Below are 144,179 nucleotides of genomic sequence, written 5' to 3'. Positions count from 1 at the left end.
GGGGACTTCCCTGGTGGTCCAATGGTTGAGAATCTGTCTTCCAATGCAGGGGACTCAAGTTCGATCCCCGGTCAGGGAACTAAGATCCCACGTGCCGCGGTGCAACTAAGCCCACACGCTGCAACAATTGAGCCCACGTGCCACTAACCCCGGAGCCCACGCACTCTGGAAACCATGCTCCACAACTAGAGAGAAGCCCACGTGCCACAGCGGAAGATCCCATGTGCTGCAACTAAGACCCGACGTAGCCTTAAATAAATAAATAAATATATATATTTTTTTAAAAAGATGTGCTATATATATACAATGGAATACTACTCAGCCATTAAAAAAGAACAAAATAATGCCATTGCAGCAACATGGATGCAACTAGAGATTATCATACTGAGGGAAGTAAGTCAGAAAGAGAATAACAGACACTACATGATATCACTTATATGTCGAATCTAAAATATGACACAAATGAACCTATCTATGAAACAGAAACAGACTCACGGACATAGAGAACAGACTTGTGGTTGCCAAGGGGGAGGCGGTTGGAGGAGGGTGGAGTGGGAGGTTACGGTGAGCAGATGTAAGCTTTTATATACAGGATGGATAAACAACAAGGTCCTAACGTATAGCACAGGGAACTATACTCAATATCCTATGATAAACCATAATGGAAAAGAATGTAAAGAAAAAAGAATGTATATATATGTATAGCTGAATCACTTTGCTGTATAGCAGTAATTAACACAACATTGTAAATCAACTGTACTTCAATTAAAAAAAAAGAAGACGAATGAGTCTAGAGGGACAGACAGAGATGCCCAGCATGACAGCTGAGTCTCAAAGCCCAGCTTAATTCATTTTATCCAAGTCAGCCTCTCTGGGCCTCTATTTCCTCATTGACACAGCACCCATCTCACAGGAGATCCTCGAACGACCTGCATCGGCTGGATGAATGAATAAAAGGATGAATGGGGCAGTTGGGCAGCCCCTGCGACCCTGGAGGGAGCGCTGGCCCGGGCTCCATCCTCCGACATCGCTCTCTCTTCTTTTTTTTTTTTTTTTTTTCCCGTTGCGGAGCACAGGCTCCGGACGCGCAGGCTCAGCGGCCATGGCTCACGGGCCCAGCCGCTCCGCGGCATGTGGGATCTTCCCGGACCGGGGCACGAACCCGTGTTCCCTGTATCGGCAGGCGGACTCTCAACCACTGTGCCACCAGGGAAGCCCGCTAATAGGCTTTTTATTTAATCAACTTAAAGGCAACACCTCAGTCTCACTAACAGGCCCATTGTACCTGTGAGCAATAGGCAAAGGCTTTTTAAACCCACCATTCACAGTGGGAGGATGTTGAGCCATAGTTTCTAAGGTAACACTCATCACCCACAATTTAGATTCAATCAGTAATCCATTGAGTGCACACATGTGCAGAGGGGTACATATTTTGAGAACAAATTCAAGTCTCCTAATTTCAACCTCAATATCAATTAAAAAAAAACAATCAAGGAAAGCACGATCACTGTTTGCACACGGACTTCTGCCCTGTTTCATTTCTGCATTAGACTTAGGGAGGTCATGCCCAGGGCCAGATGCTGGGTTCCTGCCACTCAGCCAGTTAAGGGTCTTTCCTGAGAATTCACGGACGACTCTAACACAGCATCTAACACAGCTGTGTCCCGCACCCGCTCCACGCCCGCAGCCTCAGCCTCGGCACTACATCAGAATTCAGCCCAACCTCATTGCCGAGAAATTCAAAACCTTCCAGGTTTCAATTCCTCCCACTTTATCCCAAAAGATAACATCGCCCTTCTGAGCTTTGTGGGATGGGCTAGTTGACTGATTGGTGATTGGCTGGGTTAGAATCAAAGACCCGATGGGGAAAGCAACAATCCCCAAAACACTCAAAGTCACTGTTTAAAGAGCAACAGAAAAATTGACCCAAAAGTAATTTCCAAGAGCTTTCACATTCGACAGCAAATAGCTCATAAAAGCAGGTTTATTTTGCCAATGACAGTAACAGATACTGTGCATCGGCAGTTCATTGGAGGGGGGCGGGGGAGATACTATTTCCTTTGACCTTGTTCAGGACCCTGTGGAACTGGTGACAAGTCCACAAATATTAACGCATAGGGCGTCACAGCAGCCCTGACTGCTCCCACCAGGATGACATTGCTTCCTTCAAGTTGTCACCTCCTCAGTGACTGTGACGGGGGAATATTCCAGATCCAGAAGCCAAGTCCTGGAGAAGGGAGCCCTCAGAGGCTTACAGCGGTGCATCTTCCCGTGACCTTTCCAATCACATGGGTTCCTTCTGCGGGGTCTCCACGGGACCCAGTGGGTGGCATTCAACAGCCCCCATAACCGGATCACCCTCTGAAGTTCAGCCCCCTCCCCTGAGACAGGCACCCTCAGCTTCCATCAGATTAGCATGGTGCCTGACGCACCTTGCTTTCCCGTGCTCCTGACTCTACCTGCCCAGATCCTGCCCACACTTCCCCTCACTGACTGAAACCACGGGTAAATGAGTAGGTGTGCTGGCCATTGTGTATGAATCCACAGCACCCCCTCCCCTTCTAAGCCACCCCCTACACTGGAGACTACTTTCCCAGACGCCCTTTCCAGGTGGATTCCAGTTTGATTCCTCCAAGGAGGTGCCCTCATGCAGAATTCGCTGGCAGAATAAGCAAAGAAAGCCATTATTCTCGGCGGCTTGTACTTTGTCAGATTAACAGTAGTGGGGCCTTGAGGTCACCTTTCTTTGGTGCTATACTGAGGTCACAAGCAGCAGCTCTGGGCATCCTCCCAGGAGCTTCCACTTTTGTGTTTTTACAGTGATGCTAGGTCTTTTATTTTTTTATCTTTTAGTAATTTTTATTGGAGTATAGTTGCTTTACAATGTTGTGTTAGTTTCTGCTGTACAGCAAAGTGAATCAGCTATGCGTATACATATATCCCCTCTTTTTTGGATTTCCTTCCCATCTAGGTCACCGAAGAGCACCGAGTAGAGTTCCCTATGCTGTACCGTAGGTTCTCCTTAGTTATCTATGTTACATATAGCAGTGTGTATATATGTCAATCCCAGTCTCCCAGTTCATCCCACCCCCCTCCTACCCCCCAGGACCCCTACGTCTGTGTCTGTGTTTCCCAGCAATCTCCACGTTAATGCTATTGGAGGTAAGAATTCCGGCAATCTCTGCACTTGGAGATTTCCTGAAAATAACCTCTCCAATCTTCACCTCCTCAGCTTTCTAATGGAAGTTTACTCCTATAACTCTCTCTACACGAAGACTCTTCCCACTTTAAATATCTAAAATGCTTCCGTCCTCTGGCTGATCCTAACTGCTACAGTGGAGGAAATATTCACATTTTTAATAGCTGGCTCTGGAAACGCTTGTAGGAAAGGAACAATATTTGCTTGGAGGGAAAAAAAATTCTTGACAAGTACTTAGAGGAGTAGATGAGATGGCCAAGGCCAGGCGTGTGGGCTGAGTCACTTTTTTTTTTTTTTGCGGTACGCGGGCCTCTCACTGCTGTGGCCTCTCCCATTGCGGAGCACAGGCTCCGGACGCGCAGGCTCAGCGGCCATGGCTCACGGGCCCAGCCGCTCCGCGTCATGTGGGATCTTCCCGGACTGGGGCAGGAACCCGCGTCTCCTGCATCGGCAGGCGGACTCTCAACCACTGCGCCACCAGGGAAGCCCCTGAGTCACTTCTTTAGAGAGGCAGGTGCTGGCGGAAGAAGGGTGCAGAGGAGCAGGAAGTTGGCATCTCTTCTTCAACCCATGGGTCTTCCGTGACCCAAAGCTTAAGCATGACAAGCCAAGAATAGATTTCTTGTAGGATGTGGATAAAGGGCGACCTGCACATGGGATGACGTACCGGAAGCATGGAGCTGGGGGAGCCTGAGCCTGGTGATAAGCAAGCTGGTGGAGGTGGATGATGACGTGCCCGACCCCTCCCTCAAGGACCAGGAGCCATGCTGCCATCCCAGGCTTGGGGGGGGGGGGGGGAGGCGTGGTCCACCTGCCCAATATCCCTTTCTGCTCCATGGAGGAGTCTCGCGTGACCGGAGCCCCTGCCTGCTGCCTGGCCCAACCTGGTCAATCATTCGTATTAAATGGTGCCCAAAAGGGTGCCTCCTCCCACACGCCTTCTAGAAATGATAACCCAAGAAGAGCTTGACGGAAGACGTTGTAGCGAGAGAGAGATTTGGTGGCAGGAAACTTTTTAGTATCCATTAAAGTCAAGGTGTACAGACGACTCCCAAATATGGAGGAATTATTACACAACGTCAAAAGAGGCTGTGTCGACAATGAAAGTACTGATGAAAACAACAGAGCACTCCAACAAACCACACATGCTCACTGAAATGTCACCCACCCTTGCACACCCATAGATACACTGGCCCAGGTCCAGAGGTGCCGTTTGGTGATTTTGTAAATGGGTGAAAATTCCTTTTACCAAAACAGGACGCTTCTTGCAGTTATGTGCCGTGTGGATTCTTCTCTTTAGGGAAGTCTATTCTCTCTGAACTTTGTGGTAAATTGTTCCATCTTGATGGAACCAGGGCATTGCTGATGTCCCAGGATCCCTGCTGACACTACAAAATGCAGATAGTAGGTGTAGGTAATCTACACTTCTCCAGAGCACCGTTTTCTCCCAGACTGTGTTCTGTGGGTGATTTTCTATTGAAGAAGAGACTGCAAACTCAAATAAGTTTGGAAAGTGCCGCTTATCTCATCCTCCTTTTGCAGATTTACAATGTACATCAGCAAAATAAGGACTGTAGAATCCAGCAATAAAGAAACCCTTTTAAATTCCATTTAATCTAATGATCTCCAACTTTTTCTGGGCAACAAACCCTTTCTCAAAAGGTTCTATGAAACAGTGATTCAAAGCATGCCTCTTGGGAAACTCCACTCTAGAGCAAGTATGGCCAAGGTTTTATAAACCCCAGCATCACTGGTTATCTCCCTCCCTAAACTCTGGTAACTATTTCTCTAGAAGAAGAGAGACTAGCCTGCACATTACAAAATCTGTCTCTTGCCACAGATTACAGGCAGCTTCTCCCATCTCTCTAGACCAACAACCTGCTTTCAGACAGAACATTTTTAAGGAGGACACCCATTCAACTCTGTCTCCTCCCAGCTCCCACAGAGGCTCACCTCCACCTCCAGACTGTCAGGAAACTGGCCACAGGATGCAATGACAGAGATAATACCTTATTCAGCAGAGAGGGGCCAAGCAGGACACTACACGGTTTTCCCCCCCCATTCTGCGTTGTCTCTGGACTCCTGCGATTTAAAGTGTTGCCCATAGACCAGCATCATCACCACCACCTGGGAGCTTATCAGAAACACAGATATTCAGGCTAAACAGTCAAAGAAAAATTGCACTGGACAGAGCTAAAGGAGCAAAGAAGAGTTTATTCAAGACTATTGCAGTAGGGGAGAGAGATTTAACCAACTTAGCTGAAACATGGCAGGAGAGTTTTTAAGCCCTGGGATGAACTAATGGAAAAGTACTGGAGGAAGGTAGGAGGAGGGTGGTCAACGTGATGAGGCCTCTGTGTTTGCTAAGTTGCACTTGCTGTGCTTAGGCTCCTGCCCTCCCAGGGAGACTGAGAAATAGGGAAATATCTTTCTAGATGATGCCATTTCAAAGGGATGGCTCCCCCCTCCTCAAGAAGGACAGTCTTGGATTGTGAAACTCGCAAGGGGCTGGAAGAAGATTTCCATCTCAAGGGGAAAAGAAATAATTTATGATTATAAGTTTTCTAAAGTAAATGCTGTAAGGAAAGGGCAGTCAGGGGCCAAGAGTCAGGAAGAGATCTGTCTAAAGTTTAGTCAAGCCGAAGGGAACATGAAGGCCATCTCGGGTCACACCCCAGACCTCTCGAACCAGATCTGTGTGGACTGGGCCCAGGAATCTCTTTTTAACAAGCTATCCAATGTTTCCAAAAGGTGCCAAACTTCCAAGTCTTAGATCTAGTACTCCAATGAACTAGAAACCTTGTGTATAAATTTGCTGAGCTTAACAAACGTCATTTTGATGAACAAGCTCCCCTATGAAATAAAGCAGGCCAGGCTTTATTTTATTTAATTTATTTAATTTAATTTAATTTATTTAATTTATTTAATCTCAGTAGTGATGTCTCCGTGTTAGCCTTAAGGAGATAATATCCAGCCTGGAATTTAGAGGACCCCTGGTTTTTTGCTTGTTTTGTTTTGTTTCAGTGAGAACCCACCCAAGAAAATTTACTATCATTCAAACAGGAGTTTTCCTTGGGACCTTGGATGCCCGTACTTTGGTAAAAAGGCAATTCTGTTTCTTTAATGTTCTGTATTGTTTTCAGTACATTAAGAGTATTACTGTCCCAGTGCTACGGGGAGATCTTCCTTATAGGCCCAGTAAATCAAGGATAAGAACTAATTGAAACTTGCTTGCTATATACCTTTGTGGGCTGAGTCTTGCAACAGGAAAGCAATCAGCCAGCAATTAAAATGCTAATGCAGGGCTCGCCCCAGTTGGGTGCTCCTGACAAAATGCAGTGGGCAGCTCCAGGAGAATTCGTAACAGCCAGGCGGCACTGGACTTAATTTAGAAGCCATCGATTTATCAGAGCTGCAAATAACACTGTAAGAGATGCTTTGCCAGTGGAAAATAACAATAATAATAATAAAAGAACTGATTGTTATGAGTTGTTATTCTCAATGAGCTGAGTGTAGTCAGCTCAGTTGTTTAGAATTTGGTGCAGGTAGAACCAGCATTTGGGTTTGAGCCCCCTCAGGCTTGCTTTTCTGGGGCCCTGGCCTATGGGAAAAGCTGCAGGTACTATATACAAAGACTCGGGACATCAGAAATGTGACTGAGGCATGTGAAAGTGGGTTGACCTTATGCACTCGGAGTTGAACTGACCTCAGTTTAAATCATCCCACTTGCTAGCTCTTGATCTTTGGCATTATTTTATTTTTATCTGCCTCAGTTTCCTCATCTGTCTAATGAGGATATTAACATACCTACCCCATAAAGTTACTGTGAGAATTCAATATCATAATTTATAGTAGTTAACATAGTACTGCATGGAATGATTGTTTAAATAATACATTATTATTACTAACATTATTATTAACCTCTCCAGACTCTGCCCTTCTCTGGACTCCCGCCCTCACTTGTTCTGTATTTGCTGCCTTAGCTGCTGTCCCTCCGCTTTGTACCTATTCTTGGGTTTTCTCCCCAAAGCCCTCCATCATTGTTCCATTAGGAATCTCAGCTCCCACCTCACAGCCCATGGGCCACACCCACATGGCCTCACACTCAGCCGTTTCCCAGGAGTAAGGTCAACCAACTGTTCCTCCTACTGATGGGAAATTGAGAGCAACAGATCTGTATAAATTCCAGTTCAATTCAAAAACATACATCCAGTGTCCGCTATGGGTAAGGCACCATGATGGCCACCATGTTGCTGCCCTTCCGTATTTCTCCACTTCGTTATTAGATGGTGCAGTAAGCAAAACGATGTCCCCACACACAAAGATATGCCCATCCTGATCCCCAGAACCTGTGAACATGTTACCTTGCACAGCTAAGGGGCTTTGCAGATGTAACCAAGTTAAGACGGGGTCATACTGGATTAGGGTGGGCCCTAAATCCAATGACTGGTGACCTCATACGGAAAGGGAGATTTGGAGACAGAGACACACACACACAGGGGAAGGGCCATGTGACAATGGAGGCTGAGATTGGAGTGATGCAGCTGTGAGCCAAAGAACACCAAGGATGAATGGCCACCCCCAGAAGCTACAAGTGACCAGAAAGGATCCTCCCCTAGAGCCTTCAGAGAGAGCATGGCCCAGCCAACACCTTGAACTCAGACTTCTGGCCTCAAGAACTGGGAGAGAATAAATGTCTGTTGTGTCAAGCCGCCCACTTTGTGGTGCTTTGCCTTGGCTGCCCTAGGAAACTAATATACTCAGCAACTCAAATCTTTAGAGAATGCAAGTCCTCTTAATAAGCTGCAGCTAATTCAGGATGAAGCCTCCAAAGTCAACTTCTCCATGAGCTGGAAGAGCAGCGGTAGTATCCTGTGACACCATCTCTTCTGAACTTCATGTATTTCAGTGCTTACCAATAATTTATGTGCCTTCTATAGGCGTCAAGCAAATTAAGTAGTTAAATAAGGATGGAAAAGCAGGGTAGACATCACTGGGAGACCTTAACCGTTCACCGGAGCTGAGCTAATAAACTCTCCTTCTACCAAAATTTCCACTTCTCCACTTCCAGAAGAGAACACAGAGATGTTAGTAATCCAGCAAATGACCTCAGGCTAATTCAATCAATAGTACTTGCAAATGAAGGGTTTTTTGGTTTGGTTTTTTTTTTTAAACCACTTTAATGACATAAAATTTTAAATAAAATCCAATCTTTTTCGAGTGCATGATTCAATAACTTTTAGTAAATATGTAGTTTTGTGTAAACCACACAAAAATACAATTTTAGAACATTTCTGTGACCTCAAAAAAGAATATTTGGGTTTACATTTGCAGTCATTCCAGCAAATGAGATTTTTAAATGAAAGTGTTTTAAAGGCCTTTAAAAAAAAAACTGGGATCCATTCCTACTGGGGATTACATTTGAGGATAAAGTAACAAGTAGGAGAGAGTAAAGGAAGGAAACAGCATTGTCTTTAGCTGCCTAAAAAGTCAATTACCGTTTGAAAATGCTAAACTGAACGCATAAAGACCCTCTTCTGTTCCACCGAACTTCTACATCTGTAAATGCTTCCTAGGCAGTTATCATCAACCATGCAGAGCCAACATGAAGAGTCTTCCTGTGTGAAATGTGTCCTCACAGACTTCTGTGTCTCAAAAACCATTACAAGGGGCATGCTGCAAGGCATCCTATCTCCACAATAAGAAAGAAAACAAAGTAAGAATGATTGCCCTACTGACTCTGGGCCAAGGGTCAATGCTTTCTAGGCTGTCATTTATTCATAATATGGTAAGTAATAATGTCTGCAGTCAGCAGCTCACAAAGATGCTACACTCGGATTTTAAACTGTACCATCTTAAGCAAAGGCAGTAAATCCTAGTGATACCAACAAGCATGCTTTTTTCAACATCTCAACCTCTCTGAAATCGAGAGGGCTTACAGTCCTACAACGTCACTGCCCTACAGTCTCCTACTATACTGCGTAGGGCCCTACGATCACCATCTGCCAAGTGACGGTCCCAGCACAGCTGCCATCACCTGTGAGTTTGCAGAGCCCCTCCTGACTGCTCACCTACCCTCACCTCCACTGAGCAGCATGCATCATCCACCCTACATGTGTTGAGTTTAATTGCTAGTTACAATGTCTTCGAAAAGATGAGATGCAGGGGGAGGGGAAGTTCACAGGACCTTGCTGGCCTTCCTGCCCAATCTTTCTGTAAACCTAAAGCTGATCTAAAAGAAAATTCTAGGGGCAGGGGAAATGGGAATGGAGAGTTATTGTGTAATGGATACAGAGTTTCAGTTTTGCAAGATAAGAAGAGTTATGGAGATGGATGGTGGTGATGCCTGTACAGCAATATTAATGGACTAGGAACTCCTAGGGGGAAAGCATTTTAGACTCTATTTTCAGGACCCTGGTACAGTGCCTCATAACATAAATAGTGCTCGACAAAGTTTGTTAAATGAATGCATTAACTGACACGCCTATACTTCTACAATCATGACCATTACTCTTGAGTTCCCATGGCTAGTGCTTGGTCACGTTTTTATACAAATTTGTCACTTGCTTCATACCATGTGTTGCATAATCACTTAGAAAGATGTTGGTGAGGCAATCGTCTTTATCTCAGAGTTTCCTTCAAACTGTCTGGCTTTCTGTGGTTTCAGAACAGGGACTTATTTTTTCCATTTCCATCCATCTTCTTTGTTTTTCCATTCATCCTATAAATTTTCTCAAAACACCTGGCCCAGGGTCACCAGATGCTGGTAGAGAATATCTGTCCCAGTCATGTGGCTTCTCCCAATCAAGATTACCCTGTATCATATTTCAATTGCTGTCCAGTTTAATCATCCCTACTGTTGGGAAAGTTTGGCTTGTGTATAAATCAAAGCAGCTTTGCAACAAAAGTCAGGGACAGACTAACTTCCTGGGAAGACCTTCCCTTTGCATATATATTGCTTTCTCAGTCATAAACAAGGTCATCAACAGTGCCTTTCACCTTGATGAGAAATTTTAAATTTCAAAAGGAAAAATTGCCCTGCAGGCAAAGGAATCTTAGCTCATTTCACAGAGTGTTTTTTTAAAAAGCATAATTCTCCATCATAAATTTGTCCTGGCTAACCCAAGAAGACCTGCGGCTTTTGATTTGTGTGACCAAACATCTTAAATCTCACTGCTAACTACAAGTCCCTAAATCTAACTGTTTTTGCTGACAAGAGAAGAAAATCTGGAAGCCCCAGACTTTGCAGACATTTTTCTTGGCTTTGGCATTCCCCTCCAGTGGCTGTCAAGTTGATGTTGTCACTTTGATCACTTTGTTTGGACATGAGAATGTAAAAAAGGACAACGTATGCCCCATCCTTCCTGTGAGTCTGAGCCACAGTCAGCAGTGTACGAAGGAGCAGGGCAGCAGGTGCCAGGAGAGGTGAGATGAAGGATGGAGAGCAGGTTCAGGGAGTGACGGGAACCACAAATACACGTGTGGCAGAATGCATCCTCCAAAACCCCGACAGCAATACTTCCAGTCCCACCTGCTCCTCCACAACCTTGCCACGCCCCATCAAGTGGGGAAGTCTATGTATCTTGAACCTGGGAGGGACCTTGTGACTCTCAATGAATAGAAGCCAGGGAAAGTGATGCTATATGCCTGCCAAGCTATTGTAAAGGATGATATCGTAAAATTCTCTCTCTCTCTCTCTCTCTCTCTCTCTCTCTCTCTCCCCCCCCACCCTCCACATGGAGAGGCCACATGGAGGGTGTTCCAGCCAAGAATCCAACTCAGGATTTGAGCCAAAATCCAGCATCAACTACCAGATACTGAGTGAGTGAGTGAGTAAACCTTCAGAAGATTCTAGCCCTTAGACTTCAAGCCACACCAGCTGATGCTGTGTGGGGTCAACATCAGCTATCCCCACAGAGTCCTGCACAAACTGAAGATTCATTAGCAAAATATATGTTCATTTTTGAAACCACTAAGTTCTGGGGTAGTTTCCAAGCCCAGAGTAAATGGAACAAGACGGAAGCCAGAGACTGAGATGCGTCAAACTGACACAAATTGGCCGGACCAAGGGACCACACAGAACACGCTGGCAGGCAAAGCCAGTTACGAAGCAGAGTGCTAAGGCCAACACGGATTCTGAAAATTCATGAGGTGAAGAAGTCTCTTCTATTTCTGCAGCTATAGGAAAAATCACTCTCATGATGGAAGTCCATTTTCATAATCAATGACTGCTTCTACTCTGGTCAAGAATATTGTAAGTCTCCAGTGTTAAGCTCTTATTTTAAGGATTAAATATTCAGGTTATCCTGAATGTCAAGATTACAATATTAGGCCATCATTGTACCACAGTTCTCTCTCCTAAGTTCCCAATGACATCTCCATCTACTTATCCACAGGTACCTCAAATTCAACATGTAAGAACAAATTCATCTTCTTACCTCTGCAACTGTTATAAATACTTCTGTAAGCCTCATGCTGATCACAAAACTAGCAGACCCAAAAGAGAAAGGAATCACAGCATACCACTACAAAAAAATCATCATCAAATCACAAACGTAGATATCAAGAATGAAAGGATGAAATTTAATACTACAAAATAATCAGAAAACAACAATGGCAATAGTAAGGCCTTATCTATAAATAATTACTTTAAACATAAATGGATTAATTCTTAATCAAAAGACACAGAGTGGCTGAATGGATTCAGAAAAACAAGATGCAGCTATATGCTGCCCATAAGAGACTCACTTTAATTCTAAGGACACACATGAAAGTAAAGGGATGGAAAAAGATATTCCAGGCAAACGGTAATCACAAGAGAGTAGGGGTGGCTATACCTATATCAGACAAAATAGTCAAAAACTGTCACAAGAATCAAGATGGTCATTATTTAATGACAAAGGGGTCAATTTGTCAAAAGGATATAAAATGGTAAATATGTAAGCACCCAGCATTGGCACATATTTCTACCAAAAGATACATCCAAAAATGTATCACAGGGCTTCCCGGTGGCACAGTGATTAAGAATCTGCCTGCCAATGCAGGGGACACGGGTTCAAGCCCTGGTCCGGGAAGATCCCACATGCCGCGGAGCAACTAAGCCCGTGTGCTACACCTGAGCCTGCGCTCGAAAGCCTATGAGCCACAACTACTGAGCCCATGTGCCACAACTACTGAGCCCATGTGCCACAACTACTGAAGCCCGCATGCCTAGAGCCCGAGCTCCGCAACAAGAGAAGCCACCGCAATGAGAAGCCCGCACGCTGCAACGAAGAGCAGCCCCCGCTCACCGCAACTAAAGAAAGCCCACACACAGCCACAAAGACCCAACATAGTCAAAAATAAAAATAAATAAATAAATTTTTAAAAAATGTATCACAGCCTTATTATTAAAATCCAAAACCTGGAAACAATCCAGCTGCCCATTAACAGTAGAGTGGATTTAAAGTACTCTGGTGTAATTATTCACTGGGACAGCACACAGCATTGAAAAAAAATGAACAACTCCTCCAAGCACAACATGGACGAATCTCACAGACATGATGATGAGCAAAAGACGGCAATGCACAAAAGTTGCACACATCGTGACACAACTTATAGGAGCTTCAACACCAGGTAAAACTAATCAATGGCGGTGGAAGTCAGAAAGCTAGTTACCTCCGGTTGAGGGATGCGCAGGAAGGAACAGTATTGACTTAGGAAAGCAGCCCTAGAGAGCCTTCTGGAAGCATCCCCTATCTTGATCTTGTAAAACAATGTGAAAATTCGTCAACTTGTCCACTTAAGATTTGTGCCCTTTGCTATATGTATGTTATATCTCAATACAAATTTTTAAAACTTAAATCACTTGGGCTTAGTATTAACACATACTCAAATTTAGGCAAATCTAGGTCCCAAAATTGCACAACTGGATGCGATTATAAAGTGTAACCAAGATGATACAGAACATGCTCACATTTTTTAAGACTGCAATTGAAACCACACAAAAAAATGTTTTTTAATTATTTTCTAAAATCTAGGGACCCTTGAGAATACAACACACACTACCAGGATCTGTGTTCTCTGGTTTAGAAATATTTAAAAGATGGGCTAGAGTTCAAAAGCTACTGTGGTCAGCTGCTCTACACTAAATTAAACTGTTTAGTAAGGAGAGCATCTTAAAGAGAAAAAAACGGGAATTAGTAACTGTATCACCTGATTCCACAGAAAATGACCTCATTTCCGCATATCCTGGTGGCCACTATATTTTGCAAGAAGAGCAAAAAGATGCCAACTTCCCCCCGTGATGCGGGCATAGCAGCCAGTTTCACAGCAAAGCCTGCTTTGTGGCTGATGACTTGAACTATAATTGCAGTGGGAGCAGGAGGTGAACTAACTAAATGACTGCTCAGAAATCCTTCCCACCCAGGAGCCTCTTCCAGGCGACAAACCCCATCACCATCACCCCAGGTGTCTTCAGAGGCCAAGATTTCGCTTGTCTTCCATCTCTGCAAACGTTCCAAACACTGCCTAGGAGTTTGCCCCGCGTGGATGGATGCTCTGAGTCTGCACTGTCCAGAGCAGTTCTTCCGCCCAGCTAGGGGCAGCGTGTCAGGTTAATAAGCATCTGGGATAGGAGCAGAGAGGCAGGCAAGGGGCACAAGGAGCCTCTGTGCAGCAGACAGCTGCTGAGTTGCCAGCATCCACTGTCCCAGCTAAGCGTGCTGAATTGCTGAAGCCCTCCCTGCGCCACTTTTCTAGAGGTATCAGGAATAGATGTCCTGGCATTGCCTGCTCAACTCAATCTGCTAGGCTGGCTGCTCCAGACTCCAATGGAATCAAGAGTTCCCAGACCTTATCAACCTCGTGGGAAAACTCTCTCAGCTGGATGGAGAGGAAATTTGGATTCAATCCCAGTGTCTCCACTTGCCCGTCCTGGGCTTTTGTTTCTCAGCCTGGAAAAAAGGGATAACGGCCCTGATTCTTACCTACTCCGGCTCTAGGCACGGTCAACAGTAGAAAACTAAGCCAATGTCTTTTCAGAAGAAAGGTTACTCGGGATAATAATGTCATCAATTCGTCACCTCCACAAGGGCTGGAGTTGGTAAGATAGATACAACTCTAAGATAGATACTATCTAAGAAAGTAGTACCCGTCTGTCTTAGTCTACTAGGGCTGGAGTTGGTAAGATAGATACAACTCTAAGATAGATACTATCTAAGAAAGTAGTACCCGTCTGTCTTAGTCTACTAGGGCTGTTATGTAACGAAGTACCATGGGCTGGGTGGACAGAAATTCATGTCTCACAGATCTGGAAACTGAACGTCTGGGATCAAGGTGCCAGCTTGGTAGGATTCTGGAGAGAGTAGATGGCCACCTTCCCACTGTGTCCTCACATGGCAGAGAGCAGAGGAAGCAAGCTCTCTCCTGTCTCTTGTCACAAGGGCACCAATCCCATTCATGAAGTTTCCACCCTCATGACCTAAGCCCCTCCCAAAGGCCCCACCTCCTAACATCATCACACTGGTAGTTAGTGTTTCAACATATGAATTTTGGCAGGACACACTCAGTCCATAACGACCTCTTTAAGAAACCAGGTTTCAATGTTACAACTAGATAACTTGCCCCCCGAAAGAATGATTATTTTATCACAAGAATATATTTTACTTTTAAAAAGAACTGTTTTTAATAGTGATGCCTCCTCATGCATTTTAATTGATTCAATTTACAAAAACTGCACTTTCTCACACCTTATTGTCCAAATATCCCAGTTCAGTGGACACAGCAGGCACCCAATCAATAGCATTTAAACGAGATGATGCTAATGCCTAGATCAGAGTCACCGCCACTGCCTTATTCCCTTAAATCAAATTTGCTTCGTTTGCAGCAACATGGATGGACCTAGAGATTATCATACTGAGTGAAGTAAGTCAGACACAGAAAGACAAATACCATACAATATCACTAATATGTGGAATCTTAAAAAAGGCTACAAATGAATTTATCTACAAAACAGAAATAGAGTTACAGAGGTAGAAAGCAAACTTATAGTTACCAGGGATGGGGGGGGGGAGGATAAATTGGGAGATTGGGATTGATGTATACACAGTACTATATATAAAATAGATAACTAATAAAGACCTACCGTATAGCACAGGGAACTCTACTCAATACTCTGTAATGGCCTATATGGGAAGAGAATCTAAAAAAGAGTGGATATATGTATATGTAGAACAGATTCACTTTGCTGTACACCTGAAACTAACACAACATTGTAAATTGACTATACTCCAATAAAAATTTAAAAAATAAAAACATAAAGAAAACCCATTTTTCAAAAAAAAAATTCAAAATCAACTTGTCTCAAAACAAGTTTCTTAGAAACCTTAGTACTTCAAAGTGTTTCTTTAAAAAAAAATGAAAGACGATAGCAACACCATTTTAGGAACACCTTACATAGAAAGTCTCCAGTTAGGGGTTTAGCTGGGTTGGGGTTTTCTTGTTACTATGGTTACCCTCAGTGCGGAACAGGCTTCAAATTCCTCTAGCGCTACCTTGTGTTTGGGGTCAGGGCTGGGTTAGCCGAGGGGTTTTTTGATGTGTGTCCACTCCCATCTCTGGGTCTTCTTTTGCCACTGGCCTCCTCCACACTCTGTCCCCTCCCCCAGAACTGGATGGCTTTGCTTATTACTCAGTGGTTGCTTGGCTGGTGGGGGAGGGGAAGGCAGAGGGGCCCATCTCTGTTGCTCTGATTCAGCCTAAATCCTAGGTGAGCACCGTATCCTTAGGTCTGGGGGGTGGGTCTTCTCAGTGGCCCTGCTCCCAGAAGCAGGAGGTCTCCCATGGTCTCAGCCCACCATGTCTTCCTGCCGCTCCCTCGGGGGATGAGGGTTTCTTTCTATTCCCTTCCACCAGATGCGGGTCTTTGCCAGTGTTCCAGGGGTGACAGGGTTTCCCGCGTGTCCCTCAACAGCTGAAGGCTTCTGGTCCACAGGGGGACAGCAGAGGAGGGTCCAGGCAGGGCTCCACGCCTTTGTTGCATCTTCTCCTCTTCCTCCAGGTCGCACTGCGAGGGGGCTTTCTGGAGATTCTCTCTGTGTCTCCAGTCTGTCTTGGGAACAAGACGCTGGAGCCAAGTCCATGAGAAGGAGCAAGTCCCTGCAGCTCCCAGGGGGGTATATTCTCATGCTAGACCACGCTAGGCCTTAATGATTCATTAGAAATTTAAGTTAACTTCCTTTAACTGGCTTGTATGGTATTTGGTTGCGTCCGCCCAAGGTAAGCGAATGTTCATGTCCCACACTTCTTAAGACACTCAAGTATTTCCTCAGACTTCAGGTTAGTTGGTTGCCCTGTGATTTTAGCTCTCTAATGAATTCAACAAACATTGTGAGGGCTTCCCTGGTGGCACTGTGGTTAAGAGTCTGCCTGCCGATGCAGGGGACACGGGTTCGAGCCCTGGTCTGGGAAGATCCCACATGCTGCAGAGCGGCTAGGCCCGTGAGCCACAACTACGGATCCTGAGCTCTAGAGCCCGCGAGCCACAACTACTGAAGCCCACATTGCTAAAGCCCATGCTCCGCAACAAGAGAAGACACTGCAACGAGAAGCCCACGCACCGCAAGGAAGAGTAGGCCCCGCTCGCCGCAACCAGAAGAAGCCCATGCACAGCAACGAAGACCCAACACAGCCAAAAATAAATAAAATATATAAATAAAATTTTAAAAAAAAAAGAAACATTGTGAGTCTGGGAATTGTCCAGCAATTAACTTTTTTGTTGTAAAGGTGGGGGTAATGTTCTCTCCAACTTTCTACATCCGGAATGAAAGCTGGGAGTCTTCACTGAAGACAATACAGTGCTCATCACAACTTGCAATAGGAAAAGAAAGAAATGGAAAAACTGCAGTGACCATCAAAAGGGGAAAATTTTAATGAATTAGGTTATCTCCAGACACTGGAAAACTAAACCTCAGAAAACACTGAGACAGAGCTACACATACTGGCAGAGAAAGAAGAAACCATGCTACACAAGTAGACAAATAAAATAAAGTCACACAAGAAGTGTGGTATAATCCTATTTAAGGGAAAAAAAGAATGCTGTGTATGTGTGTGGGTGTCCATTTGTTACCTGCACAGAAAAACATGCATTAGAAAATACACTATTAACATTATAGTCAGTTCTGCTATGTAATGCTTGTTTTAAAAACACATATTTGTTCCAACCGTGTTTAATATATTGGGGAGAAATTTGAGCATAATGAGAATTTTGCATTTGTTTGTTCGCACTTTTGTCCACAAGAAACATGACGTGAATGCAGAGGTCTGTCCCCAACTTAGCCAAGCACGGTAGGAACACACACACGCACACACACCCCTCGAGACTACCAGATCCTACAGTCACCGCATGTGTGATAAGCTCCACTCACCCACATCTGGTGGACTTTCCTTCAACCTCAGATAACCCTCTTTTCACCGCTTCCCAATACAGAACCAGCGGCAATCTTTCTGACATTCATGTCCGCAAGGAAAATTCAGATCTTTGTCAAGGCAAAGTGCCACTTCTGTTGTTGTATTGATGTACTTTCTAACCATTTAACACGTGTACAACTGAGCGACTGCTTTTATTAGATACCAATATTTGTCTTAATAGGTTGTTGATGAAAGTTTTGAGTGTTTGTTCTCTAACCCATTTTTCACATAAGCCCTGTGGCTTTTAGTGCATAATTTAGCCTACCGTGGTAATTTTTAGGAACACGCCTGTCCCATTGGAGCAGAATTGACAGTATGGATGCTGGGAATGAATTGAAGGAGGGAGGTGAACAGATCTTTCACTTTTTATTATATACGTCCATGTTATACGGGTAGAATAAAAAACAAGTCAAAGGAAGCTGAGGGGCTTCCCTGGTGGCGCAGTGGTTGAGAGTCCGCCTGCCAATGCAGGGGACGCGGGTTCGTGCCCCGGTCCGGGAAGATCCCACATGCCGCGGAGCGGCTGGGCCCGTGAGCCATGGCCGCTGAGCCTGCGCGTCCGGAGCCTGTGCTCCGCAACGGGAGAGGCCACGGCAGTGAGAGGCCCGCGTACGGCAAAAAAAAAAAAGGAAGCTGAGAAATAAGGGACAAATGAGCAAAGCCCCCAGGAACACTGATCACAAGACTGCAATGTGCCCGGCACCCCTGAGGGGTATATACCATGGTGGGCCTGTGATTTGGGAAAACCCCCATGGGTTTGGAAAATGGTGTGTAAAATCCTCCTCTTAACCACCATATGATCCTGCAATCCCACTCCTGGGCATACACCTGGAGAAAACCATAATTCAAAGAGATACATGCACCCACAGCAGCACTGTTTACAAGAGCCAGGACACGCAAGCAACCTAAATAGCCACTGACAGAGGAGTGGATATATATGCAGCACATATATACAACGGAATATTACTCAGCCGTAAAAAGGAATGACATAATGTCATTTGCAGCAACACAGATGGACCTAGAGACTGTCGTACTGAGTGAAGTAAGTCAGACAGAGAAAAACAAATATCATATGATATCACTTATATGTGGAATCTTAAAAAATGTTACAAATGAACCTATTTACAAAACAGAAATAGGGTCACAGATGCAGAAAACAAACTTATGGTTTCCAGGGGGAAAGGGGTGGGGGAAGGGATAAATTGGGAGATTAGGATCGACGTATACACACAACTATATATAAAATAGATAACAAATAAGGACCTACTGTATAGCACAGGGAACTCTACTCAATACTCTATAATATAGACTACATGGGAAAAGAATTTTAAAAAGAGTGGATATATGTATATGTATAACTGATTCACTTTGCTGCACACCTGAAACTAATACAACATTGTAAATCAACTCTACTCCAATAAAAATTAATTTTAAAAAGATTCTCCTCTTAGAGACTAGCCATCAGCATATTAAAGGTTCCGAGAAGCCTCCAGCGAAAACTCATGTAACTGGAATTAACCTGGTGTTTCTAAAGTATATATGACCATGGGACACTTTTTTTGGTGTGGCATCCATTAATATCACCTGGGATGGAATACAGTGCTCAGGCCACATCAAGCAGAAAATAAATTCTGCCCTCTTGTTATCCAATGAATGAATGAAACACCGAGACTAAAATATAGGAAGAGTATGTTTGGGTGGAAATAGGAGGAAAGGAGGGAAGAGACAAAGGAAGTGAAATCTGACGGGGATGTTTTCAAACTGCAGGCTTGGAATCTTCGTTTGCTTACTTTCCAGAAGTTTCTCTCTGGCTCTGCTGGACCACAGAGTATCAGATAAAGGAAGTTTCCCCCGAATCTGACTCGAGCTTGTGCCCTCTTCACTGGGAGCACCTCTCAGCAAATTCATGACTTAGGACCGCCTTACACTCGCTGTCAGATCAAAACAGCTGAGAATTCTTCATCTCATCGTGTGTTCATTGAACTGACATGAATTTTTTTTTATTTATTTTTGCTGTGTTGCGTCTTTGTTTCTGTGCGAGGGCTTTCTCTAGTTGTGGCGAGCAGGGGCCACTCTTCATCGCGGTGCGCAGGCCTCTCACTATCGCAGCCTCTCTTGTTGCGGAGCACAGGCTCCAGACGCACAGGCTCAGTAGTTGTGGCTCACGGGCCCAGTTGCTCCGCGACATGTGAGATCTTCCCAGATCAGGGCTCGAACCCGTGTCCCCTGCATTGGCAGGCAGATTCTCAACCACTGCGCCACCAGGGAAGCCCGACATGAATTTTTGAAGACAAATTTCCTCTGGGACCTCAGTCTCAGACACTTCCACAAACTGATGGTCCACGGTTCTTCCCAACACTTTATGAAATGATCAGCCTTGATAAGAAAACTGCAAACGGAATATTTTTAAATACAGCCCGTAGACTGAGCGGCATTAGGCCTAGGATGGTGTGATATATCCCATTTTGAGGCCAGCCCTTACTGTAGACAGCACTTCTCAAGGTGGTCAGACCAGCCCATAATGCTGTCCACCTCTCCTGGGGGCATCCTTGTGCTGCCTGGACGGGTGAGCTAACCAGAAGCTCTAGCATTTCCAGAAGCTGGAGATCTGTTTTAAAACCCACAACTAAAGCATGAGGGAATCCTTCGCTATGCTCTGAGCTTAAGGACTTAGGGGTCTCAGTTAAACCTTCCCTCAGAGGGAAAAGGTGCTCCTGTGTGGACTATTTCAGCGTAAGTGCCTTCAGGCAGCCTTAAGCGGTTCTGCTTTAGGGAACACGCCCAACCATCAGGAAATGCTATTCAGTCCGAAACCTAAAAAATTGAAAGGAAAGGAAATTCTGTACTTAGAGGCCCAATGGGAAATCGGTTAGCTGGCTACGTTGAGAGCAATTCTGGGGGAACTTGGCTGAGGTTGTGGTACTTCAGAAAGATATGAGCAAAATCCTATCTCCCAAGTTCATTAGAATCCGGCCTCTACTGCAGGTATTTTTGACCATGTGGCAGGTCCCACAGGAGGGACAACGCTCATCCTTCTCTGCCTGCACCTGCAGACCTGAGGCCAGAGCTCACACTCAGCAGGTGTTGAGTCAATGTTTACTAAATGAATGAATAAATGGATGCTACATAAATAAGCCACCATTTTCTCACCGATTGTACCATTTATTATTCCAATGGAAAAAAATGGGATCCCTTTTTGTGGTTTCCTTAATTAAGCCTAACTAGACTGAGAACAGGGCATAACTTGGAGCCCAAGTCAGGTTGGGAATCGTTTTTCTTTTGATTTCTAAATTCAACAGTGATCATTTGTGGTTGACTACACAGAAGGGGCAGTAGGGATCGCTGCCATCAGCAACTGAGGTCATTCAAGTCTGGGTTTGATCCTGGCTCTGCCAGTTCCATGTTTGTCATCTTGGGAAATTCACTTACATCTGTTGCCTGGAAAAAAAATGCACAACCTAAAAGTTGAGAATCATGTTTTATTCAGGGGGCAAAACTGAGGACCTAAGCCTGGGACACAGCCCCTCTCAGATATCTCTGAGGAGCTGCTCTGAAGAGGTAAGGGGGGGAACCAGGATATAGAGGAGTTTTTGCCACAAAGACCAGGTAGTCGGAACTTCAGAAGATTACTGTTCATTGAAAAGAAACAGACATCTCGAGTTAAGGAATTTATGTATGAATGTATGGGAAGATGCAAGAGTCTGGGCTCATTGAAATCATTCCTTTGACATGCACCTCAGCTCTCTGGGGCCAGTATCCTGTGCTCTCTCATCCTGAATCTCCTCAGGGTGCACCATCGGGGTGGCTGCTAGATGGTGGGCATCCTGTTTCCATCCTGAGTTCCATCAGGGCTCACCATCTGGGTGGTTGTAATGTGATGGTTCGATGGCTGCGACATCCTTGCTTACTGATAAGGCAGCAACATTTTTTCATTGACACATCCTTTAAGCCTCAGTTTCCTCCTCTACAGAATGTGAATAATAAGAGTACCTTCCTCTCTGGGCTGGTGTAAGGATGAAATGGATCATACCTGTGAGTATCTGGGGAAGGGCCTGGCACACAGACAGTTCTCAGTGCACATCAGTTACCGTCAGTAAGGGTCGAATTTCTGAGTGAGTGACCTACTCTCCCACACGTCTTCAGTCATCAGGGATGTTCCAAACGGCAATTTGACTCTTACTCCAAGTTACTGTACTCTTTCCCAGAAAAGAGATAACATGCTCAAAACAAGAATTATTATTCTGTTTACAAAGTTCCAGCACATTGTTCTAAGTGAGTCATAAATATTATTTTTAATCTTCAAAACAAGCCTAGGAGGTAAGTCTCACTATTATCCTCATTTTACAGATGAGGGAGCCTGAGAACAGAGAAATTCAATAACCTGTCCAAGGTCACACAGCTAATAAGCAGCAAAGACTCAAACCCAGACAGTCTGGCCATGGAGTCTGCTCTTAACCACCATCTACTGCACCTCCTCTAAATAACTGCGACTTTGGTTATTTACTCAGATTGATCTGTTAAATTATCCCACTCGTAAAAGACATTTTGATTTTTTTTTATTACTCAGGAGAAGAAAAAAGCGTCATATTATTTTCAGGCATCAGCCAGACCATTAGAAAACACTCCATCTCTTTGTGCCTCAATCCAGTCAGGAAATAACAAAAAGAAATTCAAGAAAGTGGGGGGGAAACACAAAATGTTTGATTGTCGAGAATTCTACATGGCTTAAGAAAGCCTCCATCCAAAAATAATCTTTGGATCTAATCTTCAATTACAAAGGGATAAATTAATTCCCTCCAGACGGCAGCAAAACTTAAAAGCATCCCCACTTGTCCCATTAGTTTTCAACCTATTCAACTGAAAACAAACCAAAAACCTACAAGAAAATAATTCCAAATGTCGTACTGTTGTGAAATATAGCTGCATGATGAGAGCAATGTTTCTTCCACCAAAATATTTCAAAAAAGCATTCTCTTCCTCAGCCTTGCCACATCAGAACAGGGGAGGGGGCCACTTTGCTATGCAGGATAAATTAATACAACATTGTCAATCAACTATACTTCAATACAATTTTTTTTAATTTTTAAAAAGAACAGGGGAGAGGGTTTCCAGACTCCCGATGTCCAGCTCAGGCATCATGCAAACCTGGGCAGAATGAGGTTTTTGGAGCATGCATGCAAGGCCAGTCATTGGTCATTGTTGGGATTTGCATGTAGAAATTATAAAGATGGGTTCGTGCAGGGGGATAATGTGGGGAGCAAAGGGGCCAAGAATGTGGGGAACATACAGTGCAAAAACAGGCGGGGAAGAAGGGCAGAATGGAATCAAGGAATCCTAGCCCAAGCCACAAATGCAATGCCCAGCGTCCATAAAAACCAGGTGGGAGCATGCAGTCATTCACTGGAAATGACACTTGTTAATATATATTATGCTCCAGATGCAGAGCTAGGAGATGGTTCAATCATCAAGCCAATGGCAGTGACGAGGACAGAAAGTTGATAAGGATTCAGAAATCTTAAAAGTCACTGAAAGCTCAGTCACTGAGAGAAATCAGTTCCCCCAAAAGACGAGAGTACAGGCAAGGCACGCAGTGACTGGGGAGCCAGGTGGAGCCCCTCACGCCTGTTCTGTTGTTACTTGTTGGGGTCTGTGGTCATTGTCCTGCCAAGTCTTCCTCCCACTAGACTTTCCCTCCAGACAGAGGCTCGCGGAGCTCACACAGAGTCTGCACATTGCAGGCATGCTACCAGCCCTGCATGATGGATGGGGCAGTGGATGGATGGAGAAGTGAACCTGTAAACCGAGGAATGGAGGGAACCAGCCCAGGGAGTAAGATAGGAAGTCAGCTACCGGGGATCAGGGTCAGAGTGGAACCAGCAGGAAGGCTGCTGAGCCCACGAGCAGTTCTTGAGACCTTGGATTCCTCAACCTTAACCAGGAAAGTTAAGGTTTAAGTTAAGTAAACGAGGAAAGTTTACTACGGGGTTGCATGGAGGAGTAAACGTGATACTTAGATGTTTAGCAGAGTGTTTGACTCATAATAAAACTGGTGGTGGTTATGCGGGGACAAGGAGTAATGGTGGTGGGGGTGGTCATTGTGATAGTGATGGCAGTAGTAGTAGTGGTAACAGTGGTGATAACAGTAGAGGCAGTGGTGGTAGTAATAGTGATAGTGGGAGTAGTAACGGTAGAGTGGTGGTGGTAACGGTGGCAGTGGTGGTAGTAATATTGGTAGTAACAGTACTAGCAGCACTAGTGGTGGTGGCAGTAGTCCTAGGAGTTGTAGTGGTGATGGCAGTAGCAGTCGTAGCCTCCCAGTCTATCTGCATTTAGGTGTCATCGGGCACTCCCCTAGGCCAAGGTCTCCAGGGCAGGTCCAGCTCAGACCCGGCCTTCCTATTTTACCGTCAGACACCCGCACTTTGCTCCCTGCGGCAGGAATGGGGCTGGGTCCTCGGAGCACCACGACACCTGCCAAGGGCTCCCTGGGGGCAACTCAAGAGAGTCCTCGGACCAAGTCAGAAGCGGGAGATGCTCTGGAACAGTCTGAGCACAGCATGGCTAGGGAGGGGAGTGAGTCAGGAGCCAGCAGACCCGAGTTCGTGTGTGTGTGTGCGTGTGTGTGTGTGTGGTCACGGGCGTATGTGTGCACGTGTATGTGAACGGCCAGGAAGGAAGAAGAGGTAAACATTTGGCCAGAAAACAACTGTCTGAAAGCGATTTGTCAAGAGCAAATTGGTCAGCATGGTGCTGAACTTTCTCGTCCTGAGTCTTGCTAAGTGCACAATTCTGCCACCACCTCCCTTGGGAATGGTCTGGCACGTCTTCCCCATCCGGAGGAAGGGCCCCGATGGAGCGGGCTGGGAGGGCCTCACCTCCCCACCATCTGTGCAAATAGGAAGGCTGCAGGTTAAAGACACATTCAGAAGATAGAAATTAAAATTGCCTAGAGGATGGCATGGTGTGGGGAAGAAAGAGAACACACACACACACACACACACACACACACACACCATCAAGCAAGGTCTTTGCTCACCATCTAACACACACAGAGGAGTAATATTTTCCCTAAGAAACTGTATTAAATGTGAGAACATTCTTAACACCATCCACGTGAGGAGTCACGACGCTTTGCAAGTCAGATGAACAGTGGCCTCCCAGCGTGCCACTGGAGAAGAGGAAATTGCTATAACAAGCATTTTTTCTGTTAATTCTTCTACATGAAATAATTGGTAACACGTCAAGCTTTTCCTTTAAAGCATCCATCTCATGCATGGGCTTAATAGGAAGATATTCTCAGGCTGCTCAACGTCAGCCTGCAGCAAAGCAATTATTCATTTTAACATTTGCATTTAAACCAAATGGTATTAAAATTCATCAAGGCTCAGTCACCGATGTTACAAAATGGAGGGTGACACTCTCCCAGCCCAGCTCTTTGAAGCAATGTATCCTGCAAATAATGAGACAGCCTGTGGTCAACACAAATTTTACTGACTTTATCGCATTTGCCATTTAGATATGACTGCAACACCGTTAACAGAAAAAATATCCAGCGGCAGGGCTTTCTATCAGCAGTGAAGTCAACTTCAAGCAATAGTGGGCCAGGAAAATTCCCTTTGCTTTAAGGACGCTGTGTCCGTTTTGTTAGCTTACATGTTTTTTTGGAATTCTAAAGAAGGCAGCAACGTGCAATTTCTACAGCATCGCTTACAACAGCACACAAGTGCAAGCGTCTTGCAGCACCAGAGAGCTTCAGTTGCGAGAGGTCCTCACTCTCCTTCGGCAAAGAGACTGTTTCTGGCATCTGCCAGAGTCCGAGAGTTCTTTATAGTCAAAGGAACACAACCCGGGTGAACTTTAATTAGTGGTGAAATATAATCCCCAGAGAAGTCAAAGAGGATGACAATTTACTCTTCTAGGACTCGAATCAATACCCCAGGAGCACCCAAAGAGCCAGTCGTTTGTATTTCTTATTTAATTGCCTCTATCTCATTTCAACCACAGAAGAGCCTTTCGGAGGAGGGAAGGCACCCACAGCTCCTGCTGTTCAGGAGGCACTTTGGAAATAATCAAGTGGCCGGTGTGTCACTGTGTCAGATGAAGACCCTCCCCCCACTTCGTTGGGGGCGCTCAGGCCTTGTGCATGAAGGGCCAGCATTGGGTGCTCATCAATCCCTCACTAGCCTCAGCATCTTCTGTTTGTTCTCCAGCTGCAACAGACCAGGGAGCGCAAGATACAGCACTTCACTGAGACCGCCGGTGTTGTTTTCTGGGCCACAGTTAGGACACCCGAAATGAGGAGATCCACTTGGGCAGAAGGAGCCTTGAGATCGGCCTTAAACCAGGTTTATGCAATCCTGGGAGCGCCACGCGATTTGGGTTCCTGCTTCCTGGAAGGTCCCTTTGGACCCTTTCCCACTTACAGACCCAAAGGCAGCTCAGCTGTCATCAGACCTGCTCAGTGTAGAAATGAGAAATCTGCCAGAGCAGTGATGGCAGGACAGAATCAGAAGTCAAATGTCCCGGCTTCCCACCTGGAACTCCTTTTCCAGAGCCAGAGCTAGAAAAAGAAGCTCTCATTTCTCAGACCCGACTCATTTGGCATTTTGATCATTGCCCTTAACTGGGGCTGCTAAAATACTAACATTAATTTTAAAATTAAATACTAGGGCTTCCCTGGTGGCGCAGTGGTTGAGAGTCCGCCTGCCGATGCAGGGGACACGGGTTCATGCCCCGGTCCGGGAAGATCCCACGTGCCACGGAGCGGCTGGGCCCATGAGCCATGGCCGCTGAGCCTGCGCGTCCGGAGCCTGTACTCCGCAACGGGAGAGGCCACAACAGTGAGAGGCCCGCGTACCGCAAAAAAAAAAAAAAAAAAAAAATTAAATACTAAACTTAGCTTTGAGTTTTCTGACAGTTATAAGCATAGTATTTAAATAAAGAAAGAAATTTGCTAAGAGATAGTGTGAGCAAGATTGCAGGATGCATATTTAACTAATATTTTAGTTAGAATAATTAACTTTATTATATGTTATATATGACATATAATGAACATATAATGAACATATTTATCTAATTTAATGAACAGACTATTTTTGAATATTAGAAGGAGTAGTTAATGTACAATAAGCTAAAATCAAATACAAATTATGGTGGATGATCCATTAATTCATTAAAACAGAGCCTTGGAGTTTGCATGATGAATACATGACATTTTGCTAATCTCACTAGTGTTTTGGGCAAACCAAAGGTGATACCACGCTTTAAATGAAGGCCGTGATGGAATACTACTCAGCCACACAAAAAAAATGAAATTTTGTCATTTGCAAGAACATGGATGGACTTGGAAGGTATTATGCTAAGTGAGATAAGTCAGACAGAGAAAGACAAACACTGTTATCACTTATATGTGGAACCTAAAACATAATACAAACTAGTGAACATAAGAAAAAAGAAACAGAATCACAGATACAGAGGATAAACTAGTGGTTGCCAGTGTGGAGAGGGAAGGGGGCAGGGGCAGGATGGGGTACGGGATTAAGAGGTACAAAGCACTATGTATAAAATAAATAAGCTACAAGGATATATAGCCAATACTTTACAATAACCATAAATGGAGTATAATCTCTAAAAATTTTGAATCACCATGCTGTACACCTGAAACTAATATAATATTGTAAATCAACTATACTTCAATGAAAAAATGAATGCTATAACTCAGGCTGCACAGATTCCTCTGGCTGTACCCTCGTTGGTCTGAATCACGGGTCTCAACAATGTTCACATACAGGTCTTTCTAAGGTGATGCAGGAACTTAGCACCTAGCTCAGACACTTAGGAAAGGTGGCAACAGTGGCAGAGCTTCTCTCTAGTTCTCTGCAGGGTACTTGTGTCTGCGGATCAAAGGAGGAGGTCGAAGAGGGAGTGTTAGTTTCCAAAGGCCGGGCGGGTCACTGGGTCCACCATACGAGGAGAAACCCTGACACAGGATGGAGAATTTGAGGGAAACAGGGGGAACCCTGATATGGAGAAGGATGAGAAGGGCCCCTCAGACGGGGAGCAAGGGGAATCAGGCACTTTTGGGGCAACAATGAAGCAAACAGTGGGCTGGATCAGAGCATTCATGAGCCGTACCCACACCCAAAAGACGCTGGAGGTGCCTTTTAACAAAAGACATGAACACAATGAAAATCATTCAAATAAGGGGAAATGACAGAATCTACTCAATGAAGATGAAAGAATAAAATGATTTTACCAGAAAACTGAGGCCGAGGAAATCTATCAAAATTCAACACAAACCTTCGCTCTGAGTCCCCCGACACTCCACGGTCCATAAATACAAAGAAATCTGGATGGGAGGGTGTATGGAAACCACACTGGCACTGCCTCCGTGGCCCAGTGAATGTCGTTGCAGAGGACCAGCTGGCCCCCAGCATCCACGTCCCGTCCTTCCTTCCCCACGTCTGAGTCATCCCAGCCAGGGTCCTGGCTGTGACGTGGTCTCCGTGCCCTTGTCCAACCCCCAGCCCTTGGTTCTCACAGCCGGGCAGTTGGCTGGTCGCTCAGACCAGCGACTAGATGATGCTGGCCGGACACATGTGCTCAGAATCACGGCCCCAGGAGGAAGCAGGGAAGAGACAGACACCACTCCACTGGCCCTCAGTATTCTGGATTTATGATGATTGTGTGAAAACCACCAATTATAGGGGCTGCGGGGGAGAATGATATTGGGCAAGAGAAGATACAAGAAATGTTAAGAAGAGATGTGACCCAACCTTGAATTGCTGACAATCTGGGTGGGGATCTTAAGCCCACCCAGGCCCAATTTCTGATACTGAAGGTGTTGCTCTCCCACTCGAATCTCGAAGTTATAAACTGCTCCCTTGCAGGCTTCCTGCGGTGGTTTTCCCCCGCCTGTCTCTGAATCTTTGGCTCCACGCAGTAGCTCGTCATAAAGCTTCCTGTTCTGCATCCACTCCTGTATGTTATGTTTAGTCCTCATCCATCAGCACGCTCTCATCTGCTCCACCAGCACTCTGCATCCCCTAACAGCCGGCACTTTCCCAGTTCATCTCACCAGAGCTTCTACTATCAGAGGCTCCGACTTCTCCCCTCTTCACCTCGTTTTAACACTTCACAGGCTTTTCACTGGGGGGCTTGAAAGCAGTGAAATTATTCAGGCAAACGGGAAATATTTATGAGGCATCTGCTCTGTGTGTGCAAAGCTGCAAGGGTCCCGCCCAGATCCCAGGGCCACCTGCCTCCTGTGTCTACGACCCTTGGTTTTGGGGTCTCTCCCTCCACCGGGTCCTGCCCCTCCCCACACCCTGGCTCTTAGTCCTCTCAGGGCTGCGACAACAGAACTCCAGACTGGGTGGCTATAAACAAAGAAATGGACTTCTCAGTCTGGAAGCTGGAAGTCCAAAGTCAAGGTACCAGCAGACTTGGTGTCTGGTGAGAACCTGGTTCTTGGTTCATTGATGGACATCTTCTCGGCCACGTCCTCACAGGGTGGAAGGGAGCTCGGTGGGGTGTCTTTTATTAGGGCACGAATCCCTTTTGTGAGGGTTCCACCCTCATGACCTAATCACCTCCCAAAGGCCCCACCTCCTAACACCATCACTTTGGGTGTTAGGTCTGAACATATGAATTTGGGGGGAAACGAACGTTCAGTCCATGGCACCCACCCTGCTTCTCCGTGGGTGTTCAGTGCCTTTGTGGTCTCCCCCTGCCCACCTTCCTCCAGCAGAAACTGCTCTCAGGAAAACACTGGATTCCATCCTTTTCTCCTCTCCCTGGGGACACACGGTGGCTCCTCCCCTCTCACTGTGTGGAGGATCTGGGCGTCTAGACAGGGTGGGGGCAGCTGGCCCAGCCTCTCAGGTGGCCTCTCCCCATCCCCCGCTACCTCACACCCAGAAGAACCCTACAGAGCTGTGAGTGCACCTGGCACCTGGGTCCAGCATATTCGTGACACCTCCAGGCACATGTGCATTGAGGGGGAAATCACCCCACAACTTCAATGCCCCCCGATCCCACACAGCCCCTGCTGCCTCACAGCCCTATGGGCTGTGGGCAGGATGGCAGCTCTTCTGTTTCACCCGTGCTCTGAACTCCCATCGCAGAGTGAGAATTCCAGCCTCTTACTCTGAAAAACGTTCACCTAGAATTTAATCTTACCTTTAACCACCTGGGGAATTAAACTTTCATGTTTGATTGACCCTCACTTGTGGGCATACCTGTAATCTGAAAAGCTACATCAGCATCTGAGTTACCTACAGCGTGTGTGTGTGTGAGCCCCTACTCTGCCCTGGGGTCCACTTTCTTTGGGTTTTCCTTGAATTGGCAAGTCTGGTAATACCACGTGTGTCCAGGTGAGTACTAGCATCTCCCCAGGTTCTATTTCCCCTGCCCAGGGGTGCCTGCAGGTGAGAAGGTCCTGGATCTTTGCAATAGAAAGTCACGAGCAGAAGGTGGGACTCACGCACCCCAGGTTGGAAACCCCAGGTGCTGAGGTGTCCACAGGAAGCAGGGCTGCCTCTGAGGGACCAGCTGAAGACGCGTGCCCTGAGCCTGGGGTTGGGGGGGGGTGGTCACAGAATTACTACGGTGTTGATGCCACAAACAATAGCTATTTGTTACGGGGCATTGCTTGGGAAGTGCTGCAACACATATTTTACTGTTGGTGGCCTTCAAAAGCTCATATAGGTCATTTATCAGTCAGAATCATTTGCCCATGTGGACTGGTGTCACCTGTCACAGTGCAGAGAGCTTTCAAGTTTCTGAGATTTCTCCCACTTACACATTTACGATTCCGTAATTCTGGTCCTGGGTGTGGGTTTTTCCCCCTGGGTACCTCTGAATACACACACACACACACACACACACACACACACACACACGTTTAACCAAACACCGTGCAGCTCCTGGCAGTGCCAACACCTCCACACTTCATCCTGGCAAGCCATTCTGGTGACGGTTCGCTGTGACCCATCGCTGACTTGCATGGCTCCTGTGAGGAGCCCCCAGCCACTGATCAGACGGCCAGACAACAAAAGGACACAAGTCATCATCCCCAGAACGCCCACTCCTTGGAAGGTATGGAGATTCAAAACAGGCAGGGCACCCAGATGGTGACCATCAAGATCAAACACAGCACACAGGCACGGGAGGCCTGAGATAGCCTGTCTCTTCCTGCCAGTGACACCAGCAAAGCAGAAGAGCCAGGTGCTGAGTTTGTTTCCCGGGATGCTCTGCAGGACTCCAGTTGTCAACGTCTGTGAACGAGCATGGCCCTAGGGCAGTACCCACCCAGGTAATGTGACTGCAGAGGCCCCGGAAAGGACTCCATGCCAGCTCCCACGAAGCGTTGGGGTAAAAAGGACCCTCCAGCAAACCTTAAATGCCCTCTGTCTCAATCTGTGTCACAGTCTGCCCAGGTTCTCAGTCCACTGATTCAAATGCTAATCTCTTCCAGAAACACCCTCACAGACACACCCAGAAATAATGGTTTGCCAGCTCTATGGGAACCCCTTAGCTCACTCAAGTTGACACATAAAAATGACCACCACAGTGTGTTAACTCACCTTATTGTGAAAGTCACTTTGTAACATGTATGTGCACCAAATCAGCACCTTGTACACCCTAAACCTACACAATGTCATATGTCAATTATATTTCAATAAAGTTGGGGGGAAAATTAACCACAGCTAGTATGCCATTTCTACTCTTCTTGGAAATCAGAGGAACGTGATTCTGGCCCCAGTCGTGATGATACTTAACTGTGTGGCCTTGGGAAAGTCATTTCACCTCTCTGAAAAGTTCAAGGGTAGGGCTCAATCAGGAGTCACGAGCTGAATGTCCTCAAAGGCTGGAAAGGAACGACGCTCGTATAGTCAAGGTGTAAGACACAAGGGAACAGCAGGGCCTGGAGAGCCTGCATGGGCATCTAAAAATATTCCAAAAATTGTACATGCAATCCACAAGAAACACTCCTGCAGGCTACAAATCAGCAACCCTAGGCCCACGTGGTCTCTAAAGCCCACTTTACATAAAATTTCTCAATTCCTATCTATATGAGGTAGGGCAGATCATCCCCTAAAGAAATCTGTTTTACGTCCCATAAAAAATCTGTTTTATGTTTTAATCAAGATATATTTGGTTGTCAGGAACATAAATCCAAGACGGCTCACTCCAGAAAGGAAAATATATTGTAAGTTGTGGGTTTCAGGGATCCCAAGAAAAGCTGAAGAAATGGGGCCAGGACACCCCCAGGGACCTTAGGAGAAGGGTTCTGTAAGCCTTCAGCCCAGAGCCTCACTCTAGTGGGACAGGCTACACTGTGGGTGTTGCTTGATTCCAAGTGCCCACTTTCAGATTCCAAAGGGAGGACTCAGGCCCATCTTAGACCCAGTGACCATCCTTGACCAAGCAGCCATGACCCAGGAGGGCCAGGTCACATGGTCCAATCACAGCTGTGCAGGCACACCTCTTCATTAGGCGGTAGATGGGGATTTGCAACAGAACTTCCCAATTCAAAGTCGAAATGGAACCTACTCACGTTCCCAATTATGTTTTTCCTGGACATTTCAGATACCTCCTCTCCATTGGCACCATCAGACCATTTTCTGCTTTCTTCCTCCTGCTAGTTCATGGATAAAATCTATCCTTTTGCCCTATCTGCAGCTTTGTTTCCTCCTGCCCACTAAGGACCTGCCTGCCCTAGGTCTCCCTGGCAGCTGTCTGCTGGGTGGGGAGGGAGCCTTAGAAGGTGAGCCCATGGATTAGGTGTCCTCCTGGGACCAGGAGGGTGAAGAGACACAGAGAAGCTTTACCTCGTCATTCATTCTTGGCACATATGAGATGTCGTGGGACTTTATGAGTGCTAAATCAGTTGTATTGCCCGTACGATTTGATCGATCTTGTTAGACCTGACAAGAAATCAATTGGAAAAAAATATATGTACCTTCCCAGAATGGGTTCTCCATCTTAAGGTAAAAGAACAGTCTAACAACCGCAGAGGAAGATCCAAGAAACAGTCTTGGTAAAATATCACTGAGCCCATGGTCCTGGGAAGATGCTACTTTCTGACTTCCAAAAACCAGAAGTAAGTGAAGAGGGAGACGGACAAAAGGGACCCAGTAAATTCAGGGATGTCACCACCAGATGACCCTCTGAGCCTCAGAAAAGGCAAACTGTGTGCCCAGACATGCCCCAGGCTCTGACCACAAACACTCACAGACGATAGCAAAGCAGAGGAGCCATTCTGGAGACTCAGGAAGGTACCTGGCCATATCCATGTCCAAGGTCGCCTAGCATGATAAAAAGAGGAAGACTGACTTGGATCCGAAGTATCCTGACTCTGCCTTTCTCTAGCTGGGTGCCCTGCAGCCTGCAATGTTCCTTCCCTGACCCTCACCGTGCTGGTCTGTAAAACAGGAGTAAGAGGACCTACCGTACCAGACAGTGTGAAGAATGGCATGAGGCTGACATGAGATAATACACGCAAAGCACTTGCACAGCCCTGGGCACTTGTGGGCACCGTGCAGGCTCCTGACCTCCTTCCATCCCCAGTGAGAAGGGCAAACCCAGTGCTGGATCAGCACAAAGGCGGAATGACTCAGTGAAAGAACCCGGGCCACACACCAAGGTTCACCTATGGATTCTGACAACATAATTTTAGCTGTGATATCCTTGATTCTTTGCCTATAAATGACCCTGCACCAGAATCACTTGTGGTACTGTACCAGTCAGCTCTGGCTGCCATAAAAGAAAACCATAAACAAGGTGGCTTAAATACAGAACTGTATTTTCTCACAGCTCTGGACACTGGAATTGCAAGATCAAGGTGCTGGCCAATTTGGGTTCTGGTGAGGGCCCTCTTCCTGGCTTGCACATGGCAGCCTTCTCACTGTGTCCTCCCATGGTGGAGAGAGAACAAACCATCTCATGTCTTTTCTTATAAGGCTACTAATCCCATGTGATCAGGGCCCCACCCTTTTGACCTCATTTATCCTTAATTACTTCCTTGAGGGCCCTATCTCCAAAAACAGTGGGTGGCTAGGGCTCCAACATATGAATTTAGGGGAGACACAATTCAGTCCATAGCAAGTGCTTAATAAAAATACAGATTCCTGGGCCCCATCGAGGCCCATAGAATCAGAGCCCATGGGGGTGGGACCCAGTAAGCTGAATGTTCAACAAGCCTCTCTTCCCCCCTCCAGGTGACCACCCTGCACAGTTTGATTTTGAGAACTGCTGGGTATGTCACAGGCAGGCTGGGGCTGCCGTGTCACTTGCTCACAGAGCAATGGAGCCCTTTATAAGAGTGACTTAGTTACCAAAGTGTCCCTTGTCAGCCCAATTTAACAGCAGCCCATATTTGAGCGGCTATGGCTGTTCTGCCCCCACTTCCAACCACGGGCCTCTTTATGCTGCTGCTGAGGAGCCTCTGTGGGTTTGAGAATAAAAGTCAGAGGGAACTTTTAGAGACCCTGTTGTTTTAGAGGAGAAAGATGGGAAGAAGTTGAAAAGCAAGCGTGGTTCAGAGGCCAAGCACAGAACAGGCAAAGGCAATGCCAGCCTGCTCTGTGGCCAGCACCCATCACCCACCCCTACGACGGCCAAAACTCTGCCAGATCTATTCAATGTTTTCTCACCTTTAATCACTCTGGTCAATAAGACTTTAGATATTCATCCTTAAAGTTCAATAGGAACATTTTACACGGGAGGAAGCAGAGATACTAAGAGATCTAGGGATTCTGGCTTTAAATTAATTCGGGTCTTTAGCAGCAAAATCCACACTGAACAAATGAGACCAGTACTTTCAGAATGGGAGTATCTAGAGAATTCGGGGGTTATCAGTCCATTAACATTTCTGTGAATTGAGCAAACTGAGACCCTTCCTTTCTAACAGCCCCCAAAACAACTGCATGGATGGAAGGGGGTCTGGGTGGGGGAGCATCTCCCTAGAGCACAGGGCGCCTCTCATGACCACCAGCCTGAGTGGAGACTCTCCAGGGGTTGGCAGACCCTTACGGTGTCCCGAGGGTCCCGGGGCTGTGTGGGCTGGGAGGGAAATGGGCTGAGAGGTGAAATGAGGTGCAAGGAAAGAGGGGAACAGGTGAGAAGGAGAACCTCACCTAGATTTCTTTAAAACTGCCTTTGGCAACAATGAGCTGTCACGACACACAAGATGCTGGCGAGCACGGGGAGCAACAGGAACTCGCATCATTGCTGGTGGGAACGCAACACGGCGCAGCCAACTGGGAAGACCACACGGGGGTTTCTCACAAAACGAAGCCCTCTCACCCTGTGGTCCAGCACCAGCCCCGTCTCACGCGGAGGCCCCGCTGCTGCCTGCGCCCTGGGCGCTGTCGATTCTCTGTGGAGACGCAGCCCCTCCTGAGAGGGACCTAAGAGGCGGGAGGGCTGGGTTCTCCACAGACCGTCAGGCCCACGGCCGAGTCATGACCCTCTTTAGGGCAGCCCGTAAACGATGATGGGCCAGCGTCCTCTGCACCCCTGCCCCTCACTCCAGCCCCCAGCTCCGCGTCAGCGGCTACACTAACCCACAGCCTGAAGCAAACCTCACACACACATATCTTCACACACACACATACACACATCCCAATTGACACACCACCTACACACACATACCATCACGCACGCACACGTCCCTCTGGTGAAAGTGGGCCGCACGAGTGATCTGGGGGAAGGCAGACCTCTACAGAGCAGCCCTAAGGAAGCACACAGAAAGGGTTTCCCACACCTCTGCACACCCCACACACGATGGTGTTTGGAGATCAGAGAAAGGGGCTGACATAGCTGAACGTATACACAAAATACACAGTGAAGCTTGTCCCCCTTTGCAGCTAGCCTCCTGCCCCCAGGCCCTGCGGCCAGATGGGGAGCCAGCCCAAACCACAGGGAGGGAGGCCACCTCCTCTATGTCCCTGGACGAGAGCTGGTCCATCGCCGAGTGACTCACAGACCCCAGCTGCTTTCTCCTGCGGGCCCGGCCTCCCGCCAACAGCCGCCTGCTCAGGGTGGCCCTGACCGAGTGGATTTCATTCTCAGTCAATGAGCTCCATCACAGAGATATTCTTCACTAGGTGACAATACATTTCAGGCAAGGGGTGGTCACCCATTTAGTATACTAGCGCTTTGGGTCTAAATCAGTGGCCGTGGGCCCGGGCGAGGCAGTGCGGTGTCAGACCCGGTGTGTGTTCTCTCTGGTTCAGTGGGTGATGTATTGGAGTCAGGCTGATGAATCTGCTTTAGCAGATGATCTATTTCCATTTCAAGCCAGTAATTATGTTTTAATGTGTGATATATCCCTTTCTGGATGACATGCATTAAATCCCTAATAACTGTGTATTTATTTCACCGCGTTACGTATGCACACAGCCATTAATATACATTTCGACGTTTAGCGCATCCACTCTACCATGCCATGTATATCCCTGACTCTCTCTGAAGTTTAGAAATGAATGGCATCTCATAAAACACCACTTCATTAAGAATCAACAGGAATAAGCCAACCAGAAAAATTTTTTATTGATGAAGGTTGAACAGAGAAATATCAAGTTCACTTCTCACTTCTCACAGGAGAACGAGACAATGAAATCTTTCCTGGGAAATTCTGGACGTCAGGAATGCACTTCATCTTGTCAGCGGTAGCACAGCCAGGAAAATAGATAGCCCGCTGTGAATCACTGCCCAAGAAGCCCTCACATCTCAACAGCTGGCAGTGCCTCTGTGTCAAACTGCCTTGACATTTCCATTCCTGAGCAGCCTTTTTGTTGGTAAGTCCTGCATTCCAGTCCCTTCTGGAAGCCCTTGGGTGTTGAGTCTCCGGAATCCTCTCTTCCCCATCACAGCTGGCTTCCCCAGAGCCAAGGCTGTGATGGAGTCTGAGCAGGGGTACCTGGCAGGCGTGAATGCCTGTGGAGGGCACGATGCTGCAGAGTTGCCCCACGGGGCCCACTGGCCAGCTTCCACATCCCTGCCCCACATGGAGGTGGTACCCAGGATGGCAGCTGAGGCAGCTCTGTGGGCAAGATAGGTCCTGAAGGCCTCCCAGCATCTGGGGCTGCACGATTCCCCCCCACGAAGGGGGACCGGCTGGCCATCTCCACACCCCCCTACAAAATACACAAAATACACCCCAGCTCCACTCCCTCTAATGAGGCTCTCTCCAGGAATTTCTCCAGCAATTCCCTCCCCTGTTGACCTTATCATCTACAAAGAGAATGCTGCAGATGCTCTCCTAGTGGGTGGGATTTAGATCAAGGTCAAGCTACGCTTTCCTGACAAATGCCATATGATATCACTTATATGTCGAATCTAAAATATGACATATGGGACTTCCCTGGTGGCACAGTGGTTAAGAATCCTCCTGTCAATTCAGGGGACATGGGTTCGAGCCCTGGTCCAGGAAGATCCCACATGCCGCAGAGCAACTAAGTCCGTGCGCCACAACTACTGAAGCCCGTGTGCCTAGAGCCCGTGCTCCGCAACAAGAGAAGCCACCGCAATGAGAAGCCCGCGCACCGCAACCAAGAGTAGCCCCTGCTTGCCGCAACTAGAGAAAGCCTGCGCACAGCAACAAAGACCCAACGCAGCCAAAATTAATTAATTAATTTAAAATAATAAAATATGACATATAAGTCATATGTTAGACCTATCTATGAAACAGAAACAGACTCACAGACATAGACAACAGACTCGCGGTTGCCAAGGGGAAGAGGGGGTGGGGAAAGGATGGATTGGAATTTGGGGATGAGCTGATGCAAACTATTATATGTAGGCTGGATAAACAGCAAGGTCCTACTGTACAGCATGGGGAACTATGTTCAATATCCTGGGATAAACCATCATGGAAAAGAATATGGAAAAGAAGGCATGTATGTGTATAACCGAGTCACTTTGCTGCACAGCAGAGATTAACACAACATTGTAAATCAACGAGACTTCAATAAATTTTTTTTTAAATGAAGAGCTTTTCTGCTTGTTCCCCAGGAACGTGCCATTCCCAGGTACCCCCAGTCCTGCCTGTCACCGAAGAAAGATGTGATCGCTGGGAGGAATGAAGAAAGAGCTCCTGTGAAAGCAAGTGCAACCCTTTGCAGCAGAGGGAGGGTCCCTGGGGATGGGGAGCTGGCTGCACACGTGGGGGTCACCCGAGCCTTCACCTTCCCTTGGAGGTCTCGAACTGTGCCTTCCTGAGGTCGTGGGCTCCTGGGACAGAAACCCTTCCTCCTCTACCCTCAGGCCAGGCTCCACCCGTAGCACTGCTGGCACACAAGCCCAACAGCTCTTGGTTGCGGGCTTGCCTGTGCCTTGTAGGGTGTGGGCACATCCCCAGCCTCTACCCACCAAGATAACACCCCCCAACCAGTCATAACAGCCAAAAACATCTCCCAACGTGGCTAGATGTCCCCCGAGGCAAGACTGTCCCTGGTTGAGAACCACCGCTGTAGGCGTATTGTTATCAAATGGAACATAGCCAAAAGTGATTTTAAAAAAACATAATAATGATGGAAAATGTGAACAGCATGAAAATAACCAATCTGAAAGTCTAGATTTACACTCTAAGTACCTCATTCAAATCCTCCAAGAACTGCACGGCACCCGAACAGCCTTCTTCCGGGGCAGCTGCCACCAGCTCGGGCTGCACAGCCTGGCGGGGTCCCTCCTTCCAGCTCCATCTCCACCCACGGGATCAGCAGATTCCGCTCATCTTGCCGTTGCCATAAAGAAATGCCTACTTCCCAGTTCTTGCAAAAATAAAATAGGAGGAAGAGGCGAAGAAGGAGAAGAAGAAAGAGGAAACTATTAGAATCATTTCAAAGATTTTAAAGACATTTCAAAGACAGTTGTTTTTGTTTGTTTGTTTGTTTTTTGTGGTACACGGGCCTCTCACTGCTGTGGCCTCTCCCGTTGCGGAGCATAGGCTCCGGACGCGCAGGCTCAGCGGCCATGGCTCACGGGCCCAGCCACTCCGCGGCATTTGGGATCTTCCCGGACCGGGGCATGAACCCATGTCCCCTGCATCAGCAGGTGGAGTCTCAACCACTGCGCCACCAGGGAAGCCCAAAGACAGTTTTTTTTTTTTTTCATTTGAATGACTCATCATCCCCATCACCTTTAGACAAGTATTTTCACTTTTATACATTTCTATCCAGTGTGGGCCACGTGTATATTTTTCAATGACTATATATCAACTACATGCAATTTTGTAGCCTGATTGTTTTACTTAATCTTGTATTATAAGCCTTTTCCCAAGATGCAGTATAGTTTCAGAATTATAAGTAATCATGGTTGAGCAATATCTCAACAATGGCAAATCAGTTAGGAGAAGCTCGGTTTCGTTGTGATTAGAATCAATTCCAGACTATCCCAATGAGGTTTATCCTGTGCTCACTCCAAGTCCACTGAGGGTCTGGATAGCTCGCTCACTGTGACACAACCTGACTGTGATATCAGAGTCCCTGCATCAGGGGAAGAGCCCATGGAGAACCCCCAGCAGCTTTACCTGCTCCCCCCAGGTGACCCAGACCACGTCTGCTCCCAGCCCAGCGGCCGGGATTAGTTATTGCCATGGGGCTGGGAAACATTTCCTGTGTATCCAGGAAGAGAGGAAGTGCTGAAACTTCTGTGCACCCTGATGGTATGTAAGGTACCGTTAGTAAACCGTTCACTCCCATTGCTGAACTTTATTTCCAAAAGCCAACGTTTTATGACTCAAACTCCCTAGTCCTCGTAGGGGAACTCTCAGTTACTTAAATCCTTGATCACAAACGTCACTGATTGTCAGGGGTGAAACTCAGAAGGTGGTTCTGTTATAGCCAGGTTGGGGACCACGACATTCAAGTCACAAGTAGTTTTCAAGGCAAGGGTGATAGATGCCTCAATTTCCAATGATCTATGACAGGGGTTCCCAAGCTCAGAGCTCTGGATCCTTGCTGGGAGCCTGGGAAATCATTACAAGGGGCCTACAGATCTGTACTCAAACCAAGCATTGATTGAACACTGAATAAGTAGTAATGATTGTGCATACAATTTGGGGAATATATGTGACGCTATTGTGACTTACAAAATATAGATGCACTAAACACATTCCTACAATATTTCTGACTTTATGAGTTGGCTCAAGATAGACTATATCAGTCAATGTCCCAGAAGGAAATAAATGGACAACTCAAAGGGGGTGATTGAGGAGTTTACTGAGAGGACTATTAATCCAGGGAAATCACGAAAAGATGATGATGCTCCCCAGAGCTAGGAGGAGTGGAGAGCCTTCCACCTCTAGATGAGGGGGCAGCGGAGGGGCTGTAGCCAGTCGCAGCTCCACAGCTGAAGGGGTCAGAGAAATTAGCACCATGACCTCATCCTCCTCCGGGCTCTCCCCACCTAGGGCCCAGGACCTGGTGAGTCAATATAGGGCAACCTCTCAGGGCTCAGAACAGATGGAGAAGGCCAGATAGTGTGTCTGGAGAGGCAAAGAAGAACTTTGGCACTGATGTTAAACATTCATCTGTCATTATGTGAGCACCTACACACTTCTTTACATTAAAAAGTGTCCTCATACCCTGAAGAGCTGGGAAGCATTGAGCCACTTGCCAAGCCCAGGTTACCCCTGTAGCACTCATTCTGTGATGACTCGGACAACAGAGCCATGTCTCTCGAGGAAGGCAAGTTGTTCTGCAAAATTCCATTCATCGCAACTTCCTTTAATCCATCCCATTATCATAGCATGCTGTGTTAGCCAGGATTCCCTATAACACAGCCTGAGCAAAGATGATGTGCTCACGTTTGATTGCAGGTGCAACCTTAAGGAAGCAAGAGTGACAGGGAAAGGAGAACAAGGTAGGGAAGAGGGGAAAGAAGATAAAAGGTCATGCTTTTCAGAGCTGGCTACACTTTCACGAAAAACACACCTAGTTGCTTAGTCATAAGAGATGTTATGGGAATGTCTAGAACCTCTGCATCTCGGAACCATTCATCTGGGAAGGAAGTGGGAGGATGCTGGCTCCTTGCATGTACCTTCCCTCGTTGATCAAAGTCATCCCACGGGGCATTTTCTCCTCACGCATCAAGGCTGCGTCACCAGCACTTCTGGGCAGCCACGGGGGAAGACAGATCTCACGCCCACAGCCTGGCACCTCATCAGAGTTCTGAAGTGGGAAGGAACCAAATTCTCTATGGATCCATTGGTCAGCTCCAAGCCTTGGATGTTACCTGCCCCTGTGCCCACTATCACAGGACAGGAAGAGAGATACCTACAGCCCATTGATAGACGACCACGTGGCCACCATCACCAGGGAAACAAATCTCAGCCCTCTCATTCTTCCTCTGCTGCAGGACCAAGACAGAGCATCACCTGGACCATAGAGCTGATGCACCCAAGGCCAATTCTCTTGACACTCCCATTCCATTCTCAGCACCCAAAACACATTATTATCATGCACTACCCAAGCAAAGACTATAGACGTTCATCATTGCCTATAGAACTCCATTTTCACCCAAGATGTGTGTGGGGGTCTATGTGATATATCCGTGTCAGTGGGTCCCCAAGACTACTCTCGAACTTGATGATTCACTAAAAGGACCCACAGGACTCAGGAAAAGCTGGTATCCTCGTGGCTATGGTTTATGATAAAGAAAAGATACAGATTAAAACCAGCAATGAGAAAAGGTCGTGGTTGGAGGAACCAGCCCCAAGCTTGCAGGTGTCTCTCCCAGTGCAGTTACAGGGGAACACACAACTCCCAGCAAGTGTGTGACAACACAACGCATGCGAAGTGGTGCCAACCAGGGAAGCTCACCTGTGCCGTGGTGTCCAGGGTTTTATCGGGTCTGTCATGTAGTCCAGGCGGCACACCTACAAGGCAAAGAACAGCAAAGATTGCCAGCGAACTACCAGCAGCCAGGAGAGGGGCCTGGAACAGCTTCTCCCAACCAGCCTCAGAAAACAGCCCTGCCAACACCTCGAGCTCAGCCTCCAGACCTGTAAGACAAATCCTCTCGTGTAAGCCACCCTGTCCACCTAGCAAACCAACACAGCTAGGGTGTCTACTGCAGGGTCCCCGCCTTGCACAGATGCTTTTTCTCATATCAAGTTTTCTCCCTGTATGAGTTTCCTATGGCTGCTGTAACAAATTATCACAAACGGTGAATTAAAACAACACACATAGCTTCTTTTACAGTTCTGGAGTTTAGAAGTCGAAAACCAGGACTGGGTCAAATCACGGTGCTGCTAGAGCCACGCTGCACCCAGGGCTCTAGGGGAGAATCTTTCCCTTGCCTCCAGCTTCAAGGGCTCATTCCTTCTGGAATGAGCCACAGCAACTGCCTTCAGCGTCAAAGCAAGCAGCATAGCACCTGCTTCCACTGTCACGTTGCCTTCTCCTGCAACCTAACAGGCTCCCTCTGGCTCCTTCTTACAAGGACGTTTGGGATACATTTAGGGTCCACCTGGATTATCCACGGTAACTGCCCCATTTTAAGATCTTAACTTAATCGTATCTGTAATGTCCCTTTTGCCACATAAGGTTAACATCCACAGGTTCCAGGGATTAGGAGCTGGGCATCTTTGGCAGGCGTTATTCAGCCTTCCACACTTCTCCCCTGAGCTTGCAAGGAGATTTTATTATGGATTAAAGACCTAAATGTAAGACCTGAAACCATAAAACTTCTAGAATAGAACAGAGGCAGAACACTTTTGGCATAAATCATAGCAATTTTTTTTTTACCTGTCTCCTAAAGCAAAGGAAATAAAAGCAAAAATAGGGCTTCCCTGGTGGTGCAGTGGCTGAGAGTCCGCCTGCTGGTGCAGAGGACATGGGTTCGTGCCCCGGTCCGGGAAGATCCCACATGCCGCGGAGCGGCTGAGCCCGTGAGCCATGGCCGCTAAGCCTGCGCGTCCGGAGGCTGTGCTCCGCACCGGGAGAGACCACAGCAGTGAGAGGCCCGCGTACCGCAAAAAAAAAAGAAAAAGAAAAAAGAAACAAATGGGATTATGTTGATTTTTAAATGCCAATCTCACATTCCTGGGATAAATCCCTTTTGGCCATGATGTATTATATATTTATATATTTTTAGATTCAAACTGCTAAAGTTGTGTTAAGAACATCTGAGTTCATCATGTCTATTGGTCTGTGGTTTTATTTTCTTGTATTGTCTTTTTCTGGTTTGGGTAGCGATGTAATACTGGACTTTGAGAATGATTTGGAAAGTATTCTCTCCTCTTCAGTTTTCTGAAAGTTTGTTAAGAATTGGTATTACGTCTTCCTTAAATTTTGGTAGACTTCACCACTAAGGCTATAGTTTCCTTTATGTGAAGGTTTTTAACTACAAATTCAATTTTTTAATAAACGCAGGGTGATTCAGTATATCTACTCCTTCTTGGGTGAGTTTTGATAGTTTGTCTTTCAAGAAATTTACCCATTTTTATCTAAGTTGTGGAATTTGTGGATGTTTTTGGCATAAATTGTTCAAAACCTTCTCTTATCCTTATCATGTAGGATATTTCCCTTTTATCCCTGACACTGGTAATTTGGGCCTTATCTCTTTATTTCCCAATCAGTCTTGCTAGAGATTTATCAATTTGGTTGACCTTTTCCAAGAAGCAACTTCCAGTGTCACTGATTTTCTCTCTCGTTTATCTGCCGCCTAGGTCGCTGATTTCCGTTCTTATCTTTATTGTTCCCTTTTCGTCTGCTTAGCTGGAGCTTCCCGTGCTCTTCTTTTACTAGTTTGCACGCTAGGAAAAATCACGGATAAAAACGTGACTTCTGCACGATATGGAAAACACTCTTCTGTCGGCCGCTTGCACTTTGTTCATTCATTGTTACAGCCACATGCTTTGCAGCAGAACAAAAGATATTCCCTGCCAAGGCGGACAAAGTTTCCTTTAAGGTCAAATTGGACATGCTCTATGTCTGGTCATTATCAGCCTCCATCTTCAGAGAATTTGTCCTCATTACCTACCTATAACCTTAAACCTAGATTAACTCAAGATCCCCTTAAACGTTTGTTAGAAGAAATCTTAGAATATGCTTTTGCAGAAAATCATGCCTGTCCCCTTAGAGTTAGGAACAATGTTTGCATAGAAAATTGAATTCACTTACCAACTTGCTATAATTAACCCAGTAACTTTGACCTAACCGATCTCTTCCAAGTAACATTGCCTCTATGTAAACTGAATCCATTCTCTTGCTAGCTTACAAAATCTCTCATATTACAGGTCTAGATCTTTCTTCTTGCCAGCTATGCAAGTAAAGTTAAAATGGAAGCGTGAGCATTCATTTTGGAAAGCAGTGGGAAATATTCTTCACAGCTCACGCCTTGCCAACAGGCCCCTGGGAGAGGCATTCGGATCGGATGGTAAAGAGTCCTCCACTCGTTGGGCAGTTTTCATTTAAGCTTTGGAATCCTCTGAAGCCCGTGCACGTGGGCTGATCCGCGGGACGGCAGGGAGCTGCCCGGGCTGCAGTGCTTAGGGCGCGACAACACTCCTGGGTGTGCCCTCACCCCTGTGAGACCCCCTGCTCCTGTGGTCCCCGGCTCCCTGGGATTCCCGGTGCTGCACGGTGGGACTGGCTTCTCTCCTGTCCTGCTGCCTGCCTGAGAAAAAGTCAGGAGATCATCAGGAAGCTCTGGTTCCAGGAAATTACACAAGGTTTTCTCTTTGCTTTAAATTTGATGTTATAAAGAGATGTGAGCAAGGAGAAATCAATCGGGCAGCCTTTGCTGGGAGTCAGGGGGCCAGGGAGTCACGTGATGAGGAGACTGTGGCCTCATCTCTGCTCTGTGGGTGCGTCGGAGCTGCAAGGAGTCACAGCACCATCTCCTTCTGCAGCCCAGCTGTTTTTTTGAAGTACAGTTGATTTACAATGTTGTGTTAATTTCTGGTGTGTAGCAAACTGGTTCCGGTATATGTATACACACATTCTTTTTCAGATTCTTTTTTTTTTTTTTTTTTTTTTGCTGTACGCGGGCCTCTCACCATTGTGGCCTCTCCCGTTGCGGAGCACAGGCTCCGGACGCGCAGGCTCAGCGACCATGGCTCACGGGCGCAGCCGCTCCGCGGCATGTGGGATCTTCCCGGACCGGGGCACGAACCCGTGTCCCTGCATCGGCAGGCGGACTCTCAACCAACCACTGCGCCACCAGGGAAGCCCTTCAGATTCTTTATCGTTATGGTTTATCACAGGATATTGAATACAGTTCCCTGTGCTATACAGTAAGACCTTGTTGTTTATCCATTCTCTGTATAATAGTTTGCATCTGCTAATCCCAAACTCCCAATCCATCCCTCCCGCTCTCCCTTCCCCCTTGCCAACCACAAGTCTGTTCTCTGTGTTTATGAGTCTGTTTCTGTTTTATAAATATGTTCATTTCTGTCATATTTTAGATTCCACATATAAGTGGTATCATATGGTATTTGTCTTTTACTCTTTCTGACTTGCTTCACTTAGCATGATAATTTCTAGTTGCATCTATGTTGCTGCAAATGGCAATATTTCATTCTTTTTTATATTCCATTGTAGATATATACCACATCTCCTTTATCCATTCATCTGTCAATGGACATTTAGGTTGTTTCCATGTCCTGGCTATTGTGAACAGTGTTGCTATGAACACAGGGGTGCATGTGTCTTTCTGAATTATAGTTTTGTCTGGATATGTGCCCAGGAGTGGGATTGCTGGGTCACATGGTAGCTCTATTTTTAGTTATTTCAGGAGCCTCCATACTGTTCTCCATAGTGGCTGCACCAATTTACATTCCCACCAACAGTGCAACACCACTGTTTGATGATGTCATCGTGATGTGTCAGTGATGTCACAGTGGCCCTTCTCTCCTTCGATTCCCCCTTCCTTTCTCTGTGATGTTTTCCTTCATCCACCACCAGTCACCCCCCTGTCTTCCCCAGGGTCGTCTGTTTCTTTCCAGCAAGCCCTACAGACCTCTACAACCAAAGGAAGCCACACGCATATTTCTTTATCCCTTTCATTTTACAGGGAGCACCTCTGACTAAAAGTTATCGAGCTACAATGAGCCAGGAATGTGCACCTTTTGAATTCTCAGACAACCCTATGAAGCAGCAACGATTAGGACCTCCATCTGACAGGTGGGAAAGTGAGGCTCAGAGGAGGTGAAGTAACTCACCAAAGATCTCTTGACCAGAAAAGAAAAGGTTGGAATTTGATCCCAGCCCCACTCCAGAACCCCACCTCTTAGCGCCCACACTGTGCGTTATGCATTTTCATTGTCACTTAATGTATGCTATTGTTACAAATAATAGTGGGAAATGTTATATTGATTGTTAGTAGAAACATGCAGAGGGACACACCTAGGACCGCCTCACCTGCCATTACTTTTCATGGGAAAATCTGCTGCAATGTGTGGCTTTCCAGGAACATGCCTGTCTCGGAAAGCAAGGACCAGCTGTGTCTGCGTTTCAGCCCCACAGCCACCCTGCAGGTCAGGCCCAGCCAGGGCCCTGTTATGGAGACAGACCCGGCAACACTGGACTGTTGGAATAGCCAGGCGTTGGCTGACACGGCACACGACAATTGAAATACAGAGAAACCAAGCCAATTCGCAGTCGGGCTGACGTCCCAAGTCACCATCCTGATGCCATAACCCCAGATCAGAAGGTCAGTGTTGCCCTGAGTCTGTCAGACGGCTAACTACCCACCTCGCAACATCCTCGGGGGACAGGGGACAGGTGGGTTTGGAAGAAAAGGTGATGGAGAAGACCTGGAGGAGGTAAGCCAGCCGGGGCCTGGGGTGGGGAATGTCAGGGTCGCTCAGGGCATGGGGTCCATCGAGAGAAGCCACCACATTCCACGTCATTCATAACAGGCCACAAACTCACAATGGGGTATGACTGCTCCCCAAAAGTAAGGGAATCCATGGACTATATTTTTGGAATGGTGGTCCATGCCTGCTTTGAACGTGACCTCCTGGAATACGCGAGCACTTAAAAGCAGGCCCCATGCATGGGGGACACGCTGACACACCCACAGCCAGGAGCCCGGTGCCCGGCCACCCAGCGAGGGTCCAGGAGCTCCGGCTGGGCCAAAGCTGGAGAAAACCCTCCCTTTCTTCACCACATCACCACGAGCCCCTCAACTCCGTCCTCCCATCCCCTGCCCCGCAGCTGCCTGCAGATTCCCCAAGGCCCATCTCCCCACCCGGAGGGTGGCAGGGCTCGACCTCCCCTGGGCACCTGCCCTCCCCCGTTCCCTCCCCTACCAGCCCTGCCCCTCCTGCCTCCTGAGCAATCACTGGTTCCCAGGACACATCCCTCACCACCAGGTGTCCCGAGGCCTTCTCCATCTCACACCGCCACATTCAGATCGCCTCCTCCCCCTGCCGACCTCTGCTTCCCCCATCACACTGTCCCTCTCCCTCCCCAAAAGTAGAAGCAAATACAGTGATGGGGACTCAGGGAACCTGGTGGCCAGTTTTAGGGACATAAATAAAATAACGAATCACAAGAGGGGGCAGTGGGAAACATGCTCTTCGGTGGCCTTGTCGGGGGGCAGGGGGAGGGTCTCTGAAACCACCTTCTGAGTGACAACTGCCCAGTGACTGAGCGCTTTAACCAGGTGACTGCAGCCAGACACTTGATCGGCTCTAATTTTACTCCCGACATACTTCATGGGGAGAGAGAAAATAAACAGTCTGATGAGAATCTTTGCACCAAGAAGCTGTCTGTTCTCAGAATCTCTTCAGAGATTTCCAATAGAAAATGCTAGAAGGATGTAATTCTACAAGGAAGCTGCACGGTTGTCTTATCTGAGAGCTGGTCAAGTAGATGCACAGTCTGGTCAGAAACACAGGCTCTGTGAGCTTCTCTGATACTGCCAGTAGTCCCCAGGGTCCCAGGGCTGCGGGTGACGGATGGGGCGGGAGCTAGGCACACACGGCTGACTTCACTCCCGCGCCTGGCCTGCCCTCCCAGCTCGGCCTGGCTGCTTCTTACAGATCCAGTTCTGAGTAGATCATCCTGAAAAACAGCTTGAAACCAACACACCGTCTGCGGCTCTAAACTGGAAACTTTGGACAGAATTTAATTTTTTAAAACAGTTTAGGGGCTTCCCTGGTTGCGCAGTGTTTGAGAATCCGCCTGCCAATGCAGGGGACACGGGTTCGATCCCTGGTCCAGAAAGATCCCACAGGCAGCGGAGCAACTAAGCCCGTGCACCACAACTACTAAGCCTGCACTCTAGAGCCCGCGATCCACAACTACTGAGCCCACATGCCACAACTACTGAGCTCATGTGCCACAACTACTGAGCCCACATGCCATAACTACTGAGCCTGCGCTCTAGAGCCCACGAGCTGCAACTACTGAGCCGCGTGCCACAACTACTGAAGCCCACGTGCCTAGAGCCCGTGCTCCGCAACAAGAGAAGCCACAGCAATGAGAAGCCTGCACACCTAAATTAAGAGAAGCCCACGCACCGCAACGAAGAGCAGCCCCCACTCTCCACAACTAGAGAAAGCCCGCGCGCAGCGACGAAAACCCAACGCAGCCATAAATAAATAAATTTTTAAAAAGAAGAAAAGAAAACCATTTAAGTTACACTGGCAGACAGTTGCCAAATGTCTGCAAGAAAACCCACAACTTATCCCTAAAGCTCCACGCACCCCTCGCCTTCGGCAGCTGCCCCCCACTCCCTCCCCCTCCCGTGGGGGAGATCTGTGGGGAAGCCCGGTCCACGCTGGGTCCTCGCTGGGGAGCCGGGTGGCTCAGCCCCAAGCGGGCTCCCTGGAGAAGGCGGGGGAGGGGCTGCACGGCACAGAGCGCGCGTTAGAATCACAGATGTTAGACGTGGTTTACTTTTTTCCACCAGAAAAGATGTCATTGACTGCAGGCTTGACCAAGAAGTTTCTTTTAATTCTGGAAAGGACACAAAAGAGTGATCTGGGTCGTGCTTAAGAGCTTGGAGCAGAGGCGCTGAGCACGGGGCCTCCAGCTCCGGAGAGAAATTAAGGTCCAAGGGAGGGACATCCTTTATGAGGGAGACTCTGGCCGTGCATGTGCATCTGTGGGCAGAGGCCAGGCCGGCAGCCTGGCAGTGCTGGCCACCCAGACTCCGCTTCTCTCTTCCTGGGCTTATGGGTCACGATGCTGACCTGTTACAGGAATGAAATTCCACACGTCTCTTGCATGGTTTGGGGAAGCATGCATACGCTCTTGCAAATTATAGGGATTTAGGCACAGATATAAATATAGACCAAGACACCCTCAAACATGGGGCAAAGGGGAAAGAAGGACTTCACACCCCGCCAACTGTTGGAGATCAAACTGGGTCCTCCCTGAAACGCGTATTTCGGAGCCCTGACCCCAGTACCTCATGACGTGGTCTTATTTGGAAATAGGGTCTTTACAGAGCAAATCAAGTTAAAATGAGGTCAGTAGGGGAGCCCTCATCCAAGATGGCTGGTGTCCTTATCAAAGGCGGAAATCCGAACACAGAGTCAGACGTGCATACAAGACAGGCAGACATGCATTTATGTGGCGATCAAGACACGTGTCTACAAGCTGAGAAGAGAGAGGCCTCTGAAGGAACCAACCCAGCAGACACCTTGATCTGGGACTTCCCACCTCTAGAACCAGGAGACAAGAAATCTGAGTTGTTTAAACCACCCAGTCTGTGGTAGTTTTTTGTGGCAGGCCTAGAAGATGGATACACTGGCATATAATAGGCCCTCAATAAAATCTGAAGATGAAATAAATCATATAATGGTAACTACTTGGAAAACTCCCAAAAGGGACGGAACCCCCAACTACTACGTAATCCTTTTTCCTCCCTCCTGGAGCAAGTGACACCAACAGAGCTGATGGCAAGGTCCACCCAGGTGCCAGGCTTCTCCAGGAAGACAGGCCCTCATCCAATGGAAAATACGAACACATGTTTATCTCCTAATTACCGGCCCTGAGGAAGGGAACCCTGCTTGCATGCTCTTTCTGATATATACAGATTAGAGAGAAAAGAAAGCGGTAACTGGATTTCTCCAACATTGACAATCTCTCCCCTGAGAAGTCACAGATTAGGGAGAGATGCACCCTTTGTCCTCCGAATAAGGTAAAGAGGTTGTCCTTGGTTTTCACCTCAAGTCTCTAATGGCTAAAAACACGACAGAAATGGAGAGAACCCCTCTGTGGTGCTGCTGGTGAGGGGGCCAGGCTTCTGTCTGCCCGTCCTGTGAGAAAGCCCCTCTGCCGTTGCTCTGTGTGCCTCTGCGTGCACCCCCAGGGCAAAGCACTGCTCAGACAATTCTTTTTTAAAGATTTTTTTTTATGTGGACCATTTTGAAAGTCTTATTGAATTTGTTACAATACTGCTTCTGTTTTATGTTTTGGTTTTTTGGCCACGAGGCATGTGGGATTTTAGCTCCCCGAGCAGGGATCGAACCCGCACTGTCTGCATTGGAAGGTGAAGTCCTAACCACTGGACCGCCAGGGAAGTCCCTGCTCAGACAACTCTAAGTCACCCCCCCCCCACCAGAGGCAGGGCCGAGAAGCAGAACAAGCTGGAAACTCTCCGACCACTGCCCTTGGTAGAACATATAGGGCCTTCCAAACACATGAGCCAGTTTCTATATCTTGGTGTCTTAAAATTTCTCTCTGTGATTAAAAGAAGTCAAAGTGTGATCTGGTCCAGAGAACAGAGGCAGCCTCAAATATGGCGCACCCTAGAACAACTGGCATACCCTATGACCGAGGCATACCTTAGAACCACTGGCACAACCTATAGCCAGTGGCATATCCTATGACCCATGGCACACCCCATGACTGATGGACTTACAGGGGCTGTATAGGAATCCACAGGAGAACGTGTGGAGTTTTGTGATACACACCGGGGGTCTGGTAGCATTAAGGAAAGGAGACATCCATTCATAGGAGGTGGCATCCCAGTTGTATCTTAGAGGTCTGGAGGCATTTGAATCAGCAGAGAGGAGCGATCTGGACCTCCAGCTCTCGGTGGGAACCCTGCCTTCCCACCCCCAGTCGACGCTGTGCTACAATAATGGCCTTTCTTGCAGAGAAACATGCTCACGTTCCTCTGCTGCTTGCAGTCCTTCCATGGCCTCCACTGGCTCCAGGGTGAAGCCCCGAGCACGGCAGCCAAGGCTCCATGGGTCCTGCCTGGTCTCTCCACACCCGTGCCGGGCCATCCCAACCTCTGGCTGCAGTGCTCACCTCCCTCTGCACACCAGTCTCTGTGCCTTTGCCTCTTCATTCCAGGCCACCTGGGGAACTCCTACATCCTTGAAAATAATAAAGTCCCATTCAGATTGATGTGACCACCCCCCCCAAGAGGGGAAAATCCTCTCTCCCTATTCTCTGGCATGCACACCTCTGCACTAGCAGACCACACAGCCATCACGTGATCACAGGGCTGTCTCCTTTGTGAAACCATAAGCCACTTTGTCAGAATGGGTCCTGGGAGGCCAAGTCTGAGATAGAGATAGAGATAGAGATGGAGATGGGGATGGGGATGGGGGGGATGGGGGTGGGGATGCGGTGGGGATGGGGATGGGGATGCGGTGGGGATGGGGATGGGGATGGGGTGCGGGTGGGGATATGGTGGGGATGGGGAGGGGGATGGGAATGGGGTAGCGGTGGGTATGGGGTGGGGGTGGGGTGGGGATGGGGATTGGGGTGGGGGTGGGGATGGGGGTGGGGGGATCGGGGTGGGGATGGGGTGGGGGGATCAGGGTGGGGGTGGGGGTGGGGGTGGGGATGGGGATGGGGGTGGGGGTGGGGATGGGGGTGGGGGTGGAGTTGGGGGTGAGGGTGGGGGTGGGGATGGCGGTGGGGATGAGGGTGGGGGGGTGGGGATGGGGTGGGGGAATCGGGGTGGGGATGGGGTGGGGGGATCGGGGTGGGGATGGGGTGGGGGTGGGGGTGGGGGGGTGGGGGTTGGGGTGGAGTTGGGGGTCGGGGTGGAGTTGGGGGTGGGGTGGGGGTGGGGATGGGGGTGGGGTGGGGGTGGAGTTGGGGGTGGGGTGGGGGTGGGGATGGGGGTGGGGGTGGGGGTGGAGTTGGGGGTGAGGGTGGGGATGGGGGTGGGGACGGGGGGTGGGGGTGGGGATGCGGTGGGGATGGGGGTGGGGGTGGGAGTGGGGATGGGGGTGGGGATGGGATGGGGGTGGGGATGGGGACGGGGGTGGGGAGGAGGGCGGGGGTGGGGAGGGGGGCGGGGTGGGGGGTGGGGTCGGGGATTGGGGGTCGGGGTGGAGTTGGGGGTGGGGGTGGGGTGGGGGTAGGGGTGGGGGTGGGGATAGGGATGGGGTGGGGGTGGGGGTGGGGATGGGGATGGGGTGGAGTTGGGGGTGAGGGTGGGGATCGGGGTGGGGGTGGGGATGGGGTGGGGGATCGGAGTGGGGGTGGAGTTGGGGGTGGGGTGGAGTTGGGGGTCGGGGTGGAGTTGGGGATGGGGGTGGGGGTGGGGATGGGAGTGGGGATGGGGGTGGGGACGGGGGTGGGGGTGGGGATGGGGGTGGGGGTGGGGATGGCAGTGGGGACAGGGGTGGGGTGGGGGGATCGGGGTGGGGGTGGAGTTGGGGGTGGGGGTGGAGTTGGGGGTCGGGGTGGAGTTGGGAATGGGGGTGGGGGTGGGGATGGGGATGGGGATGGGGTGGGGACGGGGGTGGGGGTGGGGATGGGGATTGGGGATGGGGGTGGGGATGAGGGTTGGGGTGGGGGCAGGGTGGGGACGGAGATGTGGGGGTGGGGATGAGGGTGGGGATGCGGCGGGGATGGGGATGGGTTGGGGATGTGGTGGGGATGGGGATGGGGGTGGGGGTGGGGAGGGGGGCGGGGGTGGAGTTGGGGGCGGGGGTGGAGTTGGGGGCGGGAGTGGAGTTGGGGGTCGGGGTGGGGATGGGGTGGGGGTGGGGGTGGGGTGGGAGTGGGGGTGGGGGTGGGGGTGGGGTGGGGATGGGGATGGGGTGGGGGTGGGGATGAGGTGGGGATGGGGGTGGGGATGCGGTGGGGATCGGGATGGGGATGCGGTGGGGATGGGGATGGGGTGGGGTGGGGTGGGGGTGGGGATGTGGATGGGGATGGGGTGGGGATGGAGGTGGGGATGGGGTGGGGATGGGGGTGGGGATGGGGATGGGGTGGGGATGTGGATGGGGATGGGGGTGGGGATGTGGATGGGGATGGGGGTGGGGATGGGGGTGGCGGTGGGGCTGGGGGTGGGGATGGGGGTGGGGCTGGGGGTGGAGATGGGGTGGGGATGGAGGTGGGGGTGGGGTGGGGGTGGGGTGGGGTGGGGTGGGGTGGGGGGTGGGGGTGGGGTGGGGAATGGGGGTGGCGGTGGGGAATGGGGGTGGCGGTGGGGAATGGGGGTGGCGGTGGGGAATGGGGGTGGCGGTGGGGATGGGGATGGGGGTGGGGATGGGGATGGGGATGGGGGTGGGGGTGGGGAGGGAAAGGGAGAGAAAGGAAGGGAAGTGGAGGAAAGGGGAGGGGAGGGGAGCACTGTCAAGAGGGAGGGGTCAAGCCGGATGTAGTCTGAAGAAGACTTCAGCTGACCCTGCGTGGAGGCTGTGAGCCAGGGACCACCCTTCAGAGTTGATCCAAGTTGAAGCCAGAGGGCAGTGACTCTGTTACCTCCCTCCCCCCACTTCAGCGAGTCACTGGAGGGGGACTGGGTGGGAGAACAGGGGTCCATGAAACGGATGTGACCTTGGGGAGGCTGCAGCCCAGGCATCCCCATAGGGGCTGCCGGCTGAGAGGTGTCTGCTGGAGCTAAGACCTCCATCACTGGGGGCGGGGGGGAGGGGGATGTATGTGGTGCATCGCAGCATCCACCACACTCCCTGAGGGAACAGTCCAACTCTCACTGATTACTAGGCACGCTATCTCTAGAAAGGGCATCTAACAAGTTCTATTATTTTTAGGACAATAGAACTACTACTCCATCCCGCTGTCCAACGTGTCCCCTGTGGCCTCAAGGAGCTTTGCGACCTCTTATCTCCAGTGCTGACCACAGCCTGCTGGTGATGAAGAACCTTCCAATTTCTCCAGATCGCCAAGGACAAGACTGCACAACCCAAGGGCATAGATCAGGCAGTGCTGTATGTATTTCAAAAGCCATAGCTCTGTGCCTCAGATGTGTACACAGCATAAGGTCCACAGAATAGAGCCCACTAAATGTTCTGGTTTTCATACTTAAAACCTGGTATGGATTAGATGCTCTTCTGAAAGAACTTCAGTTAAATCTGCTGGTCAATCTTAGACTCCTATGAAGACAAGTGAAACAGCCAGGTGGGATCACAGTCCTATACCTTGGCGCACTGGTCTGTTCTCTGAGAAGTGGTGTTTGCGTTCTCAGCTCTCCTGTCAGATAAAAACTGCCTTATGTAAAAGAAGGTCATTTCTCTACATCATCCTGCTGGTGGGGTGCACTGCGGCTCACCCCCAATCTCTCCAACTGAGAATAATGCCAGCTCCAGCACCCCACCTGGGCTCCCCTCCAAAATATTTCACCTGACAGCGAAAGCCCAGCCAAATACCATCTTTTCACTCTCATTTCTCCTCTGAAATCCTGCAGCATTTGTAGATAGATCAGAGGCTTAACCTCGATCACATATTAACGTATATAGTTTTCCTAATAAGACTACAAAATCTCAAGAGTCGAGAAGGTGCTGAATATTTCCTTCTGGGCACCTGCGCATTCAAGGTGAGATGGTAAGGCAGCTCCAGCCCATCAGTGCGGCGGTGGGCACCTTGGGTGTAGCAAGTGAAGGATGGGGTTTCCATGATCCAGGCTCACACACCACAGTGCAAAGCGGATGTTAGAAACGGGATGGATGGAGAAGGGAGAGGAGGGGGAAGCAACTCGGGCGGATGGAGGGGAGGGACCCTCCTGCCGTCTCTCCATCCCCACGCACCCACCTGTGCCCACTCCCTGATAACACTCACTCCCAGAGGCACTGCGGAAACGTTTTCATCCTTACCATCCGTTAAAGCCGGCAAAGTACAGAGGACCTTTGTCTTTACGAATCAACACAGCAACTTCTCAGCTATGGTCCCTTATGTAAAATTTCTAGATGACTCAATTAGTTCCATTTATTCATTCACCAAAACCTTATTTTATCCATTTTAAGCTAAAAGCTTTCTTAAATGGATGACACACCTTCATGCCTTCTTAAGCAGTGAGTACTGATCCTCTACCCTCTTCCTTATTCAGAATCGCCATCGTGCATACGAACTCCTGTGCTGAGCTGACCTTTCTCACCATCGGGGTCAATCCTACAGTTGGGGTGCAGCCCCTTGCCCCCCTCTGAGTTGCGGCTTCTGGTGGGTGAGTCACAGGGGGGTGGGGGTGGTGAGAGAGATAGAAAGAGAGAAAAAAAATTGTAGCCCTGAGACAGGGAGGCTCCCGGACCCCCCAGCACGAGGATTTGGTGACAGTCACCTCAGCCCTCCTGGGTTCAGGCATCTGGGTCCACCTCCCGGGCGAATTCCGCACAGTGAGAAAGTTGGGTGTGCGGCCAGCAGGGAGGGGGGGGGCCCTTGGACCCAGGCTTGGCCCATGGCTCTGAGTTCTTGTTTCCAAAGAGCCAAGAGGGTTTCAGGGGCACACTGTCTCTGAAGGTAAAATCGTAAAATAGTTTGCTCTCTGTCACCCAAATCCCATTTGGTTCATTACCACTCCGTGCTGTGATAAGGTTTTTAAATAACCTGGAAGCGTTAATGCATGTAATCTGTCCTCCCTTCCCTCAGATTTCAGCTCGGAACTGCCCTCTGAGGATGGATCGTGAGCGCAGCACTTTGCAGCCACGCGGGCCCCGCACACTCGGCGCTCAGCCCGGAGCCAGAATCCGCGAGCCGCCCAGGACCAGAGCGGACGGCGGTGCTAGGACGCCCTCTGGTGTCCGCCTATGGGACACGCGGCCTGGAAACCTGCTTCCTAGGGTCAGACTGACCGCGGGCATCCGGAATCACACATCTTGACGGGTGACGCTCCCCCAACCCCCGGAAACCTAAGCAGTCGGAAAGCAAGGGCAGGGGAGAGAGCGAAGGACCAAGTACCCAGAGACGGCCCATCTCACACTCTCGCATCCCTATCAGCTTTCCCCCTCACGGCAAACTCGACAGCTCAATTGACATCCTCCGTTTGGGGACCAGGAAACTGAGGGTCAGAGGTTAAGAAATACACTGAGGGGCTTCCCTGGTGGCGCAGTGGTTGAGAGTCCGCCTGCCGATGCAGGGGACACGGGTTCGTGCCCCGGTCCGGGAAGATCCCACATGCCGCGGAGCGGCTGGGCCCGTGAGCCATGGCCACTGAGCCTGCGCGTCCGGAGCCTGTGCTCCGCAACGGGAGAGGCCACAACAGTGAGAGGCCCGCATACCGCAAAAAATAAATAAATACACTGAGGTTCACACAATAAGTGAGGACCCAGGATTGAAATCTTGGCCTGCAGATTTTCAGCTCAGGTCTTTTAAACACCGTTATGTACTAATTAACGGAAGGCATGAGTGGATTGCCCCAAAAGAAAGCTTCCTATGGTTTGGAGAAGCAGGATGTGGAGAACAGGCACTTGACCTCCTTGTGTGCTCACTGATAAAGGAAAAGAGACACGCCTCTCACAAGCACCGTCAAAGTGTCCAGCGATGTCGTGTACAGGACAGCATTCTGTACAGTGGGCTTACCATTCATATTCTTGTTTTCACTGAGAGATGATTTTGTTGTTAAATTATAAACCAAAGATTAACTTACCCAACCAAGCAGTCATTTATACACTTCCACCACAAACACACATACACACACACACCTTTCAACCAAGAAATTACTCAAAATCACTACTGAGGTCTACCAGGGCAAGGAAAGTTGCCAAATGTAACAAAGTCTAAGGTAAACAATGAATAACGTTTTAGTGTAAGTTTGTCCCATACAATGTTTGGAATGTGCTGCAAATATTGCATGGGACATAGTTATGCTAAAAAATTATTTGTTGCTTATCTGAAATTTCCATTTAACTGGGTGTCCTGTATTTTTTTCTGGTGACCCCATTTGAAAGCTGACTGGGGCAATCTTCAGGGTCACAAAAGCAGCTTTAGGAAGCCAGGTATGTGAGGAATAGCAATGGGGGGGTCTCAGAATGTGGAAGGTGTACAGAAAGAGAGGTAAGAGGGCACATCAACACAGACACTGCTGGGGGCCAGCCCAGTGCACTGTAAAACAGAGCTAGACAGAGAAATGAAGTTCTGCCCAGAAAATTAGGACTATGATGCCCCTTCAGAGCAAGTCTTTAACATTCGACCAGTGTATATTTAGCAAAGGTGGAAAGAAATGACTTTTCTATTAGTAAACATATTATATCTCTTTATGTTCCAAATAAGACATTCATTAAATGCCTTGAGCGTCATATAACATTTTACCCTATTTGGAGTGGACGGCAATGAATTTTTTTATGAGTCTATTATCACATGAATGGGGCTAATAATTTACATTTTGTTCATTATGTCAGGATACGGGGAAGCAGGTACTGTGTTTCTGAGTTACTTAAATATTGTCTAAATAGATATTCTAGATCAGCACCCCAGTCAGGTTCCTGGCAAACCCATCCCTTAATCCAAATGTGAACAGTATCTCATTACGTACAGCATAGCTTATGTTTTTGCTGGGGCAAGGTACTGAAGAATATGAATACGGCAGATGACTTGAGCTGGCTTTCCAAGTTCTTAATTGATTTGTCTCCACCCAGCTTCCTTTCTATCACCATCCCTAATTTTAAAATAAGTATTTACAACTTCTATGCATGGAAAAATGTGAGTATATATCCCCCTCGGCCCACAAAATCATCAAAATATCAATGAGATGCCAAACCTCCCACAAATTTTGGAGATGAGGGCCAGAATTCTTTTATCTGAATAGTGAAAACAAAAACCAAATACTAATCTTTAAGGCCTTTCAGGTGCAAAAAACTAAAATCAACGTTGTTTATTAAAGTATATGCTAGTCAGGAAGTGCCTCTTCATGCTTCTGTTTGGCCATGACAATAGCAATTCACAAGGTTTTGTCAGAATTAGAGGAATTGATCACAGAAAGCATTTAGAACCGTGGCTGGCAGAGTATAAGTGCTTAAACCAATCCATGTCATTATTATTATTATTATTGGTGTTGTGCTACGTGAAATAAGTCAGACAGAAAAAGACAAACACTGTATGACATCACTTATATGTGGACCCTAAAAAATACAACCAACCAGTGAATATAACGAAAAAGCAGCAGGACTCACAGATATGGAGAACAAACTAGTGGCTAAAGGTGGGGAGAGGGAAGGGGGGAGGGGCAATATAGGGATGGGGGAGTGGGACGTACAAACTACTGAGTGAAAGACAGGCTACGAGGATGTATTGTACAACACGGGGAATAGAGCCAATATTTTGTAATTACTGTAAATGGAGTGTACCCTTTAAAATTATATTAAAAAATAAAACCAAAAAAAATTTTTAATAAAAGGCATCAGATGACATCCAAGGGAAGATACTTGTTCTAGGCTTAAGCATAGTCCCAGTCTTCTCCCTCTTTTCCAAGCTAGTTGGGCAGATATTGAGAACCCTCCACCCCCAGGACCGCCGGTCAATTCAAGGAGAAAGTTCATGGAAGGTTCTACGAAGCAGCCCGGCATGTGACTCCACGGATCACAAGCTGCTGTGGTCAAAGTCAGCACACAGGCCGTTGGGGGTGGTTTGGAGGCACCAGCGTTTCTGAGCATCTGAACCGTGAATGCTGTATTCGTTTGCTAGGGCTCTCGTAACAAAGTACCTCAGACTGAGGGGATCGCACGACAGCAATGCGTGGTCTTCCCGTTCTGGAGGTCCCTGGGGACCGGCGGTCTGTGGTTCCGGGTCGAGGACCTGGTATATTTAAGTCCTCCTCTTCCCCCACTTGCTCCCTACTTGACGGGGTCCCACCTCCAGCCCCCCGTGAGAATAAGAACACTAGGCCCAGACAAAGAAAGATAAATATCATATGATATCGCTTAGATGTGGAATCTAAAAAAAAAAAAAAAAAGATACAAGTGAACTTATATACAAAACAGAAATAGACCCACACTTACGGTTCCCAAAGGGGAAAGGAATAAGTTAGGAGTTTGGGATTAACATATACACAGACTACTATATATAAAATAGATAAACAGCAAGGACTTACTGTATAGCACAGGGAACTATACTCAGTATTTTGTAATAACCTATAACGGAAAAGAACCTGAAAAAATTGATATGTGTATATATATGTATAACTGAATCACTCTGCTGTACACCTGAAACTAGCATAACACTGTAAACATTGTAAATCTTCAATTTTTAAAAAAACAACACACTAGGCCCTCGGTAGATCTGAGGATGATATAATCAAACTACGGTGAATGGCCTGGCTCAGTGTCCGGCACACAGCAAACATTCAATACATGCAGGGCCTGTCCTCACTTATAATAGGATTAAATGGATCCATGTCCGGACCTGGCACACTGTAAATGCTACCTATGGCCATCATTACTACTTATTATTGAATTTTACAAAGTAGAGTACGAGTGCAACCATCAAGGCATTTAACATACAGCTCGAGAGTTGAGCAGTAAACCCACAGGAAGGTGAATCAGGCAGAGATGGCCATGACGAGGGACCAGCATCAATGTCAGGGGTCCAGGAGCTGAAGCAGGATTTGTGCTGAAGGAAGAAGGGGTCTGAGGACATCAAAGGTAGAGGCCAAGGTCCTTTACCCGCGTTTAAACGGTGTGCTTGAACAACTTAAGATTAAGGGGAAGTGGGGAGGAGGTTGGGGGAAGGATGGAGTGTGAGGTTGGGATTAGCAGATGCAAACTATTGTAAGTAGTATGGATAAACGACAAGGTCCTACTGTAGAATGTTCAATATCCTGTGATAAACCATCATGGAAAAGAATATGAAAAAGAATATATATATATATATATATGTATAGTTGAGTCACTTTGCTGTACAGCAGAAATTAACACAACATTGTAAATCAACTATACTTCAATAAAAAATATTATTTAAAAATGAAAAAAAAATTACTAAGGAAAAGAAAGATTAAGGGGGAACTTTCATGAGTTTGTGCTTTAGATCCAAAACCCCACAGGAGCCAGCAGCCCACGGTCCGAATGGTCCTAGTTTGTGATGTGTGATGATCCGAGACCCACTGTTCACTTTCTCCAGTCCCAGGAGCTCCCCGTGTGTCCAGGCTCCCGAGTCCTTTGCTTCCTGGCCACGTTTGCAGCGGCCCCATCACATCTGCCAGCGGTCAGCAGCCACCATCCAGGAGGTCAGCATGTCCCAGGAGCATCAGATGGACACAGACCCAGCCCGTTACCACACGCCCCTAGATGCCCCATCAGAGCCGCCGGGCTGGGCCAGGTGAGGGCGCAGTGGGTGTGGGAATGCAGCTTCCTCACCCAGATTGGCCTTCTCTGCACGTTCCCTGAGATACTTCAAAGATGACAACTTGGGTTCAAAAGGCAAGCAAGCCAATTCCCCTAATGCCTGGAGACACATGTATCCAGGCCTTCAGAGCCACCACGAATTCCCTTATCTGCCTTTGGCAATGAGCTCTTCTTAGAAGGTCTTCACGAATTCCTAATGGTCGGAATTGATTTGCTACATTTTTCGTGTTAGAAAACACTTAAAAAATTAATCTCCAATCTTGGGCTGCTATTCATGTCAAAGCTCCTCCTCCTTTATTAAAGGCATCATTTGTTATTTCAGTCAGACCCCCCAACCTCCACAGCCTCCCACACGCCAGAGCACAACACGATCACTGCTTTCTACACCCTCCTCGGCCCGCTGTCCTTTCTGCTTAAAGACTTGACTCCCTCATCACCCAGTGACTGCCGTCACGAAATATCCAGTTGGCTCGAAGAGGTCATTTGACGATCACTAGCATTAAAAAGGGGGATGGGGTGGGCGCGTCCTCTGACGCTGTGAACCCAGGCTTCTCTGGCTTCAAGCTCACAGGTGCCTACGTGGTCCCCTCCCTCTGCCCATCATGCATCCCGCCTTGCCTCCCTCCCGTATCTGCGGTTTATCAAAGGTAGCAGGTGGTGGAGGTCATGGGAACTGGTGATGCCTCCCTGCCCTGGCCACTCCCTTGCCTCTGCCCCCAGGAGCTCCCAGCTCAGCCCAGATCTTTCCATGCTCTGTACCTTGTCCATCTCTTATCCCTTAATGTTAAACAGAGTACTGTGGCATCAGAAGCCCACAAACGTTAGCTGAAAACTTAATTAACTGGTGCTTAATACGAGAGCAATTACTGATTTATTAGTCAACATCCATGAAGAATGTCTCCTACAATTAGAAAAGCAAACAGGTTCCCTCTCTAGCATCCTCTGGGTGATTCTGAGGCCGGGTCCGGGCTCGGGAGGAAAGCATTGCCGGCAATTTCCCAGGATGCCCTGAGCCCGAGAGAGGGGGTTGGAGGTCAGGTGTGTCAGTCGGGGCTCCAATAGCAGGTCCAACAGGAGATGTGCATGGATGTGAGGGCGGGGGCCAGAGAGGGATTTATTTTAAGGAACTGGCTCACATGATTGGAGGGACTTCGCGCATCTGAAACTTAAGAGTGTTGGCTGACCATTTAGGAAGTCAGGAAAGAGTTGGTGTTACAGTCTTGAGTCTGAAATCTGCAGGGCAGCCAGGCTAGCTGGAAACTCAGGCAGGATGTCTATGTTAACAGGCTTGCGGCAGAATTCCTTCTTCCCCAGAAACCCTCAGTTTTTGCTCGTAAAGCCGTCAGTTGATGGGATGCAGCCCAACCACATCAGGGAGGGTGATCTCTTTAATGTCAGCTGATCGTAGATGTGAATCACATCTACAAAACACCTTCATGGTAACATCTAGACTAGTGTTCGGCCAAACAACTGGGCACCAGAGGCCAACCAAGTGGACACATAAAATAACCATCACAGGTACCATGACTCTTCCTTCCCTGTTTTAGAAAGGGCTGCTCATCTAATCTGCCAATGCCTTTGGGTACGCTTTGAACAAGGCTTACGCCATTAGGTTCTCAATGGGACCATTTCTTTTGGGTCTGACATCTTTGTTTATTTTTTTTATTGAAGTGTAGTTGATTTACAATGTTCTGCTAATTTCTGCTGCACAGCAAGGTGATTCAGTTAAACGTATATATACATTCTATTTTTATATTCTTTTCCATTATGGTTTATCACAGGATATTGAATGTAGTTCCCTGTGCTCTCCAGTAGGACCTTGTTGTTTATCCATTCTCTATATAATAGTTCGCAACTGCTAACGCCAAACTCCCACCCCATCCCTCCCCCAGCCCCTCTCCCACTTGGCAACCACAAGTCTGTTCTCTGTCTGTGAGTCTGATTCTGTTTCATAGATAAGTTCATCTGTGTCTTATTTTAGATTCCACACATAAGTGGCATTGTATGATATTTGTCTTTCTCTTTCTGACTTACTTCACTTAGTACGATCATCTCTAGGTCCATCCATGGAGCTGCAAATGGCATTATTTCATTCTTTTTTATGGCTGAGTAATATTCCTAAATGGGACCACTTCTTAACAGACTGTGGAATTAATAAAGTTGATGCTTGATTGTAGAATTTTAAAACCTTGAGGAATTTAATAACTCAATCGGAAAGCTCTGGGAGGGTCCAACATACGTCTAGTGAGCACCTGGTTCATTCCTCTACTTCCTGGAGGTCCCACATTCACCATTTTTAAAGTCACAAGAGACTCCTCCCTGATGCCTGAGAAAGGGGAAGTGGGAGAGGGATTTGACGGAAAAATGGAAGGTAATATCCAATACGCACTAAGAGCTTAATACACAGGAATAAATGGATGTTCCATTAAAAGCCAAAAGGCAACAAGTTAAATAGGCCTTCTCCTGCTTATGGCCTGTACACGTGGTGATGTATAGATGCAATAAGACTTAATTGGTTTTGTCGAGACGGCACAGAAGAAAAAACTACAGATCCCAATTGCTGCCCCTAATTAGAATTTCAGAGAAACGGATTACCCACTCCTCCATCGTGTTCTAATCTTCTCGATCAAATCTGTGCACCCAGCCTTCCTGGTGAGTCCTCTGATACCCCTCCCATTGGGTCTGAATGATTAGGTCACCCTTGCAGATCGCCACAGATGCTCAGCCCGGGCTGACTGAACGCCTGACCCCTAGCATCCTCCAGCACCTACACATGACCTTGTGTTATTTACGATGTCATGTGGATGTCTTGTCTCTGCATCAGAATTGCAAATGTTTAGAATAGTAGCCATACCTTACCACCCACTACTGTAGCCAACAAATGCTCCACGAATGATGCTCCTTTACACAGACGTCTGCAAAATTTTAGACACCATCATAACAACAGTGATTGTGCAGACGGCCAACAGAGCACTTCTACGTGTTCCCTTATTTGATTCTCCCCACATCCCCGTAACGTAAGTGACTTCATTTCTCATGTGGTCAACAGGAAACTGAATCTCTCATGTCTTCAGTTACAGATGGTGCTGGAAAACTGCACAGCTACATGTAAAAAAATGAAATTAGAACATTCTTTAACCCCATACACACAAGTAAACTCAAAATTGATTAAAGACCTAAATGTGAGACCAGACACTATAAAACTCTTGGAGGGAAACATAGGCAGAACACTCTCTGACATAAATCGCAGCAATACCTTTTTTGATCCACCTCCCAGAGCAATGGAAGTAAAAGCAAAAATAAATGAATGGGACCTAATGAAACTCAAAAGCTTTTGCACAGCAAAGGAAACCATAAACAAAAGGAAAAGACAACCCACAGATTGGGAGAAAATATTTTCAAATGATGTGACCGACAAGGGATTAGTCTCCAAAATTTACAAACAGCTCATGAGGCTTAATATCACCAAAACAAACAACCCAAGCAAAAAATGGGCAGAAGACCTAAACAGACGTTTCTCCAAAGAAGACATACAGAAGGCCAAGAGGCACATGAAAAGATGGTCAACATCGCTAATTATTAGAGACATGCAAATCAAAACTACAATGAGGTATCACCTCACACCGGTCAGAATGGCCATCATCAAAAAATCCACAAACAGTAAATGCTGGAGAGGGTGTGGAGAGAAGGGAACCCTCCTACACTGTTGGTGGGAATGTAAGTTGGTACAGCCACTGTGGATAACAGTATGGAGGTTCCTTAAAAAACTAAAAATAGAGTTACCATATGATCCTGCAGTCCTGTCCACTCCTGGACATATATCCAGAGAAAAACATGGTCTGAAAGGATACATGCACCCCAATGTTCATTGCAGCGCTGTTTACAATAACCAAGACATGGAAGCAACCTAAATGTCCATCGACAGAGGAATGGATAAAGAAGTTGTGGTATATATATACAATGGAATATTACTCAGCCATTAAAAAGAATGAAATAATGCCATTGGCAGCAACATGGATGGACCTAGAGATTGTCATACTGAGTGAAGTAAGTCAGACAGAGAAATAGACATATCATATGATATCACTTATATGCAAAATCTAAAAAAAATAATAATACAAATGAACTTATTTACAAAACAGAAACAGACTCGCAGACTCAGAGAACTTATGGTTACTGGGGGGAAGGGTCAGGGGGAGGGATAGAGAGTTTAGGATTGACCAAAAAAATTGTATATCCCTATATTGTACACCTGTAACTTATATAATATTGCAAGTCAACTATACATCAATAAAAAAGAAAGAAAGAAAAAAAGAAGGGGAGAAGAGGGAATTCCCTGGTGGTCCAGTGGTTAGGACTCAGTGCTTTCTTTGCCATGGCCCCGGGTTCAATCCCTGGTCGGGGAACTAAGATCTCACAAGCCGCACAGCTCAGCAAAAAAAAAGAAAAGGAGAAGAGATGCAGGAGAAAGCCATGTGAAGACAGACACCAGAGGGCAGGTGGCCATGGGGTGGCAGAGACAGAGGCTGGGGTGATGCAGCTGCGACCCAAGAAAGGCCAAGGACGATGGCCACCACCAGAAGCCAGAAGAGGGAGCCTGGCCCTGCCAACACCTTGATCTTGGACTTCCAGCCTCCAGAACTGGGAAAGAAGAGATGTCTGTTCTTTAATCAACCCAGTTTGTGATAGTTTGTGCCAGCAGCCCTGGGAGACTCACACAGGCGCTTTGTTTTAATTTGTTTTATTTGCTTTAAACAGTAGGCAGAGGGAAAGGGGAATAAGGAAGGAGACTGATAGTATAAGATAAAAATGAAGGATTCTTCTTGTTATTTCTATCACCTCATTCCTAGTCTCAACGGGCCGAATAAGACAGAATCGTCTGTGTTCATGGGGAATTAAAAGCCAGCAACGAGCATCTTCCGGGAAAGTGTCCTATTTCCTTAGGCTAAGATCAAAGAAAAGAGGCCTGAAAACCCCGTCGGTGCTCCTTGAAGCGACCAACCTGACTCTTGGGAAATGGAGATTGATGTCAGCACGTGTGGGATCTCGGGGCACGGGCAGCTCTGAAGCACTTAGGCCAGGAGAGGAGGCCCTACTGTCCGTGAAGCATCAGTCCACCCTTTTTAAAAAGAAATCTATAAAAACTGATCCTTCGGCTCAGCTGTGACAGAGACTGCTCATCAATGCCCAACATCCACTCTCCTATTTTTCAGTCATGGAACACTGATTTTTAGCTGAGCCCACTGTCCCCCAGCCACACGACTCCATTTACCACCGTCGCTGGCAGGTGGTTATTGCCACGCAATCAAGTTCAAGAAAGTGCTGGATGGTGCTTCCGTGAAATACCCTGAAGAGGGAGGAGTCACTCCCTTTCTAGCCACTTTCTTCTTCCTGCTGGCTGGAGAGCATGTGTGTCAGCTGGCGCTCCAGCCACTACTTTGGGCTATGAGGACCAGGGCCACCGTCTAGGGACTGTTGGTCAGAACGTTTGGAGGAGCATGTCCCCGAGGCCCTCAGGGAAATCGTGATGCCAGCCATGGAGGGCCTGCCTACAGGAGAAAATAAAACCTTATGTATTGAAACTACTAGTGATACTGGTTTTTTTCACAAGCAGTCAAAGTAAGTAGATCCTTTTATTTACAAATAAAAGCTCTCCTCTTACATTAGACCGATAAAGGTATGAAGGGGAAGAAAACAGGCTTCTACACTAAGTTAGGGGGGTTTTTTAAAGATTTTTTGATGTGGACCATTTTTAAAATCTTTATTGAATTTGTTACAGTATTGCTTCTGTTTTATGTTTTGGTGTTTTGGCCCCAAGGCATGTGGGATCTTAGCTCCCCGACCAGGGATCAAGCCCGCACCCCCTGCATTGGAAGGCGAAGTCTTAACCGCTGGACCGCCGTGGAAGTCCCTACGCTAAGTATTTTTAACTAACCTCCTCTACCCCTGAAATCTTGTTTGTAGATAATTAGATGCATGAAATGGGAATATTTTCTTACTTGCCTGACGGGAATCATTATTCACCCTGAAGAAGAAGTCATAGAGCTACTACAAGAGCAGTTTAAATTGTTTCTGATTCTTCCCTGCTCTTATCCTTAGTACATCTCATGTTCCAATCTAATAGTAAAATCGAGCCTCTGTCTTCAGCTGACCTGGGGAGCTTCTGCTCCCAGTTCTTCGTTACTGGATAACATTGTCATTTCTAAAGTGATTAAAAGAATTTGATCCTATTAAAAATACAACTTTACCAAATTTGAAACTAGCAAATCTATGTCCTTGCATCTTCTGACAAAGGGGACAGAGGGTCCAGCATGTCCTTCCCACACAATCGTTTCTCTTGTTCTTTCAGTTCTTTGGTCCCTGAGTTCAGCCTCTTCCACATATGTGCTGCTTCCAGAGAGGAACTCAATTTGCTTTCATTTTAACAGCTTCAGAGACAGAGTTCAGATGCAACGACGAAGGAAATAAATCACCATATTTAGGATCAGACTGGTAACACATGTATGGAGAAAAAGAGCTGGAGTCTGAGGAAACCTGAAGTGAACTGGGCATTGCAACTGCCTTCTCCCAGACACAGCAGCATGAGTCACCCACCCAGGACACATCCACCCAGGGGGACGTGTCCACCCAGGGGGACACATTCACCCCGGAGGACACATCCACCCAGGAGGACACATCCACCCAGGGGGACACGTCCACCCAGGAGGACATATCTACCCAGGGGGACATGTCCACCCAGGAGGATGCATCTACCCAGAGGGGTGTATACACCCCTGAGGACACATCCACCCAGGATGACACATTCACACAGGGGGACATGTCCACCCAGGGGAACACATCTACCCCAGAGAACACATCCACCCAGGGGGACACATCCACCTAGGAGGACACATTCACCCAGGGGGACACATCGACCCAGGGGGACGCATCCACCTAGGGGCATGCGTCTACCCCGGAGGAGACATCCACCCAGGAGGACACACCCACCCAGGAAGAAACATCCACCCTGGGGGACACGTCTACCCAGAAGGAGACATCCACCTAGGGGGACACGTCTACCCCAGATGACAGGTCTACCCCAGAGGGTGCGTCCACCCAGGCAGACACAGATGGCCTTTCCCAGATGGCCTTGCAGCTGGCGTTCCACATGTGACCAGGGTCTGCCCAGGCAGGAGGCAGCAATGGGAAGGAGTAGCCCCATCCTGAGAAGTCATCTTGGGCAGCACAGGGTTGCAGCCTTGTGTTTTTTTCAGGCTGTAGCAGCAAGGGCAGGAGCTACATGGTGGGCTGGGCCAGTGCTTCCGCATTTCTGGTTGGCTTCCAGGCATTTCTCCTGATGATTGTGTTCTGGCCCTCCTGGGTATTCTGAAGCCACCAGCACTCGTTCTTTTAAAATCTAACTTGGTACAGCCATTATTTTATAATTTTTTTTTTTTTTTTTTTTTTTTTTTTTTGGGGTACTTGGGCCTCTCACTGTTGTGGCCTCTCCCGTTGCGGAGCACAGGCTCCGGACGCGCAGGCTCAGCGGCCATGGTTCACAGGCCCAGCTGCTCTGCAGCATGTGGGATCTTCCCAGACCGGGGCATGAACCCGCGTCCCCTGCATCAGCAGGCGGACTCTCAACCACTGCGCCACCAGGGAAGCCCATATTTTATAATAATTTTAAGTGGAGTATACTCTATAAAAATATTGAATCACTGTGTTTTACACCTGAAACTAGTATTGTAAATCAACTGTACTTCAATTAAAAAATAATTAATATAAATAAATAATGAACTTGCATTCTGTGGTCTGTAACTAAAACCCTGATACATGGGAAAGTGGAACATTGGGATGCTGTATTTTGTATGCAAACCCCTGCTCATTCCCTCAGGAATTCTATACTAAACCTATGTATTATTCTTCAAGCTCTCTGCTGCTGAATATTATTTAAATTTGAAAGTATCAAGGGCAGAAGCAAGTTTTGATGCAGATATTTCTTAAAATCCTTTCTTAAAATCCCCTCCCAACCTAACTCTGTTGAAATAACTTATCTCGTTTTCAATGTATCCTATCTGTAGGTAAACTACACGCTTTGCAAATGGAAAACGAGAATAATCAGTTCTGAAGGACAACCTCAATTTGGCCAACCTCTAACATTTATTAATAGAATACACTTTGGGGGGAAAAAAAGACAAGCTTGAGAAAGTGAAAGATAGATGTTGTTTGAATTGATCAATAGTTTATAAAAACTCGAGCATGAAATCTGTGGACACGGTTGTTCTTACAATCCTGTGCTTGCTTCATTTCAAGGACAGACTCCCTTTGGAAGTGATACCCACAGTCTATGCCCACCGGGGGCCCTTCCAACTATGCTGAGCATATGATACTCATGACACCTTTCTGCAAATTTTTTAATTCTACACTTTCTTACTTGTCTGACACAAACAACAGGTTTAAGCTGGATAATCAGTTTGTGCTTGACCAGAAGGAGAAGGAGATTAGGTGGAGAAGCAAACTGGTCCGTCAACAGGAGCGTCCTTGTTCTGCCCCAGGGCTGAGCCACAAGCCACACGGCTGCCCACCACGCTCAAGCTTCCCCCTAAACCCTGAACCCGAGGATACCACAGCAACGCGCGGGCGGGAAAAGCCGAAGGCCTTCCAGGCAGCCCTGCGGCTGCTCTAACTTACTATTCAAGTATAAAAGTTTAATGGATGCCCTTAAGAAATCAAAATGTGTTTTCTGGCACATAACTGTTTCTTTTCTCCTCTGCTTTACAAGAAGACTCATGAATCAATAAATACCACGCCCGCCCCGTGGCAGGTCCATCCCTGAGCTGTCTCACCACCTGCTCCTCCGGGAGGGACACAGCCTTGTAGTAAGAGGCATCCTTAACGAAGGACCTGGAGGAAGTCGGGGTGTTAACAGCAGCGTCCTCTCCCTCCAGGAAGGGGTTCCCCCTCCAGCGGTGACCCCTGCGAGGTGGGCGGTCCTCACAACATCCAGCCGCCTCTCCCTCCTGCACGCCTCTGCTTCCCAGCATGTCAGTGGTCCTTTGAATGTCTCTTCCTGGGAAACTCTGGCGGCTTCGTGGACAAACAGCCACACAGTCCTGTGATCACACAGGACTCCTCACCCAGGCAGAAAGACCTACGCCTGCCGTCCTGAAATTCTGAATAATTTTCGCACAGGGGTCCTGCCCCCAGTCAGCGAGGGGCCTGGTGATGAGACGCGGAGTCCAGTGTGCAGAGAAGAGCCTCAGCGAGGCCCTGCCCTCAGGAACAGAGCCCCGGGCGTCGGGGAGCAGTAAGTCCTTGGGCCGAAGGAACACGGGAAGATTGCCAACTGCTTCGAGGAAAAGCGAGCCCTGAGCTGGGCCTTCCATGTCTGCAAAAGTCAGACTGGCTGAGAACGCAGGCTGAAGGAAGCAGGTTCTCCCCTGAACCTGGACACCCAATCCCTTAGTGAGAGACACGCTGTTCCCTTTCTCCTCATGCAGATCCCTGCATTCCTGCAGACCGAGGGGCTCCTGGTTACATTTCTTTTTTTTTTTTAAAAAACATTTATTTATTATTTATTTATTTATTTTTGGCTGCGTCGGGTCTTAGTCACGGCTTGCAGGATCTTCATTGAGGCGAACGGGGTCTTTCCTTGTGGTGCGCAGGCTTTTCTCTAGTTGTGGCGTGCGGGTTTTCTCTTCTCCGGTTGTGGCTCGCAGGCTCCAGGGCACTTTGGCTCTGTAGTTTGCAGCACGTGGGCTCTCTCACTGAGGCCCACGAGCTCAGTAGTTGTGGCGCGCGGCCTTAGTTGCCCCGCAGCATGTGGGGTCTTAGTTCCCTGACCAGGGATCGAATCCGCGTCCCATGCATTGTAAGGCAGATTCTTTACCATTGGACCACCAGGGAAGTCCCTGGTTACATTTCTAACAGCTATTCTGTTCCAGGAATTGTGCTGAGCCCTTTCCTTTCCATGTATTCCCTCTTTTAATCCTTCCAACCACACGAGGTATGCATCACGACCCTCCTCTTACAGGTGAGGAAACTGATTGGGTACCAAGCTCACAGCTGCCCACTGAGACCCCAGGAGCACTGTAGATACCTATCAGCTCCAAGGAACCCAAGGCCTGTGTGTTCACAGGGTCTCGTTATGCATTGAATGGCCTCCCCACAAACCTGTATGTCGTAGTCCTAACCCACAGTACCTCAGAACGTGACCTTATTTGGAAATAAGTAGCTTTGTGTTTTTCAGTTTTTTGGGCCACGCCATGCGGCATGTGGGATCTTAGTTCCCCAACTAGGGATCGAACCTGTGCCCCCTACAGTGGGAGCGTAGAGTCTTAACCACTGCATCACCAGGGAAGTCCCAGGGAATAAGTAGTTTTGAGGATGTAAGTAGTTGTGATGGTCACCCTGGAGCAGGGTGGGCCCCTCCTCTGAGATGACTGGTGTCCTTAAAAACAGGGAAAAGGTGGACCCAGACGCGCACAGAGGGAGCAGGCCATGGAGACCAGAGTTCTGCTGCCACAAGTACGGCCCTGCCAACACCCTGATCTCGGACTTCCGGCCTCCAGACCGTGAGACAGTGAATTTCTGTTGCTTTAAGCCCCCCTGTTTGTGGTACTTTGTTACTGCAGCTCTGGGAAACTGATACAGGTCTCCTCAACTGTTTCCAGGGCTTCACTGTATCATCACAACACCCCAGAGAGAGTCGTGGGACCTCATCATATCCACACCAAGGCCACTGGAGGCTCAGGGACTCACGGGGACCACACAGCACAGCAGGAACAGAGCAGGGACCAGAACACTGGCACAGCAACTACGTCTGAGGTTCTTTTCACCATCACTTGAAGTCTTCTAAGGAAAAATGTATTCGGTGGTAGAAATACTTCAAAGGTTTTATTGAAATAAAGTGACAGCAGCACAGCAGCATAGACTCAGGGTTGGGGCTTTTGTGCTTTGGGGAACGGAAAAATGTAGATGGGACTTCCCTGGAGGCCCAGTGGTTAAGACTCTGCGCTTCCAACGCAGGGGGCGTGGGTTCGATCCCTGGTCGGGGAACTAAGATCTCGCATGCTGCGCAGCACAGCCAAAAATTTAAATAAATAAAGCATATGTATTCTTTAAAAAAAAAAAGAAAAAACTTAAAAAGAAATCTAGTCTGGATCATTCACACATCACTCAAAATTTCATTTTTCCAGTTGAGAGACTAAATATGTGAACAGACACAGCCAGACCACATGTGACAACCTGCCTCGGACCCACAACCTGCAGCGTGTGAAATAAAATTCATGTTTTATGGCAAGACAAGAAAAATCTAAACATGAAAACTCTTCTCTGCCCTTTGGCCTCCTCTCTCCCCACACTGTGCACTGTGTACCTGCACCACGCATCGATCAAACCTCCCCCATCAGCAGAAATACCTGCTCAACCAAAAAGAGCCACGTTCTCCCAGCACCAAGACAACCCCTTAAAAGAGAACGTTCCTCCTTGAGCTCGTAAGGGTCACGTGACCCCCGCGAGGGCACTTAGATCTGGATTACGCAGGCTGTCGATAATACATCATTTAATGTACACTCTGCTCTGTCTCAAGAAAACGCTTCTATAACTATGCCGTGACTTGTAAAGGGCAGAACAGTTCTCAGAGCTTTCTGAGATGCTCTTCCTGGGTTAACATCCTCAAATTTGGCTCAGATAAAATTTTCCAATTCTTTCTTAGATCGACTGATTAATTTTTCATCGACAAGCATCATCAGCCCAGGAAGCCAAACCGCATGAGCAGCAACCAGCCCAAGACAGCCAGGACTCTATCGATAACGGACAGCTTCCCTGACTTCTGACCCCACTTCCAGCTCAGGACCAACTGGGGAAAACCCAACATGCTCCCCTAACCAATCACGTGGGGAAGCTGGCCGCCCTAGGTCCCCCGAGCCCATAGCCTCCACCAGGGCGCCCCGGAGCCCCCTTCCCCTGGATGGACCCCTGCGCTCCACCAGCGCTAAGTAAGCAACCTCTTACTTATGTGGTTCTTCATTTATTTCCATACAACAAAGTTTTATCTTCTTTACCACCAATTATTTTTCCCACAACTAAAAGGAAAGCCGTTTTCATCTTTAATGTTCCTCTACATTCTCCAGAAGAGGGGCTGCCATGAAAAACAGCCGGAGGGCAGGGCGGGGGACAATCACAGTCCCCCCTGGATAACGAACGGGCAGAGCCCACGCGATGGAAGGCTGACCACAGTCTCCAAAGTTCTGAACCAAAAACGTCTGAAAGTAAATGACCTTTAGAAACTCTTTGCCCTAACCACAAACAGGATGCCCACTAAAACTATTAAAATGAATAAAAATTATTTTCCTCTTTAAGAATGTCCACCCCCCCCCGAAAAAAAAAAGAATATTCCCCAAAGCACACAATTGTGACTGGAGATTAAAGAAAACTGGGGGTTCTCACTCAAGAACAAAGGATATCGGCATAACATATCGTTCTTATTTTTATCATACTCGTTAAAAGGAATCTGTTTTCCCTAAAAAATAAAAATTGTTGTCCCAGTGACCAGCACACTATCAATCCCCCACCCCCACCCCAGTTAGCACTGTAGGAACCCCTGGCATCTCTCAATCTTTTCCTGTCAGGGATTTTGTTCATATTTGAAATCAAACTCCAATGGATAGGAATTATGTCCTCGCAGAAAAACTGCATAAATGCAGCCTGCAGACTGTAACACACTGAACGCGTGCATCCTCTCAGATGATGAATGAGAGCATAAGAAATGAGAAATTACGGAAAGAAATGCCCAACAGCCCATTTTCTTAATTACAATCTTCCTGCAAAATATACCAAAATACTTGCTGTAACTTCAACTTTCCTTAATTTTTTTTTATCACCAATGACCATCAGAAGCACAATTATCATTTCTCTTCAGTTCACAGTAAAATAAAAGTAATTATTCCAAAGTAAAAACAAAAAAATCCTTTTTAGAAACCTCAATTTCCCTCAGTCTACCAAGAGCAAGATGAGAGAGGGCCCTCCTCCGACAACCCGATCCGAAGGCGGCTCTCCCTGGGGGATCCCAGTAGGACGGATCCCCCAAACTCTGTCCTCTGGACCACTGGTGCCGAGAGGTGTTCCTGTTTCGGGGGCCAGGGTGTAGACACGGAACGCAGTGCACTACATTGTGCTCAGAAGGACACGACGCATCCCAGCATATCAAAAGCTCTCGTCAACTGAGTAAAGAAAGATGCTTTCTAAAAAAAAGCAAAAAGAAATGTGCTTTCTTTAACACAAGGTTTCCTAAATATATCTGAGCTTGGAACTTGTTTCTCATCTCTCTGCTATAACAAGCACATCGGAAGCAGTTGCTTGGTATTAAGCCACAGTTCACTTGTGAGCAGGCCTGAGTAATTTTTGTTCGTCTCCATGGGGTCTCTGGTTCAAGTCCTGTGTCCAGCAAGCCCGACTCTGTGTGGTGGACACAGACCGGAATTCTGCTCATCATCAGTCACTTCTCATCCCACGTGGTCAAGAGGACCTGGTCGTGGGGAGGCCGGGGAGAGGCAAACTGCTTGGTCTAAAGGTCTGTAACTCTCATCCCCACAAACCCATCTCTGATGTTGGGGAAAGAACACCAAGTCCCTTTCCCATTCTATTCACACCGGCAACAAGCATCCCCCTTGGGTAAGGAACTGAAGAAGCAGATGTCCAGTATTTACAGCCCCAAGGCTTTCTAGAGCAGTCCACTGGAATGGCAGAGTTTAAAATTTAAGAAAAAATATATATGCTCAAAAATGTATATCCCTTTGTGTGAAGGTATCAGTGATTTTTTCTTTTTTTTAAGAAAAAACAAAATCCTGAAAAACTATCCCCAGGTGTGGTTTTTAAGCCCTATCGACATCATTATTCCGTTTTTATGTAGCTGATTTCCTAATGTGACATTGAGAAACCAGGCACCTACTTTACTATGCCATGAATATAACAACTTCTCAGGGCACTGGCATGACAAACTTAGTACACATATCATTATGAGTGGTTTAGTGATCACCACCAAATTACAGAGGATGGCTTCCTCCTTGGAAGGGACACTGTTCATAAAGGCTCGGCACAAGTGCTGTCAGTTCTTTAAAAGTTACTCAACTGTAAATCAACCTGGACATGAACGGCATATCACCAGAAAGTTCATAATGCTATCCATCTTTGCCAGTAGGGGACGTTTAAGTTACATATACTATTGTAATAACGTTCTTAAACTCTAATTCAGAGCACTGTAATGATATCACGCAATAATGTTTTGATTACCTATAACGTTTAATTTATCATAGACTAAGAGCTAATGAATAAATGTTAAAACATACTAATTCAGCTCAAGAAAATGACTGCATAATCAGAAATGCAAGTTCAGTATACCATCCTAATTAAGATGAGTCATGTCAGTGGAAAATACCAGTCACTTGTACCTTTATAGCTCACAAACATTTCTCTTGATAGCTTATTTCTAATTACTATTTAGAGCACTTTTTCTACACTGTGCTGTATCATAAGTCCTTCTATAACAGCTCTCAAATACCACTGATTGTGGACAAATCATAGGAGCTCTTCTTCTACAAAAGAAACAAAGCACAGAGCTAAGAAGAGTGAAAAACACCTACTGCTTCTAAATTCAGCAGGAGCAACTGTCTTTCAGTTTTAAAACTGAAAACTAACTGCATCCACTGGCCGTATACTCTATTATACTAAAACCCCAAAAACCCACTCCCCACCTTCATCTGAAGATCGTAGGCGCTGGCTGCTCTGATTCCTTTTGCCCACTGTTCCACAGGGTAAGGCTCGAACTTTCTGCCAGTCTTCCCTGGCTGCCTCTGCCAGACCGTCTGGTCTCACGAGACAGCTTTCCCAAGAGAACACTCCAGAGCAGCGTTCGCGTCTGGCTGACTCTCCTCTTTTCTTCCACGTCTGCTCAGACTCTAGAGAAAAGCTACAGCTCTTGGCTGAAACTTCCAGGCACGGCTGTACCAACCTGACCATCCACGCTCATGTTCAAAATTGTTTCACGCGCCTGAGGACTTTGTTCTCCAGAGAAAGATCGAGCTCTGCACCCAGCCCCACCTTGGATGCCTCTACTCCATCCAAACCGGGCCTGTGTGTTAGTGAGGCATTTCATTGCCGTATCAGCCCCTTCTGGCTGCTTCCCCACACCTCCACCCGGCTGGCGTCTCTCGTGGTCTCAGCTGGGTGTCACTTGCTCGGGAAGCTGCGATGCCACCCAGGGCCCCTGTGGTGTGTCTCAGCGCACCCCGCACATCTTTCTCTCGTGGCCCTTCCAGTCTGTGATAATCTGCGATTATCTGCTTAATGCACAGCTCTCCCACTGGAAAGGAAACTCCACCTCAGACTGGCACATCCTGGGGCTAACAGGCACTTAGCAAACGTGCGTTGATGGAACGGGGACTTAGCACAGTACCCAGAACCCAGCAAGCACTCGACAAATGATGGCTTTTCCCAGTTTAAAAAAACAAAAACCGGAGGCAACCGCACAAACCCAGAAGGTGTGGTTCTATAGACTACAGTCTGAGAGGTGCAGTAAGAGCTGGACCACAGCCTCCTGTGGTTTCCTTGACAATGTCCCCATCCCCTCCTAGCTCATCTTTCCAGGAACTCTGGTCATCGGAGTTGTCCAGTAAGGTGGGATCCTGCGGCCACTGGCTCCCCTGGAGCACATAACCCCCATCAGCAGGTGAGCAGGAGAAAGAAATGAACTGATATTAACAAGGACCAGCAACAAGCCGACAGCAATGCCAGGGTCTGAAGGCAGGATTTCAGCTGTCCCGTTCTCTGCTCAGTCGCCAAGTTCTGCCACACTGCCGTGAAAAGGGACACCAAAAGCACCCCTCAGAACTCGTTCTCATCTGGTCACCACGGCCAAATTAGCTATAAGCACGAGGACAGACTACTCAGGCCAAAGTGTGTCTGATGGGAAACCATTAAAACTGTATCTGCAGTAGGTGCCAGTGCAGCCGCGAGTGCCTTAAATGGCGCTCTGATCAATTGCTACAGCTGATCTGACCCCTTAATATTGAAAATATAGCCAATGCCGTATCACTTAAATTTCATTGGCCATCATAAACTCTTGGGTTTGTAATTATTAATTTTTAACAAGGTATAGCTATATTCCTCTTTTATCAATCAAAAATTTTTGAAATTCTTAGTAGCAAATACTGTTAACTTATATATATATGATTGTACACACACACACATAACCAGAAATAATCTGTCGCATCCCAAGCTAAAAACAAGGGGGTAAAACCTGAGAAATTAATCTTCAGAGAATAAACAGCTGCTTACTTTTGAGACATAAGACAGGGTAGAAAGAACTAATATTTTAACATGAGAAAAATCCTTCCGTGATACCGATATCAAGTGATAGGTCTTTTCCTCCTTTTAACCAAGATTTATTTCCATCCGACCAAGTGAAATTGATATAATTGCCAGTTAGAGCCCCACACAATTATTTTGCCAATCAATTTATATTTCTATTTAACAAGCGTGACAGTTACTTTTAAAAGAAACATTATGAAATAGTCTTCAACCAAGTAAAGAATTCTTTAACAGATAAATATTCTTAATGGCGCTCTCTTGCGGTTTGAAATAAGCTACACGCTTGATTGACCTCACAAGCCTGTTCAGCACAATCGTACTTTTTACAAATGAGATAAAACGCAGGGATCATAAAAAATGAATTCATCACAAAACTGTCGGTACTGCAGTCACACGAGAGCTCGTTAGGCGTATTAGTTAAGTTGGAGAATGAACTGGCCATCGCTACCATAAAATATACTTACGTCTTCAAGATTCCTGCGGGGTCATTTCTTCCGCTGGGCTCTCCCGCTGACCACACTGCAGACGGTGACACAGCGGGGGGAGGTCCTCTCACACACGTGTGCTACGGCATCGCACACCCACCTGTCAGGTATACGGAACACCTACTGGAGTCATGGCTTAAGAGCCAGATTTTTTTTTTCAGAAACCTACTAAGTTCTTAACAGCTTTACTGAGATAAATTTAACTTGCTACAGAATTCATCTACTTAGTGTGTATAATTCAATGGCTTTTAGTGTATTCCCAGAGCTGTACAATCCTCACTAGGATCAACTTTGGACACTTTACTCATCCCAGAAAGAAACCCCGTATACCTATTGGTAGGTACATTTCCTCCTAACCTTCCCCACCCCCCAACCCTCTCCCAGGCGACCACTGATTTATTTGATATAAGAGCTAGATTGGGGGAAGGATGTTGTGTACAATTTTATTTTTTATCTTTTTAAAAAATTTTTATTGGAGTATAGTTGATTTACAATTTTGTGTTAGTTTCAGGTGCACAGCAAAGTGATTGTTATACATATACATATATCCACTCTTTTTTAGATTCTACTCCTATATAGGTCATTACAGAGTATTGAATAGAGTTCCCTGTGCTATACAGCAGGTTCTTATTAGTTATTTATTTTATATATAGTAGTGTGTATATGTCGAACCTAATCTTTCAATTTATCCCTCCCCCCTTCCCCCATAAGTTTGTTTTCTACATCTGTGACTATATTTCCATTTTGTAAATAGGTTCATTTGTACCATTTTTTTAGATTCCACATATAAGCGATATCATATGATATTTGTCTTTCTCTGTCTGCCTTACTTCACTTAGTATGATAATCTCTAGGTCCATCCATGTCGCTGCAAATGGCATTATTTCATTATTTTTTATGGCAGAGTAATATTCCATTTTATATATGTATCACATCTTCTTTATCCATTCAAGAGATAAATGTTATATCGTTAAAAAGTCTTAAAGTTATGATGGGTAACACCCCAGACACCCAAAACCCAGCTTTCATCCAAGGATACCCAAACACACACCACTTCTCACTATACAGCATACCCAGCCTGGAAAAACCAGGGATGGAGTCTTCGTGTGAATAGAAATTTAATTCAATATTTAACGGGCACCCACCACGTGCCGGGCACTGCGAAGGTCCTGGGGGCACAAAAATCAGTCCCGTTTTCCAGAACCTCAGCCAGGTGAGGGACAGAGGGCATAGCTGGTGCGTGGGTAAGAAGAGGCTGACTCGGTGGGGAAGGTCCAAGAAGGCTTCACACATTGATGATGCTGGAGCCGAGGGCGAGAGCACTCAGGGAAAGAAACCCCTTCTGGGGCTGATCCCTTCAGGATGCTGTGCACCAACCTCCCCTTGAAATAACACCGTGATACCAAAGGGGAACTTTCAGATCCCAGTGTGTTCAACTAAAGCATGTCTATGGAACACGCATAGCCAAAACTGAGGCATCCTCACACTGGCCATACAGCAGCAGCTCCCAGCACAGAGCCAGGTGTAGTGTGCATCTGTTAATCCCAAACTCCTAATTGATCCCTCCCCACCCTCTCCCCTTTGGTAATCATAAATTTGTTTTCTGTCTGTGAGTCTTCTTCTATTTTGTAAATCAGTTCATTTGTATCATATTTTTAGTTTCCGCATATGAGTGGTATCACGTGATATTCGTCTTCCTCTTACTTCACTTAGCATGATAATCTCTAGGTCCATCCATGTTGCTGCAAATGGCATGATTTCAGTGAATGCATACTTTAGATCAAATAATGACTTCTCTGCTTCCTAACTGTGTGGTCTCGAGCATGTGAATAAATCTCTTTGAGCCATAGTTTTTAACCTGGAAAATGGGGGAATAATAGTAATGCCAACTTCACAGGCTGCTAAGATTAAATAAGGTCACGTGCACTCAGCACTTGGCCAAGTTCCCCACACACTGTGCTCAGCTCGGGGCCACAACCCAAATGGACTCGGGACTTTGGCGACTGGGTCACAATCTTGCTCTCATCTCCAAGGCCCCACCCCACCTGGATGATGCCAGCACGCACCAATCTATCCAACACGCTCATCTCAAAACTCCCTCATCTCTCCCATTTCCAATGGCCTCTACACCATGCCCACTCACTTCAGTGATCCTGTTCTCACTGAGAAGTGCTCTACCTCTGAAATCTTAAACACTTACATCTTCCCTATGAGCCCACCCCCCTGACCTTGAAACTCAGGACCTTCAATACTCCCTTTCCTTTACTCCCCACCCACCCGGACTTCATAGACTTCAAGGACAGAGAAGCCCCAGGACACCTGCCCTGTTGCCACACTTGCCCAGCAAAACCCCACCCCTAAGGAAGCCAACTCGCTGCCTTCCTGCCTCTTCCGTCCGGGCTCCATGGAAGTTCCAGTGAAGGGCGTCCCCTGCCTGCCCTGTGGATTTGTTCTACTAGAAGGATCGGGTGCATCCTGGGCTTCTCCTCCCCTCAACTCTGGACCACATCATCTCCCACCTCTGCGAGGACCTTGATCAAGGAGTTACCTACCCCTCCCCCATTGGTATCTTTTTTGGTTTTTTTTTTTTGGCTGCATTGGGTCTTTGCTGCTGCGCGTGGGCTTCCTCTAGTTGCGGTGAGCAGGGGCTACTCTTCGTTGCGGTGTGCGGGCTTCTCATCGCAGTGGCTTCTCTTGTTGTGGAGCACGAGCTCTAGGCGCGTGGGCTTCAGTAGTTGTGGAACGTGGGCTCATTAGTTGTGGCTCACGGGCTCTAGAGCACAGGCTCAGTAGTTGTGGCGCATGGGCTCAGCTGCTCCGCGGCATGTGGGATCTTCCCAGACCAGGGCTCGAACCCATGTCCTCTGCACTGGCAGGCGGATTCTTAACCACTGCGCCACCAGGGAAGCCTCCCCACTGGTATCTTGAACTTCCCTCTCCTGTTTTCTTCTCCTACCCCTCACACATTTAGGAAAAAAATCATGAGCCTCATGTTCTTTGATCCAGTCTTGGCTAGAAAATTAATCAAAGCAGAAGTGGAAGCCCTCAGGAGGAGGTGATAATGCTCCCTCCGCAAAAACTGAGAGGCTGTTCCCACAGGTGGGCTGTAAAGAGCAACCCAGAGCCAGCCACCGCATCTTGTTAGAAAGGGAACGTGGGCAGATACTCACACACCAGTTAACCAGGTTTTCCTTAAGTAAGGCGTTCCTGTTATATTATCATCATCATAAAGTTATGTTTACATCTGTCAAATGGGGTAAAGTGCCTTCTTGTCATATCTACAGGTTTAATAGTTGTAAAAACTACTGACTTGTAATTTTAGAATGTTTTGTTAAAGTGTGCATTGGTTGAAATTTTTTATAGAAAACTGTTCGCTGAGAGTTATAAGGCATTTTATAAGGCATCACAGAAGGTTGATTTTACCCATCGACTCCATTAATACTTAACTCATTGCTACATTATGATCTAGTGCTAATTCAATCTGAAGAAGAGGTATGTGTAGATTTTCTTAAAATTACTAACAACTCTAAGCGTTTTTCCTCCTTATAGAATGACCAATGCACATTGCAGAATCACATCCCATTTCTACATACAGTATCTGGCAGGTTTATTGAAAAAACCAAAAAAATTATAACTCCAATCTACTAACAGCAACGAGGCCACTGCAATTCTCAGCTAGATGAGGAAACAGAAGAGAAACCATCTGCATAAGGAACAGCCAGAATTTAGATTCAGATCTTTCAGATTCAAAAGTCCTTCCTCTGCTCACCAGGGTTTTCAGCCCCAGCTACAGACGGGCATCACCTACGGGGCTTAAAAACAGAAAGTGAAAAATGAATGCCTTCCTTGTTCCCTCCCTCTCCCTGCATCCTGATGCACGTGATCTGGGAGGGGTCTTGGCCGGAGTTGAGGGCCCCTCATCACACCAGTCACGTTCTCATGTATGACTCTGTCCCACCAATGTTATGTTAAAACAAAATGCTCTGATGAAGATTCTGTAAGACGAGAAACAAAAGTACAGTCTCAAAGATAATCTTGTCCCAAACAAGGGCAACGGGAGCTTTACAAGTTCTGTGGTTGAAGGACGGGTTACAGTAGTTCTAGCTCAGCCGACGTGGGTGATACTGGGCTCCTGACACAGGGTCACTTGAGGGGCAGCTAAAACAGGAAGTGGGCACGACCCCTCTGAAGCCCGGGGCCGGCACTGGCACACAGGAGCGCATTGCTCTAGGAGTTTGGGGGAAATGCACCTGCTAGCAAGGCACCTGGCCAATCAAAGCAAGGGGGGACCAAGCAGAGGCAGAAACAGTGCGTTCTCTGTGAGAAGCGCAGAGACGGTGAAGCTGGGGAGGCAAAGAGCCCCAGTGGGAAGATGCCCACCAAGACGGGAGACAGGAGGGGCCCCGAGGGCCCCACGGTTCCTGAACAGAAGAGGAAGGCGGCGGAAGCGGTGTTAGGGGAGGTGACTCCTGCCAACACGCAGGGTGCACAGGGCGCCTGCATGGGAGTTGGGAGAGTTGGGATACAGGGGCTGGAATACCACGAGGAAGCAACCCGGCCCCGGGGCCCTGAGCAGAGCAGACCCCAGTGGGGTCCAAAGCAGAGTTTGGACAAAGGAAGAACCAAGTGGCCTGAGACTCTCCACTGCGGAGCTGGAGGGCCCAGGGCTGCTGAGCATCAGGTGCAAGTGGCAGGGCCTGCCTACGGCCCGGGAAAACCGACTTCACAACACTGAGCGGAAAGATTCCTGTATCACCCCAAACTTCTTAACCTTAAAAAGTAAAACCGGGCTTCCCTGGTGGCGCAGTGGTTGAGAGTCCGCCTGCCGATGCAGGGGACACAGGTTCGTGCCCCGGTCCGGGAAGATCCCACATGCCGCGGAGCAGCTGGGCCCGTGAGCCATGGCCGCTGAGCCTGCGTGTCCAGAGCCACGGGAGAGGCCACAACAGTGAGAGGCCCGCGTACCGCCAAAAAAAAAAAAAAAAAGTAAAACCAAATGTTTTTTTACAAAGGCAAATTTTCAGAGAATAAAACATACTTCATGACCTTGAAGAAATACCATAAATAACAGTTTAAAAAGTAACCTAAGTATTATATGAAGAATGGGGTAAAACTAAATCTCCTAATTTAGGAAATTACCTTTCAAGCCAGCAATCCACTCAGCAGATGTCAGAGTAGCTACTCAAAGCTTAAAGCCATGAATTCTGAATTCCCAGGAAGGGGCGGTGGGAACCACGAGGCGCGTCCCTCCACCCGGCCCCCGACGCTCACAGGCCCATCCACACCACTTTCGGCGGCCGAATGGTCACTGCAGAACAGGCAATCCACATCACTTCAGGAAACTTCCTCCCCAAAACTTGGTGTCAATCATCAGAGCCTCCACAGACGTGAAACAAATTTCAGTATTCTTTGAAAGAAGTTCAGGCACAAAGGGGAAAACCAAAAGACCACTACAGCACAAGAGGAGATCTTTATAAAGAGTCTAACTGCTTTTATTACAATGGTGCAAGGCAGTATTTCATCGAACACTCACCAACAGCAAACCGGCATCTTCTATAAAACAATTCCAGAAAGTTCAAACAAGAAAATGAAAGGATACGTTGTCTATACTAATTGTCACACAACACTGCTTAGTGTTTAACCTCCCCATCCTCCAATAAAGCGTAACCACTTCCTAGCAAACACGTGACCAGAAAAGTGTGCTCTGCTTTATTTTGTTTGCCTACACACACATCAGAACATGCCTCACAATTAGAAACGTTTTATGACAACACTCCATGACATGGACATCTACGCGTGCTCGGGATCAGCCAGTTGTACCAAATACCATAAAATACAAAATGATAGGAAATATAAACATCAATTTGTATTTCAAGTTTATAACATTTTATTTACAAAAATAGTCTGGGAGGAAAAGGGTTGAGAGCCCCATACTCGGCCCTGGGTGGGGAGCTATTTTGCGCCGTGTTCTAGGGTTTTCCGTAACAAATCTGAGAGTCGCAGCTGAATTCCTCCAGAATTGGATCTGTGGACTCGAAGCTCGGGTGGAGAGGAGAGCAGGGCGGGGGGGCGGGGGGAGGCTGGGCGCGGAGATGGCTTTGCTGGGCTGCCCGGCACCACGGCACGCGCGCTATGTACAGGAGCCGGTCTCCTCCGGGTCTGAAGGACACTTGCGCACCTGCCGCGACACCACTGGAAGGGCGGTGTCAAAGCCGCCACTAAGACATGACTCCAAAGACGGGGTTGTGGCGGCAGATACTGGGGCCGTACTCCTCGTAGCCCTTCTTGGTGTGACAGACCTGGAAGAACTCCGGCTGCGAGAGGCAACCAGCAGAAGGAGCATAAATGCTCCAGAAGGGAAATGAAACCAAGTCAACGACCAAGCAAATGAGAAACTCTCCTCACCCCAAACCTCCATCCTCTCCCCGATGGCCTCTGTCACAGATTCTGACCTCTTCAAAGCAGGAGCTTATGCCATTTTTTCCAAACTTATTCAGCTTCTATTTAGGAACAACTACGTGCTCGCCCTAAATCAGCAGTTTGTTAGCTAGTCCCAAATTTGAGGCAAGAAAGTAGTAATTACTCGGAAAAGTCACTGGAACTAATGATTAATGCAAGATGTTTTAGGTTATTTTTGGATTCTCTTATCCATATTCTCTGTAACCCCTAATTGGCAAGGATGCCTACGAATTAGCTGTGCAGTTTAAATGGTCATTAAAGTTATTTCTTCTATCTCCGAATTAAACGTGCGGCTGTTTAGAGCCACACACAATTAGAACACACATAATTTAACCTCCAAAAGACAGTATTTATTCAAACTCAGCAGAGAACACAGAGATGAAAAGACAGCACAATCTAGAAAAGGACTTACAGTTGAGGCCAGCATCGAGCCTCCGAACCACACCGCATAGCGCTGCATATGATGTGTTATCACCTGGACCTCCACGGGCTTGGGCTGGAAGGGGAAGTGATGTGTGCTGACTCACCTGTGCAGATGCCCTTCCACACCCTGACGCCCTTCCACCTACTGGACGGGGCTCCACTCTGAGGGCCTCCTCCCATCCCGCAAGCCCTGCCCTCAGGTTCAAGCACCTCTGCACTCCGCCCTAAAAGGAAGGTTCTCAGCCGCTCCTGCTGCCAAATCCACCTGGCCCCCAGCCCCCAGCCCCCTCCCACCCCCCACCCCCGCCCGGCCCCAGGAGGTGAAAAGAACAAAGCACACAAGTCAGGGCAGGTTACCTCTATCTAAAGGCACTTTAAAAAGTAAAATATCCAAGCAAATAACCCAACTGCTTTTTTTTAACTAAACAAATTAGATGTTGTAGCATTTAGAGAGAATTCCAAATAACACTAAGTGTCCCAAAAATACTATAAAAATTACACTTTGCCAACAGTGTGATCCCACTAGGTGAGGACACACAGGTTAGCTCCCATTCACCCCACACCAAAGCCCAAGCTTGCTTGGGTAAACTGAGTAAATTCACCAGCTAGTCAAGAATTATTATCTTGGAGGAACACAGCATGAATGCCCTGCTCGTGTTAGTTATCTGAGTTTAATGAGAATGTTCCCAAAGGACGTCAAAGTTCCTCACTGTGAACTGACCCATCTCCTTGGGATGCTGGTCATTACACTCCACGCCTGACCTCTTACACAAAGGAAACTGCTGGCGTGCGTGGGCCGGTGGGCAGTGTAAAGCTGCGCAGCTGCCTCACGAGGTCCGTACCCGCCCTGACCGCACACCTGGGGTGAGTCCAGGTGACAAACCTCTGAAGTCACTTCACACGGTGGCTGAGAGTGGCTGCAACTTGCACTTCTCCCTCGCTGCCCAGACGGGCACGCCCGCCGGCCTGTGCTGGCGAGGGGCCTCACCTTTATTCTGCCGCCACTGAGCTCCTCGCTGAGTCTCAGTCTGGCGTCCACCACCCTTTTTAAGTCTCTCTGCAGGCGACGTCCAAAGTCCCTGAACATCGTCGAGCCCCCCGAAAGAACGACATTCTAAAAGACACAAAGCAGAGGTTTCCTTGCATGAAATCACCCGCCCACGCTGGCCTAGTGACCTGCCCACGACACACCCCACGCGCCCAGTCGCTTGTTTGAATAACACACTTCAATCTATGTGAAAAGATGATCACCGAAGCAGAGCTAATGCTATCGAGAAAGTATAAACTGTACTTTTCTTCCTGTGTCACAAATTCTTTCTCTTGGTGCTCGTCCTCAATTATAACCAAGTGAAAACACACTGCCTGTTCCATTTCTCAAAGGGCCATCTTCTACCAACACCCCTCCCCGTTTTCTCTTGACAAACTGCAAATCTAGATCTTTCAGACAACATCCTGCCCCAGGATCAACATCACGAATAATCACTGCTGCACCCGGTCACCCGTGGAGAAATCGCTCAGAAACAACAGGAGACGGTTCGGCTCCTATCAGGGTCAAGGGGCCACCAACCCATGCTGCTCTCAGGGGTCACCCCTGCTCACCGACATTCCTCCTCGACCTGGCCAGGAGCTGAGAGAACCAGGACCAAGTCCCAGACAGGTCAGGTGGCAACCTTACTAGAGTAAAACAAGGGCATTCTGATCCCCACCTTCTTGAAGAGACAGGTCTCTTCACCTGCTAACACCTTCACATAAACTGTGTATCTGTTTGCTACTGAGAATCACCATTTAAAAGCGTTCTTGATATTCTGGGCATCATATCTTAGAATAAGCCTCACAGTTCAATTCTCGACTTCATAAATTATATTGATAAAAAAACTTTATCTAAATCCATCCTGCTCTTCCAATTCTGTCACATGCACTGCTAGCACTCTTTCTAGCATTTTTCTCTCCAGTCCAGGATACAGTCTTGGGTCAGTTGCTGCAATTACTTCTCATATCTCTGTAATGGATTTTTTAATTTAAAAATTAACTCACCAGGGTATGAAAACGATTGTTCATTAAGATCAGAAGCATTGCATTGCTTTCAAAGGTGTAACACATAAGATTCATTTTTTCATTCATTCACACAACAATAAAAACGGTGCTGTGGGGCTTCCCTGGTGGTGCAGTGGTTAAGAATCTGCCTGCCAATGCAGGGGACACGGATTTGAGCCCTGGTCTGGGAAGATCCCACATGCCACGGAGCAACTAAGCCCATGAGCCACAACTACTGAGACTGTGCATCTGGAGCCTGTGCTCCACAAAGGGAGAGGCCGTGACAGTGAGAGGCCCGCGCGCCGCGATGAAGAGTGGTCCCCACTTGCCGCAACTAGAGAAAGCCCTCGCACAGAAACGAAGACCCAACACAGCCAAAAATAAATAAATAAAAATTTAAAAAAAAAGGTGCCGTGTATACACTGTGTATACGTGGTCAGATGATTTTAGACAAAGTAGCCAAGATACTACAACAGGAAAAGAATAGTCTTTGCAACAAATGATGCTGAATAATTAATATCCACAGAGGAGAAATGAACATTTGCTTACTTGCCTTACTTCACACACACAATTTAACTCAATATGGATCACAGATTTAAATGCAAGGGCTAAAACTTACAGAGCTTCTAGAAGAAAATATTTTCTTAAAGTCTTCATGACTATGATGTAGGCAAAGATGTCTTTGATCGAACATAAAAAGCGTGAACCATAAAAAATAAAAACTGATAAATTGAACTTTATAAAATGAAAACTTCTGTTCTTCAAAAGATACCACTAAGGAAATGAAAAGACAAGCCACAGACTAGGAAAAAGTATCTGCAATACATACGTCTAACAAAGGACTTATATCCAGAATATAAAAAGAACTCTTACAACTCAATAATAATATAAACAAGCCAATTGAAAAATGGGCAAAAGATTCAAGCAGACATTTCACAAAAGAAGATGCACACATGACCGATAAGTACGTGAAAAGAGAGGCAACAGCATTTGTAATCAGGATCATACAAACCAAATCCATTACACACCAAGTTTAGGTTAAAATACAAACAAATGAAACTCTTGCACATCGCTGGTGGAAGTATGAATGATACAACCACTTTGGGAAAAGTTCAGTCGTTTTTATAAAGTCAGTGGTTACTGTTTTCTTTCCTAAAGACTTTGGCACTTCTCAAATTTTCTAAATGCATTTTAAGCCAGAAACGATCATCCTCTCTCACCTGTAGAGTCTACGTTTCCTACACTAAGACGGTGTTTTATGGTGCTGTCCGCTGACCTGCTGAAAGGCCGCGGAGCCCAATTTGCACAGCACCTCCTCACTCAGTGCGGCTTGTGCCATCTGCTTACCCAGACCACCGTGTGGACTGGGTTCTTCTACAGACTGCAGCTTACTCTGCTGCGTAACTGTTTATCCCATGATGCCAAATAAAAGCCTCAATCGTAAACTACCTCTACAAAAGCAAGGGCCCTGTCTTTATGCTAGTAAAGAACATCCTAGCACACATCATCATGAACACTACACACAGCCTGTTAGCCACCTGACGTTTAAGCCAGAAAGACAAAGTCTATGTTAATAATAAGCTCGTTCAATACCTTATATAGTATTAAAAATAACAAAAACTGCCAGTCCTGTGACGCTAAGTATATTCTGTGCTGGAGACTCTATTCGTACTCTTATCCTGTCTGACAGACACGCCGTGCCCCTACCCACCATGCTATTCCTCCGTTAACCAGAGGCACAAAGTAAGATGCTCACAGCGAAGTCTCCACCCCCACCACTCGCTACAGGTTAAGATGACAACTCTCCCGGCAACCACCCCTACGTGGAAATTTTGAAAGGCTTATACCTCTTTAGGGACAAGAGCTTTTTTTAAAATAAAAAAATTCACAGCTTTTTAGGGAAGCATGCAACTTACTCTGTTACAGCACTTCTGAAACTTTTTTTTAAATATTTATTTTTGGCCACGTTAGGTCTTAGTTGTGGCACGCGGGCTCTCTAGTTGTGGCGCATGGGCTCAGTAGTTGCGGCGCGAGGGCTTAGTTGCCCCACGGCATGTAGGATCTTAGTCCCCAACCAGGGATCGAACCGGCGTCCCCTGCGTTGCAACACGGATTCTTAAGCACTGGACGGCACAAGAGCTTTTTTACTCTTAGACGGAACCCAAAGACTGCAATCCCAGCAAAGCTTGAACAAACTTACTTCTCAAAGATGGGCCGTATGATGCCCCGCCCTGTCCTAGAGGAAATCCAACTCCAAGCTGGCTCGAAATGGCTGCCTGACCGTAGGAGACGTAACAACCGACGACAAATGTCTTCCGAGAATTACCTGCATGTCTCCTCCCCCAGTTACTCCTCTTCTCCCCTCAGCTGCTGTAACCTGGCCTCTGCCCGCATCCTCACCTCGACCCTCGTCCTGCGTGACCTCTGAGCGTCACCTGACACGGCTGATGGCAGCTGTCTCCCCTTGACTCCCAGAGTGTTCTTTCTCTTCTCTCTTCGACTGCTCCTTCCTGGCTTCTTGGATGGTTAACTCTGTGTGTCAGCTTGGTCTGGCCACAGCACCCAATGACTGACCCACACGGCAACCTCGGTGTCGCTGTGAAGGTACTTTGCAGATGTGGTCAACGCTAAGAGCGTCCTCCCTAACGCGGATTGGGCCTCTTCCAAGGAGCCAGAGGCCCTGGGCGCAAGAATGAGGCGCTGGCCTCAAGCCCGACACACTCCCGTCAGGGTCTATCCTGGTGCCCACGTGAGGCCGGGCCCTCCTTGGAGGCTCAGTGCACATTTGCTCAATGTTGTCAAAACGGTGTCAAAACAGTCACCATCGGCCCCTCCTCACTCTCTCATAACAATAAGCCTCTGGAAGTTCCTCTCCACCTGGCAGGTCAGTGCTCAGCTGTGACATCACTCTTCCCTCCCCAGCAGCACACGGATCCTGCCATTCCTGGACACCTGGGCAGGAAGCATCAACTACGGGGGTGCGCGTGGAGCTGGGGCTGGACCAGCAAGCCCTGGGCCTGCTCTGTCCACCACCTGGCCCCAAACCACCCGCTCATCTGCTCACACGTCACACTGCACTTGGGAATCTCACCTGAATAGAAGGCCTACTGTGAAAAGGGTTGAACAAACCAATAACGTCTTAAAACGTGTATTTCGCTCTCTCAAGTATTAAAGATATTTCAACTCGTTCACCATTAAGAATAAAAATACATATATAACTCACTTTGCAATAGCTCCTCCGATTTAAAAGGTATTAACATACTTACATAGAACCCAATTCAAGCAATCTGTTCCAGAAAAATAATTCCTTGAACCACATCAAGATGCAGTCACGTCTGCTTGACAACACAACGAATGAGATGTTTTAACAACCCCCAGCCCACTGCCAAAGCAGGTCTAAAAATATTTATTTGCCAGCCCTGCTCTCCCTCCTGGACTTGGTGCCCACCACCTTCAGTACCACTCTGGGCTCCACCCGGAGCAGGGTTCTGCAGCCTCTGCCCTGCGCCTGCGCTCCCACCTATGCCAAGTGGCTTGCACCCCCACCTCATCTCTGCAGGCCGAGCCCTCAGACCAGCTCCCTGCCACCTTCTCCAAGCCCTCCTTGAGCCCCTCTCATTAACTTTCCGTGACACCTCAATAAACGACATTTAGCTTGCGGTGGTTCCCGTGAGAATTATTTCGGTATTATTTTTAGCGTTTTTATAAGCTCTTCAAGACAAGATCCATCTCTCATACATACTTAAATCCTCTAAGTTAACAACAATAGTGTCTTGTATTTAGTAGAGACCCAGCTGCATTACAAAGCAACTCAAAATTGGCTTTGCCCTCGAGTAAAGCATGAAAGCTACTAAACGCTGACTAACCCCAGAGCGAACTAGTTGCTAACAGTGGTTCTCAATTTAGCTGCACATTAAAATCATCTGAGAAGCTTTTAAAATCCGGATGCCCAAAACAGTTACATCAGAATCTCTGGGGGTGGGACCCAGACATCAGTATATTTTAATGCTGCTGGGGTGACGCCCATGGACAGCCAGGGCCGAAAACGTCTTGTTTCAAGCAGCACCTGCTGCTTGCAATGACTTGGCTTCGTGGGGAAATCACAGGCCTCCCAGACTTGGCTCTCACACACGAGTCCCCTCCAGACCCGACCTCCATCATACTTAGAGACTGAACAGAAAAAGGGGGCATGTGAATACCCTTCTGATCTACAGGCCAGACTGAAATAGAAATTAGATTATAACTCCTTTTGTCCAAAATAACTGTTTTACGTTTTTGAAGATTCTAAATTTTCAAAGTCACATTTCATTCTCCACCGACTTCTTTCCCTTGTGCACCAGCCTGAGGAAGGTGTTAACTCAGGACCAAGAAGGTCTCGGGTGCTTCCTCCTGCCCGCTTCTCCGTAAGCAGCTCCACCTACAGTTCCCAAGACTGAGCCTGGGAAACATAAGAGGTCCAGGCCCGACTGGTCCAGACAGCGCCTTTGGGAGAAGGTGAGGCAACGGGGAGACCCCTTCCTCTGAGGCTGAGAAGCAGAGCCCTTCCCGCGGGGCCTGTGGCTTCCCCTCTGGCTGGTTCGGCCACCTCGGCCGCCCGTCTGAGCCTGTGGGCACTGCAGGGACAGTGCACCGAGGCAGGAGTCAGGAAACCAGCCTCCTGGAGGGGCACCTTGCCCGAGCACGGAATCCAGCAGGGCACAGCAGACGGGCTGCTTCCCGTGGGCAATCATGAGTTTCTTCGGGTACGAACCTGCTTCCTACTTCTTTAGTGGTTACTGAGTACTTTTTAAGCCCCACGGCACGTGTCTGGGACACTGACAAAAGGGGGCCCAGCAGGTAGGAAGAAACATCGGTAACAGAGGAGGGAATGACAAAGTAACGGTAAGACTGGAGAGGAAAGACGTGCTACCTAAAGACACGTGAACACAGCTCTCCAGAGCGAGACGCCCACGTGCTCTGCAGAAGCACTTGTATGTAGTATGTCTCTAATTACTTTCAAAATCCCACAAACTGTACATCTGTGCATTTCATGAACACAGATGTCGCGGTGGAAGGTTCTTTCCACAGCAAGCTCACGGCTAAACTCTGGAGGGGGAGGAGGAAAGCGGGACCAAAAGTTCACAGTGAATCCGAAGAACAAGGCCGCCCGCCCGGGATGCTGCCCCCGGAGCCCGGAACACGCGGTGACAGCCTCTGGACACGAGGGGGCAGAGCAGTGGCCAGCGGGGGCCACAGGGCCCTGCGGTGAGAGGAGACTTTCCCAACAGCAGCCCTGGCTGCCGTCAGCGAATGAGTGCGTGAGGCCTGAGCCGGAAAGTGTGAGAATCGCGCTTCCCACCTACATCCCCAACGCCTGTTTTCACATACAAAGTTCCTGGGAACACAGACCCTCCTGGTCACTCACTTGTTCTCTGGCAGCAACACAGACCGAATGGCCCACAAAGCTGAAAATACTTACCATCTGGCCCTTTGCAGAAAGAGCTGGCCAACCCCTGGTCTAAAACCACCACGGGGAAAAGCATGAGGACAGCCATTATTACCCAGCAGGCAAGCACGCAGGAAAGGGCATGTTTAGGCTTCGATGTTACACCTGCATTCACTCATCAAGCCGTTTGTTCTGGAAACAAGTCCCTTTCGTGGTGGCCGTGGCGGAGGTGCCAGCAGACAGTCCTCACCCTCCCCACGCCCAGGGCTGGCAGTGTGGCTGGGCCACGTGGCAGCGACGGGCCACAGGCGGGAGCCAGGTGCCTGCCAGCCGGCTCCCACGCAGGGGTGACCACCAGCGTGACACTCCAGGGGAGCCGCCTCACAGGGGACAGTCCGTGAACACACAAGTGAACGTGTGCTGCGAGCACCGAGACGCCAGGGCTAGCTTCTCACCTGCTGGGTGGCAGCGCAGACCGGGCCCCGCTGTGTCCCTCCTTCCCCACGGGGTACAGAGCCCAACAAAGGAGAAAAACACGGCCCACCCCCAGTCAGCCCCCCACCAAGTCTACTGAGATCCTAAACCACTCGCAAGCCTACCGTAACTCGGCCAAGGTCCCGCACAGAAGCACTAACACGGCCGGCGGGGCAGGGCCAGGCAACCAGGGCCAAGCAGAAAGCCCTCGAACACCTCAGGGAAGAAATGACTTTTCCAGGGGGTGAAGCAGTCGAGACAGGGTTTCCCTCTTTGAGGAATCGTCTTCCTGCCACATTTTACATAATCTTCAGTGTGATGTGGTGGAAAAAGCACAAGTTTTCAAAGGTGTGGCAAGTGGACTCAAAATCCAACCCTGCCACTTAGCTAAGTGATCCTACCCGGAGCTTAACCCCTCTCAAAACTCAACTGTCTGTCGGACAGCTACACATAAAAGAATGAAATTATAACACTCTCTAATCCCATGTACAAAAACCAACTCAAAATGGGTTAAAGACCTAAATGTAAGACCAGAGGCCATAAAACTTCTAGAAGAAAACACAGGCAGAGCACTCTTTGACATAAATCATAGCAATATTTTTTGGATCCGTCTCCTAAAGCAAAGAAAATAAAAGCAAAAATAAACAAATGGGACCTAATTAAACTTAAAACGTTTGCACAGCAAAGGAAACCATCAATAAAACGAAAAGACAACCGATTGAATGGGAGAAAATATTTGCAAATGATACGACTGATAAGGGGTTAATATCCAAAATATATAAACAGCTCATACAACTCAACATGAGAAAAAACAAACGACCCAATCAAAAAATGGGCAGAGGATCTGAACAGACGTTTTCCCAAAGAAGACATACAGATGGCCAAAAGGCACGTGAAAAGTTTCTCAACACCGTTAATCATCAGAGAAATGCAAATTAAAACCACAATGAGCTGTCACCTCACACCTGTCAGAATGGCTATCATCAAAAATACCACAAAAACAAATGCTGGAGAGGGTGTGGAGAAAATGGAACCCTTGTGCACTGTTGGTGGGAATGTAAATTGGTGCAGCCACTATGGAGAACAGTATGGAGGTTTCTCGAAAAGCTAAAAATAGAACTACCTAATGATCTAGCAATTCCACTTCTGGGTATTTATCCAAAAAAAATGAAAACACTTGGGGCTCCCCTGGTGGCGCGGTGGTTGGGAGTCTGCCTGCCGATGCGGGTTCGTGCCCCGGTCCGGGAAGATCCCACATGCTGCGGAGCGGCTGCTCCTGTGAGTCGGCTGCTGAGCCTGCGCGTCCGGAGCCTGTGCTCCACAACGGGAGAGGCCACAGCAGTGAGAGGCCCGCGTACCGCAAAAAAAAAAAAAAAAAAAAAAAAAAGAAAACACTTAACTCAAAAAGATATATGCACCCCTAAGTTCATAGCAGCATTACTTACAATTGCCAAGATATGGAAGCAACCTAAGCGACCATCAACAGATGAATGGATAAAGAAAAATGTGGTGTGTGTGTATATATATATATATATATATATATATATACACACACACATATACATACATACACACATACACAAGGGAATATTACTCAGCCATAAATAAGAATGAAATGTTGCCATTTGCAGCAACATGGATGGACTTGGAGGGTATTATGCTAAGTGAAACAAATCAGAGAAAGACAAATACTATATGAGCTCACTTATATGTGGAATCTTAAAAAGAAAACAAACCAGTGAACATAACAAAAACAAAGCAGACTCACAGACATACAGAACAAACTAATGGTTACCAGTGGAGAGAGGGAAGGGGCGAGGGGCAAGACAGGAGTAGGGGATTAAGAAGTACAAACTACTATGTATAAAATAAACAGGCTACAAGGATATACTGTACAAAAACAGGGAATATAGCCAATATTTTATAACAACTAGGAATGGAATATAGCCTTTAAAAATTGAAAATCACTAGGTTGTACACCTAAAACTTACATAATATTGTACATCAACTATACCTCAATAATTTTTTTTAGACGTCCAAGACCAGTTTGCTCCACTTGACCCAGGTCCCTCTAGTTTTGCCTCCTTTTCCCATCTCTGGGGCTCAGGGCCATCATCTATTAAACAAGGAGCCCAGGTTACAAGGCCATCTCTACTTCCTGTAAATGTACTGAAAGTGAACTAAACTGTCTGATGAGAAAAAATCTCACCTATGAACAATCTGTAACTGCTGGCAGAAGTTTCTTTTCCATTAGGATGAAATAAAGACTAAAGAGTGGGGCTTCCCTGGTGGCGCAGTGGTTGGGAGTCCACCTGCCGATGCAGGGGACACAGGTTCGTGCCCTGGCCTGGGAAGATCCCACATGCCGCAGAGCGGCTGGGCCCATGAGCCATGGCCGCTGAGCCTGCGCATCCGGAGCCTGTGCTCCGCAACAGGAGAGGCCACAACAGTGAGAGGCCCACGTAACACACACACACAAAAAAAAAAAACTAAAGAGTGCACACCTGTTCCTTGCTTTCATGGACAAGAAGACACAGCTGATGTTAAGTGAGATTTAAGAAGTAGGGAGAGCAAGGCATGTATTTTACTAAACTTACTAATACTCCCACCTGTCTCTAGTTTCCCTTTCTTGCACATTTTGTTGGAGGACAGAGCTGTTTAATTAAGCACATGTAACAATAAAAATAGAATTATAATTTGTTTTCACCCATAAAAAGTTGTCTACATAGGAAAATGTTTTCCAATAATAAGAATAACATTTGTTAACTCTAAAATTTCAATCTTAAAACACAAGTAGAAGGTAAAAGTTATGCATCTTCTACCCCCAAAGATATGTTATTTTCTTTAAGAGTTTAGCATTCATTCAAAACCTTTTCAATATATATATGCAAACTATATTTTTAAATAAAGTAATACTACGTGTAAACTTTACAACTTGCTTTTTCACTTAACAATGTATACTACAGACATCTTTTCATTTCAGTTTACACTGATTCACCTCATTCTTTTTAAAGACTGCGTAGTATCCCATTGTGTAGATGAAACAAAATTTATTAAGCCCTCACTCCTGAGCCTGATACGCTCCTCTTTAAACTCAAGTCCCTGGGCTGAGAAGGTAAGACAGGGCAGAGGCTGAGGGCTGAAAATTACATGAGTATTTTCTACCTGACTGCTTCATTTCAGGCTCTGACCTCTTCCTGGCAACAGCACATTTGGCACAAACTTAAATATGCATGAAGCGAGACCAGTGAATTCATGGAAACCATGAGGGGAAGGATACCCTTCATCTTTCCATCAATACGTAAGGTTAAAATTGTCCAGTTTAAAATACAGCTGGCCAGGTAAGAATAAAGCCATGAGAATACTTAAACACTTCTGGTGAGCTGAGTCCTATTTCCAAACATTTAAGGCATCTCCACTCCAAGAAAAATATTTCACCAGTATGCTGGCCTTTAACAAATCCTGTAAGACAGGAGTGAAACAGGAACATCTGCATACTGACGTTAAGAACCAATTATTCCAAGAATGCTGGGCCTTTAACTGCGCAATGAACCCGAGCACCTTACCCTATAAGGTATAAGCTTATACCTTATACAGCGGACGACGGACATCGATGGGGCAGCTCTGAATGACTTCATCAACAACGTCCGAGATGGACTCCATAAAGTCTGGGTTGGCAAACTGATTTCACATAAATATAAAAGAAACATTACACATTTCTCTCAATAACCTTTTTAAAAAGTAACTAACAAATACAAAATGTACTATACCGTTAAAACCATCACACTGGAATGACTACGTCAAATGTTCATATGTCAGAAGAACCCAAGTGACTGTGCATGGGGTGATGGTGACACGTGCCCTCAGGAGATGACATGTGTGGGGTCAGCAAGGGGAAAACATCAAAGAGTAGCAAAAACAGACCAGCTCTGCATTAGGACACACGGTGAATCCTGCTGTCAGAGTGTGAAACGCGTGTGCATGATGTATGTGACATGTAATGAAAACGCCACGAATACACAATAAGTATACCACTTATGAATATTAACATCATGATAAAACTAGCCATGATATAAGAAAAAAACACAGTCAATGAAAGATCACACTGTGAACCTGAGCTAGAAGCCTGGGGAGGGTTCGGGGCGGGGGGGTGGCTTTTAAATGAAACAGTCAATATGGTAGCAATCATGTCACTGAGTAAACAGTCTTGGATTCAATTCTGTAAGTTAAATAAGTTAAAGTATAAATAATTCAACTTAAAAAAACTTTAAATACACTTTAAAAATCAAGGAAAGCTTTAACGTACTCAAGGGGAAGAAGGTAACATCCAGTTGCTCACCGGCTGTTCACTGGACGTTTTCGGTTTTATGTCTATTTTAAATCAGTAATATCAAAGGCATGATTATCAGATTATAGTGAGGCATACACTGTGTGCCACTTCCCTATACAAAATGGTCATACACATCTAAAAACAGGCAGCCGCTTGTAACCTACCTATCAAATGTAAACTGAATTAGGCAGAAAAATATACCAAAATACAAATAAAATCCACTTTATTTAAACCTTAAAATGTTGCCTCTTGATGACTGCTTCTGCAAAAGTAATAATAATTCTTTGTGACTATAGTTAAAATGATGATATCTGTAATTCCTAAAGCCCATCTAACTAATGGAAAGGTTAGTCCTCAGACAGAAGCTTTAACTAACTTGCAGCAGGGAACACAGCAGGACCAACTGTCTGGGGTTAAAAGCTGCAACTAGGATGGACCATCACCGAGGATGGAAAGGTTACATGTTACTCTACTCCCATACAAAGGCAGATTGCATTCGGTCCCCGGGATTAACTAGTTTTCATATTACTATGGATTAATTTCATTTCCATTATCTTCTATTGCTCTTAAAGCTTCTCCCTAATCACTCATTATCTCTAACGGAGAACCAAGTCTAAAGAGGGGCATCAGTCAAGCAGGCAACCTGCACAGGGGCTGTAAGAGCTGCAGAGGGTGCAGCGTGTATCCCAGCGTCCTCACGACAGGCGGCCTGAGAGCTGCTCGGGAAACCCCGCTGGGGACTCTCCGTACACACGTGAGGTGGCAGTATCGCTCCACATGTGCCACACCTCACACTCAAAAAGCTAACGTCTTACCTCCGGGTGAAAGAAAATCTCAGGGCCCAGGAACCTTTCGTAGCCAACATCTATGATGAACTTCTTCTGGTTGACTGCATTGATCCCCGTGTACTGTTTGATCCACTTCTGAGGATCCACATCATACTTGGCAAATTCCTTGACGATATCAGGGCAAATGTAACAGTATTTCTCCTGCAGACACACACACAGAGATGCCACCAGAGTCTGCCCTCTGACAAGTACCCAGCATCAAACACCCTGAAATGAGTCCCACACACACAACTCCAGTATGGACGTGAGGCCAAGCCTCACAGACTTTTCATGACTATGCTCTGGACTTGTAAATCTGCTTCCTTTGCAGCTCGGCTATGAACCTCAGCCTTACCCTATCAAATTTTGCTGCATATCATCTGAAGTGATGTCTAAAGGTATCCCTCTCCGCTTTCCTTATTCCTCCTGGGCCCCTACACAGCGCCTGGCCGGGCACACACCGCCATCCACCCTGCACCAGTAGACCGCATTCCCCACGATGAATGCGGTGGATCTCACCCCCATGCCTACCACGGCCCACCGGTGGGTCGTGAACCTGCTGTGCAGCCCGACACAGCACGGTCATCAGCTCCACGACAGTACTCACTGAGTGCCTAGGCACACGGGATGCGCAAGTGAACAAAACACACACAGACCCCTGCCCACTGGAGCATACGCTCTGGCTAAGTCAAGAGAGTAAAGTGACAGCCGTGATATGTAAGTAAGTGACACAGCACGCTAGAAGGCGGCAGGCTCTCATCTGTCCTGAGAGCTAACCTCAGCAGAGCAGCAGGTGGCACTTGGGTGGCAGATTCTGAAAGCAAGCTGCCTGTGGGCAAGGTGGGCTTTGCCCAACACCAGGCACACAGCTGGAGCTCAGTACACATTTTAGAAGGACCTCTGAAGGTCTTTTCATGATACTAAGTTTAAAGTTCCTGAGAATCCCTGAAACAGATCCTAATACCATCCTTGATATACTTTGTCGAATTATAAGCTACACAACCCTGCTCACTGACAACAGAGCGAGTCAGTCCACATGACTTTAAATCTACAGACTGGAGACAGAGACGTTACGTTGCCTCAAGAGGCCTGGTCAACTTCTTAGGGCACCTCAGCTGGCTCAACTGATGGCATGAAACGCCTCCTTGAAGCTGGACGGAGAGCAGCCCCGTCAGCCCGAAGTTCTGGACTCCCACTGCAAGGACAGTGTGTGCCAGAGCCCACCAGCCTCAGGCCCACCTGTGACCCTGGGAGTGACAGGATGCAGGGGCTCTAACCACCCTTTCCAGGATCTCCTCCATCACAGAGAGAAGTGAGGCGAGAACGAACAGCAGGGTCGGGGCAGCTCACCTGCGAGAACACAAGGAGTCTCTCGCACGCCCGACCTTCACTGCTGAGCGACACACTGTCAGGGCCGGACTGGGCCAGCTCCGGGCTCAGGGCCAGAACCGGACCCCAGAGAGCCAGCAAGTGAAGGAAATGCCTCCCGATCATCACACTCAGGGCTCTGCTCACCCCACGTCCACCCCGAGGGTCGGGTCCCATTTGTGAAAGAGGGCGTGGTGAGGGAACCTGGATCAGAGATCCAAATCTCTTTCCTTGAAGAAAGGCAAGGAGAGGAAGAGGGAAAGTTGGGGAAATATTTTATTCTAAAAAGGAAGTCTTATGTTGCTTCTATAACCTTCCCACCAGAAGGAAAGGACGGGCCCTGATGCCTTGGCTGGGCATTCGAGGTGCTCCCGTCCTGGGCACACGGGGCAGCAGGCCCCTCCTCACAGGAGCCCTGACCACTGCCAGTGTGCCTGGGCTCAAAACACCTCTGTTCACCAGGAGTGGCGGGTGAAACGCGGAAGTCCCGCCCCCGCCCCATGCTTCCTTTCCTTTTAGCCAGCCCGGTCCTGGGTGCTTAGTGCGAGGAAGCCAGGGAGCAGCGATGGGGGCGCAGGAGAACAGGCTAGACTCCCCTGCGGCTCAGAAGCTAAGTGTATGCTCAAGGCCATGTGTCGTCCCCACGTTTAAATTCTTCTCCAGAAGCAAACAAAACCCTTGCTCCTCATCTATATGAAGATCACGCTTGTATTACTAAGAATCTCTTGCATTTTGGCTTAAAAAAAACACAATAATTTGTCCTAATTTTGCAACCTGAAAAGAAAGCTCCTTTCAACAGGGTCTGTCAACTGCTACATACAGAGTCGTACAAAGACCAGACTGATGGATCGGGTCAAGCAGGCATTTTAAAAAGGAACAATGAGCCATTTTTCTTCTACTCTTACGGATTTAATTTTAAAACCTCCTGTAACTTTTCCGGCATGGTAATTACAGTCTGGAAACTACATGTGGATTCTGCTTTATGATCCCACCCTAGAACAGCATTACTCTGAACGGTAATTCACAGGGCACAGAACCACAGACTACAGGTACTGGGAGGTCAGCCAGTGTGAATACTGGCTGACCTCACAGGATTCCTAACGGTCGCTGCTGCTGCTGCCTGTTCCTTATTCTAGAAATGAACTTGAAGGGAGACGTGGGAGACACGTCCAGCTAACTGAAGGTTCTACCTGCTCAGGCGCCAATGAAACGATGCTGTACTGCGTAGGGCGCTCAATCCCAGCGATCGGGCTGTTCGCATGCGTAGCTGGAAGCTCCACAAGCATAAACAGATCGAGACCCACATTCGTGGGGAGTGGGGAGAAAGGAAGGTGAGGGCGGGGGGTCTCGGCAACACCTCTCTCACCCGCAAGCCAGCCCCATTTGCTCCTGCTCTTACCTTGATGGCTTTGGCAGTCTCCAGCGACTGCTCCGGAGGAATCCCCACCTCCCGCTCCCTCAGCAGCTGTTGCATGAAATACGTAATATCTCTCCCTGCGATAGGGATGTGTTTGATGCAGCTCCCAATGACATACCCTTCTGCCTAGGAAGAAGAGGAGACAGACGGTCTGTGAGCGACTCCAGGAGAGAAGGGCTCCCTGGGCGCTAAGTCAGTCTCCCGCCCCGCCCGCGTCACTGCATTTACTGAGTCCCCACTCTGTGCACAGCTCAGGCCTGGAAGTCTTTTCAAACGACCGCTGGCACAATTCCGTTAGTAGAACCGGAGATGCCCTGTAAGCCACCAAAATGATGTCTTCGTCAGGAATGTGAAGAGAAAAACCACATGAAATGGTTCATTTCCAAAAAGTACTGCCGTTTGTCAGAACAATGGATCATCATTTTTTTCTTCCTCTAACAGAAAGGAAGAAGTTTATCTATAAAATCATTAAAACGACTATAAATGGACCTGTATTTAAAAGTCAACAATTTGGTTAGCAGGCAGGACACGGCTTCTAACAACCTGGACTCAATCCGGTTCCACGTCTGTGGGCTGAGTGACCGTGGACACATCTGGCAACATGTTTCATCCTCAGTTCCTTCATCCATAATATGGGGCAAACGGGGTTTATAATACAGAATTCATGAAACAGAGTAAGTCCAGCTCACAGCGCTGTTTGGGACCAGCAGTTAGGTACTCAGTAAATGGTCCCGTTTACTGTACAAAGAGCGGCACTTGTTAGGAGTGATTCTGGCCAGTTCACCCAAATGCTCTGCCGTGTGAGACCACGCTGGGAGGAGCTGCGATCCTCTTGCTGGGCCGCCCCCTGCCAGCGCCAGGAAGGGAGCTACAGCTCTTTGCCCACCGCCCGCAGCTCGGCCCGAGGGCCCACACCTTTTAAAAGGAGGTATACACACACACACACCCCCCATATGTGCAGAAAATATGCCTGTAATATACATAAATAACTAGTAACAGGGCTCTCTGAGCAGGGGGCCTGGAGGAGGAAGATGAGAAGGAAGAGGAGGTCTGACTGTCCACTGTGTGTCCCGTTGCAGGCAGCTTCGATTCATCTTCAAAAAAGCAAACTTCAGGGGCTTCCCTGGTGGTGCAGTGGTTGAGAGTCCGCCTGCCGATGCAGGGGACACGGGTTCGTGCCCCGGTCCGGGAAGATCCCACATGCCGCGGAGCGGCTGGGCCCGCGAGCCATGGCCGCTGAGCCTGCGCGTCCGGAGCCTGTGCTCCGCAACGGGAGAGACCACAACAGTGAGAGGCCCGCGTACCGCAAAAAAAAAGAAAGCAAACTTCAAATAATTCATTTAAATAGTCCACTGGACCGAAAGAAAAATATAGACATTGTCTCTTGAACCTGAATTAGGAATAATTTCTCTAATATTTTGAAAATTAAAACCAAAAAGTGACACTGCAGAGCATTCTGCAAGTCAAAAGGAACAATCTCCCCTTCTTGGCTCTTAAATAAATTTTGAAAAACAAGAACCGATTTCTCTAAAGCATGAGCTGGGTAAAGCCGTCCACATCTTGTCACAGAACACAGAGCTCATCCTTCAGAGCAGTCGTGCACCACACCTACTGATACCCAAGCTGACAGCTCAGAACGTAAGCCAGGAAGGCCCTCCTGGTGATGTACCCCCGGTGATCAAGCAGAGCCCTGGAGACCCCGAATGACTGCTGACATCCTGATTGCAGAAATTTCCCAGCATGAATCCCAACTTGCCAGCACCGAAGACACTGGTTTTCTTCTTCTTTCTCACATACCTGAGTTTAAAGACTCTTGTTACCTTTGCTAAGTACAGTTACGGTTTCTAAAGTGGTATTTTAATTACAGAAGGGTTTTTTCCTTTAATCTGTCCCCTTACCTCCAGTCGGGGGAGGCCTACAGAAAGTGAAGCACTGAACACTCTGCTTACCACTGGGATAGCATGGGTGACCCCATCCCCACTGTCGATGACGATCCCCGTTAACGTACGTTCGCCCACTTGTCGCGAGGTCCAAGACGCTGCTAAGGCCAGCACTGCCTGCACCAAAGACACGGAGACCATCAGCATTCGGGGAAACTCTTCCCAAGGACTGCACCTGATTGTTCTCAGGTTCAATCAATAAGACTTTTCTTACGAGTAACTCTTTCCCTTCCCTATCCTCCATCTTCCCCCCAAAATTCAAATTCCAAATTGAACAACTAACACACAAATTTTGTATACTTCATCTGGAGGGGTCAAGTTTTCAATAAAATAAATCAAAGTTTTGCAAAGAAAAGCCGGAGAGAATCACCAGAGGCAATAGCCTGTGCTATCTCCCAAATTAATTTTCTATGCAACTCCTTCTCCTTTTTCTTAGAAGGGACTGGAATATGCAGAAGACATTTTAGGAGATACTTTTTAAAAATTTATTCCCCAAGATCCCAGTCAATTCCCTTATACAGGGTGGCAGATAAATAACGACATCCAAAACCAACAAAAATCCCCACACTAAGAACAAGTAGCTTCAAAGGAAGTCCTACAAGCTCATGGAACCACAGGAGCCCAAATCCCAAAGGCGGAACCCTCTAGAGACATATGTTTTGTTTTAAAAAGAACCATCATATCAATCTTGTCATCCAGAGAAGAATACATTAGATTCTAAAGCATGTAAAAAGACAAAAGCTGGACAAGCTCTATACCAGCAGTAAAAACATGAAGATATAAATCACAGAACATGGTCTGTACAGTGTTTGAGTTCAAACCTGAATGGGGTGGGCGTGGTGTGTGTGTGTACGGTGTGGAAAAGGAAGAACGCACAGCACAATCTTACAACAGAGGCCTTGAGAATCACCATTTCTTCCACTATTAGACAGTTAAGGTCATTTGGGAATCATAAAAATCACTTTGTTTTTACCTGAACTGCAATGTAGAGTCCTGGTACATTAAATGATTCAAACATAATTTCTGCAAGATATTCTCTGTTTTCTGGTGTGTTCAGTGGAGGTTCTGTCTGTAAGAAAACATTCACTGTATTTAGTGTTCACCCAAATTTCATGTAACTATATCAGAATCTTAAAAAAGTTAACCTAAAAGCATGTTATAATTAGGATGCTGTACAACTTCCTGATTTGACAGGTAGCGCACACCCAGAGCATCCTCTAAAGAAATTTGTACTTAAAGAAATTGTCTTAAAGAACTTTGGCTGCGGGGCTTAAAAGCTTTGACACAGGGCTTCCCTGGTGGCGCAGTGGTTGAGAATTCGCCTGCCAATGCAGGGGACATGGGATCGTGCCCCGGTCCGGGAAGATCCCACATGCCGCGGAGAGGCTGGGCCCGTGAGCCATGGCCACTGAGCCTGTGCGTCCGGAGCCTGTGCTCCGCAACGGGAGAGGCCACAACAGTGAGAGGCCCACGTACCACAAAAAAAAAAAAAAAAAAAAAGCTTTGACACAGCAGAGTAAAGCCCTCTCTGAACACTTCTGCTCTTATTAACCACCCCAAAACAGGAACAAGTTAGAGAAAAGTGAACTCTACCTTCAATAACATAACAGCCAAACACCCTGAAACTGAAGAGCCCGGCAGCAAGTTGCCAAGGGTAGTAATAACCCCACCAAGACGAGTGAGGATGCCAAGAGGGAACACCAGTGACTTCAGACCCCAGGCAAGCTACACAGGTCTCCAGAGGGAGGAAAAGCAGTGAGCCTTGCTTGGAAAAAGACCAGTTTGAGCAGAACAGCTGAGAAGCCTCCCTCCACAAGCCCCACCTGCCATCAGAGCACAGGCCGCAAGGTTAGACGAAGCATCTTTGCCATCAGCTGCGAGGCAGAAAAAGCTGGGCAGAAGCAGCTTCACCCAGACACCTTCCCCCGCCCGGCCTCAACTCACACACACACCCTGTCCAGGAAGAATTCCCCTCATTCAAACATGAGGAAAGAACACAAAGAAACCAGCCAAAGGCCATATAAAGACACTGAAAGAAAAAGAGAGGGAAGAGGGGAAAGTAACAGGAAAAACAAATGGCAGGCAAAAAAACATGTACCCAGAAAAATGTAAAAATACAGCAGATGAAAATCATGATAAAGACATTTCAAAAAATTCAAATATCTATTTTAAAATAATAACCATTATCAAATAGGAGGAAATTAACAGGATTACAGAAAGATAAAAAGAATAAATAAACCTGCTTTTTTGTCATTCAGCAATAGGTTGTGAACATTTTTCCATGTCAATAAATATGGTTATACATCACATATTTAAGCTGCAAAACAAAGAAAGAAAGAAAGAAAGAAAGAATAAATAAAAATTCTCTGGACCTTTTGGCAAAAACTCCCACATTACCCTTTGTTATAGACTGAGCTGTGTCTCCCAAAATACCTAAGTTGAAGCCCAACCCCCAGTGTGACCGCATCTGGGGACGAAGCCTCTGGGGAGGTAATCAAGGTTAAATGAGGTCATGGGGGAAGCCCTAATTCGAGAGGACCAATGTCTTTGTAAGAAAAGGAAGAGACACCAGAGAGCTCTCTCTCGCACACGCACAGAGGAAAGACCGCATGAGGACACAGCGGGAAGGCGGCCATCTGCACACCAGGAAGGAAGGTCTCACCAGAAACCAACCCTGACAGCACGCTGATCTCGGACCTAAAGCCTCCAGAACTGTGAGAAAACAAATGTCTGCTGGGTAAGCCACTCAGCCTGTGGGATTTTGTTATGCTTAGTTCGAGCACCTAAAACACCCTGAAAGGAAAAGTACAGCCAGCCTTGGCCATCAACACAGATACGTTTGTAGCACTGGGACACATGGGGCCACACTTACAGAGTCTTCAGGGCAGGAAGGTGTGACCCAAGAATTCTACATCTGGCCACACTGCCAATCAAGTATGTTGCAAAAACAAAGGACCTTTAAACATGTAAGAACTTGGGAGAATTTGGTTCCTATGAAGCCTTCATGAATTAACTATTAGAAGATAAGAATGCAGAAAGTATGGCCAAAGACTCACAGTGAGCAATTAATCCATTTAAGATGTAGGAATACAGATTCTTCTTTCCAGGGAATAACAGCTATAGAACAGAATGCAAACATTATAAATTAAAACAGCAGAACCAGCATCAAGTTGAGAGGTACAGATGGAAGGAGAGGTATAGATGGAAGGAGAGAATATAGACATTGATATCCTCGTACCATGGAATCAAAAGATAATTGTCTTCTTATAGAGTATCAGAGACATCAGTAAACCTAAAGTTGTAAATAGCAGAATAACTTTAGTAACATGATCCATCAAAAGCAGGTGACAGAGGAAGAAAGAAAAGGTAAGAAAATGTGGAAATGTACCAACCTGATCACTAAGCACAGTAGGAAGTATCACACCTAAACAAACACAGGTAAATATACAGAAAGGTAGTTACATTAAATAGTTTTAATGAATTATTATGAATTATTTTTATAAATAATAAGTCTTAGAATACTAATACATAAATAAAACATATTAAAACCAGAAAGCAAAGCATATAGTAGAACAGCTGAACTAAGGCCACACACACCTGTCGCACAGTGGCAGGCCACACCAGCCCGGTTAAAAGGAGAGCTTGTCCCACCTTCAATTTTACTAAGTCTAGAAAGCGATTTCCCGTCTCAGTGTGTAATGAGCACTGACCTCACAGGAGTCTAAATAAAGTGCTCGTGGCAGCACACAGCATGTGGTGAGTTACTGTTACTAAAATCATCAGCAAGTACCAGCGAGAAACTCACTAAAGACTAAAGTCTCTTAGCTAAGACCATGAAACAAAATCAAATTACATTCTCTAGGCAAGAAAAAACAAGGTGCCTCAGAGAGGTCCAAAGTCGGCGTTGCTTCCAAGATCAGAAAAAACCTTGGGACTTCCCTGGTTGTCCAGTGATTAGGACTCCATGCTCCCAACGCAGGCAGCCCGGGTTCGATCCCTAGTCAGAGAACTAGATCTCACGTGTGTGCCGCAACTAAGGAGCCCGCAAGCTGCAACTAAGGAGCCCACATGCCGCAACCAAGACCCGGCACAGCCAAATAAATAAATAAAATATTAAAAAAGAAAAAACCTAAATGCCCATCACTAGGAACTGATTAAACAAATTATGCCACATCCATAAAACGCTACACTTTGCAGCAATTAAAAAGGATGAGCTTTTTGCGTGCTGGTATGAAACAATCTCTATGATAAACAGTTAAGTGAAAAGAGAAAGGCATCTCCACACTTTACACATTCTTAAATGTTCTTCTGTATCAACGACTTTTTTATAAAAAATCAAGGTGTATGGGGGCGAGGAATAGGGAGCTGTTCAATGGGCAGAGCTTCAGTTCTGCAGGATGCGAAGGTTCTAGAGACCTGTCACACAACAATGAGAATACAGGTAACACTCTGAACTACACACTTAAAAAAGGTTAAGGGAGTAAATTTCATATGTTTTTAATCACAATTTTTAAAGGATTTACAATAAAAAACAAGGTTACCACCATATGTGTATTTCATTACCATTTTATAAAACAAGATTATGTATAATCCATATGCCTGCACACAATCATCTCTGGTTAAGAACCGGTAAAGGTGCTTTCCTCCAGGAAGGGGATCTGGGGGGCACCACAGAGCTGGGAAGGAGACACACGTGCACTGGAAATCCTTCTGCACCTTTTGAATTCTGTGCTGTGCATGTCATCGCTTCAAACAAATAAGCAAGTCTGGCTGTCAGCTCGCTGGGGCCTTTAGCTTAGACTCTTGTATAGCAATGATGGAAAGCTCAAACGCAGCACCCCAAGTTTTAATTACTGTGATTAGAATCAATATATAATATTCCCTGGATGGGAGAGAGAAAGCAATCTTAAGACATATGTGAGAAATAATAAAGTCATCAAAAGCAGATTGTAAATAAGGGATCTGAAAGTCACCCAACAACAACATAACTTATTTTAACATTCCTACCTCAGGGGGTTGAGATTAAATTTGTTAATACCTTAAAGCGCCCAGCACATAGCTGGCACTGTGTTATGATTACTATTTTAGATTTCTTGCATTTAAAGCACATGAATAATAGCTGCACCTTCCAACAGTACTGGCTACAATGTATTTCCTTAAAGCACCTCCTGTCCATCTGAAAAAGAGGCCTAATAACTACCCCCTCCCAGGGTTGTTGGTGGGATTAAATAAATGAGTGAATAGATGTAAATACTTGGTGAGGGGAGGGGCAGGGCACATAGCAAGCGCTGAATAAATGTCAGCTATACCATCAATAATGTAATTCACACCAGAAGAAATTATATATATTAGCTACAGAGATCTATAAAATCTTTTCTCACCATGAAGAGAAATGCAAGCACCTTAATAAGTTAACTTTAGAAACAAAGCATTTAAACTGAGCAGAGGGGAAAAAAGGATCAAGAGAGAAAGACTAAAAAGGCATGAAAAGTGTGAGCACAGTCGAGGAACATTTCTTCCCCACTGGCTAAGAGCTGCCTATTTGGTTTGAAGCAAAAAGTGAGCCTACAGGAGACATTCCAAGCAAGAAGTAGATTGACCCTGGCTCCTGGATTCTTCCGGGTTTAAGTCCAGTGTCAAATGAAGTTCCAAATATAACCCAAATGGATGAAAATTATGTATAAACATCAAAGGAAAACAGGTTTACTACATAAAAACTTACAGATTCGAAAACATAATCTACAAAGGGAAAAAAAATCTGCTCCTGACAAAAGCTTCCTATTATAAGGAAGAGTTCACAGTATAAACAAAGTGTGATACATATAAAACAGAATATTATTCAGCCCTGAAAAGAAGGAAATTCTGACACATGCTACAATGTGGCTGAACCCTGAAGACATTATACTAAGTGAAATATGCCAGTCACAAAAGGAAAAATACTGTAAGATTCCACTTATATGAGGATCTAGAATAGTTACAGTCATAGACACAGAAAGCAGGATGGGGGGGGGGGTGCCAGGGGCTGGAGGAAGCAGGAAGAGGGAGCTATTCTTCAATGGGGTCAGAGTTTCAGTTTGGAAGACGAGAAAGTTCTGGAGATGGATGGTGGTAACGGGTGCACAGCAATGTGCATGTACTCAATTCATCAAACTGTACGTTCAAAAATGGTTAAAATGGTAAATTTTATGTACATTTTATCACAAAAGAAACTTTTAGGTAAAAAAAAGATCATAGAAATCACAGCAATAGGAAAAGCAATAAAACACTGATATGTACAAAACACAGGACATGAATAGGCAATTCACGAAAGAGAAAATACAGCTAATAAACACATGAAAAAATGTTTAAGGCCAAAGTTATCAAAAATGCAAGTTGACAACAAATAATCAAAAATATTAATCAATTCTGACAAGAGTTCTAATAATGTGGCCTCTAGTACACTGAAGATTTCAGCGTGAAATGGTATGCTAAAGATTCAAAATTATTAATACTTCTGTACCCCCAAATTATATATAATTTTTATACTTTTAATATAAAAAATGCTAATATAGAAACCACTGTGCAAAGATTACTTCATATTACTTCTTAGAAAACCAAGAAATTGGAAACAAAAGTAAACATCTAAAAATAGTGAAACTGCTAAACAGGAAATATTCACTGGATAGAGGATTGTATAGCCATTAAAATGAGGATTATGAAAAGAGTGTAAGAAAATGGGGGAAGAGGGACAGAGGACACAATATTAAATGCAAAGTCATACAAAAACATGGGTGAAAAGATTAAATGAAGATATACTAAACGTTAATATTTATGTTAATGAGATATAAAAAGTCCCACAGATATCTTTCAAATTTTCTAAATCACACTTACAGTTCTATAATAAAAAAAAATCTTTACAAGAGTTGTGAAACCCTGGGTTACAGCCTGTGTGTAAAGACCACAGAAACTCCCAATACAACTTCCTGATCTATTTATCCAGACGGAGAAACTCACAGAGGCAAGAAGGCAACACAGAGCAGAAGCAGCTGCATCTCGACATGGCTTTCCTGGCCTTCTGGCTGCCGACGGGGATGACACTCGCCACATCCAGCCAGAGTTGTGAAGACAGTTGAATGAATTCTCGTCTTGCCACTGTCTTCATACCTGTAGTCACATCATTATGGAAGGCACTGCAACTTGCCTACCCTGTACCCATTCTCCCTTCTGCCTTAATGACAGACCACTGATCAATCACAGGCCCAGAGGAAAAGCATTTCCCAGACTTCCTCATGGACAGGGGTGGCTAAGTGAGTAAGTTCTGGCCAATAAGAAGCAAAAGCTGATGGATGTGGCTTCTAGGAAAGCTCCTTACAGGGGTGAAGGCAGACTCAAGCAGTAGACTCGCTTCTGCTTGCTCTTAATGCCTTCTTTCCTGGAATGCAGAGGTGATGATGGAGCTGCAGGAGCCAGCGTGGGGTCACCAGGTAACCGTGGAATGAAAGCCATACGCTAGAGATACTAGAGCACAGAGACCGCTAATGACAGACACCAGGATGCTGCCCTGCCAGCACTGCCCTCCCTACTACAAATGTATGTAAGGAAAATAAAACCCTTAACTTGCTAAAACCAATATTTAATTACCTGCTGCCAAACGATTCACCATCTGTGAAGAATTTACATTAAAACCTACATACTTTTATTTAAGGGAATGTTTACAATGTAATTAGGCTCTCCTGGCTCCTGAATCAAATTCAGCATTATTAAAGGCATATTCTTATGGGTTCTGAGAATCATAATCATAAACCCATTTTTTCCTCAATCCTCCATTTCTTTTATGTTTACCACCAGTAACTGTTCCTTTAGGAGACCAATTTAAATGAAACTTTCCCCAAACCATTATTTACAACAAGATCTAAATAGGAGATATCAAGTTTTTCTTATTTTTTTTTAATACTGAAGCATATGATTAAAACATCACATGAATGCAAGTTACACAAACAAATTTATTCATAATAATGGTGAAACATCATCTGGTATGAATTCAAAAATAAAGAATTAATCCGTTCCATAAAACCAATCCATATTTCTGGATAAAGACAGCAAACTGAACACATGTACCTAATACTGTTCCACCCCCAAGCCTCTCTATAACTGCAGTAAAGAAACCTTTTTAAAAATATAAATCCTGAAGGGAGGGAGACCAGGAGAAGAGATAAGGTACTGTAAGGTGGAAAGCACGTGGGCCAGGGGTGACGGACTTAGCATACCCAGGGCTGTCAACCTTCGCACTGGCTGGTGGCTTCCGTACTGGACACAGCAGGTCTACTTCATTCTCAAGAGCCAAGAAGGCAACTATTACGGCGAGTCAGGACTTACCACATGTCATGGACCACATGTCATGGTCAGCTTGACTAGGCTAAGGGACACCCGGAGAGCTGGTACATCATTTCTGGGTGTGTCTGTGAGGGTGTCACTGGAAGAGATTAGCATTCAGCGGACTGAGAACAGAGACACGCCTTCACCAATATGGGCGGGTGTCATCTGAGCCACTGAGGACCCGAATGGAACAAAAGACGAAGGAAGCGCGGTTCTCTCTCTCTCTCTCTCTCTTTAAGCTGGGATGTCCGTCTTTCCGGCTCCTGGCTCTCAGGCATTCTTGATCAGCACGTGCTGCTTGCTCTTCCTCCTTGATTCATATTCAAAAAGTCTGCCAATCTCTTCTAAAGTTGTAACTCGATTTCCACTCAAGAGCACTGCAATTCTTTAAAATATATGCTTCTGTTTTGAACTCTGGGCACTTCAGTGTTGGAGAAAAGAGTAGGATTCCCATTTGCCATCTGCTCAATCCACATGACCGATACAGCCAAGTCTCCGAAACGTCTTGAAAAACGTGAGCTGTAATGAGCTCATTCTCACCTATATGCTCAGGCATCTGTTCACCGCAGCCAGAAAGAACAATTTGGGGGGCTACTGAGGGACCTTTAATTTAACCCCTTTAGACTCTCTTATACCAAAAAGCATTATCTGATACAGCAGTTCAGTAAATGTCTTCAACTGACTTCTAGACTCGGCCATAAATCTCGATACCTGCTTTACTCCCCTTGAACTATTCCATTAACTGACGACTAAGGGCATAAACCTGAAAGCAATGTACCATTCTCATTACTTCCTCAATCACATCATGCAATGAACTGACCTTGCAAAATTCAAAGCACAATACACAGAACACAATATCTTCTCTGTTTAATTTAATAAACTTGATTATTTCTGAATATTCATTACAGGTACTCATTTTTGGCAAATGGACTTTTTCATATTCACACCAAACACCTCCAACTCCTTCCGAGAAAGTGGTTTTATCTTACTAGCCTATAATGCCAGCGAAAGCAGAAAATAATTTCCTGTAGGAAACAATTCCTGTGGGCTGTGTCCTGGTGGTGTGTGTCTGCTCCACAGGCTAGGACTAAGCGACCCTCTGAGTGAAGCGAGAGGGGACCACCTGGCATGGGAAGCTGAGGTGGACAGAAGGAAGCTGCTGGGCGGCATGCGCTCCTGAAGTCCTGTCCAACAGGTTGTTGCGCAATGCGTGAGAGATGGAAAGACGCCAAATGGGACAGGTAGGAATCTGTGATCTGCTGAGGCTTTAAAGACAAAGCCACTCAGACACACTGTCAGTTCCTGGCTCCATTTATTTTACATAGACCACTGTAGACGCACAGGAGAGAAAACACATGGTGGCCTGTAAAACACAGTATTCACACTTGGCAATTCCTAGTTACGGCGATATAGCCAGAAAAAAAGATCAGGGCACTTTCAAGAACTTGTTGTAATAGATTTTAAATATACAGATTCCACTAACTACCATAATAGCCTTGTAGTTAACATATTTTAAGCCAGATAATTCTAAAGAACACTCCATATTTAACATTAGAAAGAACTACATAATTGGGGATCAGGGACCTTTTGACAATATACTTGCATGGAAAAAATCCAAAGCTAAATTATGGAGGTTGTAATGTGCAGCTTATGCTATGTGCAATTGCTCTCCACAAAGCAAGTGTTCTGTACATGTAATTAGTTTTAACTTAAAAAGAACATTTCATGGAAGGAAACGTGAAGTTGAGTCGAACAATCAGAACAGATTCCATAACCAAGAGATATTTCTTTTCATTTCTCTGTAATGCTTTGTTTTGTTTGAACAAGATCAATTAAGTACCACAATATCAGGGCCCATAACTCAGCTCAATTTTATTTTAGAGTGCGATTTAAACCCTGGCAAAATATCATCTTGACTCAGTTTCCTCTGCTATAAAAGAAGCAAAAATCAGAGTCATTCGGTTACTTCCCAAGGACATCCAAGTGCACAGTTGGTTTCCTACCCAAATCCATTCCTCCTTCCACCTTCCTTGCTGTTAGAGGCCTGTTTACGTACCTACCCTCTTGGGGCCAGGTGATCAGACATCGTCCCCTCACCAGCCCAAGGGAGAGAATCTTGATCAATCTAAACCTGTCAAGGTAATTCCATTCCCCTTGCAAGGCACCAGGCTAGGCATGGACGGATGGGGCAAATCTGCTGGGAAGGTTTCTAGGAAAGGGATTCTTAATTCCTAAAAAGTGCTTCTACCTCTGACAGCAAATACACCAAGAGGTGGTAAAGGAACTTGGGCAGCCATCCTGGGGCTTGAGAGGAACCAACACAAGAGGCCAAACTACTGAACTAGGCTGGTCCTTGCCTCCGTCCCTGAGCTGCTGAAATAACGAGCCCTGGAGCGGCCTGACTCTGGCCTTTCTGTTTCATGAGATAATAAGTCCCTTTTGGCTTTCAGGCATTTTTGTTGAGCTTTCTGTTATTTGCCCAAAAAGCACCCCCATTCATACAAACAGCTTTAGCAGGCATTAAAAACTCCCCAGGGAAGAACACCTTGGGTTTAAAATCTACGCAACTTGGAATTGACTGGGATATACCCTTCTTAGGTCCAGTTACTCACCATTAAAAAATAATGATCCTCAGGCTCAGCTCGAAGATATTTAAAAATCACTTGTTCCATGAACCTTTCCATTAGATCCCAGTCTTCAATTATTCCGTGTCTTATTGGCCACTAAAGCAAGAGAAACCAAACTACATCAAGCTTCAGTTCACATCAGTAAGAGCAACAGTTTAACAACAGCACTGGCCCGGAAGAGATGGAGGACAGCGGGTTGTTGAACAGTGTTCCTCTGCATGGAGTGAATGTTAATTTATAGAAAGAAACAACAGGCACTTTACCAGAAAGAGTCCATGACATTACTGTTTATATTCTACTCCACCCATTTCTAAGCACAAAGAATCATCTTAACAATGGGATAACAGATGGAAAAGCAGAGCTAATCTACAATACCATTCGATCTGGAGTTTGGGGAGCGGTTTTTTTTTTAGAACAAATGTCTAGTTAAATAACTTTAGTGTTTCTTTTTAACTGATCAATCTGCAACTCTCCACATGACAGGTTAATTAGTCAACCTACAGGTTTCCACAGGAGCAGACCTTGCTTTCCACATAACCCAGCGGTCCCTGAGTCAACTCTGCATTTGTAAATTCACTCGATTCCCCACATCAAAAGTACCTTCATCAAAAACAACAACAAAGCCTCTTTTCAAACATAAGAATAAAATATATTCTACAACTCACAAGTACAGTTTCTACATAAAGCGCCACTTTGCATCACTCATCCTGCTGCTCTGCTCTTGGCTGTGCACTTACAGAAGCGAATCCCAGCAGGCGTTTACCTTTGTGGCATACGTGGGTTTATCTATGGCTTCGTCCCCTATGAAGAAGTCCAGGTCGTCGACACCCCTCAACACCCTCCTCTGGGCTTGGTCGACCACCTTTGCAGACTCTCTGATGGCAATACCTTAGGAAAAACAATACAAAGAGCCCATTACCATACTCATTCATTTCAATGGTCAAGAGAGGATGATAAAATCCCTATGTATGGACAAGTAAATTTTCAATATTACGGTTTTATTTGGAGTCGAGTGTGTTCATAGAAAAGACTCTACCAATGAGTACGTAAAGTAACACAGAAACAAGTTACCATGTTCCAGCATTATTTTCAGCATGGCACAAAAGAACTCAGCTGGTCTGCTTTTAATGCTGACAAAAGCTACATTACTAAATTTCTCAGTTTCATCTGAAAAAAATTCCTCAAGATAGTAAATGAAATGCCCATGGAGTATCAAATAGATTACAAATTTTAAAATATAAAATAGGAGACAAAATTTAAAATATAATACGGAAGAAAAGAGTAAACTGAAAAATGCCTCATGTCATTTTCATGAAACTCTGTCAGATTTAAAACATATTTTTAGTCTTGTTACCAAAAAAAAAACCTGATTTCCCATTAAAAGAACAATTAAGAGGTTGCTGACTAGTATCTGACAAAAAGAAAAGTACAATAATCAAACAATTGTATTATGTAAAAATATTAATGGCTTTTTTGAAACATTATTTTAATAAGAGCTTAACCTTGATACTTAGGAATATACTTAGTAGTAAATAATCATATAAAACTTAACTCCAGAATTAACATCTAATGAAATGTGGAAAGCTTCACAAAGATTCAATTTTCCACTTAAACTCCTCACCCCTGGTTAAACTCTGAGTTCCTAAAAACTACTCTTCATCAAATTTGTTCCAGAACAAATTAGAAAACAAATACAATTATTTTTAAAGGTAGATTATCTGAAATCCCCAATTTATTACAAATGAAGAATAGCAAGAAAGCTACGGGAGTGAATTTTAATCCTTTTTCTCAGAAAGCTATCTTTAAGTAACAGGCTAAAGAGGTGGCAAAAAGAAAAGGACAGAAATCACTTTGCCCATCTCCTTTTCTCACTCCAACTCATTGCCACATTTAGTCTCGAAGCTTTCAAGTTACGAAAGGTGGCACAAATCTAAAGGACAGAATTTCTGCAGGAAATGCTGGGGGCTGAGCCTAGAGAAAGCATCCATGTCGGAAGCAGTGAGCCCATCAGGGCCATGAGGCTAAGAATGGGGCCAGAAAAGGAGGGCCAACACTTACTAAGGCAACCTGTGGAAACCAACACAACCCATCTCTGAACACCGACCGCGCCATCCAGTGGCGCACTGACACAGAATCATCCGATGCGCCAGTTAGCATTTCAAGGGCCCCTGGAGAGAGGGCTTGCAGCAGACCTCAAAACTCCTCACAGTGTGGCAGTGCCAGATTCCACCCTCTGGGCAAGACCAAACTTCACTATGCCCGAATTTAGAATTAAACGGCCAAGTCAACTTAAAAGACTGTAAAGAGACAACGACAAAAAGATCCTTCAATTCATGACTTCACTCAAGTTTGCCAAAAATTTGAGGGCAATATATCGAACCAAGTGAAAACTCACCACCTTAAAGAAAACAATGCTAACCTTAGTGAGAATGAAGCTACCACGCTCAAAAATTCACCTGAGAACAAAGTAAATCTTATCCCTCCCAAAAGGGAGATGTAAGTACTCTGACCCCAAAGCACAGGAGACCTATGTTTTAGTGGCCTTTAGCAGCAGCAGCAGCGACAAACCATAAAGCGTGCTTCTTTTAACTATTACACGGAAGCAACTACAGCCATGAAAGAGAGTAAAGCTTTATAGAGCTTATATGCAAAACCTTTTGTTCATACCTGTGAAAAGCAAGATGTGGCCCAAATAGTCCTTGAGAACGTGACGGAGAAATGTGTCTAAAGAGTAGCTATCAGTGAGCACCTCTGAGTATTCACGGCGTATACACGTGACTCGCTGTAGCACACAGATCTAAATCACCCGCAGCTTTCTCCAGCACACCACAGCTTCCTACAGGACCCTGACTCAGGTGTAAACAAAGACGACAAGTGTGCGGAGAACATTAAGATGGAAAGGACAACAAATATAACAGATAACAGGATCAGCACCTAAACATTCCAACTGCTTACATACATGTGGCATCTCCATGCAATGGAATATCATGAGCCACGAAAAGCAATCCAGGAGTTCACGAAGTGACCCACAACGTTCTCAGAGATGGAGCGTCAGGAGAAAAAAAGCAAGGTGCAAAATGGTGTCCGTGGTACGCCACCACTTAGGTAAAAACACGTCTGTGTATATTCGCCGGTACATGTACAGTTACCTCAGGAAGGAAGAAACCAGAAACTGTAGTTGCCATCTAAGAGGGGAAGTGGGTGGTAGAGAGTTAATTTTCGCTGTACATCTTTTTACAGCATTTAATTTGTATGTCACATGAATGTATTACCTATTCAAAGTTAATTAAATTTGGACTTCTGCTTCTGGAAAGATGGAGTAAACATACTTTTCTCTACTCCTCTCACTAAGCACAGCTAGAATCCCTGGACTTTATATTTGAAAGAAACATAAAAATGCTGAGAGGTGAAGAGAAAGCAGCAGACTGGCTAGGGACCTCAGGACCCAAGGAACAACACGCTGGTGACTTCCAGGTTTTCGTTTGTTTCATGTGTCCTACGCTGGCTGCCAGGGAAGCCAACAACCCAGAAACACCAGTGGGAACAAACAAACACAGTCCCCAAAAGCCTGCTGTCTCCAGCCAAAGGAGGTGAAAGGGGCAGTGAAAACATACAACTGCCCGACTCCAATCAAACACGACAGAAAAACAAACCCCCCACGTGCAGTGTAGACACCACGCAGGAGCCAGGACTCATCCCACCCCTCTGCCTCCACACCGGGGTCCTGCCAGAGGAGGCCTGGTGGAAAGTCAGCACTTCCACCCCTCACCCTTCCGGCGGATGGTACCTGCAGAAGCCTAGTCAGGGGTCTGATCCCCCGCCCACACTCAGCAGCAACATGGAGCCCCTCCCCAAATGAGTGTCAACAAAGGCCAAGAGGAAAACCTGAACTTCAGCCCCAAACTGGCATTAACAAAGGGTATCCCCCTTCCCCTGCTGGAGCGATATCAGAAATGACTTGCCAAAGCATAAGATTTAAATAAGATCTGGAATCTCATAATATAATACCCAAAATGTCCAAGTTTCAATAGAAAAAAAAAAAACTCTCACCATAGCAAGAACCAGGAATACCTCAAGTGAAATGAGAAAAGATGATCAATAGATAGCAACACTGAGATGACACAGATAACAGAATTACCAAACAAGATTTTAGGAGCCATCATAAAATGCTTCAATGAGCAACTACAAATGCACCTGAAACAAATGAAAAATAAAAGGAAGTCAGCAAAGGAACACAAAGTCACAGTAAAGATAAAAGATATAAAGACAAAACCCACAGAAATTTTAGAACCAGAAAACACAATACCTGAAATTAAAATGTCAATGGATGAGCTCAGCGGCAGAAAACGACAGGGGAAAGAGTCAATGAACTTGAAGACAGCAACAGAAATAACCCAACCTGAACGACAAAGAGAAAACAGACTGAAAAACAAATGAACAGGGCTTCAGGGACACGTGGGCTGGACAACAGCACATCTAATATTCATGTATTCCGAGTCCCAGATGAGAGGAGAAAGGAGGTAGGGCTGGAAAATCATCCAAAGAAATTACGGTTAAAAATTTGTCAAATTTGGGAATTCCCTGGTGGGCCAGTGGTTAGTACTCCGTGCTTCCACTGCAGGGGACCTGGGTTCGATCCCTGGTTGGGGAACTAAGATCCTGCAAGCTGCGTGGTGAGAAAGAAAAGAAAAATTTGGCAAATTTGGCAAAAAAAATAAAATAAACCTATAAATTCAAGGTTGAATAAACTCTAAAGAGGATAAACCCAAAAAAAAAATCCAAAAACTAAAGAGCAAAGAAAAAATTCTGAATGCCTCCAGCAAATTTCTCATCAGAAATCAGGTAGCCCAAAAGGAAGTTGCATATTTTCAAGTGTTGCGAGAACTGCCCACTCAGAATTCTATATTCAGCAAAATTTCCTTCAAAAATGAGGAGCAAATCTAGACATTCTCAGATGAACAAAAACTAACAGAATTTGTCACCAACATATCTACTCTAAAAGACTGGCTAAAGAAAGTTCTCTAAACAGAGAGGAAATGATAAAAGGAATCCTGGAACATCAGGAAGGAAGGAAGAACAAGAGCAAAAATATGGAAATTACAATTACTTTCCTTCTCCTCTTGTGTTTGCTAAATTATGTTTGGCAGTTAAAGCAAAAATTATAATGCTAATGTGCTTCTCAATGTATAACCTCAATTAAAACAGAAAGGGAGGAGGGTAAAGGGACATAAAGGGAGATAAGGTTTCTACATGTCACTGAAACTGGTAAATGCTGACACCGCAGACTAAGAAAAGCTATGTACATATAAGATAATAACTAGACCAACCACTTAAAAAGCTACACAGAGAGAAGCACTCAAAACACCACGGATATGGGACTTCCCTGGTGGTCCGGTGGTTGGGACTCTGCACTCCCAATGCAGGGGGCCTGGGTTCGATCCCTGGTCAGGGAACTAGATTCCCATGTGCTGCAACTAAAAGCCTGTATGCCACAACAAAGATCCTGCGTGCCACAGCTAAGATCCAGCGCAACCTAAATAAATAAATAAGACACCACAGGCAACTCAAAATGAAATTCTAAAACATATTCAAGTAATCCACAGGAAGTTAGGTAAAACAAAACAAAGAAATGAAAAACAGAAAGAACAAACAGAAAAAGAACTAATCAATAATCACAATAAATGTAACAGTCTAAACACACCAGTTAAAAGACAGATATTGGTAGAGTGGATTAAAAAAACGTGACTGAACTCTACATTGTCTACGAGAAACTCTCTTCAAATCTAACAATATACGGGCACACCTGGTTTTACTGTGTTTTGCTTTTATTTAGTCTTTTTTTACAAATTGAAGGTTTCTGGCAACCCTGAGTCGAGCAAGTCTACTGGTGCCACTTCTCCAACAGCATTTGCCCACTTCATGTCTCTGTGCCATATTTTGGTAATTCTCACTATATTTCAAACTTTTTCATCATCATTATATTTGTTAAGGGGATCTGTGATCAGTGCTCTTTGATGTTACTACTATGACTTGCTGAAGGCTCAGATGATGGTTAGCATTTTTTAGCAATAAAGTATTTTTTAATTAAGGTACATACACTGTTTTTTTAGACATATGCTATTGCACACTTAACAGATGGCAGTACAGTGTAAACATAACTTTAAAATCGACTGGGAAACCAAAATTTCGTGTAACTCGCTTTATTGTGATATTCACTTTATTGCAGTGGTCTAGAACCAAACCCACAACATCTCCAAGGTATGCCTGTATGCAGGTTAAAACTAGAAAGATGGAAAAAGATACTCCACAAAAATATTAATCAAAGAAAGTATGAGTGGCCATACTGCTATCAGAAAAAGTACACTTTATAGCAAAGAAAATTGCCACTGATAGAAAGGAACATTAAATAGCAATAGTCAATCTGTCAAGACAGAGCACTCCTAAGTGTGTATGTACCAAAGAATGCTGCAAAATATGAAACAAAAACTCAAAGGAGAAAAAGACAAGTCCACAATTATAGATATAGACTCTACCTCTCTCTCAACTAGTGATGGAAAAAGTAGAGAGAAAATCAGCAAGGATACAGAAGAACTCAACACCATCAACCTACAGGATCCAACTGACATGAAGAGAACATTCCACCCAACAAGAGCAGAACACACACTGTTTTCAAGTGCACATGGGACCAAAATAAATCTAATACTGGACCATAAAACGAACCTCAACAAGTTTAAAAGAAAACCATAAAAGTGTGCTTTCTGACTACAATGGAATTAACTCAGAAATCAATAACAGAAAGATAATGAGAAAATCCCCCAAATACTTGGAAACTAAACAACATAGTTCTGAATAATCCATGGATCAAAGAGGAAGTCTCAGGGAAACTAAAAACTGCATGAACAGAATGAAAATTAAAATACAAAATATTAAAATGTGTGGGACATAGCTAAAGCGGTGCTAAGAAGGAAATTTTTAACACTACATGCTTACATTAGAAAAAAGAAGTCTCAAATCAATAATCTAAGTTCCCACCTTAAGAACCGAGAAGAGTAAAATAAACCCAAAGCAAGAAAATGGAAGAAAATAAAGAGCAGAAATTAGTGAAATTTGAAACAGAAAAATAGAGGAAAATCAATGAATCAAAAAGCTGATTCATCGAAAGTTAAAACTTTTGCTCTGCAAAAGACCCTGTGAAGAGGATGAAAAGACAAGCTAAATGATGGGAGAAATTACTTGCAAACCACATATCTGACAAACGACTCATATCTAGTATATACAAAGAACCCTGAAAACTTAACAGTAAAAATACAAGCAACACTATTAAAAAATGAGCAAAAGACACGAAGAGACATTTCAAAGATGATATGCAGATGGCAAATAAGCACATGAAAAGATGTTTGCCATCACTGGCCGTTAGGGAAACGAAAATAAGGAGGAGAATGAGACATCACTGCATACTTACTGGAACAGATGAAGTAAACCAGTGACAATGGCAAACGCTGTCAAGGTGAAGCTGGCTCTCTCATACATAGCTGGTGGGAGTGCAAAATGACACAGCCACTGTGGAAAGCACTCTGGTAGTTACTGAAAAACACTAAACACAAACTTGCCATACAACTTGCGCTATGCACAGGATTTAACCAGAGAAATGAAAAATTATGTCCACACAAAGACCTGTACACAACTGTTCATAGCAGCTATATTTGTAATAGCTAAAAACTGGAAATAACCAAGATGCCCCTCAAAAGAAGAATGTTTAAACATCTGTGGTACACATCCACACACTGGAACAATACCACTCAGCAATAAAAAGGGACAATCTACTGATACATGCAACAACCCGGATGGCACCCAAGGGCTTTATGCCAAATGAGCAAGCTAATCTCAAAAGGACACATATACTGTATTACTCCATCTCTATAACATCCTCTAAACAGCAAAATTATGGAGACGGAAACAGATTAGTGGTGGTCAGTGGGCAAGAACGGTGGAGGGGAGGGATATACGTGTAATTATAAAGAAATAACATGGGAAATAACACGTGTAATTATAAAATAATAATACGTGTAATTATAAAGAAATAACACAACATCTTTGTGGTGATGAAATAATTCTATACCGTGACTGCAGTGGTGGTTACAGGCATCTACACATGGGATAAAATGACAGAGAACTGCACTTACACTGTTCCAATGTCAAACTCCTGGTTTTGATATTGTACTATGATTGTGTAAGATGTAACCTGTGGAGGGAACAGGAAAAAGGGTACACAGAACCTCTCTAAACTCTCTTTACAACTTCCTGTGACTCTATATTTCAAAATAAAATATTTTAAACACAAATAAAATATAGTTGTAAGGTATGTATGAGCTTGTAAATTATTTAAACAAATTAAAAAATAAAGCACCTCAGTTAGCTATAATGATGAATCAAAACTAAGAAGATTAAACTTAAAGAACAATGTAAAAGTTCTGCAGATCAAAAATATATATATATGGGTATAGAATGTGTATAACCAGAAGACATAGGCTATTCTCCAAGTGCTAAAAAGTCATCGGAAGGCAATCTAAGGAAGATTATCAGGGAGAGTATATCTAAGGAAGAATACACCTAAAGATTTAGATAAAAATTCTATATCTCAAGAACACTTGCTACAGCAGTTGACAGACAACAGTAATTATTTTTTAACATTTATTTATTTATTTGTTTGTTTGTTTGGCTGTGCCAGGTCTTAGTTGTCACACACAGGATCTTTTTTGCTGCATGTGGGATCTTCGTTGCGTCATGCGGGATCTTTAGATGTGGCATGCAGGATCTTTTAGTTGCAGCATGTGGAAACTTTAGTTGCAGCATGCAAACTCTTAGTTGCGGCATGTGGGATCTAGTTCCCTGACCAAGGATCAAACCCGGGCCCCCTGCATTGGGAGAGCAGAGCCTTAGCCACTGGACCACTAGGGAAATCCCGACAACAGTAATTTTTAAAATAAAAATATCCAGTATATTTCTCAGAAGAATGTCAAACATTTTACTAAACCTTCAAACAATAATTCCTAACTTATATAAACCATTCCAAAGAACAGAAAAGAAAGCTAACAACCTCATTTCATAAAGCCAGTATAATTTTGATGTACAAACCACACAAAACTGGTACAAAATAAAGAAAATTATACACTAATCTCACTTTTGAACATTGATAGAAAAATCCCAAATATTTGCAAATACAATTGAGCATGTACTTGATATTTCATAACTAAGTAGGGTTTATCTCAAGAATAAAATAAGACTGTTCAACATTTGAAAAATATATCAATGTAATTCGTATTTGGAGCCTAAATGTCAAAACCACATAATCATCTCAAGAGATACACAAAAAGCCTTAAATGTCAACATCTATTCATAATTTTTAAAAAATTTTTAAAAACCTCTTAGTAACCTAGGGATACAAGGGCACTGTATTAACCTGAAAAAGCATTTCCACAAAAACCTACAGCAATCACTAGTGAAACAGTAAAATCATTCTTTTTAAAATCAGAAAGACAAAAGCACCAGCTATCCCCAGTTCTAGTCACTGATAGAAGTTCTAGCCAGTGCAGCCGGACCAAGGAAAAAAATATGAAGTATTGGGGTTGGAAGAGACAAAATAACCATTATTTGCAGTTAATACAATAGCTTGCATAGAAAACTTAAGAGAACCTGCAAGCTATTCGAACAAATAAGACAGGGCAGCAGGACTGTTGGATTCAAAAACAACTTTAAAAATTCAGCAGCATTCCTACTATGGTGGCGACAATTAGAAAATTTAATTTAAAAAAATTCACAACAGCAAAAAACCATAAAGGTACCTAAAAATAAATATGGCAAAAGGTATGTATGAGCTTTTTAAAGAATACTGAAAAACATTACTGAAAAACATAAGAAACATGAATAAATAATAAAACATATATACCATATTCCTGGATAGGGAAATTCAATTCATAAAGATATCAAAATTTTTTTAATATTTATTTATTTAGGCTGCGCCGTGTCTTCGTTGCGGCATGCAGGATCTTTAGTTGCTGCATGCATGCGGGATCTAGTTCCCTGACCAGGGATCGAACTCAGGCACCCTGCATTGGGAGTGTGGAGTCTTACCCACTGGACCACCATGGAAGCCCCAAGATACCAAGTTTTCCCCAAATTAATCTACAAATTCAATGTGTCTCTAATCAAAATCCCATCATAATTTTTCACTGACCTTAAACTGATTTTAAAATTTATGATAAAGAGTAAGGGCCTAAGAATAGCCAAAGCTACTCTGAGAAAGAAAAAGGAGAAGGAACCAGACCCACTGGATATAAAGAGACATGCCAAAGTAATAGTATTTAATACAGTATGAATTTGCAACAGAAAAACACCATAAATATTCCCAACCATATACAGAGCCTCAATATGATTGAAGAGGCACCCTCCAATAAGTGGTGCTGGGGCAACTGGCCTTCCATTTGGAAAACAATTAAATTAACTCTCTCCCACACCATAAAAAAAAAACTTTTTTCTTAGAAGAAAATACAGACAGTCTTTATGACTTTAGACTATAAATGAATTTTTTTAATAGAAATAAATTATAAAAAAGGTAAGAGTGAAAAACTGAACTACATGAAACTTTTAAACTTCTGAGATTAAAAAATAATTTTAAAGACATCTTAAAATAGGAGAAGAGGGACTTCCCTGGTGGCGCAGTTGTTAAGAATGCCCCTGCCAATGCAGGGGACACAGGCTTGAGCCCTGGTCCGGGAAGATCCCACATGCCGCGGAGCAGCTAAGCCCGTGCGTCACAACTACTGAGCCAGCGTTCTACAGCCCAGAGACACAACTACCGAGCCCACGTGCCACAACTACTGAAGCCTGCACACCTAGAGCCTGTGCTCTGCAACAAGAGAAGCCACCACAATAAGAAGCCCGCGCACCGCAACGAAGAGTAGCCCCCGCTCACCACAACTAGAGAAAGCCCACGCGCAGCAACGAAGACCCAACACAGCCAAAAATAAATTAATTAATTATAAATAAATAAATAAAATAGAAGAGGATATTTGCAAGACACTAGTATTCAAAGTATGCACAGAGTTTCTGTAACTCCATAAAAAAGACAAAAAAATGCAACAGAAAAATGGGCAAATACACAGACAATGAAAGGTGCTCAACCTTCCTAGTAATCAGAGAAACGCAGACTTATAAAATAAGACATCATTTTACATTCATTAGACTGGCAAAAATTTAAGTCAAATAAGATCAACTGTCGTCAAGGATGTGCAGAATCAGAAACTCCCATCCACTACTGATGGGCATTTAAATCAGTCCAGGCGCTTGGAAAAGCCGTTTGGCAATACCTGACAAGGCTGAAGAGGTGCATACCTGAGTGATGAAACAACCCCATTTCTCATATTTTCTCTTGGGAAACTAGCACATGTGGCTAAGAAGATACTTACTGTATCATTTTGTACAACAGAGAAAAAACTGGAAAATGCCCAAATGTAGATTCACGTATTAGATTTTTGATCTAGATCTGTATATAGCAACACTGACACATCTTAAAAACAAAATATTGAGGATTTAAAAAAAAACAATGCAGAAAGTTATTTACAGTATAATTATCATTTTTGAAATGTTTAAATTCACAAAATACTACATACTGTCGTGTATCCTGCATCTGTAACATAAGGATGAAGCGTGGACTGAATACAGCTAATGTCCAGCAAAGGAGGGAGAGCGGGGAAGGACTGGAGGAGAGGAAAGGGGGCTGGCACTCACAGGGATGTATGCCTGTATTACGCACTTACAAGATCCAATTGTGTTAACATTCGTTCATTCTGGGTGGTAGGTAAATGGGTCTTTGTTCTATTACCTTTCTTTCTTTTGTTTTCCAAAATAAAGATTTAAAAGACATTCAGAAACAAAAGCATCTCTGGGCTCAATCCCTGTCTCCAGTCTAGACCTTTCCCCAGAGCATCAAACCTTTTACCCAGTTGCCTACAGGACGTTTACACCTGAACTCTTCAAACATCAACTGTCTAAAATGTACTTACTTTCTCCTGACCCCTCCCACATCCTCTTTCTATGGATGTGATCACCACACATACACTCCTCTGCCTGGAACTTTTCAATGACTCTCAACTTTCTCCAACAACTTAAAGGAAAAAAAAAAATAGGTAGAGAAAACCTTTCTTCAAACAATCAAGCAAATTCTGCACAGAAGCTCAAATAAATAAGATACAGGCAAGGCTGCCCTGGTGGACCAGGACAGGGTCCGGCAACTCTCTAGTCTGGGACAAGGCCCCTGAGGGAGCCTGGGAAACAATGCGAAGGTTCCCCATTTGCAAAATAAAATGACAATTCCTTAACAAACAAGTGCTGGCACTTCTCCACGTTCCCAGCCCGCTCTCCCACCACCCTCTGCATGGGGGGTGCCTCCCTTCTGTGCCCACCAGAACCAGAAAGGCCCTGTCCTGGCACTCTCCACACAGCCACACACGTACAGACAAGCTCCCTTCTCTCTTTGGAAGCCACTTTGCATCTTGAACTTCACCTTGTGAACAGAGCCTCTGTAACGACCAACAGGGTTCGGTTGCCAGGACTGAGAGTGCAGCAGGCCTGCTGCCCAAGGTACCCGAGGCCCTCTGCCCACCTGTCCCAACGCACTCCCTTCTGTCCCCCACGGCTTCTCTAACTCTTGCAATAAATTCAGCCAAGGGTATAACTCTTCCTTTACTCCTGCCTCCTTGACCTTTTTCTTTCTAGCTTCCACCACTGCTGTTCTCAGCACCAATGTGAGAGCTGCCGCGCCTGCTGACAGTGAATGGAATCCTGCTAATAGCTGACTTCAATCCCCTCTCTGTTAATGATGACAGGTGAAGTGGTGCAGCCAACTGAATGCTGCCAACAACTGTATTAAAGCAAGAGGTGCAAGGCAATCCTCTTAGAGCTGCTGCACTTCACAAGGTTAAAACTAATCTGCTTTGAAAAATCAGAAAGTCCAATTCCAATTTACCAATTCAGCATGGAATGATCCAGTTCTCTGGCATTCACAATATAAAATTCACAGAAGACTGATCTACCCTACAGAATGCCAATTGTTATGGACTGAACTGTGTCCCCTCAAAATTCCTATGTTGAAGCCCTAACCCGCAATGTGACTGTATTTGGAGATGGGACCTCTCAGGTTAAATGAGGTCATAAGGGTAGAGCCTCAGTTCCACAGGACTGGGGTCCTTATAAGAAGAGAAGAGATACCAGAGGTCTCTCTCTCAGCCATGCACACACACAAGAAAAGGCCATGTGAGGACACAGTGAGAAGGCACCATCCACAAGCCAAGGAGAGAGGCCTCACCAGAAACCAACCCTGACGGCACCTTGATCTTGGACTTCAAGCTTCTATTCTGTGATAAAATTAATGTCTGTTGGTTAAGACATCCAGTCTACGGTATTTTGTTATGGCAGCCCTACCAGACTAATACAACAAATCATGAATTTAAAATGAGGACCAGCAGACCAAGCGTGCCTATTGTCAAGGACACCCCATCATAGTAACCAAGTATTTAGACCTAGAAAATCAAGCTCATGATCAGTTATCCAGCAAGCAAGGACCTGGAATGAGGTGAGTTAAATGTTCTCAAGGAATGAGGGCGCACTTTCTAGCAATCTGAATACCCATATCCACCAGAAAGGCTTTGGTCTCCCTTGAACAAATACTAAGAACTCAGCTCCTTCCCCGTCGCTCTGCGAGGCTGCTCACGCTCTACCGGGGTCAAGCAGCCTGTTGCTCAGAAGTCCCTGCGCCCACGACAGCTTACAGTTTCTAAGATCGTGACTTATCTTACAAGGGCTACATTTAGGAGACAGAACTTCACTCCACTCTTGACTGACATACCTGCCTCTTTGGTAAACGGTCTCCAAAAAATAACCCAGAAGTTAAACAGTTTCAGAGAAGAATTCTACCCTGTGGACAACCAACCTGACCTTGGGGTCTCCTGTGAATAAAGAGTGGGCAGGATGCACTCTGGCCAAAATGTGGACATTTCTTCCCTTATTATGCTCTACTGACTAACATTTAAACAAAAACAGAACACTTCAGAACATAATAAAACAGACCTCTCCTTTCAAAAAAAATAAAATATCTTTCAATAAAGTGAATAGTGTAATACAATAGATAGTCCACCAAAGTGCTAAGTTAATAAAACTGTACTTACTTAAAATTACAAATTAACCTTAAGGAACCACATATACGTCTTTTAAGTAGCTGAGACATGTATGACTGAATGAAGGCCTCTGCCAACCACCCAAGCTGAAACTCCAATGACTGTGACAAAGGACTGTATCAGAAGAGAATCAAAGGACTAGAAAGTTGGGAGGGTTTAGGTGACAGCTACGGCCGATAGCAATGCTCAGCAGCCAGATGGCAACATAAGTAACTCCCCAGTAACCAGAACAATCATCTAAAAGAAGACGGCAAGTAAATTCATATACCGTGAAAAACAGAATTAGAATGTTTAGAACAATTATAAGAAACACAATCCTTTATAAACCGAGGGTGGAGCTTTACTTACATGAAGGAATAATGAACTGTGGCTCAGTGTTGCCTGCGTAGCCAAGCTTGGTATACCTAAAAGCACAAAGTCATCAACACATGTTTAGATAATAATACTCTCCTCTATATCCCATTAATGTCTTTTATTATAAGCTCTCCAAGTCCTAAAATATCAAGACTGAAAATACACCCGTGAAATTAAAGAAAAAAAAAAAAAAAACCTCGTGATGACTAAGAATCAAACGCTAATATCAGATAAGCAAGCAGTTACAAAAACATAAAATATTATGCCTGTTTCTACTGGAAAAATTCATATATTAACACATGAATTACATTTGTGTATCCCTAATAATTTTAAGGTGCTTTTATATTCTTTTAATCTTTACAAAAATCCTACAAAGGAAGTAAATATTATCCCTGTTTTGCAGATGAGAAAACTGAGGCACTGAGAAGTTCATTAAGCTGCCCAGAGCCAAACAGCTAGTGAACAGAAAAAGAACCCAACTCTAAATATGCAGGCTCCAATTCCAGAGCTGCCGCTCAAAAAAATGTACTTACTTCCCAAACTTCACGAACTTTTGGGGGGGCTAGGGAATTCCATAATTTTCTTAAAGTGTCATGGCACATGTCTAGAAGAGCTACTGCCAGGTACTGAGAGTATCCGACAGAAGCAGCTCTCTATCATCTCATTTCAGAATGAGCCCATCTTCTGTCAAGATACTCTTTATGATGGATTCCAAAAGTCTTAACTAAAATGAATGCCAAAATACTACCATCTGTTCCAAAAGCATTTGCTTATCTCCTAAATTTAAAAAAAAAAAAAAAAGTGGGGTGGGGACCACCCCCCGGAACCATCTGCTGGAAATGTGAGCCTGGAAAGACTCCTGAGTGCCCCCCTCCTCAGCAGGCCCTCTGTACCAAGCGGTCAGGTCGAGACAAGGAGCCATCATTCTGCAGTAATGCTCCCGAGGAATACAAACGCTTCCCAGCAGTGCTGAAAGCAACTTCATTAATTCATGCTATTTTACAAGTTATTTCAAGACGCTTGATACTAAATTTTTTGATGTAATTAATACATTCCAAGTTCTAATAAATTAATTTTATGATTTTTAAATGTATTTTAATCGTATGCTAATTTTACTATTTTTGAACACACATTAAATAAATAAGATTTAGGGAGACAAAAAAAGCAAGTCGGGTCCACTTAAATCATGCCTTACTGCTCAGTCTCCAAGGAACTAAGGTCTTGGTGCCACAAGAGTTTGGGCAAGGCCAGGCCCTGAGACCCGTCAGGCCCAACAAGGAGTTTATAAAAGGCAAGACACATCTGAGGGCACTCCCAAGTTCTACCGAAGTACACAAACCAAGTAGACCCACAAGTCCTCGACTCCAGGGCTCGCCAGACCCAAAAGCAGAGTCGAAGCCAACCCAGAGTCCAGGGGAGGCAATATATACCGAACTTTAAGAATTCTGGATCATCTTCAACTGAACCATTTTTCTGGAAGTAAATTCCAAATAACAAATATAAACGAAGTGAATGACTGACCCAAGGCTAAAGAAGTCCAGAGAAGCTAACAAGCAGGCCAGAAATCACTAGAATCACTGCACTGCACCTAAGTCTGTGCTTTTAACAGGGGCCACTTCGCTCACCAGCCACACCACCCACCTCGTACTTAAAGAAGCCCACCCTCCCACACTGTTAGATTATAAATTGCAGGATGACCAGAACAGGGTCCTTCTTTTTTTTTTTTTTTTTTTTTTTTTTGCGGTACGCGGGCCTCTCACTGTTGTGGCCTCTCCCATTGCGGAGCACAGGTTCCAGACGCGCAGGCTCAGCGGCCATGGCTCACGGGCCCAGCCTCTCCGCGGCATGTGGGATCTTCCCAGACCGGGGCACAAACCCGTGTCCCCTGCATTGGCAGGTGGACTCTCAACCACTGCGCCACCAGGGAAGCCCCAGGGTCCTTCTTCTTGATTTTATCTCCACCCTGGCACAGTCCTGACTGTGGCAGACACTCCATAAGTATCTGCTGAAAGAGTTCTTACCAGGTATAAGAAAAGGCAATCACTGGCAAACTGCGGGGGAAGGAACCAGTGTTTGAAAGGGGGGGATGCTGACAGTCAGAAAAACAATTTGATGGGACAAGAAAAGACCAAAGACAATTGTCTAATACAACCTCTCACACTTGGTTTTGTCTAATAGGGTTATTTAAAAAAAAAAAAAAATACCTGAAACAAATATTAATACCACTGACCCTCTGAACAACACACGTTTGAACTGCACAGGCCCACTTATGTGTGGATTTTTTTCCAACAAATATACAAAAATATATCGTGTGCAAGACTTACACTGAACTGGATAGCCTATCCTTACACAGGCGCAAGGTTAAGTGATATATAATATAAAATTAATAAATGAATCAACTATACACTTCAATAAAAAATAAAATAAAAAAATAAAATAAAATTAATAATGTGTTCATTTTCTTACTTTGCTTTCAAAGAGTTACATTACAGTATGCCTCCCTCTCTCTCTCTCTCTCTCTCTCCAGTACTTGCAGAACCTGCAGATCAGTCTATCATCACAGGTAAGTGGTGGTGTTTAAAATGCAACAATGTTTCCAAAACTGTATTATGAATATGACTGTAATACTGTTTACCATAAAAATTCTATAACAATTCATCCATCAGTGTATATAGGCTGGGCTACCGAGAAGCAGATGTATCAATTACACTAGGTTTCCATCATACTGCTGCCTCTTCGTTATTAATGCTTGAAATGCATTGTAAGTAAATATGAATTCCTTTTTCACATTTTCTTTTCATTTTTGATGTCTAGTGTTAGTAACACATATAACATCTACAGTGTTTTGTATAATACTGATATAGGTACTGACAGATGATTCATCTTGTAAACAGATGATGTAAACTTATGGTACCAATAAATACAGTACAGTGCTATAAATGTATTTTCTCTTATGATTTTCTTTTCTCTAACTTACTTTAAGAATATAGCATATAATACATACAACAAAATATGTGTTAATCGACTGTTTATGTTGTCAGTAAGGTCAACAGTAGGCTATTAGTCGTTGTTTTGAGAGAGTCAAACGTTATACACGAATTTTCAACTGTGGGGCGGGGGGGTCGGTGCCCCTAGCCCCACTGTTGTTCAAGGGTCAACTGTATAGAAAAATGCTAACATTTATTAAAATTAGGCGCTAAGTATCATTCATGTCCTTTATATTACTTTTAGTATTTCTGAAAGGCAACAGAGTGTATTGTATTGGTTGTGACCATGCACTTTGGCACCAGACTGCCAAAGTTCAAATCCCAGCTCTGTTATTTGCCAAATGTGTAACTATCTGTATCTCAGTTTCTCCATCTGTTAAAAGGAGGATCATAATACAACCTACCCTCTAGGATTAGTGAGTTAATATATTAAAAAGATAAATAGAATGAGCACTACAACAGTGCTAGCTATATGTTTCTGTTATTTTTTTACTATTATTTTTCTGTATCTTTGAAATATTTCCTAATTTAAATTTTTGGAAAAAAATTTTTATTTATTTATTTATTTATTTACTTTTGGCTGAGTTGGGTCTTCGTTGCTTCACGCAGGCTTTCTCTAGTTGCAGCAAGCAGGGGCTACTCTTCGCTGCAGTACGCAGACTTCTCATTGTGGTGGCTTCTCTTGTCGCGGAGCATGGGCTCTAGGCGCATGGGCTTCAGTAGTTGTGGCACATGGGCTCAGTAGTTGTGGCTCGCAGGCTCTAGAGTGCAGGCTCAGTAGTTGTGGCGCACGGGTTTAGTTGCTCCGCAGCATGTGGGATCTTCCCGGACCAGGGATCGAACCCACACCCCGTGCGCTGGCAGGCAGATTCTTAACCACTGCGCCACCAGGGAAGTCCCTGAAATTTTTTTTAAAAAACAGGACGTTCTGTGTCCCAAATCATATTACTCAGTCTTTCTGCCATGCCCACTCTAAACACCACAAACTAATCTGTGAAGTGATGGAGATAAACTGCACCGGCAGTGAAAGTACCACGTGTCCTTCAACAACCATGGCTCAACTCCATCCCAAGTTCTGCGCCCTGAAATCATAAACAATGGCCCACAGCAGCAAAAGGTCAGGCTGCAGAAGTGCATGGGGCCCTTTTCAGGCCCACAGCTCTAAAATTCAACTACATACTGATGATGCCACTACCACATGCCACTTGGCATCAGTTGCTAGAGTGTTCAGATTCTGAAGTCACCATGTTCTGAGACAGCACAGCCTTCACAGGAGGGAGGCTTTCTGTCACAGAATCACATGAGTACCTTGCAGCAGTAACATTCGGCAAACAATGATCTTCATGACTGAGGCAAACTAACATTAAACTATATTAATATTTGTAGGTACTAACAACTAACTATGAGGTCTTCCCTTCCTTTGCTAGCAAAACTGAAACAATTAAAACCACTGGCGAAAGCAGAAATTACTCAGATCACTTTATGCTAATTTAATGTCTCTGAATCTTCCTGTGCTCTTTTTTATATAGCATCAAATACACTTAGGTTTTCTCACTTTGAATAATCACAACGTAAGGAACATGTAACAATATTTTTTAAGAGACATTCAAATATTAACAAAATCTTCAATACAGCTTCATATACAACTTCAAGAAGACCCTATTAAACAGAACACTGTAAATTTAACTAACAAGTGTTCCTCCTCCTACTACTACTATTATATATAGAACAGATAAACAACAAGGTCCTACTGTATAGCACAGAGAACTATATTCAATATCTTGTAATAATCTATAATGAAAAAGTATACATGTATAACTGAATCACTTTGCCATACACCAGAAACTAACACAACATTGTAAATCAACTATACTTCAATTTTAAAAAAAGAAAAATGTAATGTAAAAATAAATGAAAGCCGTACAATAAATGATGTGAATTATACTTTTTTTAAAATGGTCACCTGTTAGAAACATGATTTCAGATTTGAGTTTTTCATGGTAGCATGGCCCACATTATTTGGCAGGTGAGTTTAAGATCATCTGGGTAGTCATCTAGAAAGAATGTACCAAGCCTGACTGATCAGATCACCTGGGAAGCTTCTGAAAATACACATTCCCAGGGCCTGTCCCAGAATCACAGAGAAGGAGCCTGGGCGTCCATATTTTAAACATCCCCTGCCCCTCCCCTGCCATGGTTCTGACGATCAACCAGCCCAGGAATCACTGACTAAACTGTACCACATGAGATCACCTGTGAATTTTTAGGTAACGCAAGCTCCCCATCCTCACGCTCACGTTCTAACAAAACCATCTACACCTACCACATTATCAGATAAAATGTACCTGTAATGTTGAAGTTTAATACCGGCTAGAGGTTCAGAAGAAAGGACTCAGATGTACCGAGTCTGTCTTATTTAGAATACTATGTGTTTAAGTAGTCTATGGAAAAAAAATGTAGGAAATGCTTTTCAATGCAAACTATTTATGTAATTAGGGTGTGATGAAAACAATCTAGTAGTGGGGAAAAAAAAAAGGCTCAAAACAGAAATAGTTAATCCTTAGGAAGAGATCATGGGGGGGCGGGAATCTCTCAAACCAAAAGACAGTGAAAAACTAGAAGCATTCCTATTGAAGACAGAATGAAGCCAAGGAGACCCACCACCATAACTCTCACTTAACATTGTTTTGGAAGAACCAGATAATACAAATCACAAAGAACTAAATAAAAGGAATAGTACTGGGAAAGAGGAAGCAAAATTTATTTGTAAATCATAATTACAGACCTGGAATATCAAAGGAAATTAAGTGAAAAACTAAAAGCAATAGGGAATTCAGCAAGATGGCCAGTTACTCAATGAAGAGGCAAAAATCAGCAACTTTCCTACCAGTAACAAGTGAGACTATACACTGGATGAAAAGATCCCATTCACAATGGCAACAACACAGAAAAATATTACCCTTGAGAATAAACCATATGATGTGAAGAACTCTCCACATACAAGGAGACAAACAGAGACACACCTTATTCATACAGGAGGAGTCAAGAGTTTTAAAAGAAACATCACATATCAGTAAATTCACCTATAAATTTAATGCAAAAGCATTCAAAATCTGGGCAAATATGGAAGGTGGTAATAAATTATACATGGGTGTTATTAAAAGGCTGAAGTGTCATTACAAAGAGAAGTTTCACATTACCTATCAACATTATAAATGCATATACCGTATTATCCAAATAGTTTTAAATGCATACACCCTACTGTCCAAATAGCACATTTCTAGGTATTTACCCCACAGAAGCACTTTTACATGTATGAAAAGATATGCACGAAAAATGTTCTCTACAGCATTATAACAGCAAAACAACGAAAAAACTGGAAACACTCAAATGCCATAAACAGAGGATAAACTATATTGCAATCATTCAATAAAATGCAACACAACCAACAAAAATGAAGCAGACTTATGTTACTGGCCATATATAGATATAATTTGAAAACAGTTGTGCTAAAAAACCAATGGGTCAACAATGAAACCAAAGAGGAAATTAAAAGATACCTTGAGACAAATGCCAGTAAAAACACAATCTTACACAATCTATGGGATGCAGCAAAAGCAGTTCCCAGAGGGAAGTTCATAGTAAAAATAGTTGCAAAACAGTGTATTTTCATATTGTGAGGGAGTTAATGGGGCCCACAGTGCTGGGTTCAAAGCACAGCACTAGCTCTGTGACTTTAATCCCTCCTATTTTAGTTGCTTCATTGGTACAAGGTGAGTAATAACAATCCCTACTTCAATGTTAAACATTACCATTTCTGGAAAATACCCCCTAATTCAAAAAGTAAAAGGATCTCACAGTCAATAATTTTATTTTACTACTGAATGTTATCTGATGTGTAGTCATGATCTGTATTTCTTCCATGAATTGTCCTTGATAATTTTTCTACTAGACTTTTGGATCTTATCAATTTGTGTAAACTCTTACATACTGAGGATATTAATGCTTGCTCACATATATTACTAATTTTTCTGAGTTTGTTGTTTACCTTCAGTTATACATTTTCTGAAATATAATTGTTTAGGGGCTTCCCTGGTGGCGTAGTGGTTGAGAGTCCGCCTGCCAATGCAGGGGACACGGGTTCATGCCCTGGTCCGGGAAGATCCCACATGCCACGGGGCGGCTAGGCCCGTGAGCCATGGCCACTGAGCCTGCGCATCTGGAGCCTGTGCTCCGCAATGGGAGAGGCCACAACAGTGAGAGGCCCACGTACCGCAAAAAATATATATATATATATATACATATACATATATATATAAAATTGTTTCAACAATTTAGGTGATCAAATCTGCCAGTTATTTTCCTGAATAATTTCCTTTGCAGTTTCTACCTTGAAAGTCTTTCCCTATACTAAAATTCTGTATCGTTTCTCTTCCAGTTCTGTGTACATCTGATATACCTGATACATGAAGAGACACATCAATCAGATTTTCCCAAACATGTGTACATAAGGAATTAAGATCAACAACTTTTATATTAAAAGGCTTTGATTTTTGGTTTGTTTATTTGAACACCATCTTCCCAAAGGATAGCCAGCATGGTGGGGGCAAGCATCATTCTCAAAAATACATAAACTAAGCTTACAGACTGCCAGCCATATTCTCAAACTCAGTGCCACCTTCCACACATCCCCTGACCTGAGACCTTTTCTCATACGGAAATCAGGACAGACAGAAGATACGGAAACAGATCAATAGCTGCATAAAGCAAGACCAAGAGTTACAACTCTGCCTGTTAACCAAATATGTTCTCATAGTTCAAACTTCCAAACACTCTAAAAAGGTACCTATAAAAAGTCTCACTCTCACTCCTACACCCATCTACCCCATTTCGCCTTCCATCCTATTCTCATGTATCCTCCAATGTCTTTCTGTAAATAAAGTATATCCTTATTTGCCCCAAACATTTTAAAAGGTCCTTGTGCAAAACTTCTTTCGCTCCTCTTGTTAAAGGCCCCTCTGCCCACAGCAGTAACTGCCTGCAGTGAGGAGGATTAATCTGACTACCGTCAACTCAACATACTTATATATATCCCGCCTACAACCATGTGTCTAGAGCAGAAGGTGACAATGTAAGCTCGATTAATTTATGTTTGAAAGTGGAAATGTCACATTTTAAAACAATGTTTTTGAAACTGTATCCTGCAGGGAGGTTTTTTTGATTGAGACCTCTTATGAGGTCCAGTCTCAAATGCCCAACTTCAACCAGAATAGCTCTACCCCCTCCTAAGATGTTTTCAGTTTTTAAAAAAGTGACTACACTGACTCAGAATATGATTTTTTTTTTTTTTTTTTTTTTTTTGCAGTATGCGGGCCTCTCACTGTTGTGGCCTCTCCCGTTGCAGAGCACAGGCTCTGGACGCACAGGCTCACAGCAGCCATGGCTCACGGGCCTAGCCGCCACGCGGCATGTGGGATCTTCCCGGACCGGGGCACGAACCCGTGTCCCCTGCATCGGCAGGCGAACTCTCAGCCACTGCGCCACCAGGGAAGCCCCAGAATATGATTTTGATAAAACTAAAATTGCTCCCAGATCCTAATGATAGAGTTCTAAATAATATATGCTCCCCACACTGTACACTGTATATTAACATATGATCAAGTTCTTCAAACGTTTCTTGGGTTGTCTGTCATACAGAAAAGGGTAGTCTTTGTTTATAGGACACAGTTAAACATGTAAGTTCAAATTTATTAATTATTTTATCTAAATCCAATATCCTTTCTTTTCTTTTTCTCTATTTGATCTGTAAATTTTACATTACCCTATATACCTGTCCATTTCTTCTTCTACAGCAGCATTCTTTGCCCTATGGCTAGTAAATATAAGATCATGATGTGTGGCCTCTTTGTGGGTTTGGCGCATTATCAAGTGAACTCTGACTTCCAAGGTAAAACAATGGACTAAACATGATCTAATTTCACTCTGTCCCGAAGCCCCACTAAAACCAAAGCAAAATGATTTTTTTAAGATATATAAACCACAACAATAGGGAGAAAAGAAGAGGAGGTAACAGCAAAATTCTGGCCCTGGATCGCAGAGGACCAGTAGTAAGTGGCTTTAGAGGTATATAAAATCCAGCAGTGGGCAAAGCTGAGAACCAGCCCAACACACCCCGGACCCTGAAAAGCCCCGGAATGGGTGGCTGCACAGGCACCTGTGGAACCAGGACTGAAGGGCCCAAAACACGAAGCTGAGGTGATACTGCTCCTTCCCGCCCCACACCTCAGGGTGACCACCCTTCCCTGACCCCCGCATTCCCACAAGCAGACTCTAGAGAGTGTAAAGCCAAGGGCCTTTGGACTCCCAAGTCACCTGGCCTGGGCGAGTCCGGGAACCATTCTGAAAAGAAAGGGGTTACCTGACTGAATACAAAAAAAGCTGACGGCTCAGAGGCCCTCTCCCACGCCCTCCTCTGCCCCCAACTCAGCTCTCACACATAACACAAGCACCCAGACCCCACCCTCCAAGCAGATGATCAGAAGTATATCCTCTGGGGAAAATGACCAGCTCAAAAGGAAAGAGCCAAAGACCATAAGACCAGGAGATTTCCCAACAAACAACCCACCTATATCACCCCTGGTGAAGTTCAAAATCAGTAAGTCAAATCTACACACTGCAGGCACTCAATAAGGCAGCAGTAACTTTCACAAAGCAAGAAGAAATAAACAAGAAACACACTAGTGATAGGAGCACTTCACACACTATTCTCAGTTAAAGAGTAAGTGGACAAAAAAACTGGAAGACCTAAATAACATCATTAATAAGATAGCTCATACAGATATACACTGAACTCCTATCATACCAATAGGGAATATTCCTCTTTCCAAGTACATACAGAACATTCACAAAATTGACCATATCTTAGACACAGTGAAGTCTAAAGAATAGAATATAAACAGCACTCTGACCATAATGTAATAAAACTAGAATTAAAAACAAAAAGGCCCTTTTACCTGAAATTTTTAAAACATACTAGTATAGAAATATTGAGTTAAGAGGGAAATTCAAAAGAAAAATACAGAAATGTCTTGAAAACGATAATGAGAAACTATACCCAAATCCCTGTACGTAAGGAATACATGTAGTTAAAGACATAACAGCCAAAATTAAATACTTTTTCAATATAAAGGGAAAATTAAAATGAATTTAATATCCAACTCAAAAACAAAAAAAAAAAACAGGAAGGCAGAAGAAATAAATAAAAGTAGAAATAAATAAAAAAACAGAAAAATAGGGCTTCCCTGGTGGCGCAGTGGTTGAGAGTCCGCCTGCCGATGCAGGCTACACGGGTTCGTGCCCTGGTCCGGGAAGATCCCACATGCCGCGGAGCGGCTGTGCCTGTGAGCCATGGCCGCTGAGCCTGCGCGTCTGGAGCCTGTTGCTCCGTAACGGGAGAGGCCACAACAGTGAGAGGCCCACGTACCGCAAAAAAAAAAAAAAAGAAAGAAAAAGAAAAAAGGATGAAAACAAAATAAATTTGAGCAACAAAGGGAAAAATAGCCATAAAAACAAAGATTTTTTAAAATCATGAGACTAGTACATACATAAATTTGAAAAATCTAGATGAAATAGAATTTTTCTTTAGACAAATACAACATACCAAAATTGATTCCACTCGAGGTAGGAAGTCTAACCAGCCTTAGAAGAAATGTAAAGGGCAGCAGGACTCTCCTCTCAAGAAAGCACTAAGCTCAGACAGTTTCACTGGGGAATTCTACCAGGACTTTAAAACTCGGATAATCCCAAAATTACTTAAACTATTCCAGAGCACAGGAAAAGAAAGAAAACTTCTTAATTTGTTTTATGAAGAGAGTGTAACACTGATCCCGAAATCTGACAAAGAATGCACCAGAAAACTAAACTATAATTCATACTAATACTGACATGAAAATCTAAATAAAATATTAACAGAATCTACCTACACATCAAAAAATGATGCAGCATGATCAAGTGGGGATTATTACAGAATGCAAGGGTGGTTCAATATTAGGAAATCCACCATATTAACTAGCTAAGGAAGAAAACCACATGTTCCATTTATTATAAAGAAATCATACAACATGCAACACTCATTCATGTTATAACATTCCAAAATATAGCAGTTGACAGATACTTTCTTAACATATTTGTATAACTTTCTTAACATATATTTGTATACGTGTGTAAGTATGTACATACACACAGCAGCCCAAAAGCCAGCATCTTACTTATTTTAGAAACACCAGAAACTATTCCACTAAAGTAAGGAACAAAAGGATAATGCCCACTAACTCCACTCCTATTTAACATTATTTGGAGGCAATGGCCACTGCAGTATGTCAAAATAAAGAAAAGAAAAGGCAATCAGAGCTCCTAAAAACAGAAAGGAAGAGGGAAAGCAATCTCTATTTGCCAATGACAAAATTCTGTATCTGGAAAACCCTAAAGATCAAGGGAAAAATTCATACAAACAATAAGAGCATTTTATAAAGTAGCAGATTATAAAATTAATACAGTTTATGCTAACACCTGCCTTCCTTCTGGGACTCTGGAATACAGTTTATGCTAACACCTGCCTTCCTTCTGGGACTCTGGAGCCTGTTGCTCCGCAAATACAGTTTATGCTAACACCTGCCTTCCTTCTGGGACTCTGGAATTCTGGTCTGTGCTAGGCAGGAGGTGTCATGACCAGCCCCCAATAAAAACTCTGGGCACTGAGAAAGGATTCCGGATGCTTGCTCCTGGTTTCCTCCAGACTCTGCCCCATGTGCCTTTTTCCTTGGCTGTTCTTGCTTTCACCTTTTCACTATCATCCTGTGCTTGTTCCTAGCAAATCAATGAACCTGCGGGTGGTCTGTGGGACCCTCACCACACCCCAATCCATAAAGAGCTTCTAAAAATAAAGAAGCAAAAGACTTAAAAACCCACAGAAAAACTAGCTAGAGAAACGAAGAGACAGAAAACAGAAACGCAAATGCCTCTTAACCATACGAAAAGATGCTCATCTTCCCACATAATAATATAAGAAATTCAAATTAAAACTATAATAAGATATCATTTCCTACCTTCTAGATTGGTAAAAAAAATTTTAATTTGGCAATTACTCTGCTGGTGAGTCTGTAAGAAGCCGTAGGCACTCTCACACGTTGCTGGTGAAGACACACACTACTGAGTGGGATTTGACACTGTCTAGCAAAATTACACATGCACTTACCCTTTGACCCAGAAATCCCACTTCTAGAAACCTATCTCAGAGATGCTCCAGAAAAAATGCAAAAAGACAAATGCACTGCACTGGCTACGTTGCAGTCTTTTGGTAATAACAAAATGCTCAAAAAATGACGGGGACATGTCTAAAGAACTCCAGAAACAGCCTGAATGAGCTTCTGCTGGCCACATCTGGACAATTTAAGCATCAAAACAAATAATGGCAATAAGAAATCATAATCCATTGAATACAGTAAGAATGACATAAATAACTCTTTGAACAAGATAATAACCCATACAGACGATAAATAAATAAATGGGAGCCACAGAAAAGTGCATCCTTATAGTAAAATGTTAACTAATAAATGTACAAGATACTGAAGTTAAAAAAAAAAACCACAATATTGCAACCATGACTGTAATCATCCATTAGAAGAAGAATCACCACCAATGGATACTAACACTAATGGCTGAAAGTTTAAGGAAGAACAGGGCATTTGCATAATCTCATAATATCTCTCCACAAATGACATTAATTACAAAGGGGAAAACAGTAACCGTACAATGAAGAAATCTAGTCGACACCACCGTATCCAAATAATCCAAATGAATGTCATCAACTGTCTTCAGCCTTCTGATGGGATGAGTAAGTTCTGGGGAGCTAATGGGCAACACAGTGATTATAGTTCATAATAATGTTTTATACTTGAAAGTTTCCAAGACAAGTGGATCTTAAATATTCTCCCCACAAAAAAAAAAAAAGGTAATTATGTGACGGGATGGAGGTGTTAGTATCGTAATGTGATAATCATTTTGCAACATATAAATGTACCAAATCAACACGTTGTAACCTTAAACTTATGCAATGTTGTGTGTCAAGTACATCTCAATAAAGCTGGAGGGGAAAAGCCTTCTGATGTGATGCACTGAGAAGCTTTGACATCACTTCTGTGGTACTCCTGACAAAAATACACACCCTGTATCTGTCAGAAAGAAACACCAGACAAGCCTAAATTGAGGAACATGATCCATAACAACTGACTGTCAAAAATGTCGCTGTCCTGAAAGACAGAAAAAGGCTAAGGAACTGGTCCAGCGAAACGAGACTAAAAAGACACGATGACAGGCAAACACAGTGTACGGTGCCAGATGAGGGCAGAGAGCTGCGCGTCCAGAGACGTAATGGGACCATTCATGGGATCCAGACTTAGTAGACAACTCTACTGCATAAACGTTAAATTTTCTGATTTTGATCACTGGTCTGTGACTATGAGAGAAGGTCTTTGTTTTCATAAAGGATACACTGAAGTATCTTGGTATAAAACAGCACGATGTCTGCGACTTACAAACAGTTCAGAAAATAATAATGTGTATAGTATATAGAGAACAATAAAGCAAATGTTAATAGTTGGTAAACTGGATAGAGAATATACAGCCGGCTTTTTGGTACTCTTATTGCAGCTTTTCAGTAGATCTGACAGTTTTCAAAGTAAGTTTAAAAATATAAAAATCTTCAAAAATACGAAAAGTTCAGTTAAGAGAAGTAACACTGTAGTTTTTGTGGGATATTCTCTGAACACTAAGCAGCCTAGTAATTCACTTAAGTAAATGAAGCCTCATCTCCAGAACAGACAGAGCCGTGGTCCATATTATCGCGGCTCCCAGCTCGCCTGCGCTCACTGAGCTGGTCTCAGGGCTCATTAGAGGAGGCCAGGCTCCCAGGATGAAATTTATTTGCAATTAAAAAATACTATTTCGTACACTGTCTACTCAATCATTAAGGTCCACTATGTATAATTCAGTGTGAATTTTTCTGTTAGAATTTAGTACTAGGAAAAGTTTTTTCACCTGAGAAACAGGTATTTCTCTTCCTTCCCGATGACAGGAATTACATAACTGATGATGACCCTCTTATAATTTTGTCAGACAGGAAAACTAAGGCCAAATGTGAGGCCGGTCGGCTGCACCACTGGTCTACAGTTTAGGGTGACGCCCCAGGCCCATTCTTTTCCTTGGTCCTAGTTATTTTTAATCTGCATTTTACCCCTTTTTATTGTATTCTGAGGTAAAAGTCAATCCAAAAACCACTTAGCTCTATGGGAAATATAAGAGCTACTAACAAGCTTAAATAAATTTACGCTCTTCCACGCTGCTCCATCTGGCCACACACTGGACACTGGAAATTTATCATTAACCACTGTTGTTTCCACAACAAAACATGTCCATGTGAAACCCACTGGGAAGATTCCAGGCCACTGTTTCTAAGTCCTGACACCAAAGCCTACGACGGCCTGAAGACAATAACATAACTGGGCCATAAAACAAAGAGATTCTGAAGTTACATCTCCAAGTGAGATACCACCTACCTCAAAAGGTCAAAACTGAGCACCACATTTTAGATATTCACAGCAAGAATGATGAGTAAGGTCCCCAGCTTACTATTAGTAGAGGTATGACAAATCCTGTGGGCACATGTTATTGCTTCTGCCAAGAAATGCTTTGCATTTCAATAGTTTTACAAGACCAAAACCACAAAAACAAAAAATCTCACGTGCAAATGTGAGAAGGAAAAATTCTTTTACCTGCTTCCTGCACTCTTGACACAAACAGACCTCAGGTGGGTGTGGGGTGAACACCAGTTCCTGGGAGGAGGGGTTGAATAAGGAAGCCAACAACTGGGCGGGGGGTTAATATCAATACTGGTTTGGGCTTGGGTTTTGGATAGCAAAACAACTTCTAAAATAAAGAGCCCTGGAACTTCTGGTACAAATGTGTATTTCAAAAAGGAAAATTAGTACAAGCAAAGAGGCAGTTTTTTTCCAGCCTGTAACCACCACCGGTGGCTTCAGCAGCAAAAGGAAAGAACGATCCGTAGGAGACGACTGAAGCAAATTAAAGAGACACCCCTACAAGGTTGTCAAGGAAACTAAACCACGTGCATTTCTCTACAGAAAAGAATCAAGGCTAAGGTGAACATACCATGGAATATTTTGTGGAAAACATGATTAAAACCCCATCTTGAAAGATCTTTAAGAGGCTAAATTTACTTCCAGCCTACTTTATTTGGTACTTCACCTACACTGCAAGCAAGCAAGCTTGAATTTCTAGACCACCAGCTAGACGGATTCGGTGAGCACCTTCCTAAAACCAGCGAAGCGGGGGCCACTGAAAGAAAGTACAGGAAATTTCCTAAGGTCTCTTTTGCATATCCCAACAACATCAAAAGAAGCAATCTCACCCCAAAAGTAATGCGAAATAAAAACTATACCACAAACAGGCTTTCCCAGATTTAGACTTTCTGTTTTTCAAAATGGAGTCTTTTTGGTTTTTTTTTTTAAGTGAAAAGGCAACTCTATGCAAACTAAAGCAAGAGCTTAGCCCGAGAGAACCATTCACTCCTGGAAGAGAGCAGAGTAGGCTGCAAAAAAAGGTGTCAACTTGGTAGATGAATATAAAAACCTCCACAAGTGAGAATCACGAGCAAGGAGAAATGGCATGCGTTTGCGAACCCAAAACGAGGGCCCCTTTTAAGAACGTGAAAAGGTAGGAGCACCGTCAGGCAGGCAGAAGGCAAGTGACGGCAGCGGGGTCTGCAGCCGCCTGCCTGAAACCTGGCATCCCGGGAGGCCCCGGCCGAGCGCGGAGAGAGGAGGCAGGAGGCGAGGCGAGCCGGCCCGACTCCTCCCCTCGGTCCTCTTCGCATCAAGGGGAGCGAGCTCCGCGCGTGGCCCTCGCGGGCGTGGAGGAGAGGAGCGGGGCGCGGAGACGGGCCAGCCCCCCGAACCTGCCCAGCTGTAGGCCGAGACCCGGGCCCCGGGCGGAGCGCCTCCAGGTGAGAGAGGGGGCGGGCCGCGGGCAGGTGCTCGGCGCCGGGGCTAGAGCGGGGCCGCGCTGGAGCGGGGTGGGCGCCCGCAGCTCTTACCCGGTGCCGCAGTCCACCACGCAGGGAGGCAAGGAGCCCGCCATGCTCGGCACGCGCGCCGCTCAGTCCACGCTGGCTGCCCGGGAGGTCCCGCCGCTGTCCGCTTGCCGCGCTAACCCCGCGCCGCCCGCTCCCGGGAGCCTCCGCAGCGCCTCTGCCGGGAGCCCGGATGCTCTCCTCAGCCCACGTGACGCCTCTCCTGACTGACCAATCACGGCTCGGGCACGCCCCGTTTCCCCGTCCCCGCCCCCTGTCCGCCATCTTTAGTGCTGGCGGCGGAGTCTCGTTGCCGATACGTCCAATCTTGCTGCTGGAGAGCCTGCGGGCTATTTTTAACTGACTTACGGTGAACGTGACCCCGTTTCCGAAGGCTGACTCCTTCTCATCCTTTAAGTCTCCGCCTAAATGTCACCTTCTTAGATTAGTTGTCTGTGATCACCCACTAGGTGCCCTCCCTGCACCTTACTCTCTTATCTCAACAATCTATTGCTTTCATTCACAACATTTGGAGAAAATTTATATTTTTATTTGTAGTCTGTCCTCCCATTGGAATATAAACTCCGCTAGGATAGGGCTCCCGAATATCTTACCATTGATCACCGGATGCTTAGCACAGTATTTGGTGCATTCATGGGAGGCACCCAAATGTTTTTTGAATGAATAAAGAAAAAAATTGCCGTTAGAATTCTTATACCTACCAGAACACTGCATGCCTTCCTCTATAAAAGAAAAACCTATAAAACAAACGCATGGTCAGCCTTTAGGAATGAATGACCTTAGATTGGGTTAACACTACCCCAAGATCATTATAGGAAATGTTTTCAAGT

At 45.5% G+C, this 144,179-nt stretch overlaps 1 protein-coding gene across 16 annotated transcripts; it reads right to left on the bottom strand.

Moving 5' to 3' along the window:
- Positions 1 to 40,370: 40,370 nt before the first annotated feature.
- Positions 40,371 to 143,515, bottom strand: ACTR3B (actin related protein 3B). Of its 16 annotated transcripts, XM_019930282.2 has the most exons (14): positions 143,353 to 143,514; positions 127,192 to 127,247; positions 113,376 to 113,500; positions 112,598 to 112,708; positions 102,604 to 102,699; positions 101,640 to 101,747; positions 99,673 to 99,816; positions 96,894 to 97,067; positions 95,337 to 95,429; positions 84,804 to 84,929; positions 83,805 to 83,888; positions 41,479 to 41,534; positions 40,697 to 40,827; positions 40,371 to 40,482 (listed from the first exon to the last, which is right to left on the bottom strand). In XM_019930282.2, exons 1-13 carry the CDS (start codon positions 143,394 to 143,396, stop codon positions 40,746 to 40,748), a joined length of 1,299 nt encoding a protein of 432 aa, XP_019785841.1. In that variant the 5' UTR covers positions 143,397 to 143,514; the 3' UTR covers positions 40,371 to 40,482; positions 40,697 to 40,745. The 16 variants fall into 16 exon arrangements, 14 of the variants coding, with proteins under 14 accessions (XP_019785841.1, XP_019785838.1, XP_033719429.1 ...); XR_002175396.3 differs by lacking the exons at positions 40,371 to 40,482; positions 40,697 to 40,827; positions 41,479 to 41,534 and adding exons at positions 53,139 to 58,695; positions 76,913 to 77,033; XR_004528218.2 differs by lacking the exons at positions 40,371 to 40,482; positions 40,697 to 40,827; positions 41,479 to 41,534 and adding exons at positions 69,640 to 75,931; positions 76,913 to 77,033.
- Between the last annotated feature and the right edge of the window lie 664 nt (positions 143,516 to 144,179).

This window comes from Tursiops truncatus, chromosome 9 (genome assembly GCF_011762595.2).
Source record: "Tursiops truncatus isolate mTurTru1 chromosome 9, mTurTru1.mat.Y, whole genome shotgun sequence".
Taxonomy (NCBI): Eukaryota; Metazoa; Chordata; class Mammalia; order Artiodactyla; family Delphinidae; genus Tursiops; species Tursiops truncatus.
The sequence above is the reverse complement of the archived record's forward strand: the minus strand, read 5'-3'. Positions and strand labels throughout refer to the sequence as shown.

Coding starts and splice junctions, on each gene's coding strand:
- ACTR3B (XM_019930279.2), bottom strand. CDS start 143,396: ATGGCGGGCTCCTTGCCTCCCTGCGTGGTGGACTGCGGCACCGG. Junction 101,748..102,603: donor GACTCTACATTGCAGTTCAG/GTAAAAACAAAG, acceptor TCTTTGGTGCAG/GCAGTGCTGGCCTTAGCAGC. Junction 95,430..96,893: donor AGATTTTCTTTCACCCGGAG/GTAAGACGTTAG, acceptor ATGTGAAATCAG/TTTGCCAACCCAGACTTTAT.